The 144,179-nt window shown below is 33.6% G+C and overlaps 1 long non-coding RNA gene across 2 annotated transcripts; it reads left to right on the top strand.

Moving 5' to 3' along the window:
• Nucleotides 1-80,463: 80,463 nt before the first annotated feature.
• LOC140611669 (uncharacterized) lies at nucleotides 80,464-137,806 on the top strand. Of its 2 annotated transcripts, none has more exons than XR_012012783.1 (4): nucleotides 80,464-80,670; nucleotides 80,955-80,990; nucleotides 82,479-82,523; nucleotides 137,214-137,806. It is a non-coding gene; the product is annotated as an uncharacterized lncRNA (long non-coding RNA). The 2 variants fall into 2 exon arrangements; XR_012012782.1 differs by lacking the exon at nucleotides 137,214-137,806 and adding an exon at nucleotides 91,580-93,135.
• Nucleotides 137,807-144,179: the final 6,373 nt, after the last annotated feature.

Genomic DNA, 144,179 nt, shown 5'->3' with positions numbered 1-144,179 from the left:
TTGGAGTTCATTGATGTTGTAGTATGACTTGGTATCATTCAGCCTAAGTGCAGACTCATGGAAAGAATATATATGATGGTTCAGTGAAAAAGAAAAAGAAAAGAGAATGCTGTATGTAATCCTAGGAAAAATGTAACTATAGGATTAACAAATATGAAAATAGTAAGAGAAATTAAATTTGTCAGGATCCCAGCAAAACCTGGTATTTAAGGGGTATACCAGGAAAGTAAATGCATCTGCAAATGATTTGGAGGAAGGAAAAAAAAATTACTACATAAATGCCTTACTCTCAGGACCCACTTTCTACTTGAAAAAGGAAACCACTTGAGAGAAGAACTATGTTTTCTCTTCCATTCCCACTATTGTATCTGTAGAAAGGTTAGATAAGTAAGTGTATGCACAAAGGAATAGAAGAGATGAAAGAAAGTGCACACTTTTAGATATGTTAATAGAACATTTCAAAGAAATCTGATTTAGAAACCAGAGTCTGATATGGTATATTGATAAATACAAATTTGCAGATTTTAGAAACAAAATGACTCATCATTTCCCACTTCTCTATTTCCAGAAAAATAAGAGACATGTTTCAATTTTTTCTTCATGGTGCTAAAATAAAACCATTTAGGAAAGGAAAATCCATGAAGAAAGAAGTATATGGAGGAAGATGAGACATAATATATTAGTTTATGTTTTAAGGTTTTGAAGTATTTCATTTTGCCCTGTGCCCCTTTTTAATTTAAGATAGATCAATGATAAAAGAAGTGACCCTTTTGTCTGAAGCAGAGATTTCTAACTTCTCAAAGTAAGGCTGAGGAAGCTTTCTCATTTGGTAACAAATACATGCACATTAACTGAAAATAACAGCTTCTACTATAATTATGATATATTTGTATTTAGGTATAACATCAAAAATTTTTGAGATTATTCATCTTTTAGTAACTGAAAGATTGGCTAATTATAATCTCAAAGCTCTTCCAATAGGTAAAAAGTATAAAAATAATTCTTGCTTAGTCTTCATAAATGAAAAATAATAAAATTAAAATATAGTTAAATTATATACCCATATGTTTCACTGCTTCTAATATTTTAATAATCTACTTGTTAAAGAATATTTGAACAAATATTTGAATATTAAAAATTTAGTAATTATATGCATTTATTTATAGTTTTAAATAAATCTACATCTTTTCATCCCCACTGTTACTTACCTGGTCCAGGCCATCATCATCTCTGTCCTGGAATATTGGATTGGTTTCTAATAATGAACACTTTTGATCTACTTACCATACCACAAAGAATACACTTTCTAAAATTGAGGAGCAGTCACTTTAGTCTTTTTGCTCCTTGCTTAAAAACATTTACTGGCTTCCTATTAACTCATGGATTAAGTGTATAAACTCTTGTTAGCATGGACTGCAAGGTTTTGTTCTTCATTATCCAATATCTGGTTGCTGCCCAGGGTTCTCTTTACTCTTCCCACTGGGCAGTCCAGTTTCATCAGCACACCTGCTATTGTTAGTATGTTCAATATGCCAGTAATACCTGCTACTTTGGAGTGTTTATTCTGAGCTAAATTCTCCTCTTCCTTGAAACTTTAATTTAGATGTCATTTTTCTGTGAAGCTTCTGTGAGCTGTCTCATCTATTCTGAATTGGGATCCTTCCTCTGGGCCCCGATGGCACTTTAGTTGCTTATATTTTTCATGGAATTGTCCCACTAGGAAGATTGGGATTGTGTCTGTCATGTACCCTATATGCATATCAGATGACTAGCATAACATAATGAAACTACATCTCATGCTGTAGATGTTTAGTGAATATTTATGAGACTAGAGACAGTTACTGAAATCGTATATACTAAAATACAAACTTCAGTTTTTTTCAACTTAACAAGATTAAATTCTAGAATGCTTAATTTATCTTCATCTTAAAATGACCCTTTTTTTCTTAAAAATTTAGATCTTAAGTTTCTTTCACACAAAAGTCATTTAAAAAGTTCTCTGGTGCTCTAAGTAATACCCAGTACAATCTTGAAAAGGAATAGGTACCCAGCTTTTGACTATATGAAATATATATATATTTAGCATTTAATATTTATTTGTATCAGTCAATTATATCTTTCCTCACCCACTGAAAGTACTTCATTCTATTTTACATGGTTTTTACTACCAACTTCACATCTTTATCTTTTTTTAGGATACTTCTTTTTTTATATACCAAAGTACTTTGAATTGTTTTGCTATTTTTTAAAATGATTTTACATAGGAGAAAAATGGTTCCTCATTTATTGTCATCTTAATTAACTTCTTCACATGAATTTATTCTTAGGCATATTGGATTAATGATGATACAGAAATGGCTTTAAATGTTTTATGAAGTATATAGATTTTTCATAATGATAACTGAGAATTAACAACAAAATTAACTCCAAACAATTCTATAGCAATAAATATGGGAGATGCTTATAAAATACATCATACTGAAATCATAAATGGCATAAACTTTACTTTTAGTGTAGTGAGGTCCATGTTTTTGAATAATGTGGTGAGATGAAGAGCATGAAGTTTAAGGACAATTTAATACATTATTAGGAACTTGCCTATGGAACTTCTTATCCTTTTTGATTATAAATATCAACTCAAATAATGTTATTTTGCCATAATATTCCTGCAAGTTTACCAAAGTAATGTTATTTTGCTATAATATTCCTAAAAATTCACCATGTGTTTTCATCAAATAATTTCTGATCTAAACATTTGTATCAATTACGATAAAAGGGAATAAATTGTATTTTCAAGATTATTAAAATGAAACATTATTTTGCCTGCATAACTCAAAACATACAAAATAACTACGGTCATTTTGCAGTGATTCCTGACTTTAAACTTAAACAGAATGAATTATAGAGCATTTTCTTTGGAGGCTTCAAAGGAGCTCAAATTGATACCTGGAGCATCTAGATAATTACTTATATTCCCTGTTTAATTGTTCCTGGAAGAGGCATCCTTGCAAAGTTTAAGGTCTAGATATTAGCATGTCTTGGTATACTAAGGAATATTAAAACATATTCTGAGTTTTGCACACAATCTTAATTGAAACTTACCCAATGAAAAATAAGTGTAAATAGATAGTAAATATTTCTAATATGTATTTAATACCTAATGTGTATTTCTGTGATGTCAGATAGTAAAGCTAAGTTTCCAGAAGTAAACAAACCAAAAGTAACAGGTAGGTAGAAATATAAGTATAAAAATGAAGAGTGGAGGATCACCCGGGTGCCTCAGTTGGCTAAGCATCTGCCTTCAGCTCAGGTCATGACCCTAGAATCCTGGGATTGAGCACCACATTGGGATCCCTGCTCAGCGGGGAGTCTAACCCACCCTCTCCCTCTTCCCCTCCACCCACTTGTGCATGCTCACTCTCTCTCAAATAAATAAATAAAATCTTAAAAAATGAAGATTGGAAGTATATGGCTCTTAGAGTGGTATACCAACATAGCCCAATACATAAGAATTTTAATTAAAACTAAATTATGCTCTTTTATTTCTCAATTGTGTATCCTATTGATATTTATTGTTGCTGGTAAATCTTTGCTTGGGTGTTGCAAATGTGAAAACGGACGTTTGTGAGTAGCCCTGTGTGTAAATCAAAACTTCTTCCTGTATCTGTGTGGTCTAATTTAGGAGTCATTTAGAGATGTCTTTTAAATGAATTTTCAGTTGTCTGATGAATGTGATATATATACATATTTATGACTGTAAAACTTAAAAGATTCTTTATCACACATCATATATTGATAATTGAATTCTTAGTATTACATATTTGAAAGCTCTTATTAATATAATTCCTATTAAGAATAGATTCTTTTTTTCCCCCCATATTGGGCTCCCTGAATGTAAGAATAGATTCTTATCTGTACGGGTGAATTATTTGCATGAGTGGTATCTGTAGTGAAAACTCTTTTCCATGCATGTATATATGTGTATTTATATATACGTGTGTGGCTATATATATTCATATATATATATATGAATTCCAGTATGTCAAGGGTAAAAACAAAATTAAAGTAAATTTTAGTATTTTTCTTGCAAAAAAATGAACTGTTGCTATTGTTTGTAGTTTTGGAAGCAGCATGTTGGAGGTTATGGAATGATGTTTGCATATTTGTAGATATGAAATTTTAAAAAATGGAATTGTAATTTTTGCTTTTATAAAGGGATTGTATATATCAATTCATTTGTTGGAGGAGGCTTACCTCTTTTTACACAGAGTAGTTTATTGTAAGCAGTAGTAATGGTACATATAATGATCAATTATATTTCATTATCCCTCTTTGTTTATATTCTCATGAAAATTGAAATATGCAATAGTGAGAATTATGTATGTATGGCATATGGTATTCAATAAAGAGAGAACAAATACCTTTTTAAATTACTCACCCATGACTTTTGCAGCTCTGCTTTATGAATACATTTATAAATCAATGGTTCTATTTCTTAAGATGATGAATAGCAAATGTTTACTTAAACCCTGGGCTATTTACCAACACATACATCAAAAGTTCGGCATTAAACAATTATAGAAGATGACTTGCATAACTGCTCAAACCAGAGACCATTTCTTTACTGCAGATATGCAAATTGCAAGGAAAATCATAAAAATATGAATTTCAAAAATAGTAATTACCTTTATTTTGAATCTTTGAAAACATGTTTTTAAAACTCTTATAAATTTATATGATTAAATTAACCAGTGTTCCTCATCTTGTTTAGTCAGTTAACTTGCTTTACATGCCTATTTTAATTGATAATGCAAAGATAAAACTTCAATTTAGTTCCCAGCCGTTTGAAATATCTTAAACTCTGCATATGTGGATTTTATTGTATAGATATCACATTATGTAAATTGTAAGATTTTGTGGCACTTCAGTGTGAGACTGAACCATCATAACTCTAAAAATTAAACAATAATTTCAATGCCAATGTATTAGATTTGTTTTATACATTAAAAAAATCAACAAATATCCATTAAGTATCTTTTAGATAATGATGCTTTTCTAGGACAAACACGAATAAAAGTTGTTTTGCTCCAGAGTTGTTGGAGCTCATATTCTAGTAAAATTGAAAAATGAGATATAAATATAGTGGATTAAATTTTCTTGCAAATTCTCTGTCACTCCTCTTGTAGAGAAATGAAGACTATTTCTTGTTCTTGAATCTGGATAGGCCCTGTGACTTATTTTGCTCAAGAGAATGCAGGGGAAATGTCATTTTGTAACTTTTATTACTGGACCATAACATATCCGTAGTTTCCATCTTTGCTGTTAGGTGTTAATCTTCTGATAACCCAGTGGCATTGCTGGGAGAAAGACTTGTCCAAGAGGAGAGGTGGAGGTTTTAAGACAAGAGAGGCACTCCAGTGGAAAGACCCAGTTGAGCTCCTTACTGACAGTCAATACCAATAGCCAGTTTTGTAGGGGTCGTCTTAAATGTTCCAGCTAGTTGAGTCTCCAGATGATTGCAATTCCAGTCAGTATCTCATAGAACAGAACAACCTCTTGTCAACATCTAGAAACATAATAAATAATGAGCAGTTATTGCTGTGTTAGACCACACATTTTGGGTCACAAAGGAAAATTAAAACAGAAGGCATGTTTAAAGATTTAAATTATATTTGTTAGAAGATGAAAAGTAAGTGCTAATTGTAAAAAAAAAATAATAGTATCTTTTTATCTCAATGAAGTCTGAAAAGTAGTTAAAATAAATTATACTCAGAGCTTCATGTTTTACACAAGAAAACCAAAAATAAATGCTCAGGATAATTTTGCACTGGTAACACATTCATTTGGATTATTGTTAACTTGATAAATGGAAATATCAGAGAATTGACACTTACCTGAGTTTGGGACAAGCAAACAGGTGACAAATGTGCTAGTGAGAGAAGAATTAGGTGACTAGCTATGATGCTCATTAAAAGTAAAGCCTGTCTGGGGTGCCTGGGTAGCTCAGTTGGTTAAGTGTCTGACTCCTGATTTTGGCTCAGGTCATGGCTCAGGGTCATGAGATCCACTTCCCATGTTAGGCTTCCTGCTCAATGAGGAGTCAGCTTGAGAATCTCTCCCTCTGCCCCTCCTTCCAGCTCATGTGCTCTCTCTCTCTCTCTTTCTCTCTCTCTCAAATAAGCAAATCTTTAAAAGAAAGAGTAAGGCCTATAAAATTGACATAGGAATTTTTAGATTGAAATCTAGCAAACTGATATCTTGGTCCATATATACATTTCTTGTGAGTTTAATTGATAAAAATCACTTCCAATAAATTCAGAATATTTTCATAAAAATGAACCTATATTCCTGTAGATCTCAGCTAGCCATAGGTCAGAAATTCCCAATCCTGCTTGCCTAATAAAGACAATTGGGGAATGGTCAACAACAATTCTGCCTAAACCTCACTCAGACCAATCAGTTCAGAATTTCCCAGATTTTAAGCATAGCTTTCTTTTCTTTTCTTTTTTTTTTAAAGCACTTTAGTTAATTTTACTATGTAGTCATAGTTGTGAACCACTGCCCTAGTTAACTCTGATTCTGCTAAAACAGTTTTGCCCAGTGAATCCTATTAAAGGACCTGGCCAGACTCTACACATCATCTCTCTTATTATATTCTCAAATAATAAAATAATTCTTGTATAAAAAAAAGATTTTGGGATGCCCGGGTGGCTCAGCGGTGGAACGTCTGCCTTTGGCTCAGGGCGTGATCCCACGGTCCTGGGATCTAGTCCCACGTCAGGCTCCCTGCATGGAGCCTGCTTCTCCCTCTGCTTGTGTCTCTGCCTGCCTCTCTCTCTCTGTGTCTCTCATGAATGAATAAATAAAACCTTACAAAGAAAAGATTTTGACGTGATAAGTCTGAATAATTAACAAACCCCAAATGTGTAGCTTTTAGCGCATAGCTTTTGTGCTTTCTTGCTCACTAGTCTGTGTATCATCTGTGGCTTTAGGGTGCCTTTTGGGGTCAGCTTGGATTTTCTCCAGACTGCAGACCACAGGTTGTGCCTGGGACTTCTCCACATCTCTTATTCTGTGACCCATGCTGCAGGGTCAATGGTTCTTTATGGCATAGGTTTCTTATGATAAATGGTAGAAGAGAAAAAGAGCTTGTAGAACTTGCCATGTGTTTTAAGACTTATGCTCAGAAATGCTGCTCTGTCACTTCTGTCTGTATTCTACTGGACAAATAAGTCCCATGAACAAACCCAATGGTCTGTGAGGCAAGGGCATATACTCCATCTGTAGGGAAGACACAGCAAGGGCAGGGAGTAGAGGAGGGGTTTGGAATAATATTACTACTTACCACAGTGCTCATATATATACTAATAACACAATGTACTTACAGTGTCTAGAAAAAGCAATGCAGAAATAATTTTATTTGCAGGTAGCTGTCTACATGTCTGTCAAGGCTACTGATGGCTTCTTTGTATTTTATTCAGATTTGGCTAAAATTAACTTACTATTTCATATTCACTTAATGCAAGAATATTTTGATTCATTTTCTTAATTGAATATGTGATCTTGAATAGCTTTTATTTTTCATGATTTATGTTGGCACTTAAATTGCAATGTAAAAATATGTGCTTTATTCTTTTTGGTATGGTATTGAAGATTTTGAGAATGCAAATATCCCTGAGACATACATGCAGTAATAATTCATAGAATATGTATTTATAAGCATCTATTTTATAGTTGCTATAAGAAAGGTGATTTTTTAAAAGGATTTAATTTATTTATTCATGAGAGATACACACAGAGAGAGAGAGAGAGAGAGGCAGAGACACAGGCAGAGGGAGAAGCAGGTTCCATGCAAGGAGTCTGATGTGGGACTGGATCCTGGGACTCCAGGATCATGCCCTGAGCTGAAGGTAGACCCTTAACTGCTGAGCCACACAGGCGTCCCAGGAAAGCTGATTATATTTTAGTTTTCTATATATTATTGTTCTACATAATTGTCAAAATATTGAAAAATCCCAGGATATCCTGATATAGAAAAGTGTATAATAAAAAATATTGCTGCCATATTTTTACTAGAGTGAGAAATGGCAGGCATATTTCTGTATTAAATATTGAAAACAGGGAAATTATAATTAAAGTCTTTGGGAACAGATTTTTTTAAATTATATTTCAGAACTTAATCAGCTTATTTATTTAACTGCCTAGGTGTATCCATTCCCTCTTTCAGTGTGCTGTGAAGTCACTGTGCCAAATCTTCTACTGATATTATTTTAAAGGATCACCACAATAGCAAATTATAACACCAATCTTGTAGAAAAGACAGAGTCTAAGAGCTTAACTATGAAATAAAGTATAAAATTCTAAGAAGATCATTCAATAGGATGATCTCTTTGAATTTAAAAAGCATATCACTCAAAGAGCTCCATCAATTTCAACTAGATTCAGTTTTATCTATTTAGACCTACTGAAGAAAACATGAAAATAATTGTATTCTAATTCCCAAATCACCTGAGATATTTATAATTCAGATATCAACAAAAGTTAAAATAATTTGAAGTGGCCAGCAAAGCACTTGTTACCAATAATTACTAATGATCTAGAACTAACTTTCAAGAAATCACATCATATAAATGAACAAAAAGGACTAGCTTAAATGAACCAATTACCAGAGCACTGAAGGAAACTAAAGTTTTATGTTGTGTTTCAGTGGCCAAACTTTCCAATCTTGATACTGATTAAACAATTAATACTAAATTTAAATAGGAATGAATTAAGTAAACATTTATTCAATAAAGAATGTTAGCAGATACAAGTTCATTTCTATAAAATTACAGATTTAGAATAACCCCAAATCCATGACTAAACTCTGAGTTAAAACTTATGTTGAAAAGTAAAGTAGACTCATAGCCAAAAAAGGTAACAGGACATAATAAGTTCATGTACATAGGTGAAATGATGGCTTTATTATAATTATGCTTTGGAATTAGATAGAACATTGCCATGAACAAAGTATATTCATATGCATTATTTTGAGGGTCATTTGCCTCAAAATATCAAGGTGACATAGATTTGGTAGGGTTATTCACATCTGATAAATCACCCACCTGGGTTAAGACAGTTAAATAAATTATCCAAATTAGACTATAATTAAGTGTGAGAGACATGAATCTAAGCCAGGGTAGGTCCGTTTTTTTGTTTTGTTTTGTTTCTGTTTTGTTTTTTTGTTTTTTGTTTTTGTTTTTGTTTTTTTAATTTAAAAAATGCTAGACATTTACCACATATCTATAGTACACTGATCTTGGTTCACTTTATTTATTTATTTATTTAATCAATAGCAATTCTATGGGGAATCTATCTTTAACAAATCAGAAAATGGAATTTCAGAACTTAAAAAACTTGTCAATATTTAGTGAAAGCCATTTTAATTTGAAGACATTTTGCTCTTTTCGCTGCAACTTTCTTTTTGCCTAAGAAGATCCAGAGTTTAAAAATTATGATAGGAACATAAGATATGGAATTAGCAAGGCAAGGTATAAAATAAAATAGTCAGACACTATAGTCGACAAACCTTCCTTTTCTCCGTGAAGCAATCTCTGAGGTTTTCTTGTAAACCACTGAAAATAAAAATGATATAAATGTCTGACAAAGAGACTATTATAATTGTTCCTCTGTATAGCATAGCTAAGAAATACAGAAAAGAAACAAAGGTCACAGAAAGTAATTTGGCCATGTGCAGTAGATTTAGGGGCAAAGTGGGAACAAATTATTAAGTAAATAACATCAAAACATTATTTCTAATAATTTCTAAATAGATGTTAACATTGAGTGGTCTAATTACAACAAATTCAGAACAGAACAAATGATCAGAGAAGGTACTTGCTTTGGCTACAATTATATATTAGAAGGGTTCACAATAACCACCTTGGCTTCAAGCAGAAATTTTGGAAATATGTTATTTTTAGAAAGCTTCCTATGGCAAAAGTATTGTATATCGATGCCACTGCAAAATTAAATATCTATATTTAGATATTTTATTATATTGATACTAAATGGCTATACAATTTCTAGGATCTATTCTTAAAATTTTATTTATTTATCCATAAGAGACACAGAGAGAGAGAGAGAGAGAGAGAGAGAGAATGGCAGAGACACCGGCAGAGGGAGAAGCAGGTTCCATGCAAGGAGTCTGATGTGGGACTCCAGGATCATGCCCTGAGCCAAAGGCAGACGCTCAACTACTGAGCCACTCAAGTGTCCCCCATTTCTAGGATCTTGAAGCCATCTGCAAGATCCTTTTTTCCAACCATCCAACAATCTCAGAGAGACTATGTAAGAAATAATATTTTAAGAACATTTTAAGAACTGGCCCAAAAGTTTCACCTATTACTTTTATCCATGTTTCATGTGTTAGAACAAGTCACTTGGATCTGGTTGAAGGTGACTGGGGAGTTTATGGCTTGATTAGGCACTCAACAAATAACTTTTGAATAGATAAACAGATTAAAAATATTGGGATGAAAAAAAATATGTACCATGCAAACACTAATGAAACAAAGCTGAAATAGCTATGTTAATTTAAGACAAGGCACATTTCAGAACAATGGAGATTATCAGGGATATAAAAGAGCAAAACCTAATGATAAAGTGGTTAGTTTTCTAAGAATATATGATAATCATAAATAAGTATACATCTAACAACACAGCACCAAAATTCATAAAGAAAAAAAACTGATAAGTCTCATGGGAAAAATAGATAAAGCCACTTTATAGTTGAAGACTTCAAAATGGTTATGTCAGTAGTATATATATCAAGTAAGTAGACAATTAGTAAGGCTATTGATGCCCTGAAGAGCACTATCAATCAATTTGTTTTAATTGACATTTTAAAAATACTCCTGGAAAAAAAATATAGAGAGAAATGCACATTTTTCTCAGGGTCACATGGAACATACACCAAGGTATATCACCATTCAGAAGATGAAACATACACACTAAAATTTTTAAAGTAATAGAAATTATACAAAGCCTTTTCTCAGACTATACTAGAATTAAACTAATAGTAAAGAGAAAAAAATATCAAATACTTGGAATTTAAACTTCAGATGTTTAACACATGAACCAAAGATGTTTCAAGATATATTAAAAAAATAAATTTGAACCAAATAAAAGTGAAAATTAAACTTATCCAAATTTTTAATGTACTTAAAGCAATGTAAAAAAAACTTATTTCATTAAATGCATATATTATAAATGGAGAAAGATCTAAAATCAATAGCATAAGCTACTTTAGGAAACTAGAAAAATTACAAATTAAACTTGAAGCAAACATGAGAAAAATTAAACGAAGCAAACATAAGAAAAATAAGATGAAGTAAGCAGAAGAAAATAAAGTAAAATTAGAGCAGAAATCAACACAGTTGAAAAGAGGAAAGGAGAAAAATAAGAAGAAATCAATGAAACCAAAAATTGGTTCATAGAAAGAAATGGATATTGATAAACCTCCAAATAGGCTAATCAAAAGAAAAAGGGAAAGGAGACAAAAATTACCAATTTTAGAAATGAAGCAAGGTTTATCACTACTGACACCATGACTGTTGAAAGAGTAATAAAGGAATACTATGAACAGTTCCTACAAACTTCATAACTTAGATGGAATGTACCAATTCCTTGAAAGAGACAAACTACCAAAAATAACTCAAAAGAGAAATAGATAACCTGACCAACTTTATATCTACTAAAATAATGGGATCAATTATTTCAAAATTACTAAAAAGCAAATATAGTGAGGTTTCAGGATTCAAGGTCCTTTATAAAATTTAAGTGCATTCCTATATAAGATATTTTGAATTTGAAATTAAAATTGCAAAAAAAATATGGCAGCACCAAATTTTTTAAAAATGCATATAAATCTAACAAAATATGTCATATCTGTTCATGGAAAGCAAGAAAACATTGATGAAAGATGCCAAAAATGTTTGGAATAAGTGGATAGATATATTCTGTGCTCATGGATTGAACCAGATATTGTTAAGATTTCAGTTCTTCCCAAATAGATCCATAGATCAGCACAATTTCAAATTTTCTTAAAGCTCTTTTATAGGTATCATCAAACTATTTTAAAATTTATATGAAAGGCAAAGTACCTGGAACACTCAACAAATATTTGAGAAGCAGCAGCAAGTGAGAGGATTTAGTCCTGATTTCAGGAGTTACTATAAAGCCACAAAAGACAGTGTGCTTTTAGAGAAAGAATCATCATATAGATCATTTAGTATAGAAAAGAACCCAGATAATAGACCCACACAAATATAGTCAAATGATTTTTGACAAAGCCGCAAAGGTTATTCAATGGAGAAAGGATGGTCATTTCAATAAATGGTGCTGAAGTAATTGGATATACATATTTAAAAAAAATGAACCCAGGCAGTATACCTTACACAAAATCTAAATCAAACTACATAGACCTAAATGTAAAATGCAAAATTGTAACATTTCTAGAAGAAAATATAGGAGAAATCTATGAGACTTTTGGTAATGAGTTTTTAATCGTCAATACCAAAAGAATATTCCATGAATAAAAATGCGTTGGATTTTATTAAAATTATTTTATTAAATTATTTAAATTTATTAAAATTTAAAACTTTTGCTCTGCAAAAGATACTCTTAAGAGAATGAAAAGGCAAGTCTTTCCCTGGAAGTATTTGTAAATCACAACGTTTATCCAAATATATAAGGGACTTTTTAAATCCAAAAATAAAATGAAAAAATAATAAATAAAATGAAAACTTTGACAAACCTCTCACAAATGTATACAATAACTCACTGAAGGTGTGGGAGAAAAGAAAACTGTAAGACTAAGGGCAAAAAATCTGTACATAAGCACTTTTAAGTCAGTGGATGCAAGATGGTGGGGCCTATGTTTCCCTTGGAGTGGGAAGTTACAGAAAAGCATGGAAGATTAGAATGATTTATGTGTTACTGGAATAGAGTTGGTGACAATAGGAACTCATAAAATGCTTAATGAAATTACAGATTTATAGAGAAATATTTATAGATATGTGTTTATACATAAGTTATTAATATCAAGCTCTTATTTCCTTGTTCAGATAGCTGAGAAGCCTGAAATAGACACTCCAGTAGCAGTCCTCAATTATCATTTCTAATACCATTCTTCAATAAACACTCTAGATCTCCATGAAGAAATGATTGTTTTCTGGTCAGAGAAGGGGATATACCAGATGAATCTGTGGAATTTTGAAGTGTTATAAAGTATGGAAGTCATTCTCTCTCTCTCTCTCTCTCTCTCTCTCTCTGTCACACACGCACACACACACACACACACACACAGTGAGCTAAAAGACACAGCGGCCAACTGAAAGAGCTTCTGAAGACCAAAACTAGAACAATTTGAACCATAAGATAATAACAAAATAGTTAAAAATAAATAGTAAAGTAATAGTAAATGATAACTCAATGTATAAATAAATACCCACGAGCCCATATACAAAGAAATGATTGAATATGTAAATGAATGGGGGAAAATAAACAAATCTCACCTACAAAAAAATTCCAAATAGTCTATAAAAATGCTGCTCCTCAAGAAGGTGGCACACAACACCCTGTTCTTTAATGCAGACTTCATATAGTTGCTTCTTTAAAAGAGTACAAATTCAAAAGAATAAGTGAACAGTGAAAAAGCCCTGACAAGCGTTACCTTTGCCAAGTGATCATGGTTAACATTGGCATTGATAATATCAACAGTTGATTGTGCTGATATGATACAAATGTCATTTCATTTGTGTAGTTTTCCTCCTGAAAACATCTAACTTCCATCTAATCATGAGACAAAAAGCATCAGACAAATCCAAATTGAGAAAAAGTCAGCAAAGTATCTGACATGTTCCTCAAGATTGTCAAGGCATCAAAAGTAACAAATGTTTGAGAAACTGTCCCAGTCTAAAAGTCTACAATTCTAACAGCTTAGTATTTTAGGAGTCTCAAACATTTTGACAAAATACAAAAAGTGCGTTAAATAATGAATTCACATGGAGTGCCTGTTCTTCTTACCTAAATGTGAAATTACATTTTGATTTTCTGTTAATATTGTAGCCATTCTAAGAATTGCAACCTGTGCTTAGTCAGCTGCTGTCTTTCCAAGGAACTGTTCAATGTCCTTGGCACAAAGCACTGGCTGTGTTCTTATTTGGTACCAACAGACTACTCTGGAATTGTGATTTTACCTGTTAGATTACTAACTTATTGTTATTTGTCCCTGAGGGGTTCTACTGTCCTTTTTGCTGTTCTTGTTTAAGATTTATTTATTTATTCATGAAAGAGAGAGAGAGAGCAAGAGAGAGGCAGAGACACAGGCAGAGGGAGAAGAAGGCTCCTTGCAGGGAGCCCAACATGGGACTAGATCCCCGGACCTGGTATCATACCCTGAACCAAAGGCAGACGCTCAGCCACTGAGGCACCCAGGTGTCCCGGTTCTACTATCCTTGACTATGACATTGAACCTTTTGTTTAATGTCATTGATATGAATGGAATCTAAAGTCATTACATTCCCTTGTATATAATGGCCATTATTTCTGGCCATCCCAGCCTGGTGAATTTCTGGGGAACTCTATTCTTATACTCAGCCTTCTCTTACTACTGTTCTTCAGTAAAATCACCCAGATTATACCTCTATCTCTATACATATGCATATATGTCTGTGTGTGTGTGTGTATATATATATATATATATTTATATATATAAATTTTATATATAAATTATGTATATATAATTTATTTCTTTAATTTCAAAGATATTTTTGAGATTCTACTTCATGTACTGTATTAGAATTATTAATGTAGTGTTACTTCAGTATTTTCTACATTGTATTCATTGAGGGGTATTCTTTGAGTTAATTTTTTGTTTTTATTAACTTGCCCAAATCGTCTATATTTCTTTACTTACACAGCCTATAAAAGTTTGACAGGTAAAATTTATCTTTATTGGCTGCCAACTGTCTCTCTATACTGTCACTCAACAGATTTTTAAATCTAAAGATACAAAAAACAAACTTATGATTGTCATGAAACTCTGCCAAAGAGAACTTTGTTAAATAAAAGAAAAAATGATGCTGGAATGTCATTCTCATGCTGAAGACTGTCTTTTTCTTGCAGTTTTTGAGAATAGTTCTACAGTTGAAACAAAGTATCTGTCACTTTTCCAGGATAAGAATAAAGCAGGGAAGAGTAAAATAGGTTGTATAACCATCACTTCTGCTATACAATAGATAGAAAACCTAGACAGTTTTCTTAGTCCTCTAGTTAAGAAACAATTGGTAATCTTATATATAGTATCTTGACTAGAATAATAAATGTACGTGAATTAAATTCTAAGGTAGTTCTTTCGGAGACCTATGTTTAGCTATTTACTAACAATAGCATAAAAGACATATTTTTTTTTCTAAGAAGATGACAACAGTCTGTTACCTGATGAGCTGAAAGAATGATATATGCAAACTGTTCTATAAAAGTCAATATATCTCTTATACCATCAGAATTTAACGAATGAGGATATGGTCTGTGTAATTATTTTGGATGTATTTGGATTTGAACAAGTATTTGTTGTGTGAATTTGAATGCTCATTAGAGATACTGTTTTTAATTTGCATCCAAACCTGTTTATATGTCAGTTATTACCTTTAAGATTGCTTCATAATCCTGTATGTATGTATATATGTGTATGTGTGTGCACGTGCTCTTGAATTTGGTATAAAAAGTAGATACTACTGCTTACAACAGTTAATGTACATATGAAGTCATTGCAGACTCACAGTCAGGAAGATAATATAATTAAAGAAGGAATTTGAAAAAAAAGTAGTGTTGAGAAGAAATTAAACCATTTCTAATGTATTATGGATATACATTTTACAAAAAAATAATAATCAATGCTAACATATAGAAATTGAACAATGCTTTATTATATGTGCTTTTCTTAACAAAGAAAATTAACATGAGAAATAAAGTCAGGCAGAGAAAGAAAGAAAAGAAAATGTGTGGTGTGTGTGATGAAGCTGTTATACATGAAATAGACTCATATGTAATTAAAATGGAGCTAAAGAAAATAATCTTGAACAGTAAATTTGAATAGATAGTAGAATGAGCTGCTTTTTGTAACAAATAATGGAAGCATAAATTTCTTTACTCAAATTCTTTCAGGATTTTCTCTCTCACATGGAGTAGAGAAAGAGGGAAGCACAGAAAAAATATACTAACTGGGTCTTCATAGTACTCTTCAAATAAATTGCAAATAGTACAGAGAACTAAAAGATGAAGCATATTTAATTATTAGAGTTAAAGGAAAGGATTAATCGTTACAGAGAAAGGGAAATTAAATTATGGTATAAGAAAGATGCTGGGAGAGAAGGGGAATTTATGTACAAAATAAGATGTCATATGGGAAATGAATTTTAGGGGAAAATGATTAGTGACTCATGTGTAATACATTTTGGATTACTAAAAATGCATAGTGGTAACTAGTGACTTTGGTAATTATTTGGAAACAGAAGTCCTTTCAACTGATTTAAGTATTTTCTACTGACTATATTTACAGTGCTAAAAGTTTTTCTTCACATTTGTTTCACTGTGCTCACATAGCTCATCTTTATTATACTCATCCATTCTTTCATCACATATTATTGATTGCTTATTATGTGTCTGAGACTTTATTAGGCTTTATGGACTGCTGTGAACAAGACAGATATGGCCTCTGCTCTCAAGTATACCATATCATATGCATTTATATGCAGTAAATATAAGAAAGGATACAAAATCTATAAATGAGATAGAATGCTGAGATAGAGAAAAATCAAGATGGATGGGCTTTTCTAATTGAGGAGATTAGAGAAAGCCCATGCTATATGAGGAATATTAAAGATGAAAGTAAGGTAACCATGAACAACAACAATAATAACAGAGCATTATAGATTTACTAGCATGACTGAAAGTCCCCAAGACTTGTTTGTTCATCCCTACTAGGATGACCAAGCTTGAAGAAGTATCGTTCTTGAAATTCTGATTGCTCTGGGCATAGATTAATTCGATTGCCTGCAGTATATTGGTTAAAATTATGGCAGACTTTGAAATTGTCATGAAAATATTATTTCTATTAAAATATTCTGCAGTTTATTTGTCCTGTCAGAAGCATACAGTAGAAGGGATTATTTTATAACAAGTCTTCAAATACTAGGACACTTTTCACAGGTATCTGAATTTACACTTGTAATTTTGCTGCCATTGCTCATAGGAAAATGCCTTGGTTAAAATAACCTATCATCAGACATCAACTAAAGTTTGGTTGCCAGATTGTTGTATTTTAGTTTTACTTAGTTATTAGCTTTACAACCATTTTCTTTTTGATGGGATAAGTTTAATTCTTTGAATTAAAAAAAAAAAAAAAAGAGCCACAGTGCCAATTAGAGAAACATCTGGTTTTCCTGTATTTTGACGGTTGCCTGCTAATTCCACAGATAATCTAGAGCTGTATAAAATCTGATTCCCAATAAGAATAATTAGGATACTTGTCTCTGAAGAAAAAAAAATAACAATGATTGCCTGTGCTGTGTAGTGTTTCTTTTCTGATGATGATTAAAGTATAGGAAAGGAGGTTTCAGTGTCTGTCAGTAGAATCACAATTAACTAAGGAACACATAAAAAATTTTATCAGAAAAAAATTACAGGAAGCTGTAACAGTCCAACTTGGTGTGGATAGTCAATGGTGACAATGTAATAACTGAGTAGTGGTCTCCTAGGTCACATCATACATGGCCCATATATTATTTTAATATTCTTCTCTAGTATCAAATTCCTTTTCACTTGTTTGAAATGGAAAAATGTAAAGTTTTGAAGAATGTTAGAGTTAGTCATTTTTATTTTTTTATATTTAATTTTAAGAGAATTTATAAGAATTGTTTAACCCATTATATACCTATAGCTGTTTCTTAGCTTTAAAGCTGTCTTGTTTTCTGTATAATTCTCCATCTGAATCTTGACTCTAAACTTTAAAGCAAACAATTTATTGAGATATGACAAAGATGCAGTTTGAGACATCATTAATATCATATGCACTGAATTCTGACATTTCTACTGAATCTTACTAATTTTCGGGAGTCTGGACTATTACTACCTTGTTTCACATGATAGAAAGCAACTCCATTCAAATATTAATTTTCTTTACAAAGCACATTTTTTTATGGTTAAAGGCTGCTATCAGTATAAAATTTAACAGCTTAAGGAACTCTGTTCCAAAGTGTAGTTTCTTGTATATTTTATGAATAACGAAATTTTCCAAATGAGCGTGTGTATGTGTGTCTTAGGGAGGGAGGATGAGAGGAAAAGAGAGAGAGAGAGAGAGAGAGAGAGAGAATGAGAGAATGGCAGAGAGATTAAGAGAGAACCCTGCTCACATTCTTTTCCTGGTTTATAAAATTCTCTGTAGTGGGTTAAAGTTTTGTAAGTTTTTCGTCTAATGAACCTACTGGATTTGGGGATTAATTGGACAGTAGAATTATTCTAAATGCTCTAGAGAGATAGGGCTTACAGATACCACATTATTTAAGCCAGACTACAATATTTTCCCATCTAGGTCCTCTGAAGAGGCTATAGTTCTAGTTGAAAATGTTTTGGGGGGACTCCTGGGTGCCTCAGTGGCTGAGCATCTCCCTTTGGATCAGGTCGTAATCCCAAGGTTCTGAGATTGAGTTCCGCATCGGGCTCCCCACAAGGAACCTGCTTCTCCCTCTGCCTATGTCTCTGCCTCTCTCTGTGTCTCTCATAAATAAATAAATAAAATCTTAAAAAAAAAAAAAAAGAAAATGTTTTGGGAAGTTGCTAGTTACGATTTCCTGTAGTTGACAATTAGAGACTTCAAAAACTTCAACTAAGTGCTTCCTCCTGGACTGTTCATCATTAGAAATGCCACTGCTTTGATTGGCAAACCGCCATTATTTGAAGATTAGATTATCCAAAGTCCTCCACAATTACCTCATTACTAGTTTAATGCTGGTTAGTAGAAGATGCTCTGTTCAAAAGAAATCGTTTAGGGAACCCATGCTTCTTTCATTATGAGCTCTGCCAACTTCTATGACATCATCCTCTCCTACATTTAACCTAAAATGGTGGAAAATACTCTGAGTCTCTGGTAGGTTTCTGTTAGCTAAGACTGGAAATGGTATAGATCATTCTGCTGACATTTCATTTGCAGTGTGGTCATATGATATCACCAAACTGCCAAAATGATTGGGAAATGCACTTTAGCTTTGTGCCCAAATACAGAAGGAAATGGAGTAAGGTAAATATATAATAATCTTTTGTTCAGAGTTGACTCAGAACCTCATCAACTTTACCATCTCTGAGTAACTTTAAGCCCTAACAAATTCTGCATATAATTAGATTCAGTCACAGAAAGATTGATTAATAGGAGCCTACATCTCCCACATGCTGTATGTAGAAGAGATTAATTGTAACTGCCTTTAAAAAACAATCACACTGAAAAATAATAACCCGTATTTGTATTAAATATCATTTTTGGCATTTTCTAGCATTTTCATCTTCCATCAACATTTGTCATATAAAGTTCATGGTATTCATTTGTTTCTTCCACTTTCTGTAAAGCTTTCTCTTTTAGTTTTCACTCATCTCTGTTCTGTGTATCATAGTCTAGTATTTTCTTAGTGCTTCACTTATGCTCAGGTGCCTCTTTTTAGCAGGAAATGGGAAAACGTTTGCATTTTTCTACTTACATTAACATCTGATGCACAGTAATTTTTGTCTAAGAGCAGTTTCTGTCTCTTACATTTTCTTTTATTTCCCCTGCCAGTAATTAATTCTTTACATTTGAGTATCCATTTAATTCATTGGTTTTGAAGTTATAAGTTTTGTTGTTAAATAAACTAACTGCCCTCATATCATCATGAAGAGTGCACACACACCTACACACACATATGTAATTAATACATATATGCACAATTGAATGAAGAAAACATTCTGGGGTCCCATATTAGACATATTATCTCTGAAGTTGTTGTAATACTTTCAAAACACTAACTCAACATTTAGATTTTTCTCAGCCTTGAAACTTTTGTTACATTTTGCTTTATTTTGACCATATTTTGGCATATAAAGCTTCAGTGAAAGCATTCTTGAAAACATATTAGTAAAAAAAATATTAGTTATTTCCTTAGGAAAAAGATATACTGAGGCTCTATCTTTCTTATGGGCTATAAACCTAATAACTTTTAAGAAATATTTCCAAATGACTATCTTTTCTAAGATACATGTGGAATCACTGCCAAATATTTCATGAAGACATTTGGGTCAATGTTGCCAAATATATCTATCTATAGTTATTTCAAAGAAAGAAATGGCTTCTCCCAAAAGAAAGAAATGACTTCTCTCAAAACAAACAAACAAACAAACAAACAAACAAAACCTTTGATGTCCACAGCATTCACTCTCACAGTAATTAATACTGGAGGAGTGAAAAAGTCGACTGATATTTAGGCATCACAGGCTTTAAAACACATCAGGTTCCCCCTAGGTATATATGAACCACTATATATGAACCACATCATTTAGTCTCCAGCTTTAGAAAGTAACCATCCTTTCAGAAAAAGCAAACACAGGAGGTATGAACCTCCTGACATCACCCATCAATTGCTTGAGGTGTTCTAACAAATTATGTGATGGTTGTTCCACTTAGCATATGAAATTGTTACTGTTCAAATCATGGCTCTTGGAAATGGTGGCCTGCTTCAGTGTCCAAAAGTTAAAACTTTGAAGAAAAAGACTTGTTCGTTTCTCTTCCTGAAAAATAGTTCCAGCTGATATAGTACCTAGAAATTCCTTGTAGTTGGTAGTCTATACCATGTTCCACTTAATGGTCAACTGATAATAGGATATTGAAATTACATGGGCATGCACTCAGGTATGCATAATACACATAACTCTCTATTTTGAATCTGAAATATATCTTTACAAAATGGGACATTGGAAAGATCTCAGTAACAAATAACTCTTAGAACTCCAAAAAGCCCTTTCGAGGAGAGTTCAAGATGTATTCATAGCTGGGGACCCTTTGTGGGAAAAAGGAAAAGGAAATAGGGTAGTGGAGGGAAGACAAACTACTCTCAAGCTAGGCCCCTGACTATTTCAGCAGTGTCTCACTGACTTGTATGAATATAGAGAAATCATGCATATGAAGTTTACTGATACTGAGACCTGGAAAACTAGATAGCACTACTAATAAATAAGGTTATTGACATTCAGAGAATTTAACTCATAATCAGTTGTAGAGAAGAAATTAGAATTCAGGTCTCCTTGGGTGTCTAGTCTAGGTGGCTCAGTCAGTTAAACACACAACTTTTGGTTTTGGCTCAAGTCATGATCTCAGGGTCATGAGATCGAACCCCATGTAAGGCTCTGCACTGAGTGCGGAGTCTGCTTAAGATTCTCTCTCCTTTTCCCTCTGCTCCTCCCCCTTCTTGTGTACTCTCTCAAATAAATAAATAAAATATTAAATAAAAAAGAATTCTGGTCTCCTTATGTATACTTCACTACCCTTTCCAGGATATCATATTATGGATACAATGAAGTAAAATTGTGTATGGGATAACATATTTCAATAAATAATACTTAAAATCCATTTCAACTCTAAGACTTTTTTTTTACTCTAAGACTTTTATAATAGTGTTTGACATAATTATAACAATACTGTCCTTGACAAATGATTGCATATGGTACAAAATGTAGAATAAAGCTAAATGAATTTCATTTTTATAATTATACATGGGCCATATAGTATGATTATTATACTAATCGAGTATCTAATAAAATGACACATTTTTCCATCAAAAAATCACATCAGGAAAATATTCATAAGCCCAGCTTCCAGAAGTCCTGTATATATTATCTTGAATGATAAGCATCATACTGTAAACAGAAGAGTGTTATAGGAGATAGACAGTGTGCCATCCTGTAAACAACTCCTGTCATACAACTCTGTTTGAATTTTGAAACACTTTAACTGATGATATTTATTCACCATGATGGGTTATTATCAGCATGAAATCTGGCACCATTATTAGCAGAAGATAATCCAGGAATCAACATTTTAGCATTTAACTTAAAATACGGTGTTATGGATTGTATTGATTATTTTAATCCATGTCACACTAGAAATATTGTTAAAGCTCTATAATACCTTTTTGATTGCCATTTGCCTTACAGTAGCAGAAAACTGCAGCTGATCTATTAATAACTAAATAGACTTAAAAATACATTGTACTATCAAATTTAATAAATGGAGTAATGATTTAAAAAATATTGATGATCATATTTCATATCATTTCCATAGCAATGATTTAGTTACATGCCAAGTTGGATTGTGTTATATTTTCACAGTGAAAGTTTTACTAGTCATGAGATCAGCAGAGCATTAACTCACATTTTGTATTTTGGAGAAAAAAAACTTAAAACTTAAAAATTGCTCAAGATGCACTATTAAAAGATACATTATCCATAGTACATAATACTACACTATACTTAGTAGTGACTGCACTTAGGTGGCTGAAGCTTATATACTTGAATGGTAACAACACAACAAACAAGACCACAGTAATAAAACCTACAGTTGAAATTCTTACAGAGTACCTGTTGGGAAGATAAAGGGACCTCCATATTGTTTTGGATGCTATTGTGTTCCCCCTAAATTCATAGATTGCAGCACTAACCTCCAATGTGATTGTATTTGATAATGGGTGCTTTGTGAAGGTAATAATTTCGGTTAAATGAAGTGGTAAGATTGAGGTCCTAATCCTATATGACTGATATCCTTATAGAATACCACAGCTCACTGGCTGTCTATGAATGCACCGAGGAAATATTATGTGAGGACATAGCAGGAGAGAGCCATTTGCAAGCCAGGAAGAGAGCTCTTACCAGAAACTTTCCAACATCTTAATAATGAACTTCTAGCTTCCAGGAATGTGAACAAATAAAATTTCCATTGTTTTAACCAGTCTGTGGTAATTTATTATGGTTGCCAAAGCAGGCTAATACGTATATGTATGACAAAAACTATGTTTTCAATGCTTATGTTACTTACGTAACAAAAATTCATTAAATAAGAATTAGACAAAAGCTTTGGTGTACTGCATAATATCATGTTGCATCACTCAACTATACCATATGGACATATTGTAATCTCATATAAAATATTAAAAAAACATTGTAGAAATTGATGAAGAAATTACTATACATTGGGACACCTGGGTGGCTCAGCAGTTGAGCAACTAACTGCCTTTGGCTCGGGGCGTGATCTCTGGATCCCTGAGATCAAGTCCCACATCAAGCTTCCTGCATGGAGCCTCTTCTTCCTCTGCCTATGTCTCTGCCTCTCTCTGTGACTCTCATGAATAAATAAATAAAATCTTAAAAAAATTACCATACATGTAGGTAGAAAGTAGAAAATTTGTGTTTGTTATCTCTATAACTTAGGTCAAAATGAACTCATAAAAAATATGGCTATGCAAATTATATCCATATAGGTTCCAAAAACACATTTATAATTTACATAAATATGTAGATGTTGGATCCTATGTGAAAACAAAGCAACTTTTTGATTACTGAAGAACAGTTTTGGTTCAAAGCCATCCATGATGAATATGATTGTAGGGCGATTTTATTAATTTTTTTGTTTTCATGGCCATCTAGATTGTAAATCTTGCCAAATACCATGTTTTAAGCTTTATCAAATATGTGGAAAAATAAAAGACTTGCCATAAAATTATTTTTCTTGCTCTTTGTTATCAGTGTACTTTGTAGTTTCATAAGAGATAGCAATTGTAAAACAAAAAATCTCACTGAAGTAAAAAAAAATAGTGTCATAGATTATGATTAGTTAATATTACAGAAAAGATCATAAATCCAGAAAATTATTATTTCAAATCATATTTGAAATTAGAAAAATTAGAATAGAATTTGGAAATTAAAATGGAGTTGGGGAACTTAGGGCCAGAAGTGTCCAGATCAATTGATCTGTCATCTGTCCCTGTCTTCCTGTCTCTCTCATCTTTCTATTATTTATGTATTTCTTTAAATTGCATACCTTCAGAATACCCTTAAGCATAATACTGAGCATAACATTATGCATATTTTTTATTAAACTCATGTGGTCACTACATATGTTTTTTATTTGTTTCTCTTGGTCCAGTTTCTGGTCACCTACAAACCATTTAATGAGAGTCAGTGTTTCAGGTAATATTATCCATATATTTTTAATTTATTCTGGAAATATACTAATCTAACTCCACATACCAGACAAAGTGTAATTTTGGAGATGGAAAACAAAACAGACATGCTTTCATCTCTCATGTAGCTTTCTCTCTAATGAGACAGACTGATATTAATCAAGTGATCACACAGGTAAATATATCTAAAATTGAAATAAAGTTAGGAAGGAAAATTATGACTACTGAAATCTAGCCATACAAAGTGAAATATATAGCCAATTTATTTTTCTGAAAATTTATGTTTTCTTTTGATTTATTTCAAGTGCAATTTGTCTTGATGATTAATAGAATTTTACTCTTTACTAACTTTACTATTCAAAACAACACTTAAGGATTTTTTCTTTTTAGTAAAAAAACTCCTGAGGAATATTATCATCCTGAAATTGTTTCCATATTTTCCACTTATTTCTAAGTTACCATTAAGTTGATTTACCTTAGTAAATTAGTACCACTGAGTGGTTTGTAATAAATATCTTAATTTAATTGCAAGCATATATATGAAGCCAAACAATATTGCTCTCTGATATTAATATGAAAATACATCTAAACTCTACTGAGAACTTTTTATTCCATTTTTATTTCTTTCAAATTTTCATGCGCCTTTATTTTTTGTGTGTCAAGAAAGAAAAATATTTAAGATTAATGCACCAGAAAATATGACTTGCGGTTGACACAAGTTACTGATAAACCAATTACACAATAAAGAAAGCATAAATTGTACTACCTAATCATTTTATAAACAGAAATTGAAGGTATTGGTTTTAAAAACTCACATTTAACCTCAACTATATATAACTATATATAACTATTTTCTAGATAAGTTAATCTAAAATTTTTGTTGATTAATCAATGTAGTTTAAGTAAAATGAATTTACTGTTATTCACAGTTTTTAATATTAAGAACAATCTACAGATCTACTTAAAATAGAACAATAATAGCTCTTGCAATCTTAATGGAAATTTCACGTCATTTTCAAAAAGCTTTGATAAATATGCTCAGTATTGGCTAAATTTTTCTGGTTAATAGGAATGCGAGTTAACTATAACTGTTCATTTCAACCCAGATTTCACAGTAGAAATAAAAGAAGACATTTGCCTCCTAGGTACTTACCAATTTTATTAGAAGTGATGGATTTTTTTGTAGTATAGAGATTCTTAGGCGATGAAAAATACTGATTGCTTCTCCTTTCTAATATAGCAATAGTTCATGTCTTGGAACTAGTTCCATTGTCAAAGTGAATAATATTTTAATATGTTTAGGTATGGCCTTATTCTTCCTGAAAGAAAAATGGAATGACTCTTGACATTAAGGGAGTTTGTTATCAGTCACTTGAGTGGTATTGATGCCAAATATTTCCGACAATGCGTTTGAGTTTCACGTAAGATTCTGCAAAAGAAAATTAGAGGCTAAAATGTGTGCACTATATCTTTCTCTTTGGGTGGTTTGCACTATATTCTAGCAAAGCAGGGGAGCTGTTGGAAAATGAGCCTTATCAGAAACTACATTTGAAATTATATTGTTTTTGCAGAGATGCTTTCTAAGCACTTGTGTTGGTGCTCTAGAAATTCTTGTGATGTAATAACCAAGTTCTTGGCTCCTAAGCTTTCACAAACTCTAACCCCAAGGTATCACCAAAATTACAAATAGATTCTTGCCAAATCAAGAACCCAGTCGGAAGTACAGCCGCACCCATTATGAAATTAAAACGCATTGAAATAATCTTTCCACATTTATGGAGTTTATACTATCTCCCTATGCAATCATTTGTTAAAGATGTGAAAAAAAAAAACACTCTATGTCCTATACATTGTTAGATTTGGGGGATTATTGAAATACAAGGTCCTTCTTGTTCATAGATGAGGTAAAAATAAACACCATTTGACATGTAGGTTACATGATCCAATCACATTTCCTGCTCTTGGAAAAATAAACATCAAGGCAAAAACAATAGAAATAAGAGACAAAAGACCATTAAGTTTCATGCATAGTCCGATGAAAGAAGGAAACAAAAGGCTATGGATACTTAGACAACTTTATAGCACCAAATGACTTGTCACTGCCCCATACAAAATACCTCATGTAAAAATAATTAACTCCATGAGAAAAGCATGGTAGTACCATTGGTTCAAATGACAAAAATTATACAACTAGTTAATAAATGTGCTCATATTTTCTTTGTTATTAAGGTAGAGTAAGAAATAAACAGAGAAATAAACACCCTTCAATAATTACATGATAAACAAATGAGATGTGTCGGAGTGTACAGAAAACATTAAAGGAACGTGATACAAAACATTGGAATCAGTAAAATCAGTAGTTTTAAAATATGCAATAGCAAATGAACTGTTCTGGATATTAATAGAATGGAGAATTTCTAACTCGTTCTCACAGCTTACAGTTTTCAAAATATTAAAATATGCACATGGCAACAAAACAAAGCTGAAAAGTACATGTATAAATATTCAAAGTAACAGTGCATTTAGAAATTTCTTATCATTAAAGACTGTTGGGCCAAAGCTGTTGACAAAATAAAATTAAGAAAAATAAAATTTAAAAAAAAAAAAAAAAAAAAGGCAGCCCTGGTGGCGCAGCGGTTTAGCGCCTCCTTACAGCCCAGGGCGTGATCCTGGAGACCCTGGATCGAGTCCCATGTCAGGCTCTCTGCATGGAGCCTGCTTCTCCCTCTGCCTGTGTCTCTGCCTTTCTCTCTCTGTGTAGTCTCTATGAATAAATAAATAAAATCTTTAAAAAAATAAAATTAAGAAAAATATAATCTGATAAATAAAAATTCCATTTGAGTAATTATCTTGACATTCTTAATTAATATGAAACAATGTTCTTACCATTAAGAAAATGAGTCATCCAATCCAGCATTATAGGGCTGGGGTGAAGTTCAACAGTTCCAAAATAGTAGTAATGTATGTGGTCTAAAGAGTGGCTGTATATATAGGATTTCATAAATTGGGATTCCTTTTAACAGACTGACACAAGGAATGTGGATGCAAGAGATTTTCTGGGAAGTGCTCTTCGGAACAACACCTGTAAGAGTGAAGAAAGCAGAATTATGCAGAAAGAGAAGTTTGAGCTATGATGCAGTTGCAGCAGAGGCTTCAGTTGGCTTCTGAGGCTACCACAGCCCTTTAGAATTCTCCCAAAATAAAATAAGAGGGTTTAGGTATATGTAAACTCCCACTGGTTGACCATTAGATGCAGGAAGCAGCTACATTCAGATGAAGGTGTTTTCCAGAGACATTGCTGTGAGCAGTCAGCAGTCAGCATTCCCAGAAGACCTGAAAATGAGTGCCAATGGAAGAGGGGAATCTACATGTTGTGTTATAATATCCACTACTGTCAACCACCTGTGATACTCAGATCCACTGACTTACTAACCTAAGTTCATCCCATGTGAGATGTGCTTCTTCAGGAGCTGTCAAATTTTTAAAGGCAGGAAGGGGGATCCCTGGGACTTTATTCAAGATTACTGCAAGAGACTACCGCGATCATGAGTCAACTCAACTCTACTGAAAGAAAAGAGAAGAGACATTTTAAACATTTTAAACAATTTTAAAGGAAAAATTGCAGAAGGCATTAGGGGAAAGTCAGTCACTGCAATTAGACCAACTGTGTTTGCTAATTGTACCTTATCAAAGTTAGGCCCCTATCCACCCACAGAGGCAGAGAGGCTGGAGCCTTACCTTTTCTTGATGATTATATTTCAAATGGATGCCTCTCAGTTCCTTGAGAAAGATGTTCCTGGGTTATTAAACTGAGGGGGGGGGGGGATGCAGGGAGATTTGCATCTCAAAGGACAGAGAAATAATTTGCAATTTCAGGAATACTCTAAGAAAAAGTAGGTCAGGCGCCTGTAGTTGGAAAGAAGCCCATCTAAAGTTAAATCAAGCTGGTGGGAATGATAAGACTGAAGAGGTCAGAATCTGGTTGTAGTTTGCTGTGGGGAAAACTCCAAATTAATGCCCCAGAACCTCAGCCTTGTTCATAATGGCACTTGCTGGCCACTTAATATCAAGATTGGACAGGAGAGTACAAAAAGCAGACCACCCGAATGCCAAACATTTTCTTATCTCCCCATTTTGTATAACCTCAGCCCTGCCTACTACTGATGATGAATGCCAGTTACCTCTGCCAGGATGGTGAATCTTTTATTTGCTTAGTTGCCTTTTCACAAGAGAAGCTCAAAGTGACTGGCTGGCAGCTGTAGCTTAAAATTGACATTACATCCCCTATTGGAAGAATGTCTTGCCTGAGAACCTGGATCTCTACATACATAGAACCTAAATTTCTTGGGAAAGAAATCATACGTTTCTTAATTTGATTGCTGAAACTAATGGTAGAACAAAGTAATCCTACTTTCAGTGCTTGGTTTCAATTTATGGGGGAAATAGCACCCATCAATGATCGACAGTTCAAAGTATATAGCACATTTTGGGAGATGATACCAGCAAGATGGCACCTGGTTAGGCCTTTGAAAAGGTCCTTCCGTCTACTAGGCTGGTAACCCATGAGCACTAAATGTTAGATCTCAGTGGATCCCATGGCACCACATTGTCACCACCATGTTTGCTTTGCTATAGGGTGAGTACTTAGGATCAAGGCATTTTTTTTTTAGATTTTATTTATTTATTCATGAAAGACAGAGAGAGAGAGAGGCAGAAACATAGGCAGAGGGAGAAGCAGGCTCCTCACAGGGAACCCAATGTGGGACATGATCTTTGGACCTCAGGATCACACCCTGAACCAAAAGCAGATTCTCAACCCAGGCGTCCCTGATCATGACAACATATATGAGATTCCATATTGGTGGATCATACTCTATACATTCCCAGATAGTGATTCTGGATGAGGACCTAAAGATAGTAAAGAAACACTCACTTCAGGAATATATCTAGATATTATACAATATTAATCGTTGTCCTTTCCAGAATGAGAAGGCTTTGATGTAATGTACTCAATTTGTCAGCAAGTTAGCATTTTGTCACTTTGAGGGTTAAATCTGTGCTGCAGTTCAACGCTGGTCTCTGTTGCTGACAGATTGTACTTTCAGCAATAGAAGAAAGCTATATCAGCCTTTGTGAGACACCTGTTGTGCCCATCTCTCACTTTCATCCCTGCTGTCATTACTCTGTTCTTATACCCACTGTGCCAGCAATAGCGTGGCTAACGACAGAATCTGAATGACACTATTTGACTAAGTCTTTCCATCTACTTAGTACTTTTGTGGGCCATCCATAGTAGATGTTCCCCTATGGGCATAATATGTAATACAATGATCATCAGACCTCTGTCCCCCCCCCCCCATAGGTCATACCACATGTCACTATCTCAAATGCTGATCCCTTAATTACTCTTTATTTTCAGCCCCGGATCAAAGAGCCAAATCATTTTTCAATGCCTGAAAGGCTGTCTATATTTTTATCTTGAGTCATTTCCTTTCCAGACAAAGGAGATGGCTAAGTACCCTGCCCAAGGCTCTGCCCATTGCAACAATTTTTCCTTCTTACTATTTTTCAGGCACCTCTGATTGGGGTATATGCTATAGTAGTTGCTATTTTGCTTGCACTAATATACTCTGTCAGTCTACCCATTAGCTGAAATTGACCTTTTTTCTCTGTCAGCTTGTCCCGGGGAAACCCTCTTGTGATCATGGATGTGACCTAAATGCAATGTTGAATGATATGGGGACACTGCTTACCTATCTTTGCAACTTGGTTGTGTCCTATGAACCTGCTCATGCGGAATCCCTAATATGCACATCCATTTTACTATAGAATGATGATGGATCTACTTGACATTGGTTTAGTGGTTCTGAAAGAATTCAACTTATGATGCTCTCAATTCTGGCTATATAATCACTTGATGTTCCATGGTTGTATGTTCAGTTTCCACCGCGCTCAGAGATACCACAGGAGCTAGGGTGCCTGGGTAATTCAGTTGGTTAAGCATCTACCTTTGGCTCAGGTCATGATCTCAGGGTCCTGTGATCTAGCCCCATGCTTCCTGGTCAGTGGGGTATCTGTTTCTCCCTCTCCCACTACCCCTCCCTACCCTGCCCCTACATATGTGTGCTCTCTTTCCCTCTCTCAAATAAATAAATGAAATCTGTAGGAGGAAAAAAAGAAATAACCCAGGAGCTACCTTTTGAATGACTCATTTAATCTCCTGTAGATGTCTTGATCTTGTTTCATAGCCTAGGGATCTATGTTGCTTTTATTTAGGATTGCATCATGATGGTCAATTCTATAGCAATATTCCCAAATATTTGTGTCATGAACTCCCTTTAGAACCTTAAGAAACCTATCAGATGTAGTTTATGTCAGGGAATGAAAACTGCTATATGTAATCATTTAATTCAGCAGAATCTATCTGATTTTTGTAGGGACCAGATGAGTGAAATAAACAGGAATGTGAGAGGACTGCTATTCCTGCACATTTCAAATTTGTAAGGTTAATCATCGTCATTACCCTCAGGTTATGATACTGTTTATGACCAATTAGCTTGCTCAGAGAGTTTGTGCATACTTAGGGGATTTTTAAGGAGATATTTGTGATTGAAACACAGCAATCAAGGTAGGTGCTATAAGAAAAGCTGAGGATAAGTAAGCAGGTGCCTGATAAGTAGCATGCTATGTTTTTATATGTTAAGTTGTAAAATATGTAATTTATTATAAATATTCAAAATTATAGAAAAGATATTAAATTCTTAATGAGGAAAATTTTAAGAACTATGTTAAAACACTTATGTTAAAAATATAAATCTTAACATTTTAGGGCATAGCAATACAATAAAGTCAAAAAAACAAGAAAAATAATTAATTAGAATGGAAAACTTTCTTAAAAAATGCAGCATACCAGTTACTCTATATGGCTTTATTTTTGGTGTCACATCTTTTATCTTTATCTTTTCAACCTTCTTTGCTCTTTGTCTTTGTCCAACCAATTATAAATGGCAAAAGACTTGCTTATTCCTCAAAAGTTCAAGTTATACCTGGTTTATCTTAAATGAAAATGATAGATGATTCTTCAATTCAAGAGGATCTGAAACTCCTTGGCTGTTGAAACCATGATATCTCATACTGAAAACTATTCCATGAATACAAATGAGAAAAAAAAGACACACTTGCGGATTTAATATGAATAAATTTTGGAGATCTAATATAATCTTGAAGATCCAACACAAATTAATTTTGCAGATAGATAATCTTGACTAAATTTGTTGAATTTTGTCTGCTTCCTAGGTTTAGGATTATTTTTTTAGGTTTAATTTTAATATTTTAAATGGATAGCTTAGTAAAATGTGTCTTGCATTAGGGAAGGAAGGCAAATCTATTTTTGAAAATTGTATTTGATAAATTATAATGTCACCCATTCTTTTTCCCCTAGACATTATGACCAAATGTTCTTTCACTACTTAATATTAAACTATTATTTATTGTCATTATCATCACTAATAAGTCATAGAAATGTTTTCCAATGTACAAGGAGGGAGAAGAGATTTTCTCTTTATTAGTAGAACAGTGTCAGTGTATTCGACTGGAGGAAAATGTTTGATCTTCCAAAAGTTGAAGATATATATTTTGGACATAACAGAATGTTTAGTTAGCTGGCTAGATGATATGAGGAAGCCAGAATAATGAGAAAGCTGAATATAGATGTTCAGTTTCTCTACTCTATTTGATTCCTTCCATACAAGATTGAATATCCATCTCCATATTCTAATGTGAAATTATGGTGTTCTTGTAATAGTGTATATATGAATACAGAACTTTCCCCATGTTTTTCATTTGTTTGTTTGCCTGTGTAGCTTTATTCTAAATAATTTTCACTGTTTAAACTACCAAAGAAAATAATACACAATGAAATTAATATAGAAGTCTTTTTTTGTTGTTGTTGTTCCATATTAGTTATTTCCTTATAAAAACATTTTCTTCACCTTTTCTCAGTTCACTGAAATAAGGTGAGGAATTAAATGCACAAGAACAAAATCATTATACCTGATGTAGGGAGAACAATCACAGTAATCACAGTAAAAGTACAAAAGTAAAACACTTGTGATAGCTATTACTCTGAGGTCTCACGTCAAAGTATTTAGACTCCAGTGTTATTTGATTTTCTGTACAAATTCTAAATATTTTGAGTCTTTATAAACTTACTTTGTGGCAGACTAATTTTTTTTCAATGAGTTCCCGTTAGTGAAACTACATGTGATTAAGGTAAAAGGTGTGTGTACTTCAAGTTTAACTTAGAAAACAGTAATGTTTGGCTTGAGAGTTTGTCGCTCTGAGCAAGGAATTTAACTTCTAGGATTTTTCTTAAGGTAATAGAGATCTAAAAAAATATATCAAGTACAAGAATATTAGTTATAAAACTATGTGTAATGGCACATATTGAAAACATTATAAATTCCCAAAATTTGGTTAAATAAGTTATGATAAATTCTATCAATTAAGTCATCAGTATTTAGATGTGTATATTTTCACACAAATATCTACAAAATATTGTTCTGCAAAAAAGTCTTAAATCAAAATGCACGTTATCAAATTTATCAAAAGAAAATACCCTTCGAGTGTGACTTTATTAAATAACATGTATTGCTGTGCTCTAAAATGTTAACACATATTTTTAACATGGTACTTCAAATTTTTCTTGTTAATATTGAATAAAATTGTTTAAAGGTTTTGAATTTTTACAAGAAATTACCATGGCATCCATAATGAGACAAAATGATGGTGCTTCCATTGACATATTATTTATTTTTCTTCTTTAAGACAAATCATATATTTCTCTTATAGAATATGGTATGTTATTTATCACCTTTATCTGAATACTCAAATTTGAGAAAAATTTTGATAGTTCCTACTGCTAAAGAAATGATGTACAATATGTAATACAAATATTTTAATGTGATATACATATTTGAAAACTATATTTTTAAAATCTAAGAGGTAATAAATTCTTGTAGTAGTTTTCTAGTAGTTTTTAGTATTTTGTAGTTTTGTAGTAGTTATAGAAAACTGTAACAAATTACCACAAAGGTAGTGACTTGAAACAAAACAAATCTCTTTTCTTATGTTATATAAAGTCCAACATAGGTATCCCTGAGCTAAAATTAAAAAGTATCAACAGACTCTAATGTATTTTTTTTAAGAGTTAGAACATATGTGTGCAGGCACACATCTGCACAAGCAGGGGAAAAGTCAGAGGGAGAGGGAAAATTTTTAGCTGAGTCTGTACCTGACACCGGGCTCCATCTCACAATGCTGAGATCATGACCTGAGCTGAAATCAAGAGCTGGATGTTAACTTTTAACTGACTGAGCCACCTGGGCACCCCTAGGCTGATGTCTTATTTAATCCATAGAGGATCCATTTCCTTGCTTTTTTTGGTTTTTAGAAGCCTCTCACATTCCTTTACTTATCATTTCCTCTATCCATCTTCAAAGCCAGCGACAATGCATCTCTGACCCTTTTTCTGTAGTCACATTTCCCTCTGACTACAGCAAGGAATTTTTTTTTTTTTTTGCATTTAAGAATTTACTGATTAATTTGGATCGTGTGGATAATCCATGCTAATATCCCCATCTCAAAGTCCTTAACCTCAATCACATCTGCAATATCCCTTTTTTCAATGTAAGATAACCTATCCACGGATTCCAGGATTTAGGGCTTGAAGATCTTTGAGGCTCCTTCTTCTGTATATCGTAATCCTCAGGAAAGAGCTTAAGGTAGTCGCTATTTCAGTTCCTTTTATTTCATAGTGTCAGAGAGATAAATGACAACAAACTGTATTGACAATAAGAACAAATATCTTAGAAGAATATTACATCCAGGATACAAAATATGCTGTCGACAGTGCTATTGAATTATTCTGTAATCTTGTGTACCCATCTTAACTTCTCAACATTTATATTCTCTACTGAGAAAAATGTAGTCAAAGTCCGTTACTGGATTGTATGATTTTTAAAGGACATAAACTTTGATGTTTATTCTAATGTTGAAATATGGTATTAAGACTTATTTTTCACCGTAATTTATCTATGCATCTATGAACATCAGTTTTTAAAAGGTGACAGAAAAAAAAATAAAAGGTGACAGAATTTTACTTTACATTTAGTTATTTTTCAATTTTTGTTTTCTTTTGATAACTGCATATGTAACTTTAGAAACTATGAAGAATTAATCTACACTGTTTTCTCCTAAATTATTTTTAAGGAAAGAGTTATACCCTCAAAAGATCTGAAAGTAGTAAAAAATAAGAGAATGCAATGGTCTGGTCTTTCTAAAATATTAGGCTTATATAATTTAAATAAAAAGAAAAGAAAATGCTTTGATGACAGATGGGTTACAGATGTTACATAATATAGTTCTACTGTCTACAATAGATGGCTGTAGGATGGTTCTTATTAGTGATTAAAATAGTTACAAACATCCAATGTATCAAGGTCATTCTCTACATGCTAATTATTAAATTCAAGGTAAAGAAAATAGTTTTTGAATTCAAGACATTATTAACTGTTGATTTTATAGTCTTTAAGATTTATGACCTTAAAACTGTATTCCATCATTGCCTTACTTATATATATAAAATATTTACTGTCAAGTCTTTATTTCAAATTACCAGGTAAGTGCTCTGCATATGCTATATCAATAACTGAACCTAAGCTAAATAACTGCTGAATTTGATGGGCACATAAAATTAGCATGTCTTATAATGGTACTTGATAATTCCAAGTGCTTTAGAGACCTCTGACTTTCTAGAACATCATATTTAAGAAATACACGAGATGAAGACCAAATAAAACCAATATGATTACTAAAAACAAAAACAAATGTAATTTTTTATTTTAAAGGATGGACAATTATTGATGTAGTTAAAGAAACTTAAGTTTCAACCTATATGGTTGGGAAAGGTCTCAGTATTTATGAGTATTAATTACTATGCTTTTTAAACTTTCTGGATTTAATGACTAAGCGGCACTAATAGTCCCCCTCACCCCTACCCCGCTGCTAACATAGACCTGAGATGTTAGTCATGTTAAACTTTGAACACAGGAATCCTAAAGATGGAAATGACAACTAAAAAGGTATTATAATTTAGTATCAGTGTTTAGATAGAACCAAACAAGTAAAATTGTCAGCTTAGCACCATAAGGAAGAAGAAAAAGATAATTATTTTTCACAGCTAAGTACCTGAGGTGTGTTTGGTATTGATAGATAAAAAATATTTCCATATATTCTTAATTGAAACATTAAATATTTTTATTTCAATTTCTATTTAACATTAACTGTTAGAAATTCAGTATGTATTAGCATTTCCTAGGGATTTTTTGAAATCTATCTAAAATGTTAATAGTACTTTCAAAATCAAGTATCAGCATATTTGTGGAAATGGCTTTATAGCTAATATACTTTGATTTAAATGCTACTGCTTATTAGTCATATGCTATAAGCAAATTATTTTACCTCCTTGAACTTCAGATACTCAATTTAGAAAATTGAAGGTAAAATTTCAAAAGCCAATCACATCTCCAATGTATTGACAATATTGCTGTTTTTATAATTAAAATCTAGCACAGGCTAAATAAAATCATTTCTTAAAATCCAATTGAAAATTCATATATACCAAAGGCAAATATTCAAACCATACTGAATAGTTTAACTTTTTAAAGTTGAAGTATGGTTGACATGCTATATTATGTTAGTTTCAGATGTACAACATGGTGATCATCTCATGTATTCATTCATAAGAGACACAGAGAGAGAGGCAGAGACAAAGGGAGAGGGAGGGGCAGGCTCCCCTTGGGGATCCTGATGAGGAACTCCATTCCAGGACCCCAGGATCATGACCTGAGCCAGGGGCAGATGCTCAACCACCCAGGTGCCCTCCATTACAGATCAAATTTTATATACCTTACAGTGCTCAGCACGTTAAGGGTAGTTACCATCTGTCACCATACAAAGTTAGTATTATTGACTATATTCCCTATGTGGTACTTTTCATCCCCTTATTTATTTTGTAACTAAAAGTTTGTACCTCTTAATTCTTTTACCATTTTTGCCCAGACTTTAACCTCTGGCAAATACCAGTTCTCTGTATTTGAGTCTGTTTCTGTTTTTCGTTTGTTTGACTTATTTAGATTCCACATGAAAGTGAAATCAAATGGTATTTGTCTTTCTGTTTGACTTTTTTCATTCAGCATAATATTCTTTAGGTCCATCTATGTTGTTTCAAATAACAAGATTTCATTCTTTTTTATTGCTGAGTAATATTCCAGTGTGTGTGAGTGTCAGATTCTTTTCTGCTTATCTATTTTTAAGCAGGGAGCCTGGCATAGGGCTCTATCCCAGAACCCTGGGATCATGACCCTAACTGAAGTCAGACACTTAACCAGCTGAGAGACCCAGCACCCTCTATTGAGTGATGGACACTCAGGCTGCTTCCATATCTTTAGTATTGCAAATAATGCTGCAGTAAACAAAGAGCTGCTTATATCTTTTTGAAATAGTGTTTTCATTTTCTTTGAGTAAATACCAAGAAATGGAATTCTTGGATAATAGGATATTTCAACATTAAGTTTTCTGAGGAACCTCTCTACTTTTCTTAGCGGTTGCCCCAATTTGCATTTCCACCAACAATGCACAAGGGTCCACTTTTCTTTACATCCTCACCAATCTTTGTCATTTCTTATCTTTTTGATAATAGCCATTCTGATGGATATAAAGTGGTATATTTACATTCACGTTTCCCTGAATATTAGTGTTCAGTATCTTTACATGTGTCTGTTGGCTAACTGTGTCTCTTTGGAAAAAATGTTCAACTCTTCTCACATTTTTAAGATTTTTTTTTTGTGTGTGTGTTGGGTTGTATGAGATTTTTTAAAAATATATTTTGAATTAGAATAAATTTAATTTTTTTTTAAAGTATCTTCTCCGGGGGACCCTGGGTGGCTCAGTGGTTTAGTGCCCGCCTTTGGCCCAGGGCGTGTTCCTGGAGACCCGGGATCAAGTTCTGCATCAGGCTCCCTGCTTGGAGCCTGCTTCTCCCTCTGCCTGTGTCTCTTTCTCTTTCTATGTCTATCAGGAATAAATAAATAAATAAATAAATAAATAAATAAATAAATAAACAAACTTAAAAAAAAAAGCATCCTCTCCAATAGTCCTGATAAGTCTCTCTAAATAAACCATACCTGAATATAACCAAAAATTATTTGTACATCTTTAATAAAAGTAAATAGGCTTTCAAATTTTCATGAATAGAGTCAATTTATACAATATATTTTGCTTTTTCTCCACTTTTTTCTTTTTTTCTTTTTTTAAAAGACTTTATTTATTTATTCATGAGAGACACAGAGAGAGAGAGAGAGAGAGAGAGAGAGACAGGCAGAGGGAGAAGCAGGCTCCATGTAGAGAGCCTGATATGGGATTTGATCCCGGGTCTCCAGGATCACACCCTGGGCCAAAGACAACGCTAAACTGCTGAGCCACCTGGGCTGCCCGCCCCCCCCCCCACCTTTTTTTTCTTAAGTAATATATCTTGGAGAATATTTCACACAGGATAGACATAAATCTAATATTTCATAACGTGTCTCACTTCAAACTTCTAAGACCTGCTCCACAATTATGATTTTCAAGTGATGACCATGTTTCCTATTTCCCTGATAAAATAGAAGCATTGAAAGGAGACTTTCCACAAAATGTTACCTAGCAACATATGATCAATATTAGTGTCACTGTATTTTGCCATCTATCCAATTACTACTCTTTATTTAATAAATATTTATTGTGCATCTTCTAAGCACTAAGCATCATTCTAGATAAATGAGTTTATACTCAATGAAACAAAACAAAACAAAAATCCTACCTAAATAGAGTTTAATATCAGTTAGAATTTCATTCCCCTTTCTGAGACCAGTTCATTCATGCTTCATGTTACATCACTATTTCCTACTCAATAAGTCTCCCATTTTTTCTCACAAAAATATATTTTAATCAAACTAACCATCCTGTTACATATTCTCCTACATAGTTTTTACTTTCTCTCTTCTAAAAAGGTAGTCTGTATTTACTGTCTTCAATCCTTTCCTTCCATTCTTTTTTTTTATTATTCATTTATGATAGTCACAGATTGAGAGAGAGAGAGAGAGGCAGAGACACAGGCAGAGGGAGAAGCAGGCTCCATGCACCGGGAGCCCGATGTGGGATTCGATCCCAGATCTCCAGCATCGCACCCTGGGCCAAAGGCAGGCGCCAAACCGCTGCCCCACCCAGGGATCCCCTTTCCTTCCATTCTATGTTGATTCCAGTCCTATCAGCATGGATGTACGAGCACAGCTAAGCCCCTCAGATCATTGGAGTCACAGCTTCTAGCCTGTGGAACAGAAAAAATCAGTTTAGTTAAGTCAGTTTACAGAATGTTAAGAGATAATGCAGTGGTCATTGTTTCTGGCCACTGAGTTTTGGTGTGATTTATAATACAGCAACATATGACCAGAATAGAGTATGGCACTTAGAAGTTTTGCTGAAGCAAAAGCGTAATATGTGCTCATTTTGGACTTAGCAGTGAGTAGAATGTGAAAGATACTGGAGAAGACTGTTAAGGAAAGCTTAAATGAGGAAATGGTTACTGAAAGCTAGAAAAACATGCAGCCTGTTTTACATACAAGCAGAAAGTTTGGCAATAATTTCACTGTGAACACATTAAAAAAAAAGAAAATATACCTAACTTTTGAATTTGACTAAAGATTGTTGAACATGCCAACTGGTTTCTTTTAGCCTCATATGATCACACTACAAAGAAAGAGAAGCTAACCAAAAGAAAAATTTGTTCTTAAGAAAATATGGAGAAAATACTTCAGATTCAGAACTTGCTGATGGTCAAAATAATACTATTTCTAAATTCTAGTCTGTATTATCAAAAGAATCTCAAGTAAGAAATGGCCCCAAGATTAAATCCAGAGGACGTTCAGGGATATGTGGTTTCAATATCATAATCATAAAGGTAGGCAGAGATAAGCTGCTATTTATTTATTTATTTATTTATTTATTTATTTATTTATTTTAGCTTCAGGTTTTTATTTAAACTCCAGTTAGTCAACATTCAGTGCAAAATTAATTTTAGCAGTAAAATTTAGTGATTCATCACTTACGTACAACACTCAGTGCTCATCACAAGTTCCCTGTTAATACCCATCATCTATGTAGCCCATCCTCTAGCACACCCCAGTTTATTTGGTGTAGATAAGGTCTGTGTTATGGTTTGCCTCTTTTTTTCCCACCTATGTTCATTTGTTTTGCCTCTTAAATTTCACATATGAGTGAAATCAACTCGCATTTGTTTTCTCTGATTGACATATTTCACTTAGCATAATACTTTCTAGCTCCATCCACATCATTGCAAATGGCAAGATTTCATTCTTTTTGATCGCTTAATAATATTCAGTGTGTGAGTGCATCAAATATGGCATTTGCAAATATCTTCTCCCATACTGAAGGTTGCCTTTTAGTTTTGTTCATTGTTTCCTGCACTTGCAGAAGCTTTTTATCTTAATGAAGTTTCAGTAGTTTATTTTTGCATTTGTTTCCCTTGTCTCTGGAGCCCATATCTAGTAAGAAGTTGCTATGGTTGATGTCAAAGAGTTTGCTGCCTATGTTCTTCTCTAGAATATTGATGATTTTCTATCTCACATGTAGATCTTTCACCTATTTTTAATTTATTTTTGTGTATGGTGCAAGAAAGCATTCTGGTTTCATTATTTTCCATGTTACTCTCTCCAGTTTTCCCAACACCACATGTTGAAGAGACTGTTTTCTATTGGAGATTCTTTCCTGTTTTGTTGAAGCAGGACCGTATCATTGACCATATAGTTAGGGGTTTATTTCTGGGTTTTCTATTCTGTTCCATTGATCTATGTGTCTGTTTTTGTGCCAGTACCACACTGTCTTGATCACTACAACTTTGTAATATAATTCAGAGTCTGACACTGTGATATCTCCAGCTTGCTTTTCTTTTTCAAGATTGCTTTGACTATTGGGGATCTTTTGTGACTCCCTACAAATTTTAGGATTGCTCGTTCTAGCTATGTGAAAAATGCTGGTGGTACTTTAATAGGAATTGCATTAAGTGTATCAGATTGTTTTGGGTATTATAGACATTTTAAACCACTTTTCAAAAGGCGCTTAGAAACTTAAGGAGAAACTTGAATTTCTTAAGGAAACTTTAGACTGTGTCCTGTAGGAGCAAAGATTTTTTACTATCATTAAGTGCATTTTCCCAAGATATTATTTTGCCTACATTGAAGAAGATTATCAGATGAAATATTTGTCTAATAGAGTAGATTATATTGATTCACAGAAAAACAGAAAAAACAAGTTTTTAGAGTAATTATATAGGCTATAATTATAATTACTATAATTATATAGTAATTATATAGGTTCTATAAAGAACGTAGTTCAACAACAAAAAGAAAATCCAAATATGCCTTGTCCCCTCAACGTCATACAGACAAGAAACAGCCTTTAAAAGCTACGTAGCGGGATCCCTGGGTAGCGCAGTGGTTTGGTGCCTGCCTTTGGCCCAGGGCGCGATCCTGGAGATCCGGGATCGAATCCCACGTCAGGCTCCCGGTACATGGAGCCTGCTTCTCCCTCTGCCTGTGTCTCTGCCTCTCTCTGTCTCTCTCTGTGACTATCATAAATAAATAAAAATGTAAAAAAAAATAAAAGCTACGTAGCAGAAAATGAATTTTCTTCTGAAGAAGGAAGGATATATCAGTGAGTAGAGCCATAGCCAAGAAAGTGAGACAAGAATTGAGCACAGTTGGGGGATCCCTGGGTGGCGCAGTGGTTTAGCGCCTGCCTTTGGCCCGGGGCACGATCCTGGAGACCCGGGATCGAATCTCACGTCGGACTCCCGGTGCGTGGAGCCTGCTTCTCCCTCTGCCTGTGTCTCTGCCTCTCTCTCTCTCTCTCTCTGTGACTATCATAAAAAAAAAAAAAAAAAAAAAAACTTAAAAAAAAAGAATTGAGAACAGTTACCATAAGCAGAACAGTTCCTTAATAAAGGAATATTATTGTACTCCAGGTCAAAATAAATGATGAAATATGCTAGTCCTTACAAATTTATACCCTTTTCATTTAGAGGACTTAGTTTCTAAGAGAGGAATACTGTCACCAAGATATTTTTAAAAATGGATGTTTAGTTTGACACCTGGACCCTCTGAGCTTCTCATTTTAATGATTCTATTGTCAAAAATCTGTATTACTATACTGGATCAGAGAATTATCAAGAGGAAATTGGATTACTAGTATACAGTGAGGATGAAGAGAAAGGATGTTTCTATGTGGAGATTCTTTATTATACTTCTTATCACTTCCACATCCTGTGATAAAGATTAGTATAAGCAAGATTGCTAATGGCATGGACTTTTTCATCATGAAAGTGAAACTTAACTAGTAATTAAAGGACCATGGGCACTTGAGTCACTTGCTGAGAGCAAAGATAATATGGAATAGGTAGAGAAAAGAAGGAGGTTATAAGTACCAGCTATGGCAATGTGATTAACAGAAATGAAAATTTTGTAGTGATATTATCCCATTTCAGAATATATACCCTTTTAATCTTCTTTTCCCTTCTCTCTCATTCCCTTATTAACTATTACAAAATGCATGAATACTGGCAATCTAATATCTCTGTATTTAAGTCACAAATAATTGACTTTAGCTCAGCTAATGGAGGAATGAATCTCACTCAATGATAGATTGTGATATATGGGATTTATTGGCTTCTTTGGGCAGAGGGTTAGTATGATTCTTGGCTACAAGAGAAAGTGGCATCATATTAGGTAGGCATGATTTTGATATTCTATTTGGAAATTAAAATTAAAGAAGGTGTGTATTAGCTAAATAGACAAAGAATAGACTGTAAGGGATACATTTTGTAGGGGATAAATATGACAAAACTGGAAGTATGATACCTAGAATCCTACCCTAACTGTGTATCAAGTTAGAAATGGCCAAAAGAGAAATTTGTGTTAGATGGAAAGCAGAAGTGAAGCAGCAGCCATCACTTTCTGAAAGATGTCTGTCTGGTTTAGATGTGACTATTGACATGCAAAAGTGGTGAAAGATTTCCTCTTTCCCTTATTAATCCCCTGGTGAGAGACAGAAACAAAAATGTTGGTAGGAGTCTAAGTTGCTCTTGTTCTTTACACTCTAGGTCCAGGGATTTTTCTTGTCTGCTGATTCTAATGAGCAACCATGACCCTATCCCCACTATGAGACATAGAGTCAATAGCCTTCTATAAACCTCTCCATCACTTCTTTTGTGCAGTTCTGTGTTTGTAATTGGACATGTCTGGCTTGCTATAACATTTTCAAACTATGACTTGTTTACATATTTACAATATTAAGTTACCTAAGAACAAGGCAAATATTTGTTATTCTGAGTTTTCACAATGTTAATTTTTTAAAAATGTATATCCTGAGAAATTATTTTTAAGCTTAAGTTTCAGCATTTTGTCTTGTTTTATAGCTTTTCTAGTGCAAACTGTCTTGTTATATTTTCACTACTTATTTGTATATGAATGTTAAAGGTGTGTATATTAATTTTTAATCAATTTCTTACCTTTTAGTAGATTTTCCTCTGATTTGCTTGTGGTTAATAAGCTAGCATTATTTTAATAAAAACATCTTTTTAAAGAATTTCTGAAATATCCTTTAAAGTATTATTAGATTAATATAAATCATGGACAAATTAGCTAAATTTTATCAATATTACTTACAACTGTATTTAGTATATGGTACCCCATGTGTCCTCAGCTGATGTGACAATAGTAACCTTCTCATACCATTTTTTTAGTGTTAATTTAGTACTTATAAAATGCTTATTAGTGAGCACCTAGATCATGTCTAAGCCACTCAATAGCACTTGATACGTGTTAAAATGATTATTATGCCTTTTATGATCTTTATCAATGTTTTCCATTAATAAATAAGGATATTTTTCATTGTTAGAATTCAGGAAAATTGTTAAAAGTCAACAGAAATTTCTCTTGGCTTCTTTAATAAAGATATCCAAGAAAATGGTCATACTATTTTAATATGTGACATTCACAATATTTCAAAATCTTAGTTCTTACTGATTCTTGCATCTTTTAACTGGCCCCGAGATAAGTGTATCAGAAAACCCCATTACTTAGATCATTCTTTAAAAATCTTCTTGTTGGGATCCCTGGGTGGCGCAGCGGTTTAGCACCTGCCTTTGGCCCAGGGCGCGATCCTGGAGACCCGGGATCGAATCCCACGTCGGGCTCCCGGTTCATGGAGCCTGCTTCTCCCTCTGCCTGTGTCTCTGCCTCTCTCTCTCTCTCTCTCTCTCTCTCTCTCTCTGTGACTATGATAAATAAATAAAAAAATAAAAAAAAATAAAAAAAATAAAAATCTTCCTGTTGTGATGCATGTCTTGACAGTGTCAAGTGAGAAAATTGATAAATTACAATTCTAAGGATTCTATAGGGAAATTCTTTTTTAGTTGGTTAGGCTATAGTCCTTGAACTACAACTTGGATAAATTTTAAAAGAAGACTCAGAAAGTTATAGAGATATTGTAATAAAAGTCAATAATTGAGGTTGCCTGGATGGCACAGTTGGTTAAGCATCTGACTCTTGGTTTCTGCTCAGGTCATGATCTCAGGGTTGTGATACCAAGTCCTATGTTGGGTTCTGCATCAGTGAAGTTTGCTGGAGATTATCTCTCCCTCTTCCTCTACCCACTTCCTCTACCCTCTCTCTCTACTTCTGTTCATGCTCTCTCTCTCCCTAAATATATATAAATAAATATTCAAAAAAATCAATAGTAGTTTTGAGTACGTTTGATAAATATATCCACCATTATTTGTAAGCTATATCTTATAAATATGTATACATGTAAATACACACACACATACATACACACTTTTTTTTTAATATAGAAGATTTTTCCTAGACCTACTTCTTTCAATCCATATTTCAGGGATCAGAAAGACACATCTAATTTTAATACCTAAAAACCTTGTATATCTTCAAGCTCATGAATCAACGTCCTATAATGAAACAACTAAAAGTCCTGGTAAGCTTATGACATCAGTTATTTCCCTTATTTTATTATTAATTTTCTGAATTTGCAGGCTATTTTTAATCTCATTAATTTGTTTTCTACTCTAAATCCCTTTAGTTGTTCCACAGGAAGTATACAATAGTTTTGTGAAATTCATTTCCTGTAGAAATAAACAGAAAATTCTAGGGCCTTAGAACAACATAACAAAATTGATATAGTGAACTTTCAAACCAACAATTTTTAACTCACTATTTATCAGACTAAAAATACCTTAATTTCAGTAAAATTGTTTCATTCATATCAGCACAATGCCCCCCCTCCCTCCCCACACACACAAAACTACACCATTATCCTGCAGAGGCAATGATGTCCTAGCAATTATTTCAATAAGTACACTTGACTGTGATAAATTCTGAGTAAACATGAGTCTGTCTAGGAATTTTATGGATTTTAAGATGCGCTTCAATTGACCAATAATGTTTTTTTTTGTTTGTTTGTTTTTCTCATAAGAATTACGTTTGTAGGATAGTTGCATCTGGCTTAGGTGTAGTATAACACATTATAGAGTATAGGCTTAATACTTTAGAGAAGAAATATCTAATAATCTTTTTTTAAAAGAAACTACATTAATTTTCCAATTTTATAAATTACTAAAACTCTCAGCAATCAAATAGTGATGCTAATATAATATTTATGGATTACTAACTGTGCTAGTGCTTTTTATTTATTATGTAATTTAATATTTATACCTTGATAATATAGGATATTTTTATGATTACTGCCTATTTAATAATTAGAAACTGATAAACAGAGTGGTAAATAATTTTCTCTAGATCATACAATAGCTAAGGAAGGAATTTAATCTGGGTGAGGCTAAATACAAAACCTAGGCCCTTCTTCACAAAATTGTGTCACCTATATTGCCAGATTGCTGTCCTGGACTATTCCAGCCTGAAGTGATCATATTCTTCTAGAAGACTGTAATTCAAATTGCCATATATTTACTACAATTAATACTTACAGTTTTATGTTGGCAGATGCCTTTCATGCATCTCATATGTTGGTTGCAAACCTCTTGAAGTTCTAAATTATTAAAAGAAAAGGTCTGGGGAAATGCTTCCTTTTTCTTTCTTTTCTTTTCTTTCTTTCTTTCTTTCTTTCTTTCTTTCTTTCTTTCTTTCTTTCTTTCTTTCTTTCTTTTTCTTTCTTTCTTTCTTCTTTCCTTTATTTCTTTCTTCTTTTTTTCTTTCTTTCTTTTCCTAAAAGTATTTGTTGATAGCATTTAAGATGCTAATAATAGAACTCTCAAAAATTAAATTACTGTACAAACTACATTTGACATAGACATGATCTTAAGTTGGTTGCCACTGACAACTTGTTGAAAAAGACAACTTAAAAGACCTTCTTAACCCTTGTAGCGCACAGTATTAAGCTATAGCGATGTATCTTAGTGATATCCTGCAATCCATGTATAATTTATATTGGATAGATAAAATTATTTTCAGTGAAATCGCAGCTCAGATTATTATTTGTTAGAGTTATAACATTTTATTTAAAGATTTGTATTTATTTTAGAGAGAGAGACAAAGAGAGAGAGCACAAACAGGGAGATGCATAGGGAGAGGGAGAGTCAGACTCTGCTGACTAGGGAGCCGGATGCTGTGCTAGATCCCAGGACTCCAGGATCATAACCTGAGCTGAATGCAAATGCTTAATTGACTGAGCCATCCACGCACCTCGAGTTACAACATTCTTAAAGATAAGTTAAATGCATAATGGATCATGATTATGCAGGTACTGAAGACTTTATCAGGTTTCAAGATTTACTGAAGTGATAGATCTGTAACTAGATGTTTTTAACCTTTGCCATATTAGCTGTTGACATAACAGTATTATTGTTATGTTCAGAGTATAATTTTTTTATTGCTGTTTAATTTTCTACCAATGAGAAGTGTCCAGAAATGCTATTTCATAAGGAATTACTCTAAAAAGAGCAGTTACTCTGTTGAGTTAGTCTGTCAAGTCTTAGAGACTCATTAAATGGTGTTTTCTTGGTTACTTTCTATATGCTCAAGAAATTACTACCCATAGTTGAAAATTGGAGGTGTACAAAGAAGAGAGGTAGTGTTTAATTATAAAGACAAGGGGATAAACTTGATGGGGATCCCAGGGTGGCTCAGCGGTTTAGCACCTGCCTTTGGCCCAGGGCATGACCCTGGAGTCCCAGGATCCAGTCCTATATTGGGCTCCCTGTGTGGAGCCGGCTTCTCCCTCTGCCTGTGTCTCTGCCTCTCTCCCTCTCTCATGAATAAATAAATAAAATCTTAAAAAACAAAAAGACAAGGGGATAAAATTGAAAGGAAAAACAATTCCCACCATATCATTGGATTAAAAAAACAAAATGAACTTATGTGTACTTTGCCATTTATTTTATTTCCATGAAAGTTTGAAGAATAAATGTGTATAACATACTTAAAGTTACTGATAAAAATATATAATCCATAAACATAATTTCATTATTGATGTCTAGGAAAATTCTTTCTTTGAATTTTTCTAATGAAGAGATGTTATGATTCTTTTTTTTTAAGATTTTATTTATTTATTCATGAGAGACACAGAGAGAGAGTCAGAGACACAGGCAGAGGGAGAAGCAGGCTCCATGCAGGGAGCCCGACATGGGACTGGATCCCGGGTCTTCAGGATCACACCCCGGGCTGAAGGCAGTGGTAAACCGCTGAGCCACCCGGGCTGCCCATGAGATGTTATGATTCTGACATTCAATTTTGTCTTGGTCTGTTCTGAGGATTTGTTTATTAAGCCTCAGTGAATTTTAGTTATTTTTACTCTCCAAAGAAAGACTACACAGGAAGAGATGGGAGTTATGATCATTTGAGTCCTTTTCCAGAGTACATAGTTCATGACCAAACAAGTGGTTAGGTCAGGTCATGGCAGTAGGCCTTCCTGTCTGCCTCAGGGACACTATAGCTTTTATTTCAGGCAGTTCCTTATTCATTTATTCATTGCTTCATTCAAAATTTATTAGGTGTCTACTAGAGACACTTCAGAATAACATAAAATGCTTATATTTTAAAATTCAGACAAAACACCTAAAAACATGCTTCTGCTGCTCACTAGCTATCTGACTTCATTAAAGCCATAAACACTTTTACCTTAGTTTCTCATTCTGGGAAATAAGAATAATACTACCTAGACCAACTTTATTTGTTTTTCTCTAAGATCAATGAGAAAGTATACACAAATAAAAAAATATTTGGACTGATGCACACCAATGATACGGTCACTTCTAAAATGTTGGGATAGTAGATTTTTGCTTTATGTTTTCTTCCTGCCACCTTTGCTTATTGACTGTATTTATTGACTCTACCATGATTTCCCCTAAGGAATCCTGTCTTCCTCACTCTCAGGCTGTGAACTTCAGGTTAGGTCCTAACTCTAGTGTAAACATATATCCCTAAATCTGGCCAATTAGCACTCCATATTTCCATTGTTGTGGTGTCTCATTTAAGGGTGGACACTTGACCTATTTTTTCTTCTCTAAAATATTTCTCCGAGTTCTCTTGGAGGAATTTTTAGGAATTAACTGCTATCTTCTTGATACATAGGAGGAGCCCTCTGTGTGCAATTGGAGTTGAGGTGGAGTGGAGAGGTTCAGAGAAAGAAAGAAAAAATCAGGTCCTTATTTCATTCTCACCCTTTTATGAAACTGTTTAAGTAAAAGATATATTTTTCTTTAAACATTCCAAATTGAGTTTTCTGATCATTGTGATCAAAGAAGTCTTCACTGATACAACAGTGCATGCAGTTCCAGAATGTTTAGATTTATCCATAATTTTTTAAGACCTTATTTTTTTTAGAATAATTTTAGGCTTATAAAACAGAGGAATATATAGAGATTTCCCAAGTATTTTTTAAACAAGAAAATGTTGCGATTACATATTGTACTTCAAATATATTCATTAGTATTATACTTTAATAAAGAAACATTTTTTATCGTTAGATTTGCTATACTTTACATTCTACATACTAGATCCTATCTATATGATAGAATCAAATACAATTTTCCTATACTTGTAAGCTTATATTCGTATTTTTGCCCATACCATACATACTTATCACAGTATTCTTTTTTTGTTTTTTGTTTTCTCTTTTTTTTTTTTTTTGAGAGACAGAGCACGTGTGAGTGGGGTGAGGGAGGGACAGAGGGAGAGGAAGAGAGAGAATCTTAAGCAGGCTCCATACATGGAATCTACATGGGGCTCCATCTCACCATCCTGAGATCATGACCTGAGCAAAATCAAGAGCCAGATGCTTTATCAGCTGAGCCACACAGATGCCCCATGATATTCTTTTTAGTAATCTTTCAAAAATATTTTTGAAAGTTGATACATTCTCCCATCGACCTATGAAATACCTCTTTCCCATCAATAATTTCCAGTAAATGGAGAATAGTTATTTAGTTATCATTATAGAGTTTTATATTTAGAACTCTAGTTTTAAAAACTATTCTATTCAGTGGAATATATTGTTGATTCTCTGCTCTGGAAAGCAAAGATAACTCTTTGCTCTATTGATAAGGTATCAGTAATCAGGATCAATAATAAATGGGATATTTTATCTCCAGATACCTAATTCACTTAGAAAAAGGAAAAAAGAAGAAAAAAGTCACTTGTGTTTGTCACTATCAAACAATCATATTTCTCTTCTTAATAATATATCTTCTATTATGGCCCTTATTATAGGTGACAGCCTCACAAAGGGGCATTTCTGTAGAAACTCTATCTATACTTCTGAATACTGAAACCAAATTACCTTGCTGTTAGACTTCCGAGCCATAAGCATTTCAGAATATAATGTGTATGCAACAATAACAATTTTTTGCCAGATTTATAGGACATAATTCTTTATAGAGCTATGCCTATAAATGTATAGAGCATACACATTATGCTATGCCTTTTGCTTTTTAAAAGTAATATTATTTTCAAATTATTTGGGTGTTAGTGAATGAGATAGAACTATCCCAGCACTTTCACTGAACTTTTCTCCCAGTACAGATGTTAATATATTTTTGTATTTTATTTCAAAAATTATTTTTTCTATATAAGATTAGAGTTTGAGCAGAATTGTTTCAACTATAAGAATCATATCTTGTTGCAGTTTGTTCTATTTAATAAAAATAGTTCTTATTAGTTATTTAAAACAAATAAAATATTAGTTATTTCCTTGAAATTTCTGTTTATAATTTGTTCAGATTATTCCCAGTTATAAAGTATAAGTATAATATTTTTAAAGGATTTTATAAGTTTTAACTTGCCTCCGTTTGTGAATGTTGTCAGGTTTTTTTCTTCCTGTCCCCAGATCTCGTGGCTGGTCACCACATCTGTCACCATTTACTGATATAAAACAGAATCAAAATAGTTGTGTTACCTGACCAAAGTCATACAATTTGTGTAACCAGAATTATTAATAAGAAATAACTTGGATTCTAATCTTAATGCAACTGCCTACTTTATAGACCATTCTGCCTTTAAAGCTGTTCAGTGGATTAGCCTGCCTTATCATGAAAATTTGGATATTTCTAGTACATTTCCGGTTACTCTTAGTCACTACATCATCAACTTAGTAACTATGAAGCCCAGCCATATGCAATATTCAAAATTTAGAAATTGGTTTAAAATTGAGACTTTATTCCTACCCTGGGCATGAGTCCACTATAAACTGATTTGGCTTTCATTTCCCACTGTGTATTTTAATTTCTCCCCCAGCTTGTAGATTCAGTTCTTACTTTTCAAAGTTGGAGCAAGAAGAGAAAAGAGGAATAATGTGTGGCAATATTCTCTCTTGCCTAGTAATGTTTAGAGATGATATTTCACTATCTGGATTTGGTAGGGGTTTAAGTTTACCACTTCATGAGTTACTCTTGAAGAGTTTTGAGGAGCCTCTTGCTCCTCCTCATTAGCTGGGATTTCCTCATCTGCTGATTTATTGAGGTGGGTATCACAGTATCTTTGGACTATGTCTTGCTCCTCTTGGCTCAGCCCTGAGAAACATGCCTCTCACACATGGCATATACATGACCTATACCCAATCCACCAACAACATTTATGCACTCGTTTTTCCACAGGATTCTGGAAATGTAGCTACATCCCAAATATCAGCCCTCTATTCCTACCCCCTGCTGGTTCCTCCATCTTACCTGCTTCTTACATACCCAGGTATGACCCAGAGCTTGACTTCTTTCACTCCAAATTTCAAGGGACACATTTTAAGCTCTTAGGGTTATTTTCAGATAATCTGTTTGACTTGAAATAAAAATAGTAATCACACCTTTTTCCTTGGGGTAGGTGATGAGATGTATTACAGTCAAGAAGCTCTTTGCTAGAATCATTCTCTAAAATAAGATTCCTCTAACCCCAAATGCTTATTAACTCAATGCACATGAAGTTTTCAAAAATCCCAAAACTGGTTTCACTCATGTCTTTGTTCAAGTCTACTAAGTGGTCTGTATTATAAGCTGGTTTTTTTTTATTTTTATTTATTTATGATAGTCACAGAGAGAGAGAGAGAGGCAGAGACACAGGCAGAGGGAGAAGCAGGCTCCATGCACCGGGAGCCTGATGTGGGATTCGATCCCGGGTCTCCAGGATCGCGCCCTGGGCCAAAGGCAGGCGCCAAACTGCTGCGCCACCCAGGGATCCATGTTTTTTGGTAAACATTATCTAAAGTGTCAAATTTTAATAGCCAGGTACACCTAGCAAGTAAATGGCAAATGACATGTAAACCAATTCTCAGTACTGAACTTTCCCATTACATATTCATAATAGTTATTTAGTTCAAAAATACCATGGATATATCGAAATTATATTAAGGTAATGTTGGAATAAATGTGTTATCTTGTATTCTTTTGGATATGGCTTTCATTCTACTAAATAATCTAAAGGAAGAAAGCATATTCTGGAGATATTTTTTGCCAGCTTTTCCTTAGTTATACATCCTCACACTCAGAAACAAAATGAAGGTCCACAACTCACATTTATAGCAGGTAAATTTTAAGGAACTATAGTTTTGCCATTATTTCAACAGGTATAGAGTGATGACTGTAAACACTGGTGTTGTATTAGGTACTGTTGTGATGAAATTGTTTACTTTTATTTAGATCCTGACCTAGAAGAAGTTACAATTTAGCTGAACACATATCTTTTTTTCTTTTTTTTAGACTATGCACAGAATAAAACAGATTTTGGTATACTATTTGTGAGGATAATGTCAAACAACAAATGATTAACATGCATTAACTCCATCTGACTCTTCTGTTTATAACACCATGATGTTGTGATTTAAAGTCCTTGAACTTTTTGTCTTTTTTTTTTTTTTTAAGACAAGCTAGGTTTTGATGACTTGATAAAACCAACCTCGCTAATACCATATATATCTAACATCTTAACAATTAGAACTGTCACCACCTAATCGGACTCCCTTTTTTTTGGTGCCCGTTTTATAACTATATTTAGTCAGAGGAAGGGGATAAAATACTATGATAAATATGTACTATTAAAGGGATAGACATCACAGGACAGAAAGACGTATGGCGATATGAATGAGGAAGGAGACTGTGACAAAGGAAATAAATGACACATGTAGCTTAGACACCTGAGTAGGGACAGTTTCGATGAAGATGAAAGACAGGAAAATTAAAACTAAGAGAGAAATAATAAAAAAGAAAGAGATTACTGGAAAATGATATAGACCTCCTAGGCATGGTTTGAAAAGCTCACTGAGATAAGAAAAGCCTTTAAAAGGCTAGATCATTAATCACTGGTATTTCAATTAGCTAATATTGACTGGGATGGCAATTATGGCATTGATAAGAAAGGGCTTCTTTTCCTGGAGGTAACACAGGCTGTTTCCTGACATATTCTATGAACAATCCACAAGGAGCCTAGGCTATTATATACTTAGTCCTAATGTGGTTGGGAAATGAGACAAGGATGAAAAATAAGATAGCAGTATAGAGTCATCTAAAGTCTAGTGATCACAATGTCATCAGAATGTCAATGCCCTTGAGGTTATATGTGAAGGTGACAGAACAAAGTACTAGGCTTCAGTAAATAAATATAAGAGGCCATTAGGAAATACAGAATAAACTTTTAAAAATTGATTAAAATAAATTTCAGTGAATTTGTGAAAAAGTAAGTTTGGTATGGCAAATCATAGACAGACTTTCATACTATAGAAAAGGTTGTGTTTGTGTTGTTTTGTTTTGTTTTGTTTTTTACTTTGAAAGAAAATGCAGTAGTTCTATTTTCTAAATATTGTCCTTTGGTATTGGCAGGAATTTAGCAGTCTTAAAACCTCCTCTTAAGGGATCAGTCTACCAGAATAAATCTATTTGCATCTACTGCTGGTGGATACGTGTGCATATCTTTAAAAGTAGTTCTTGGGATCCCTGGGTGGCGCAGCGGTTTGGCGCCTGCCTTTGGCCCAGGGCGCGATCCTGGAGACCTGGGATCGAATCCCACGTCAGGCTCCCGGTGCGTGGAGCCTGCTTCTCCCTCTGCCTATGTCTCTGCCTCTCTCTCTCTCTCTCTGTGTGACTATCATAAATAAATTAAAAAAAAAAAAACTCTTAAAAAAATAAATAAAAGTAGTTCTTTACATATTGCCTAAAAGTAAAAGCACCAAACTGTAATCATAATAACATACATAATTAATACAAATAGGAAAGATATATTGAGAAAAGAGACAAATGATAGCATACTTACACTTTGTAGTTTTCAAAAGCAAAATAGGTTCAAACTTACATTAATTTCAAATGAAACACTTTTTAAATACCAAACTGAAATATAGATGTTCAATTGTGAACAGAAACTTTTCCAACCATATAATCTGAAGAACAAAATGGTGTTTCTTTGAAATGAACAATAGATGATATTATTCTTATAAAATGATGATATTATTTCTCGTCATTTTGGGATGGAAACAGAGGAAATGTAACTGTGGATGACAGAAAAGGTTCTATCTGGTATCTTTATATTTACAGTTAGCATATTTTTATTTTCATGAGTTCAAACTGATTACACGGTTCTCTTTTGGCTGTTTAGTTTTTTTAGGTAGACATTGACTGGATAACTAATGGGGAAACGTGTAAAGTGTTTGCCACACAGAGTCCTTGAACAGAATCTTTTTTATTATTTTATTTAGATAAGTACCAAGGAGGCTTATTTTCATCTTTTTATTTTTTTACATTAACTGACAATCTTGGAATTGACTTGCAGATTTAGAGATATCTGAATGAAGAGAAACAAAATCTTTTTCACTTTTGATCATAAAACATTAACTTGTGGCTTTCTCATTTTCTCAAAGCATTTTACCAAACACTGTATTATTAATCTCAATTATTTTTACTGTAGTTATTAATCAGTTGTTTTTTGAGTAAGCATTTTCTCAAAAAATTCACTCAGTTCTATTTAAGAACTTTAGGAAATTTACTTTGCACATTAAAAATCAAATAAATATCAATATCACTCTGTAATTGCAAGTTCTTAAAGCAAAAATTCTAAAAAACTGAAATATACTATGAAACTGACCAGGAAAAGGAACTAAGGATAATTTAGGGGAAAAAATACTGATACCTTGTGCCTGCTGTAAAAAGTATGGAAAGTAAACAAATCATTAGGTTGCTTTGCTAGAGGAGGGAAATGTAAATCCAGGGAGATAGGATTTTTATCACTATAGAGAGACATTGTTTGGATTTCACCTAGAGTTATTAATGCAGAACTGTCCACCATAGACCAGTAATTACCCTTGAGGGCCTTTGGTGAGAATTGAAATTTCATTCAATAATTCTGACACTGGGCCTGGAGGGTAAGGGAGTCAAGCTGGCTGTTTGCAAATTAAATTATGAGGATAAGATAAAGATGCTGGGCTTGTCACTGTGTCAGTTGAATAGGATATTATTGAAGCATGTGAATAGGTGGTGACAATAATAGCAGTTTAAATCTTCCCCTTTTGACTTGTTGGATTTATTGAATGGACATGAAGATGTAAGAAAAATTTAAATTTGTTTTTAGATTTCTTTTACTAGAAACAAATCAGTATGGGTATATTCAGCAATAGGTATAATCTTCAAAAACAAATATATATATTTTGTGAAAGCAACACTTAATATGTGATCCAAGTAATTCTTGAAAACATGTTTAATCTGCATGTAAGTATTATATATTCTAAGGAGAAAATAGCTGCTTATTTCAATGACCATATTAGTTATGTACAATTTATTTAATAAAATAAGTAAACCCATTTATTTAAGTGGACGTATGTGTGTGTATCATATACATATACATAAATTTTATATACTGTATACATATTCTTGAAAAAAGACATGCAGTTTTTGGGGAGGAACCATTTACTATATCCTTCAAGGTTCTTTTGGCTGGTCTTAAGAACTAAATTGCCATGATACAGCTTAATAGGAGATAATGAAATTTTATTACATACTTAGAAGGGCACCATAAGTGTATGAGGCCTATAGGCAGTCAGGCAATTGAGACTTACATGCTATCCAGAGCTAAGGAGAAGGAGTCTAGGACTTCAGAAGAAAGGAAAACAATTCACAGGAAGATGGAAAAGGGTAGATAGTGAGAAATTGTTTTGGGGCCATATAGAAACAATAGGACATAGAGAGAAATTTTAAGAAACAGACTGTCTATGTCATATGCCTACCTAGTTCATATTATGCTATGGTTCTTATCTATGATGATAGCTTTGTTCCTGGAGCAGGTTCTCTATCTAAATTATTTTAGTCAGTTAGGGGGGAAGTCAAAGTTCTTCTTGAGCCTTTTGTTTCTTAAAAATAATCATCCCAAAATAATCCACATGTCCAAGAGACAAATTTAGGTTGGTAAATTTTGCTCCTATACACACTAGAACTGAAAAATTGGATTTTTCTCTTGCTCTCAATTGACATTAAAGTTGACATCAGTTATTTGTCCAGAGAGTATGTTAGCAAATATAACAACCATTATTTTGGGGAGGAAATTTTTTTCTGTAGATTTCAGGATTCTTCTCACTAGTCTATGAATTTAATTAACATGAGACAGATTAACAGGAGAAAATCAAATGTAAGTTTGTATGTATGAGGAGTCCACATGAACGTGAGAGATTCCAAAGACATGTAAAATTATTATTATACATATATAATTATATATATATATATATACGTATATAATATACACATATATATGTCAACCTAAACTAAGGAGAAGCAGGTTGGGGTCTGGAAGGAAGACAATTTACAGGAAGATGAAAAGAAGTAAATATTTGATGAATATATGTTTACTGAGGGCATACAGAAGCAATGAACACAGAGAGGGATTTTTAACAACCAGAATTCGCTAAATTCCTCCCTATCTTACCACCCATAATTCATGTTATGTTGTAGTTATCTATGGTGATAGTTCACTTTCTGGAGCATGTCCTCCATCCAAATTCTTTTGACATTTAAAGAAAAGATCAAAGGTTCTTCCTGAATCTTTTGAACCTTGATTGTTTACAGCTCAAAATGATCTGCATCCCAAAATGTTGTAACTTGGGTCAACTCATCTGAACATCTACGTTGTATAGGCTGTCATGTAATAAACACAGCAGATGTTCATTGAGATGACCATTTATAGGCTAAGTCAGAAAGATCATTGCTGGTGTTGTTATTTTTGGTGTGAGTTCCATAACTAGAGAACTTTTGAACTATATATACAAGTTGTAGCATATGGCTTTTTCAGTTTCATCATTTTATGAATTGCTTGAAGTGATACAATTTGTAGTCCTATGTAAATATATGAACCTAACAGAGTGTGTTAAGATTTGAATGTGATGTATTTTAATGTGTTGTTCAAGTGGCTAGACTAAACTTTATTTTTTTCTCTCAAGTTCTCATGTGAAAGTATGAAGTCATACAAGTATTTTTTGTTCAAAATTTAATGTCCCTAGAGGAAAAACGTAACTCAACGATCCTCCATCACTATCACCTACCCACCATAACTATTATCTATCCTCCTGTCTGCTGGTATATCCAGATGCTCTGTCCTCTTCCCCTTTATGATTGATAATTCCAGAGCCTCCTATCTGATTCCAGTCCCATTGTTCACACACTAGATCCCATCTCCTTCTTACAGACCCAAGGCGGTAACTCTGATTCTTCCTTTCCTCTTCTATGTCTTCAGGTTGTCTCCACTTGACTGAAGTATTTGATCTGCTTACTTATGGCTTTTACTCCTTCTGTATGATAAACAAAACAAAATTAGCACACCAAACACAACAAAACACATGCCTCTTAACCACCACACTTTTTCCCCCCATCTTCTGCCTGGTATTTCTTTGTTTATTTATTTATTTGTATATGTGTTTATTTATTTTGCTTCTCTATTTTGAGGACATTATTTTTACTTACTGCCTCTTCTTTCAATGTTTGAAATTCACTTCCACCTGATTTTGATTCATTGGTATGCTGGTAAATATTTTTAACAACCAGCTTTTTGGAGAACAAACCATGATTTTAAGGATTTTTTTTCTTTTCTTTTCTTTTTTTTTTTTTTGAAATTCAGAGTATAAATATGTAATCCAACCAAGCTTGATTTCAAATTGTCCAACATGGTGTTTATTTTCAGTTGGCTTCCTCACATTTGTTTTTTTTTTTTTTTGTTGTTGTTTATTTTTTTGTTTTATTTTTTTCTTTTTAAAAGCCAGCTCTGGCATATCAATGTTTATACTTGAAACAGCTCTATTAAATCTACTCCAGTGGGACTTTAGCCTCAAAACAAGCTTGCTAAGTAAGATTACTAATGGTTTCAAGTAGTTAAATCCAGTTTTCATTTCCTGTATCTCATTGTTCTAATGGCAGCATTTAACACAATTTAAAAACCATAATCTTTTAATTACTCTCAATTGACCTCTACCTCCCTTTACTACTTTTTCACTCTCTTCACCTCTTGGGCTGTTCTGTCTTCTTTTCTGGATTCTCTTTTTGGCATTAGAGCCCACTACTAGGATTTGATGTCTTCTCAAGTCTGTTTTGATTCACTCCTTTAGTGATCTTAGCCTATCTCCTGACTTTATATACCATTTACAGAATCCATTATATGTATCTAGCCTGGAACACTTCCCTGACTCCAGACTTTTATATACAGTTGCTTACTGGACAACTATTGGGAAAATATAATTAAAAACAAAATCCTCTTCTTTCCCCACAGAAGGGATTTCTTTCTTTCCATAGAAGAAAAGAAAACAATACTATTATTGAAATCACCAAACTAGATTGAGATGCACATCAGAGGCAGTCCACTAAAAGATTCCAAGAACAGAAAGAAATCTTACTCTTTTAACATAACCAAGCCAAGACACAACCCATTATACACATGCCCTTAAGATAAATAATAATTAGTCCTCAAGTAAAAGGTCTTTATGGCACCATTTGTCACACTCAGTTCATCCTAAATTGGGGTAACCATCTGTGTTAGCTAATTCGTTTTAACCACAGGAAAAAGAAACCTATTATATCTTTATGAGAAGAAGTTTTGTAACTTGGAGGAGCAGCCCTCTGAGGCTAAGCTTCTACCCTTTCACAGAAACTGATGCTATCTTCCTGGATATTACATTTCAAAGGGACAGTTCTCAGGTCTTTGGGAAAGACAAATCTTGGCTTCTGAAGCTGATTTAGCTTTTAAAAAGGTTTGTATACATTCCAAAGGGAAAAAAGGCACTATATATATATATATGTAAATGTTCTAAGAAAAAGAAGGAGAGGTCTCTTATTTTCAACAGGGAGAATTAGTCTCTTATTTTTAATTTGTTATTTACCCAGAATCTCCTCCCTGTGTTTTAAAATAGTAACATTTTAATATTTCCAGTTATTTATTTTTTTAAATTAAAGATTATTTATTTATTTATTCATGAGAGATAGAGGCAGAGGGAGAAGCAGGCTCCATGCAGGTAGCCTGAAGTGGGACTCGATCCCAGGATCCCGGGTCTCCAGGACCAACGCCCTGGGCCGGAGGCAGGTGCTTGACACTGAGCCACCCAATGATCCCCTTCAGTTATTTCTATTTCTGTTTCTGCTTTTCTCTGGTCAAGTTGTAGCCCAGATAAATATCCAACAAGTCCAAATTAAATTACAAAGCAAAACAATTACCCAAATTAAGATAGAATAAGAAAATCACTAAATTTTTTAAAAAGTAAATATTAACACATCCAAAAATTCTCTTGCTTGTGTCCATTGTTTTTGTTTTTTGTAGAAGGAAAATTTAACGTAAACTATTTCCTCATAACAGGTCTTGAAGTACAGGATACTATATTGTTAACAATGTTGTATAGCAGAGCTCTAGAGTCTTGATGGTCGTGATAGTATGGGTGTTTGTATATATCCAAACTCATCAATTTCTACACATTAATTATAAAAACATTTTTTTTATCTTCCCAAATAATTGTTCCCATATATGAAACACAAGATACTATGGGGATCATCCAGTATCAAAGTATCATGGGGTACCTATTGAAAGGTACACATGGATGTTTAGTGTTTAATGTGTGTGGTTCAAATTACTTTCAGTCTTGAGGACAAACCCATTTTATGGTCTTTTTCTTTCATTTGCATTGGGTCTATACTATTATAACATTCAACTAAATATCCATGAATAAAAAATAAAATCTATACTGGAATGAAGAGAACTTGTATCTCTTGGGGAGGAAAAATAAATTTCCACCTACCTTTCAGGTTCTTGGTTGTGACACCCCCTATAATAAAAGAGAGATCAAAAGGAGAAAAACTAATGAACAATTGAAGCTTATATGGTATCCTGAGCTAAGGAGGAGGCAGTAGAGCTCTAAAACTTCAAAAGGGAAGAAGACAATTTACAGGATGATTGGAAAAGCAAATGTTCGATAAATAAACGTTTGCCATGCCATTCAGACAAGTCTGATGTAAAAAGTTATCTCTGCTAATACAGGCTCCCTATCTAGTTCTTTTTAGGAAGTTAAAGGAACTGTTAAAAAAAACAATTCTTACTGGATCTTTTAAGCCTTGATTGCTTTCAACCCAAAATAATCCACGGGCCAGAAGTCTTGTATTCTGCTTCCTATCAGTATCAAATTAGATGTTTGTTTCTAGTAAATGTGATTCTTCATGCAATTAAAATGACCCACTGGGATACTTATTAGGTACAGTCCCCCAGAAAGGGAAGATTCCACATGTGGGCATACTTCCTCCTCTTCCCCCCTTCAGAAACAGTCCCCACCCACTGTCTAATTGCTGTCAGCCTCTCCTCTACTGTCCAGCCTCCTGACTGCCTCTCCCTTGGATATTCAATAAACTATCTCCTTTGCTGGTCCTTAGGTGAATTCTTTCACTTCCCCCCATCGGATCAAGAGACACCCCACTGAGGCGTCACAGGGGTGATTATCAGCACTTGAAAGGGTCTCTCCAATTATGGTAAAAACCCATCTAATCTTTCTTGCAGAACACTTTCACCCTTCAGGTAGTCAAATCTCCTGGTCAGTAGGAACAAGAGAATTATTTCCAAGAGTCCTTCTAGGTTGTTATTACTTTATGTCTCAGGGTTTCTAAGGAAAAACGCATCTGAAAGTACCGAGCATGATTATGAAAGGTTTCAGTTAAATTAGATGTGGTCTCAGACCCTAATTCATAGTCTGCCACATGAAAATTTAAATTCTGTGTTTGCTGACAGGTATCACTTTAGTTTTTAACAAGAATATTGGGGAAATTCTAGGGCATTTTAATATAGTGGGTTAAGAACAGTAGTTTACATAGTAAGTAGTTTAGATTAACATCATAGATTAGCCAATGAAGTTTTCTTGTTGCTATTGGTTTTACTATATTTTAATTTTTAGAGTACTTTAGGTTCACAGCAAAATTAATTGGAAAGTACAGGGTTTTTCCATACACTCTCTGCCCCTACATATCCACAACCTCCCCTACTGTCAACATCTCACAGCAGAATGGTCATTTCTTATAATCAATGAACCTCTACTGACATATTGTAATCATCCAAAATCCATAGTTCAGTCCTTAGGGTTCACCCTTGGTGTTGTACAATCTGTGGGTTTGAGCAAATGCATAATGACACATAGCCAGCATTAGAGTATCACATGCTATGGTCTTTTTATTGTCTTCACTGTTTTGCCTTTTCTACAATGTTCCATTCTATAGATGGAATCATAGAATATGTAGCCTTTTCAGATAGACTTCTTTCACTTAGTTATATGTATTTAACTTTCTTCCATATATTTTTATGGCTTGATAGCTTATTTCCTTTGGGTGACAACTAATATCCCATTGTCTGAATATATCGAAGTTTGTTTATCCATTCAACTATTTAAGTACATCTTAGTTGCTTCCAAGTTTTGGCAACTATAGCTAACCTGAACGTAGCCAACCTAACCCTCCATGTGCAGGTTTTTGTGTGGACATTAGTTTTCAACTCCTTTAGGCAAATGCCAAGGAGTGTTGTGATTGCTGGGTCATATGGCAAGAGTATATTTAGTTTTGTAAAAAAAAAAAAACAAACAAAAACTGTCTTCTGAGGTTTCCTCTGCCCTTTAAGATTCTTTTAGCTGCCCTGATAATCAAATTGACATGAGACAGATTAACAGGGAAAAACAAAATTTAATTATATATATAATTATATTTATACATATATAAAGAAATATATATATATATAGATAGATAGATATATATGATATATTTCTGATATACATGAAGAGACCCAGAAAAACTGAGTTAACTTTGAAATGACTGAAGTCATAACCTTAAATACCATCTTAAGCTGAAGACAAAAGATGTTGGGAATGAGGAGTCAGTTATAAGAAGTTACCAGGAAAAGCACAGTAAGCAAGGATAAGGTTGTTATGTTGATTTAAGTCCAGGCCTTCTCCACTGACAGTAGTTTCTAGAGTTTTGGAGTCATCCTCCTCTCAGGGTACTGTGGGAGGCATTCTTACATATGGAGATTTCCCTCATACATGTAAATGGCTCTTATAGAAGCATAACTTCTACTTGATTTTCAGAGTTTCTTTTGTGTTTGTTGTTTTTTAGAATAATCATATGCCAAAGAGGCATATTTTGGGATGGCACAATTTGCTCCCCTACACAGAGTTAGGAACTATAGTAATTAATGACTAAGGTTTTGTACAAATCTATTAGTGGGCAATCATTTTTATCTAATTTGTCTTCCTTTTTATTGGAAGTATGGGAATACTGCAAGATGAGTCCTCCTTTTCTAAATGTTTTAAAATTTTATTTCTGTTTGTCTACTTCTTTTTAGCCAAGTTTATTTCTTTTAATTGAACAGGATACCAGGAGGTCAGCAAAGGTAGAGTCAGGGTCCATTGTGGGGGAAAGTTAGAGACTTGTCCTGGCAGCACTCCCCACCCCCACATCCCCCCAAAAAAGCCATGAGAAACCATATCAAGCCAGACAGGGTAAGACAAAGAAGGCCTGAGACCCTGGCCAAGTAAAGGAGAAAGGGGAAAAAAGATGCTAAACTCTGCTCCCAAAGAACTCCTCTCCCTAAATAGTAAATATTCCACCTCCTAGTTAATAACTGCCAATAAAAGATAGAGGCCCAAATCCTGGCTCAGCTCACCTTAAACTTGGCTGCTCTCATATCTTGAGAGTGTACTCTCCCCTTAATAAACTTTCCCATTTGCACCCCTCAACCACCATGTCTGATCCATCATTGAATTCTTTCTTGTGATAAAACTAAGAGCCTTCAGTGAGATTCCAGAAATGGGCTGTGAGGAGGCCTCAGGGCCTCAGGGGTCTCCCCCAGTCCACCTAACAACAATAAGAAGAGTGGATATTTTGGTAATTAGATGTTTGCCCTGCCATACAGGTGGATCACTCAGCTACAATTTATCTCTGCTAATCACTTTTATTCTGAAAAAGAACCCCCGATTTTGATTCTTCTATGTAGTTAAGAGAAGGTCAAAAGTTTCTCTTGAGCCCTTTGGGTCTCAACTGCCTTCAGCTTAGAATAATATTTTTTATTATTTTTAATAGCAGGATAAGTTTATTACACTGGCTTATTGCATAGTATTGATTGTATTAGATCTTATACAAAGGCATGAAATTCTTTATTTTTTTATTTAAATTCAAATTAATTAACATAGCGTGTATTATTAGTTTCAAAGGTACAATTTTGTGGTTTATCAGTTGCATACAACACCCAGTGCTTATTACTTCAAGTACCCTCTTAATGCCCATCACCCAATTATGCCATCCTCCCACCCATATCCCCTCTAGCAACCCTCAGTTTGTTTCCTGTAGGTAAGAGTATGATTTGCCTCCCTTTCTGTTTTTGTCTTATTTTATTTTACCTTCCCTTCACCTATGTCCATCTGTTTTGTTTTTTATATTCCACATATGAGTGAAATCATATGGTATTTGTCTTTCTCTGACTGATTTTACTTAGCATAATATACTCTAGTTCCATCCACATCATTGCAAATGGCAAGATTTCATTCTTTTTGATGGTTGAGTTATACTCCATTGCATGGAAAAATATATACATTGGTAGTTTTCCTTTCATGGGGTCTTAGTCTGGTTTTGTGGATTGATTTGTGGATGTTGAAACTCTTGCAGCCCAGGAATAAACCACACTTGGTCATGGTGAATAATCCTTTTAATGTAATCTTACTAGTATCTTTTTTTTTTTTTAAGACTTTATTTATTTATTTATGAGAGACACAGAGATAAGAAGAGACATAGGCAGAGAGAGAAGCAGGCTCCCTGTGGGGAGCCCAATGCAGGACTCGATCCTAGGACCCAGGGATTACGACCTGAGCCAAAGGCAGATTCTCAACCCCTGAGTCACCCAGGCACCCCTCTTAACTAGTATTTTGGTGAGAATTCTTGCATCCATGTTCATCAGGGATACCAGTCTATAATTTTAATTTTTGAAAGGATCTTAGTCTGGTTTTAGAATCAAGGGAATTCTAACTTCATAGAAAGAGTTTAGAAGTTTTCCTTCCATTTCTATTTTTTAAAACCATTTCAGAAGAATAGATACTAGTTCTTTAACTGTTTGGTAGCATTCCCTTGGGAAGACATCCCTGGACCTTTGTTAGGAGATTTTTTTTTTTTAAGATTTTATTTATTTACTCATGAGACACACAGAGACAGAGAGGCAGAGACACAGGCAGAGGGAGAAGCAGGCTGCATGCAGGGAGCCTGACGTGGGACTCTATCCTGGGTCTCCAGGATCATGCCCTGGGTGGAAGGCAGACGCTAAACCACTGAGCCACCCGGGCTGCCCTGTTGGAAGATTTTTTATTACTGTTTCAACTTCCTTGCTAGTTATGGGTATGTTCAGGTTTTCTACTTCCTGTGTCAGTTTTGGTAGTTTATAAGTCCAGGAATGAATCTATTTCTTCCAGACTGCCTAGTATGTTGGCATATATTTGCTCATAATATGTCCTTAAAATTGTATTTCCTTGGTGTTGGTCTTGATCTCTTCTATCATTTGTGATTTTATTGATTTGAGTCCTTTCTCTTTGCTTTTTTGATGTCTGGATAGGAGTTTTGGGTCTTATTAATTCTTTCAAAGAATTGCTCTCTGTTTCATTGATCTGTTCTTCCGGTTTCTATTACATTGAGTTCTGCTCTAATCTTTATTATTTCTCTTCTCCTTGGTTTAGGCTTTGTTGTTCTTTCTCCAACTGCTATAGGTGTAAAGTTAGCTTGTACATTTAAGACTTTTCTAATTTTTTGAGAGTGACATGTATTCCTTCCTAGGACCACTTTTGCTGTATCCCAAAGTTTTTGGAGAGTTGTGTTTTCATTTTCATTTTTTTTCTGCAAATTTTTAAATTCTTCTTTAATTTCCTCGTTGATCTATTCATCATTCTTTAGTAGGACGCTCTTTAACCTCCACATGTTCGAGTTCCTTCGAAATTTCTTGTGATTGAGTCCATGTTTCAAAGCATTGTGGTTTGAAAATATGCAGGAAATAATCCCAATCTTTTGGTATCAGTTGAGACCTGATTTGTGACCCAGTATGTGATCTATTCTGGAGAATGTTCCATGTGCACTCTGGAATAATTTGTATTCTTTTTCTTTAGGATGGAATGTTCTGTATACATTTGTGAAGTCCATCTGGTCCAGTATGTCCTTCAAAACCTTATTTCCTTCTTGATCTTCTGCTTAGATTATCTGTTCATTGCTGTGAGTAGGGTCCTCTACTATTATATTATTAACAATGTGTTTCTTTAATTTGGTTATTAATTGGTTTATATAATTGCCTGCTCCCACATTAGGAGCACAAATATTTATAATTTTTATATCTCCTTGTTGGATAGACACTTTAAGTAGAATATAGTGTCCCTCTTCATCCCTTACTACAGTATTTGGTTTAAAATCTACTGTGTCTTATGTGAGGATGGCTACCCCAGCTTTCTTTTGAGGCCCATTAGCATGATAAATTGTTCTCCATCCCCTTGTTTTCAATCTGGAAGTGTCTTTAGGTCTAAAATGAGTCTCTTGTAGATAGCATGTAGCATATGGACAGGTCTTGCTTTTTTGTCTAATCTGATACCCTGTGTCTTCTGACTGAAGCATTTAGCACATTTATATTCAGATATGATTTTAGTGCCATTGTATTACTTGTAAAGTCCTTGTTTCTGTAGAGCATCTGTTTCTTTCCAGTCTATGTTGCTCTTGGGCTCTCTCTTTGTTTACAGGATCCCCCTTAATATTTTTTTATAGGGCTGGTTTAGTGGTCACAAATTCTTTTAGTTTCTGTTTGTCTTGGAAAGCAAAAAATAAAATTGAATACAGTTAAAGACAGTCAAAAATGATGAACATATCTATAAAATGTAAATGTAAAAAATGAAAGTTTAAGAAGGTTTAAAAACAAAGTCAATAAAATAAGAAACTGGGAATCCTTGGGTGGCTCAGGGGTTTGGCGCCTGCCTTTGGCCCAGGGCGCGATCCTAGAGTCTTGGGATCGAGTCCCACATCGGGCTCCCTGCATGGAGCCTGCTTCTCCCTCTGCCTGTGTCTCTGCCTCTCTCTCTCTCAATCTATGTCTATCATGAATGAATGAATGAATGAATGAATGAATGAATAAATAAATAAATCTTTAAAAAAATAAGAAACTAGTTTGAAAACAAGTAAGAAAAGAAGGAAAATTTTAAATTGAAAGATAAATCACAAGAAAAAATTTTTTTGAATTCTATATATTATTTTCCCCTAGTGCTGAAGTTTTGCAGTCCTATGTGCTCCGTAAACTTGGTGTTCACTTGTTGTTCCAGCTGGTCTTGAGGGGGTGGGGTGGGGGTTGCTGTGCTGATTCTCAGGTGTCTGCCTGGGTGGAGTTCTAACATCCCTTGCCAAAGGGCAGACTCACTGTGAAGTGCTACTGGTGGCTCAATGTGGCTTTTTTTTTTTCCCTGAAGGCTTTCTGTACATCTTCAGAGGATGAAAATAAAAATGACCAAACCCAATTTCCAACCCCAGAGCTGAAAGATAGTGGTTCCCTCTCTTCCATAAACCCTTAGAGATAAGCAATCTTCACCTTTGCGTGTGCCAAACTTTGCAGGTTCCTGTGAATCATGCTAGCACTGATCCTACAGGGGGAAGGTGGAGAGTTGCTGAGTTTCTGTCCTTTGCAGAACCTCCACATAGAGAGTAGTTGGTTACTAGGCAGTTTAATGTTCAATATAAATCCTATGAAAGTGACACAATTGTAGATGATTTTGATTATTTATATCAGGTAAATTCTCATTCTCTAAAAATGATTCCATTGCCTTAAAAAGTACTGAGTTCTCAGGAGATACAAGGAGATGAAGTGGGATACAAGGACTATCAAAGTTTTAGTATGGAACTTTTCAGCCTGTAGGTGAATTAATCCATTTATAAATTGTACATTTTATCAGGAAATATAGTTTTTACAGAGTGTATACATGTAGAAAAAGTTACTTCAAAAAAAAAAAAAAAGAAAAAGTTACTTCAATGGCTCAATGGTGATATCTTTATAAATATTTGATGTCCCTGGATATATTTTATGATAATAATTATAATACTGTAATAATATCAGTAGTAATATTTTCTCATAGTATGTCTTTTAAAAAATATTTTATTTATTTATTCATGAGAAAGAGAGAGAGAGAGAGAGAGAGAGAGAGAGAGAGGCAGAGACACAGGCAGCAGGAGAAGCAGGCCCCATGCAGGGAGCCAGACGTGGGACTCGATCTCAGATCTCCAGGATCACACCCTGGGCTGAAGGTGGCACTAAACCGCTGAGCCACCCAGGCTGCCCAGTATGTCTTGATACTCCTGTTTAAACCTGTATTCTTTATGTCTATTAATGCATATTTTTGTATGCTGGCAGATGACAGATATTTGACCATGCATAAATAATTCTTATGATTAAAATAAAATAATCTTAAATTAGCTGTTTTATTTAGATTAAAACATATATTAATGTTGTATTGACATCATTTACATCGAAAAAGTCCAAATTATTAGAGCAAAGAATTCCATAAAACTTAATATGCTATAAAAATCATCAAACCTAGAACCCAAAAAGCAGAATATGTACACTCTAAGTATATGATGGGAAATAAAATGGAATGAATCATCCCACATAGAATAGCATGTTACACTAAGAACTTGGGCTTTTTAAATATCACTCATTTCATTTTGCAATATGAATACCAGAAAAAACCTAGAGAAAAGCAACTGTGAGGTAGAATCACTAAACTGAACACTGCCTCAGAAAATTAAACTGTCTAGTAGCACAGTAACTTTCTATTCATTTATCATTTCATACTAATTTTACAAATTAACCTGGACTACTACAGAATATGGATTATTTCAATTATAGGAATGTGGTTTCCATTATTATTCCATTATTATTCCATTCTACTTATATTTATGTTAATAAGTCTCAAGAATAGCTTTGACTCATAATTCACTACTAGAAATCTCTCCACCAATAGCCCACTTTATAAGTATGGTTATCCAGGATTCATATTTGTCATTGTATTTAAATATCATTTCAAAGACTAAAATTCTTATTGCCCTTAGATGAGAGGCTAGACATTAAAAAAATAATAAAATGAATAAATATAAGACATGTAGCCATAAGCTTTTAATAGCCCCAAATGCTCTAGGGAGTCACTTGGGAGAAGTATTTTAGTGTGGGGATGTTAGACTCAAAACTCTGCTAATCCTTGCTCTGTCAATTAATAACCATGTGAATTTTCCAATCCTCACTTACCTTTTGTATAGTTTGAAAATAATAGTTAGAATTTACTTTATAGGGCTGTTTTATTATAGTGAACAAATAATAAAATTTATATAAAATACTTAGCTGAGTTCTACTTTCACACTGTATGTTTAACAAAGACTTTGGGGGAAAAATCTAAAACAACAAATTATATACTTCCAGAGTCTGATTATTATTTTTTTTAATTGCAATGCACATTTCACCACTTGACAAAGTGAGAATCACAATCATTTTAATATCTTCCTATAGCCTCAGCCACTAGATAAAATGAATTTTTATTCTTGTATAAATTATTCTTATATAAATTATTCTTATTATCTTATATATCACCTGATAATACGAGTTGTTCAGCGATATCAGGGACCAGTTTCTTAGTCAAGCACTAAAGTCAGCAACCACCTTACATTTAATTTCTTTTGATATTTCTCTAATTTGTATGGTTTGCTATTCAAATTGCAGCATCCCCTTATTGCTAAAATATGTAGAATGCTTGTCCAAATTTCTGCCTATGAACATATTATTTCACTTCTCTGAAATTCATTACCTTCCCTATTTATCAATGTGAATTATTATTCCTCCCTAAAAACTCCTTGCTGATATCCCCAATAACATACACAATCTATTATAATCTGTTAAAAAAAAAAAAAGAGAGAGAGAGAGAGAGAAAAAACAGGCCCCAAATGGAGTACTTGTGCTAAACCCATGTCACCAAACAGACTTAATATTTTACTTAATTACAATTTCAACATCTCACAGGAATGGAATCTTAAACCATGTCAATCTGAAATTACCTGTCAGCACCAGTGAGGTAATCTGCCGAATAGACTCCACCAGTACCCCCAAATAAGGTGACCTTGACACAAACAATCCACTGTTGGGTAGTAACTGCTTCCTCCCATCCCCTTCTGCATATAAAAGTCTTCCACTTTGTATAGCTTCTTTGAACCCTTTCTGTTTGCTAGATGGTATGCTGCCCAACTCATGAGTCATTAAACAAAACCTACATGATTTTTAAAATTTGCTCAGTTGATTTTTTTTAAACAGATTTGGTGACAATGTCAAGAATCAAGGGAAATTTTTGACAGCTTCGTGGAGAAGCAGACATGGTTTCTATGACCCCTTTGAGTTTTGTGGCATTTCCGCCATTTCTGAGGTCATGGGTAAGTTTCTTTCAGTTCTGAGCTCTGCAGTCTGAGTTGAGCTCCTGATAAAACTAACTTTCAAGTCTAGGGCATGGCAGGTCAGATTGAGCTGACACTTTTTCCATCCATAACTCAAGTCTCTAGCCCTTGATTCAGTCTATAATTCCTCTTTTGTTTGGAATGTCCCACCATATTTCACTTTGAGAACTGCTGATGCCTGCTAGCTAAGACTCGGTCCGCTTTAGAATCCCACTGGGTCCATGGTCGGACTGGGTACAACTTAAGCTAGAATCGGTCTGTATGATACCATAGATGGATAAAGATTTGTTTTAAGATTGAATAAGCAGTTTGTCCCAGTCTTTAGCCCCGATTTGTTGTATCTATTAGTTCTGTTCTTTTCCCCAGTCACCAGTTCTATATATTGCGAATTGCTGGTGCTACAGATAAGGCCTTTGATTGGCCAGTCCACAGTAATATCTCTCTGGTTACTGCTGGTGTGGTAATGTGCACATACTTGTCTTATTTCATATAGGTAAAAGCTCTTGCTGATGGGAATTTTGGAAGCCAAATGCTGCAAAATTGGTGGGTTTGGGTCAAGCACTGAAAAGCTTTTACAGCATTTGCCACCTAACTTTTTAAGACTTTTATGTTAGGATAAATTGGTCATGGATTGGTCTAGATTGACACCATATCACCTGCCAGTCTGAAGAAAATGTCTGTGTCATGAGGTGTACTGTAAAACATTATATAACCCCCCCCGCCATCCAGTGGCAGTCTCTCTTAGATATAAATTTGGCTCTGAGAAACCTAAGGCTTAGTTAAAAATAAAATTGGATCTTTAAGTTCCAAAAGGTTGAATATGCCACTTTCCCCTTTCCAGTACACTTACTTATTTTATGTCTGAAAACTATAGTCCTGTAAGGTGTAGATATCTACAAAAATGGCAAGATTTTAGTACATAGAACTTGTTTTGTATCTTGAGAATGTGGCTTGGTAACTCTCAGGTTGGGGGCTCCAAAATATGGCCAGACAGAAATGTGGGTGTATTTCATTTACAGTTAGGTATGACTGGACAGAAATGTACATTGAACTCCATTTGTGGCTAGAGTCCTACCAAACTACTGCTCTCCCTCAGGGGAATTACAACTGCCATTAAGAGCAACATTTTAAGGAAATAAGATGATTTAAGAAATGCACTTGAGGGCAGCCTGGGTGGCTCAGTGGTTTAGTGCCGCCTGCAGCCCAGGGCATGATCCTGGGGACCCAGGATCGAGTCCCACCTCAGGCTCCCTGTGTGGAGCCTGCTTTTCCCTCTGCCTGTGTCTCTGCCTCTCTCTCTCTCTCTCTCTCTCTCTGTCTTTCATGAATGAATAAATAAAATCTTAAAAAAAAAAAAAAGAAATGCACTTGAAAGCAAGGGCTCTCAAATCAAACAAAACAGAATACCTATTTTAATTGATATGCAGATGTCTCCAAAAAGCTTCAAAATTCCAAAGTAGCTTAATTGACAGATTCATTTCAAAAGATTAATGAGATTAAAGATATACTATTATATCTATCTGCTATTATACCTAAAATAGAAGATTATAAGACTGATGTGACTCTTATTGTTCCTTTGTGTTCTCCTCTACCTATATGAATACCTGAGTCAGTACTAGTGCTATTTTCCATTAGATGTAAGTGAGATACAAGTTTTTAGGTGAACTTTTCAGCAATGATTATATTTTTGGATTATCAATTTAAATAATTTCCAAATCTTTCTGGTAACTTAAAACCTCAGGGTTTTGCTAAATTTGATTAAACAATGGAATCCTTGAAATTTGAGGTCTTTTATCCAGATAAATAAAATACTGAAACAGTAGTTACTGAACATAGTTTTATCTACTATTAGCTTCTTATTACTGAGAACCTTAAGATAATTTGTGTCTATTAGCAAAAACGTTTTATGCTACATTAAAAAAAGAATTTACAATTAGGAAGAATATGGTTAGAAATTATGAAATATATGTATAAGCCCGCCAACCCACAGAATGATGGTGTGAGAGATAGTCCACAGTTGTTTACTTTTTACTAGAAATTAAGGTTTTTAAAGGTTAAAAAATTCTAATCTATGTAATTTGAACTATCTGAAATAATAAAAAAATCCATAGACAAAAAGAATAGGATATGTATTTTTATTAAGAGAAAGTATGAGGAATAGAGATATATTTTTTGTTGAGAGTAAAAAAGTTATTTGTTCTAATGTAAGACTGGTTATTCCAGAATGGGAAAAGGGAAAAACATAGGACAAATCTGAAAGAATATCTAAAAAGGTGTAGAATGTTAATGGAAAGTGGATTTGAAAAGGGATTTTAAGTATGGTCAAGCTGGCTAAAGTTGAATGAATTAATTATAAGAGTTTTAAAAATGATAATATCAAAAGTACATGATACTGTCAACTTGAATAGTAAAAATAGCCTAAAGTTAGTTTATCAGTAAAATGAGTTTATTCAGGAATCATAGAGGAATTGCAATCCAGGACATAAAATAGGCAAGTCTGGACAACAAGTTGTGTACCAAAAGAGCAAGTTCCTTTATGGGAGAAAGAAGGAAGTTGGGAAGGGCTCTCATTGAGACCATGAAGTAGTAAACTATATTCCATTTTCATTAATGAAGCAAAAAAGGTTATGTCTAATAATGAAGAAATGTTAGAATGTATCAAACATTTAAAGGTACAAAAAAATGAACCCTATAGCAGTGTATTCCAAAAGTATGTCATATGTGAGTGTTTGAAAACACAGGTTAAAATATTTAGAAAGGTTTCTTGACCAGATTCCTTAGAGATGTAAGGTTAATAATGCATGCTGTGAATTTCCGTAAGAGTATGTAGTTATGTCTGGGATTTAGTTACCTACTTGAAAGCCTGTTACTGTCTCGTGGATGCTTGCCGAAAATGTGCGACCCCTGGGTAGGAGACAAAAGATTGTATTTATTATTTATTGTTGGTTATTACTCATTTATTGTGCCACATAAGCAGCATGAATATAAGATGTGTATTGATCCCCCAAATACCCACATTCCACAGGCATGATGTGGAGAGGCACAGATGGTTACCGCCCATGCAGTGGATTTGCATCACAGATGAGAAGCATTAAGCTTAGGCAATCCACTTTTGTCATAGGAAGCAGGAAGTAAGCCTACTGTTTGTCCCAAAGGATAGTGTTACCTATCCCTCAAGATTGCTGTTTTAAACAAAGCTTTGGAAGTGTCCCAGGTAAAGAGTTACCAGGGCCTGTGTTCTTGATACACCCAGCAAAAGTATGCAGGGATGCTCTGGAACCAGGGCAGGTTTGCCTCTCTCAACAATTCACTCTTGGTTCTACAGTTTCTTGAACGAACTTAATTTTCACATAAATGTGCTACTCTGTTGTCTACTCTGATTAATCTAAATGACAGAGGCTATGATCAAATATGTTCAATTTATTTCATACCATCTTTAATTTTCTCATACTGCCTGTAACTTTCAACAGAGCTCCAAGCAGAATAATGGGATCAAACCATGATAGTGACCTCAACCATGCTCCCCGGGTTGCAGAATAGGCAACTGTGAACATGCCTCAGGGAGAACCAATTGGTCTTACTTCAGACAGACAAGATGTATTTTAAGATTGGTCCATAATCCATTATTACACATACAGGAGAGATAATGTTCATCTACTGATTTTTGGTGTCATTACCTGTTAATCCCAGGGGCCAATAGATCTGCCAAAAACCAATTCCCATCCTCACTGGAGGACATTCTGAGACTCACTTCCCACAAATACAAACATTTAACCTGAAAGTCACAACTCTTACCAGTTAGCAATTTATTGTTAAACTCAACTTGGATCACCATTACATTGTTTAGGGTAGGCAGTGTTATCAAGTATTTACTACCTCAGTCACCATCCATAGCATAACCCAAGGCCACTGGGTATCAGCAAAAGAATACGAAGTTGTAAGAGTCAGAATGAAAAAAATGTTGTACTGGCTTCTGGCCTGTTGGTAAACATACAGCGGTGAAAAGAGAGGTGGACTGCATGTCAGGAGCTGCCACTGATGGTGTTAAGAATATCTATCTTAATAGTCCTGGACCAGCCATGTCCATATAAATTTTTCTTTGTAGCACATAGACAGGAATGACAAACCACATAAAAGTTCAGATTGTCAACTGCAGCTGCTGCTTTACTTAAGAAGACTGTGATTGTTTCTCAAGGCTGTGATGCTAGATCTCAGAGACAAAGATATATAAATGGTACCCCATCCCCAAATTAGCTACTCTAAGGTATTCCCTCCCTGTGTGTCAATGTCATTGCTCTTTCCGAACAAACACAAAGTTAATGTGTACTATTACAATAACTAATTTTTTCAAAGACCCATTATGTGCATCACTTTTGCCCATGAGGGCCACTCTAGGGAGACTCAATGAACAGTATATTCAGCCAAGGTGTCAGTGTCTTCATGATGTAAGTTATGTCAGTCCAACACGATAATCTATGTGGCTGAGCCAGAATTGAGTTTGAATGTCCTATTTCTTCCTTTGACTGGGTTGGTACCTAAAGGGTATACCAACCAGGCTGGCCTGGGGTTTCAGTAAGGAAAAATACAGAATCATTATGCCCAGGAATGGACTAGGTGAAACTATAAATTTCTCATATATATATATATATGTAAATTATTCATATATGTATATATAAATATATATATAGATAGATAGACTTATATACACTTCTTATCCTGATAATTACCCAGGAGGTGGGAAGAGAAAATGAAACCTTTCTGGGGATAACCATATTCACCGCTCAAACTACCTTTCTGAATTATCTGGATCAGAAAAATTGAGGGATGTAGAGTAGACTATTATTTATTTATTTATTTATTTATTTATTTATTTATTTATTTATTATTTTTTAATATCTTATTTATTTATTCATGAGAGCCAGAGAGAGAGAGAGAGAGAGAGAGAAGCAGAGACACAGGCAGAGGGAGAAGCAGGCTCTATGCAGGGAGCCTGACGTGGGACTTGATCCTGGGTTCCCAGGATCTTGCCCTGTGCTGAAGGCGGTGCTAAACCACTGAGCCACCCAGGATGCCCAAGAGTAGACTTTTTAAAGTCCATTCTAGCATTCAATAATGCCAGCATCCTGGATTTGATAAGATGCATAAAATAAACATAAAATGGCATGAATATGCCCCAGTCTAATAAGCAGCTGTGATTTGTTTCTGCAGTTTGCAGCCAAACCAAAATGAGAAGTCTATGATGTTCCTCTTGTTTTTCCAGTGTTGCCACTCATGTTGGATGATGCCTGGTTTCTGATAAACACCATTAGATTTTCACTTGGCCAGACCATGAATGAACCATGCCAGAAATTTAGGGAGGTCTTTGTAAATCAAGGGCTTCATGGAGCAATTGGCTTTGCTTCAAGTGGTGGAGGGGAAAGTGAAGTATCCCTTGCTGGTGCAGCACCACTTTCTCATGCAACAGCAGGCCAGCTACAGTTTCAACATGCACCATTTTCATATGAAGAGTGAGGCCTCTTAGGTCCCTTCCTTGTTAGTCATTGAGTCTTAGTTGAAGATCTCCAAAATGCTGATGTCAAGCTAGAGAATCAAAATCATCATGGGTCAAACATTTGGTCTCCATAAGAACTTAGTAGCTGGGTTAATTTTTGTCTTTGATTTCTAAAGGTTTACTCAGAGGTTACATGAGACAGATGGTGCTACTATACTGGGAAATGGTCCCTCTGAGTACTGTTGACAATCAAATATTTAACTAATAAGGTGATTCCGCCTTCTGAATTTCTAGTTTTGCTTCTGTTAGACCCCATAGCAGGACACAGGAATTATCTCTCTATATGTGGCTGTCCCTGAATTGGTGAATTTCTTCTGATACGGCTGGGCATTCACAGCACATGCACATTAAACATCAGCATTAATTATACATTCAGAAGTGGAAGGCACACAAAAAATATGGTGAATTGGCCCAGAGGGTCTCACGTCTGAGGTCAAGTTAGTTTCCCACCCGTACCAAGAACTCTTCCCAAATCTAATTAGCTGAATTCAGGAGCTTGTTCTCTCTATAGGACCAGGTACACAGATAATTTGGGTCTGTGATGCATGGAGTGCAGGGAGAAGGGGGAAGGCTAGCTGTGGGAATAGGCAGGATCAGTAGGGAGAATTTTTTCTCCGTTATGTTTAGCTCCAAACTCAGGGCACATGGGAGAGTGTCAATTCTTCCTCTGTATACTGACAATATCTGGCAAGCTCCTAGACAAAATGGCCTTATTCTTTCTGCCCTGCACATGCCTCTATGGCTCTGCCTCATTGCTGATTACCCAGCAGTGGAGAACAGCTCCATGTTAGTAAGCAAAAGTTTGATTCATTTTTGCATTTGGCTGTCCACATGTTTGTTGCTCAACCAAACAAATTTCTAATGTTTTTGGCTCACCCCAAGCTCTATATTGAATAAGAAAGCCCTTATTGCTTATGCCCTTGATTTCAACTCTGGGAACTGCACAGTGACAAACAACATTGCCTTCCAGCTATGGCTGTAGGACTTGCTTTTGCATTGTCATCACAGCATTCCTCCCTTCTACTATCCAAAGGAGAATAAGCAAAAACCAAATTATTGTTCATGGGTTTGTTTCAATTTTACCTCTCATTGTTCAGCTTCATTAACACATGGGGTATCAAGAGATCCTTACATTTGTCAGCACATCACTTGGGCAAGAGCATTTACTACCCAGTCCCAGGGAATGTGCCCATATCTCCAAATCCAAATGGTAGGGCCCTTGGTCATCTCCTTGTTTAAAGCCATTTTAAACATCCCATAATCATCATCTTCCCATATTCATAACCCAAATTGTTGGGTCTAAGATTCAATTTTATCCTACTTCCAATCTAGAATGTTAGCTTATTGCTATTTCAGTATTAGGCAGGAGACATGAAACTCCCAGATCAGAGTCAAAGGATAGCACAAGAGATAGCATGACTATCAGCAAGCACATCAATTCCCATTCTCATCAAGTCCCGTGGAAGCAATGTGGAGAATGGGGTGCTAGATGGATATTGCACATACAGTGGGTGTGCATCAAAGCTAAGGAGTATTGACCTAGGAAGTCCACTCTTTCAGAGATAGCAGTAAGGAATTCTCTTCTTAGTCCCAGAGGGTGACATTACCTCATCCCTCAAAGTTGGTCACTGCAAGCACATTCTTTTTTTTTTTTTTTTTTTTCTTTTTTTTTTTTTTTAAGCACATTCTTGATTAATAGCCCAGGCACAAAAATGTTCAAACCTTGCAGTTTTGGCATACGGTTATGCAGGGATGCTCTGGGTTCATGGCAGATTGTCTTTCTTTATTTTTTTTAAAGTTGTTATTTATTTATTCATAAGAGACAGAAAGAGATAGGCAGACATAGGCAGAGGGAGAAGCAGGCTCCCTGTGGGGAGTCTGATGTGGGACTTGATCCCAGGTCCCCAGGATCATGACTTGAGCCAAAAGCAGACGCTCAACCACTGAGCCACTCAGGCATCCCCAGATTCTCTTTTTCATGTAGTGTTCTAACATTTCCCCAAGAATCACAAATCTCAATTTTCATTATTCGGAAGTACAAGCCATGTAAAACAAACAAAAAACCTCTAATTATCAAATTGTACAGATCAAAAATTGGCATTTTTTATATTTGTCAACCTATTATTAAAATAAAGTTTTATATATGTATATATTAAAAAGTACATATATTTACATATACGTAATATTTACATATACATGTTAAATATCTTAAAAATATTAATATATAAGCATAATATATATGTATATATAAATCATAAGCATTTTTATATAGGAAAACATGTCAGAAAATGTTTTGTCAATAAAGCAAAATTATTAAGTTATTTTTAAAATTTTTATAAGAAATGTAAGGATAGACCCACATGGATGCTATAACTTCACTTGAACGAAGAACATAAAGGCAGGTCAAAATACATGGAAAGAAAAATGATCTCATAAATATTTTACTTCTTCTAAACTAAATCTTTTAATTTAATGCAATTTTAATCAAACTCCCAACAGGATTCTCTACTAGAATTTGACCTTTGTATTCTAAGGTTCACTTGGAGTTTTGAATTTTTGAGAATCGACACTCCTGGACCCAGTGGAATGGACCTAGTTACCTGAATACAACCAAGCACATGTAGGGATGTGAATTTCAGAAAATGAAAATAGTTATTTGAAATCCATGCTCCCTAAGAACAGTGACCATTATCTGATTCCAAAGGTAAGAATGGATACTTCAGCAGGCAAATGAGAAACTTCATTCTCAGATTTGATATTACCTTTCAAAGAATCTATTATTTGCACTTCCATAGACAACCCACTTATGTGAGGTTATATCACTTCTTGAAAACAACCCCCTTATTAGGATCTTGGTTGCATGAAAAGCACAGTATATTATAACACGACCCAGTTAATTTATTAGTTCAGCAGGCAACAATGTATTCATCCTGGTACCATTTTATTAATTTCATTTATCCACATTCTTTAGGAACTCGAGCTTCCGAAATGCAAAATCCTGCTTCTCTAGTCACAAAAGAGTTAAAACTAATTCAACTGAAAGTATTAGACTAATAATAAGCCACATGTTGCGGGACAAATAAAGCATGTGTGTTTGTGTGTGTTGTGTGGTCACTTGCTATATGATGTTAATATTAATTATAATGGTAATGATTAGGGAATATCTATAGATTGATAGTTTATAGTACGATAATTGAAGCTTAAACAAGTGTATAATTAAGTGCATGTATGCATTTATATGTAAAATATATCTAAACATAACATGATTTTATTTTGTACACAACTGAATACATGTTTGAAGAAAAATGAAATTATAACCTAATTCAACCACTGGTAAATAGATTCTGTATTTATTAAATGTAAAAACAACTTCTAAAAGTATTGAATGAGAGGCACCTAAGTGGCTCAGTAGGTTAAGCATCTGCCTTCAACTCAGGTCATGATCCTGGGGTCCTGGGATCTAGCCCCACATCAGGCTTCTCCTTCCGCCTCTGCAGCTCCCCTTGCTTGTGCAAGCTCTCTCTGTATATCAAATAAATAAAATATTTTTAAAAAATAGAAGTATGAAATGAAATGTTAGCAAATATTAACATTAAATATTCACATATTCTCTTTAAGCATTATATTCAATTTACAAATTATAGTGTAAATACTAAAAGATCCATCTATGTAACATTAAAAAAAAAACATGTTCCATAAAATACTGCAAATAGAAGAGTCAAATGATTACAAAGGGAAAGGGAAAATAAATGGAATATTTGTGACTTTTGTTATTTTAACAAATAATTAAGAAAACATCTTATACCTCCCAGAACACAGAGAAAGAATAGTGAAAAGTTAACATCTAAGGGAAGATACTTAATTTACAAATCAATGTGAAAATTTTCGAATTTATACAAAATTAAAGCTAAAAATAATAATTGAAATAAAAATGAGAAGCTACTTTTTACTTTTTACCTATCAGATTGCCTTTGTGTGCGGGGGGTGGGGGGAGGAGGAATAATACCAATCAGTGTTGATAAGCATGATACGACAGGATTATGTTTTTATTTATATTATATGCCCTGTTAAAATATATCTGAAAATCAGTGTCAAAATGCACTGACAAAACCCTCAAAATATGTAATAGTACATTTATTTCTATTGTGACTTGTAATCACTTTCTCTTCCTTTTATTTCCCCCACTATGGAAAAAAATATATATATATTTTTTTAAGTTCTTTCCTCTTTTAGATGTCTGTGTTCCTTACCAAATTTTGATCTTTGTTACACGAAAGGGGTATCTTGTTTCTGAAACTTAACATAATGCTTTATCTCTTAACTTGGTTTTAAATTGCATCACATCTTAGATGTCCTTTTTAAATTCATCATTTCTCATTTTATAATTTATAATTAAATTAATCTATTTGTTAATATTTATTATATAGGTGGTAGAACTGTTTCACAATGTAATTGATGGATATAAAAATGCTTAGAACAATGGCTGGTACAGTAAATTATTATGTTAAATAATTTTAGGAGACAAATAAATACATTTGTATGTAAATATAAAGAATGATTAGAAGAGATAAAATGAAAAAAATGTGGAGTTTGATATCTTCACAGATTGTGTCAGAAGCCATATTATTAGAAAGAATCCATTATTATTAATAAGATGTATATATGCTGTGTATATGATGTATCTAAGTATATTGTTCCAATGAAGTGGGTTTACTATGGAACTAATGAAGCTCAAGCTTCCGGGCTCCTAACTTACACAGACTTCTTTCAAGTCCCTATATACTTAAAATTAAAATTTTAATTTTATGTTGTTTCTCTTAAGGATTTCATAGTCCATACTGCAATTAAATTAACTTTAGTCCCTTCAACCCTTCAGTCTCTGCCTCAGAGTATACATGTTCATACCACGCGTGTCAGTTAAAAAAAATAAGAAAGATGGATCCTGCACTACCTACCACATTAAAAAAATGAATGTACTAAAAACAGTAAGTCTGATTACTTGGGGAAATGTGGAATGCCAGATGATGACAATCTTCATTGCTGCTAACAACTAACACAAAGTCCAGGTCAAGCATCAGTTTTTGTTACGAAGATACGAGCAACTTAAGAACAAATCAGCCAGTATTTTTTTAGACTACATTGCATTATCTATTTAATCATAATTTTAACAATATTAATCAAAGTAAGAAAAGAATCCAGCTATACAGCATAGATGAATGCCATAGCATCGGAATGTTACATGCTCAGACTTCAACATATATAGCTCAAAAGATGTGTCATGTTTTATCCCCTTGAATAATAATCAGCTTCACCTGCTAAGGGCTATCTTTTATGAGTCTCACAATTCATCATTTGCTCCCTTGTACGTACCAAACATGTTTTTATCATCATAAATCTGAAGGAACTTAGTCACTCAGTAAATCACTTAAGAGTCAAAAAACTTTCTCATATCTAATTCTGTTGCCACTGCCTTGGCTTAAAATCATATCCCATATGATGTAAATAATACCAGAGACATTTTCTGTTGAATCTAAATTTTTGGAAAGAGAGGCTGACTTAATTAATCGATCATTGTTTTGCTAATTCCAAGGAGTATGTGATCTTTAGGAAGTCATTTAACGTTTTTTTAAGAATATTTCATCAAGGATATAATAATGATACTTTATTGGGTATTTGTGAAGATGAAGCTAGGTAACATTAATTCAGGTAGATCTGCATGTAAACAGTTCACAATGTTGACTATTATTAATGTTATGTTTCTAATAGAAAATATGATTAATGGTGTCTAAAATATTTCAGAAGATACATATGATGGTAAATGGGAGAACATAGATATAATTGAGCAGTGAGTTTCAAATGCAGGTCCTGACTAGGGAGCTATGATAAGCATGGAGCCCAACACGGGGCTCAATATGCCCCAGGATCATGACCTAAGCTGAAATCAAGAGTCACTCACTTAAGGACTGAGCCTCCCAGGCACATACTCCCTCTTAGCTGTTTTCTAATAGATATGCCTGTAAGGTTCCACCAAACACTGTTACATAGTGACATCATCATACTTACTGCAAGAGAAAGTATGAAGTGTATCCTTTAATACTGAAAAATCAGAACTCTCCAGAATTTTTATTACTATTGAAGAGGAAACGGATTGAAGACATAACATGCCAATCTCTACAAAAGTGAGATATAATCTTTCAGCTTTTATTAAATACCTACTGTGTTGTATCCTGTTGCATCCTGTGATCCCTTACCTATGAAGGAAATTCCTAGCTTAATCTGAGACCCATTAACAGATGGTTCAACCTGCAAGAAACTAGATTTATAATGTCTTTAAAGACTAACACAATTAAACAGAAATAGAACATTCTAGAGGATTGCCTACTTAAAGTACAAAATCTTTTTATTTAATTTTGAATGATCAAATTAATAAATATATTGAGAATCTTTGTTTTGTTTTTAATAGCAAGACCTCTTACTAAACACTATGGAAGAATAAAAGGTAAATACCCGGAAATGTCAACATTAACTGCAGTTAATTAAAAAAGATATGTGGGGGGTACCTGGCTGGCTCAGTTGGTGAAGCATGTGACTTATCTCAGGCTTGTGAGTTCAAGCCCCATGCTGGGCATAGAGATTCCTTTAAAAAATTAATAATGGTAACAATTAAAAATGTGGGAAATAATTAATAGGTAAAACATTTAAGTTAGTCAGGGAAGTATAGTCCCATAAATAGATATTCCAATGTCTTTTTTTTATTTTATTGGATTTTTATACTGATTTTAGTAAAATATAGATTTGAATTTTAGCTTTTTAAAAAGCATGTGCTAAAAAAAAATAATAAAAAAAATAAAAAATAAAAAGCATGTGCTAATTGCCTATTAGTCTTTGCCTTGACCTGACTTTAGTCCATTGAAGAGTATAAAGACTAGGGCATCTGGAAACTCACTAGAATCTCAAGTTCTCTGTCTTTTTTTCTTCCTCCTTCCCTCCCTCTCTTCTTTCCTTCCTTCAGTTCTTTCCTTCCCTTTTTCCCTCCTTCTTTCTTTTCTTCTGTCCCCTCTCCTTCTCTCATTCCTCGTATCCTTTCTCTCTCCCATTACATTTATTTCTTCTTATAATTAATTTTAACTATCCATAAAGAGAAACATATTTTTAAAATTTACACACCTTTAAACCTCAATGCCATTTATCTTTGTTAAAGATACTTAATGAGCTAGAATGTTGTTAAAATGTGTGTCAGCTATATGTGATTTATCCATTTTTTTTAACAAATAAATGTGCATTCCTAGTAACTATATCACTTGAGGAATGACTATAACTTTCAGGGATATGACATGAGTGGGTGAAAAACTATTGTGGCTTTGGCCACAGATAATTTACAGTGAGTGTTTGAAGGACTGACTTCCAATGAAATATTCTTTTGTAAAAGAAGCAAGTCTCCACTGCCTTTATAGTAACCAATTAACATATGTGACTCTAGAATCCTCTCAAAGTATATGTGACAAAGCTCTGTAGAATTATGTGGGACATTCTTTCACTTGGAAATGCCATTCACCTTTGATATTCTAGAATTTTTGTTATGTTTGATTAATAGGGTCTTAATCCTCATGAGAATTTGTCAGAAATCTCAAAATACCTTGCCTGTCATAATCCCATATTACTGCTTCATTACGGATAACTGTCTAAATCAGTGGGATAGCTCAACAGAGTCTGGTTTGATGCTCTCTATATAATGAGTTGAACTATTTAAACAAACGTTATAAAGTTTGGCAGTTGGGTCTAAGTGTATTGATTAGCCTTATATTCAGCAGTTCTTGGCATTTTAATACTAAGAGAACAATGTGTTTTTCTTTTTTGAAATGTATATTAACTGATTATTAAAAGAAATCTTTTAGCAAAATTTACCTAAATGCAAAAACTTCAAAATACTTCTCAATACTTTGATGTGACCTCTTCCGTTTTCTCCTTGTGTTTTGATTTGCATTAGGAAAATGTGGTATACATCCTCTCAACAGTGGCCTATGAATGAAAGGTCAGTCTTGTAGTGGAGAGTATGCTTAGACTATGATAAAAGAAACTTTTGGGTTTAGATACAGGCTTTGGTCTTTACTAGTCAAATGATTGGGCACATTTCTTTACCTATACAATGAAAATAATAATAATCTCCACCTGATAATGAATTTTTTATAAAAAATAGCATACTTAAAATTTTCATCATAGTATCGAAAATACAGTGAACACAAGAGATGTTTGCTATTATAGTTGCTATCTTTAATGGACGTAATAATATTAATAGTGGTGGGAGTAGCAGTAATAGTATTAATGTCTATGGTAATAGTAGTAGTAGTAGTAGTAGTATGAAAATTCCTTCACAGAAGCTCATAATTTGGTCAGTTCCTTGCAAAAAGGTATTTTCTACCTAATTCTAGAATTTGAAGTGTTAAAAACTATGTATTTTAAAATTCTCAACTTTTCTCAATTAATGCTAATCTTTGAAATCTGGTAACACATAATATTTTAGATGACACAGAAAGATAACTTGTATGAAATTCAACCATGGCATATACTTCTATTTTTGTGTGTATAAAATATATTAATTCTGCAAAAACATTTATGCTAACTTTTTTGTATCTATAAATGACAAGTTCCTGAGTAAAATTTTATTATATATTTGATGCTCTGTAACGTATCTTTATTCCTAAACCAAGCAATTCTTTTGATAAGCAACCATTGGAGTCGAAAAACGACACTTAATTCTTTTGATGAGCAGCCATTGGAGTTGAAAAATGACACTTAAATTATGTATCAAAGGCTCCAAGCTGTACCTGTCTATCCTCATTTCAATGATGCCTTTCTGTTTTAAAATTCTTCTTTTGGGGGAGTAACTCTCCTCTTTCCCAATTTAGTGTAATATATTAAAATATCAAATATAATTCTATCATTGTTTCATAAGTAAACATCTCTATTACAAATATTCCTTGGTGTTTCACCATATTAGATTATCTGTTGAATCACAAATTATGTTCCAATTTCAAAATATCAATTCTAAGCTTGTTTAATGCTTAACATCTTCCAGCAACTTAAAACAAATTCTATACCCCTAGCGCCTTCTTTTTTGATGAATAGTGGAGCATATTTTCTGCTCTCAACCCCTTAACAGCTGTCTGGTGTTCTTTCCATCTCCACTCTAAGTTAAAACGCAGTTATAAATCCTTTTAATGGGTGTACTGTAGCCTTGATTTTACATTCTAACCAAGATGTTTTATGGCATGTCTGGGAATATACACCTTTCCAAATTCTTTGCCAAATATTAATTAGTAATTTTATAGCAGGGTTTCAAGGACCAAGGGAATACACTTTTAAAAAGAAATATTAAGGGGCCTCTGTCATATTTTGGGTTTTAACTCTACAATGAGTACTAAAACGAACATTCTATTTTCACCCTAAGGAAGTAAGGAGCATGTTGCACTTCTGGCAAAATTGCAGCCGTAGCCTCTCCACTTCCATTCTCTTCCCACATTTACCACATATCCTCTTAATTCTTTCTCTTGTGAATCTACCTTTAAGCATTTTACTACCTAGCTTCAAATCAGAACATTTTAGCAAAACTAAATGCATGCCACTTCAGCACTACATTTTTTGAGTGATAAAATTTTGTTTTGCCCCATGAAATCCTCCCAGAGTCTTTGCCTTCTACTCTTCCCTCCTACATGATGGGGTCACCTCCAAATTATTCTCCTTCCACCATGAGAAGGGGGTGTTCTCATTATTATTCTTTCTTATAAATCCTTGCCTGTTTTTATCAAGGAATATAATAAATTTTTGTTTTTATCGCTAGATTCTGATATCTAAGGGGAAATTCTTGATCAGTGTTGCCTATATTAGAATTACTAAGAGTTAATATAATACATAGGCCATAGTAGCCACATGTATGGAGTGACTGAACAAATTACTCCAGTTGTTATTGCATATCAATTTTTTTTTACTAACATCTTCCTTTCTTTTGTAAGGAAATATTAGCTTTCCTATTTATATCTGAGTTTAGAACTAATTCCTTAAATCCATATTTGTGAAATTTCTTTTAAAAACTATAATGATATTTTCACCTTTATCATATGCTATAAATCTAGTGTTTGATTGACTATGATTCCTAAAGGTATCTTCAACATAATATGTTTAAAACATGCTAAAAATGTTCTCGATTTGAGGTACCTGGGTGGCTCAATCGGTTAAGGGTTAAGTGTCAGCCTTCGGCTCAGGTCGTGATCCCAGGGTCCTGGGATTGAGCCCCTGCTCAGCAGAAAGTCTTCTTCTCCTTCTCCCTCTGTCCCTCCATGCCCCTACTTGTGCACACACACACACACTCTCTCTCTCTCTTTCTCTCAAATTAATAAATAAAATTATATGTAATTGATTCTTTAATCTCCAAAAGCTATTGCTTCCCTAGACTGCCTCATTTAAGTAACTGTCATTTCTTTTCACCCAGTTGTTCATGTGAAAAGCTTTAGAATGATCATGTTGAACTCATGTTTTCACTTTATTTATCCAATCCATCAAAAAATACTGGTGACTTTTCTTAAAATAAAGCCCATGTGTGCTTACATGTTTTTATTTTTGTTTTCCTGTACATCTAATATCTTAGTAAAAGCAAATATGAAATCTCCCATGGAGAGCTGCTTAGCTTCTAACTCATTGTATGCTTCAAACTCTCACACAACTGACTCCTGATAGTTTTCCCACAGCAGCCGGAGTGAATCCTTTAAAACTTATGATTGTGTTAATTTTTCTAATTCTCATCATTCCACACATAGAATATCCTTGCTAACTTATACATTTAGGAATAGTCTTACACATATGGTGAGAAAACAATTATTATTGTTTTGTTACTGTTTTTTAGTTTGCAGAGAATTTACCACGATAAACATACCATGAAAATGGTATGATTCTATACTTGTACAAAAATGACTGCCTCATTCATTATAAGATGTGTAGTTTTACTCTGGACTTGCATTTTTTTTCTCTAATTCAATCTCCTTACCTACTTAAATGTTTTATATGTTTTGAGAAGGAAGTGAATTAGGATGTTACATACATAGTATTAGAAATTTCATGCACTTTATCATTGAGAAAGGTCTTGTCCACTTCAAGCTTTCACTCTCTGGTATTTATTTATGCACCGAATTACCTTGAAATTTTCCCTGTCTTATGGAATAATTTGCTGAAAGGTGTTTTTGCATAAGTTGAAGGTTTTGTGGTCTTGGAAAGGCCTAATTTAATGTAATTCTATTATATTCAGCAGAATGTTCTTCATCCATGTACCATAATGCAGGAAATGGATTTGAGTTGTATACCTATAGTTTCTCAAATATGTTACTCAAAACATGGGTTCTGAAGAATCAGAAATGGTTATATGAGCAAATTATTTTGGCATACATCACATTAAATAAGTTAAGTCATGTGCTCAAGAGTATGATTATATCATGATGTTATTATTTGTTCACATGCTGGTGGAATAGTATTCTTCGAAATACGCTATTTGACTCAAAAGGCAACTGTAGAAATAAAGGTAATGAATGATTAGAAATTTCAGCAAAATTCTGAGGAGGAAAGCAAAACAAAACCAAATCTCTCGAAGAATGATGCATAGGAAATAGGGCTGTGTTTGATGGGTTTGTTCTTGCATTATTATGACCCTTCTTCTAAATCATCTCCTTTCATGTTAAACTTTACATAACTGAATTGAAACTTTTGCTATGGTAGCTGTTAGTGAATATCTAGCCATTGTAGAACATAAAATTGAGTAGCATTAAACACAAAACAAAACAAAAAAACATGGACAGCCCGGGTGGTTCAGTGGTTTAGAGTCACCTTCAGCCCAGGGTGTGATCCTGGAGACTCGGGATCCAGTCCCATGTCAGGCTCCTGTTATGGAGCCTGCTTCTCCCTCTACCTGTGTCACTGCCTCTCTCTTTCTCTGTGTCTCTCATGAATAAATCAATAAAATCTTAAAAAATGAATGAGTAGATATCACAGCTTCCATCTTTGGTGAGGATTTACACACATACACACATGGTATTAATACTACTTAGTATTTAGTAATAGGGGTACTAATCTAGTTAATAGCACCAATGCTAATAATAACAGTATTCTGTGGACATTAATAGTATGCAATATGTTATATGAAGTAGAAGCGTTAACATAATTGGGTGAGCTTATTTGGAGACACCATCACAAAGAAAGTTTAACTTAGGTGAGGAAATAAGAAGCATCTCCATATGAAAATTACAAAATGTACAGTGTCAGTTGATGATATCAAGGAATGTGCATGGTGCAAGAAATAATTTTCAAAAAGTTCTAGAACACATGGGTACAAATGGCATGACCCATCACATAAACGTAGTCATGACAAAATATATTCATCTTTTAACCTATGTTTATTGAGTTTTCAGTATGCATAAAGGTCTATGTTAAGTGCTCTGATGCCTCAATAAACAAAGAGAGCTGTAGGGAAAGAATTTAAACAACTTTTTACACAATTTTTAATATAACTATAATTTAAGGAATTACACAATTTTTCATAGAACTATAATTTGAGGAAAGATGGTTTTGTATAATAAGTTTTCTTTTATATGAATTTTAAAGTATACACTTTTTAGTATAAAATATAGCATGAATGGTAAATATATGGCATTAAGGATGTTGAATGTAGAAGTGAGGTTGTTTGGCTGTGACATGTGTCACCCCATTGATCACCAGGGTTGAATCAGCTGATTGGGCTGGCTAAGTGGGTGTCCCCTTCTTCTCTCACACCTCTGTGTGTGTCTCTCCCAAAGTTTTGCACTGGGTGGAAGAGGAAGATCTTCCCTGATAGAAGAGGACCATTTTTTGGTCAATGGTATACAGTAGCCATGTTTTCATGATAGAACCTCCAAACAAGTTCTAAGGGTCCATTTGTAGGACAAAGTAGGGCAGTCAAGCCTCCAAGACTCCAGACATATCCAAATGAAGTGCTGCATGTGTCAGTCTGCCTTTAAAAAGTATTAAATGCTTTATTGCAGTATTTTATGTCTTCTATCAATATCTGTGATCAAATATTCTAGTATGATATTAAATTAGACAGAATTTTTCACAGGAAGTTTAATCAAGATTTTATTTTTAGTCTTTCAGGCATTAAGATATTTTCCCCACTTAGTAAAACTGTGTCTTTGCTTTGGCAGTTAGTCAGCTCATGATTTATTATATATCTGAACAACATGAAATATAACAATACTGCTTTTATCTTTTACACATTTTTTTTAACTTTTCAAAGCTATATGTGCACTATAGGATGAAGGCAAGAAATATTTCTTTTTTCAATTCCAAAATCAAAGCTAATTCAGTGGGTTTTCCTCTTCCTCTGAGACGAAATAGAAATGTGTTCTGATTGTCATGGGATCCTATAATAATATTTTCTTCACCTAGCTGTGAAAAATTATTTAGCATCGTGTTATCCACTGAATGCTGTTTCTCTCAAATGTCATATTTTATAGCCCTAATCCCCAGGGTAACTATATTTCAGGATGGGCTTTTAAGGAGGTAATTAAGGCCAAATGAGGTCATAGATACTGGTCTGTTTGGACTGGTGTTCTTATAAAAAGAGGAAGAGACACTGACAATCTATCTACACATGTATAAAGAAAAGATCATGTGAAGACATAAAGAGAAGGTGGTTATCTACAATCCAGAAAGAGAGGCCTCATCAGATACCAATCTTGACAGCATCTTGATCTTGGACTTTTACCTTCCAGAACTGTGAGATAATAAATTTATCTTGTTTGAGCCACCTAATTTGAGATATTCTGTTAAGACAACCCTAACCAACAAAAATAGGAAGTCATTTAGTTAATCAGGTACTTTAAATATTTGATTTGAGATGACTATTAAGTTGAGCTACCTTTTGAATGGATAAATATTCAATATACCCTTAGTTTTTGTCAAAATATCCCCAAATTATATATATATATATATATATATATATATATATATATATATATATGAATGTGTTTTCTCCATTGGACATGTAATAGGTTCCTTAAATTATCATATTCTTCTCATAAGTAATGGAAATTAAAGTACTGTGTTTCTTTTTAAATTTTGCTGATCTATAGTCCATAAGAGATGTTAATATATTAAAGAGTTTTTATCATGTAGCACAGTTCAAATACTGTGATTTTAAATACACTTATGCAGGAACAACTAATAACTAATAATTAAAAGAAATCACATGCAACTCTTAAAACAGTTTCTTAATTGCAACTCATTAAACTAAATTGCAGCATATTATCTCTATTATAATATCCAAAATAGAATTTTGTAATGGTCTTTCTGTCATTCTTCCATGCATTTTAATATTAATATATAATATCTGATATTAAAGTAACTTTTATAATCAGGTAGGCTTTATGTTATAAATCATACCATCTAAGTTGTTTTTATATCTCAGAAATTATTGGTAGCATAATAGTTGAATTTTCAGCCAATATTAATAGCTCATTCAAGGTTTTAAGAGCCAAAGGAGATAAATAGTTTTTATCATTTCCATAGGCTCTTTTAAATCAACTTTTATGTGTAATAATTTATGCTACAGTACTTTAATATGCTATATTGCTAAGAAAAGAAATGATTCTACTAAAAAATTACGAAATAAAAATGCCATACTAAAATGCATCCATATCTCCCATTACAAGTGAACTCTCAGGCATTTAAATGGAAATCACAAATATTCTGATATAACTCTATTTTGTGAGTTGTCTAGACTACTCTAAGTCTAGTAAACACATATTGAACTTACTATTTATCCTAAATACCAATAAAATTATGCAATGAATAGGGAAGTTGTAGATGCACATTTACATGTAGAAGCTATTATCTCTTACTGAGTTTATATGTGTTATGACTATGGAAAGCCAGTATTGACTGCTGAGAAAGTAATCAAGCAATGGAAAGAGGAGACTCCATCAAACAAAGAATGCAAATTTTGAATGAGTTTTTAATTGTCTTAGATAATTTAATAAGTGAGCACAGTGGCTCATGCATATAAAGGCAGTCTTTGCCCACACTTTCTATCTCTGCTTACAAGTTTTCTCGGGATAAAGATGATATTTTTTAGTTTGTTGAGGGTTGGATGTTTTATTGCAAATCTTAACATAACTGATATCATCCTTAGTGTTAATGTTTTTGTAAAACTCCAACTGCTCGTTATATCATGATATAATCATTTCATAATGTTTTATGATAACCTTTCAATTTTGTCTTTTACTTCTCCAAGGAAATAGGATTAATTTGATGTGAACTTTTTTCCCTTATAATCCTTCCCAACCCCACATATATCCAATTAATCCCTGATCTTTACCACAAAGATCATATTATGGAGACAAATGTTGTTTTGTCATTAACTTAACCTTCATCAATTCTTTGTATTCTGAGTTTTTGGTGTGTGCGTTTGTGTGTGTGTGTGTGTGCGTGTGTGTGCTAGAAAACCCAGTCAGATATCTATTTTTTAAAAAACAAACACATAAAAGTAAACTAAAAATGCTTTCCTTGCTTTGTCACTTTAATTAAATCTTTTGCTTTCCATTCACCTATAGCTGGTTACTCTCCAGAGAGAGCCAGTGCTCTCTCTTACCTTCCCTTACCATTTTCTTTTCCAACTACTACAGTGTCTTCCATGCCATCACATGTATGAAACTACTATGGGCAAATTTACCAAGTGGAAAATTCTGCCTTTATTTTATATTTATCTTGAGGCATTTGATATAGTTAATCATTTTCTCCTTGTTGAAACACAAAACTTCTAATATTTACATGATGTCTCTCTCTTACCTTCTGCCTCAGTTTACTCACCTTCTGCCAGTCCTTTTATTTTTATATTTTATTGCTTCTTTCTCTGCTGACTAAAGCAATGTTGTTCTCCAGAGTTCTAGCCTTAATTCTCTTGGCTTAACACTTTCTCTGAGAGATTCAATTAGTTCCAGCCCACAGCTTTAGCTTCTAATTATTGCCTGTCTACTCTCGTTACCCTTGACTAAGTCACCATCATCACACACCTGGAGTACTCAAATATTCTACTCCTCACTTGTCTTTCATATTGCACATTAATTCCTTCTCAGATTTCTATACACAATAGCCAGGAACGTTTTTTTAAAACTATAACTCAGATCAGAACAAACACTTGCTTGAAATACTCATGTAGATACTAAACATAGACTCCAGCCACTTCACCATGGTCCTCATCTGCTGTAGTGGATGTTATGGTGCTCTCTATGCCCCTCTTCAGGACTAGGTCCCTATTTTCTCAGCTGCTGTGAACATTGGCTCCTAAGGCCTACAGCTTAGCCTCTTCCAGAAATTGCCTTCATTCAGAGAGAGTCACTTCACTCAAGATTGTGTCCTTTCTGAATGAAACCCAAGTGCAAAGACAGGTGTATACAGACCTGGCTTTTTTGTACAGGCAAGCCATCCTAGCTTCATAGCTCCTCACAGAGCTCTTAACTCTATTGCAGTTCAACTTCTCACTGCACACTTCCTCTTCTTTTACTCCCCAACATGTGCTGTACCTTAGATCAACTCTCCGTGATTTCCTGCATTTCTAATATCTGTTTCATGGGAACCTGAACTAAGGTAACTGTTCCGAGATCACATTTCACACACAATTACATTTGCACTTGCTTCTTTCCAGAAGAACCTTCTATCATGATTTCAGTATCAGTTCCAGTGTAACCTCCAGAGAGATCCTCTTGGAGTAAACTATCCCTTCATTGTTGTTGAGTTGGGTCTTTGCTTTTTTTTTTTTTTTTTTTTCATATTGTACCACATTGAAAGTTTTCATTTTTTTTCTAAATGTGTATCACACAATCTGAATTTACCTTGTTTATTTATTTGTGTATTATTATTTTTCCTCCCAAATTGAATATAAGCTACTGGAGGGAAGAGAATCCATCTCTTTTGTTCATCACTGAATTTAATATAGGAAAAACATGTATTAGTTTGGGCTTCTATAACAATACAATGGGGTGGGTGGCTTAAATAACAAACATTTATTTCTTACAGTTCTGGAGCCTACACATCCAAGATCAAGGTGCTGACAGATCGGTGTCCTATGAGAGATTCTTTCTGGTTTGCAGATACCCATCTTTATAGTATCCTTGCATGGTGGGAATGGGGGAAAGAAGACTCTTTCCTGTGTCTTCTTATAAAGACACTAACCCTTCAGTAGGACTTCACACTCATTACTTAATTACTTTAGAAATGACCAACCCTCAAATACCATCACACTGAGGATTCGGGTTTCAAAATGTGAATTTTGGAGGGGCATAAACATTTAGTCCATAACAAGGTATATGATAGGTATTCAATAAATATGTATATTGATAGATAGATGATAGATAGATGGATGGATAGATAGATAGATGATAGATAGATAGATAGATAGATAGATAGATAGATAGATAGATGATAGATCTTGAAACCACAAAATCACTCCAAAATACCAGATATACATTTCAAAAAAAAAGTATCCGGAAGCTGTAGTTTAATGTCAAATTCATCATGTAGAAAACTGAACTAATACCAACACTTCCAATGAAAACCTTTAATTTCCTTAGTTACTGGGATTCTCATCTTTAGCTATTTCACAACTTGGTCAACCAAACCAAATTTTGTGTTATTGTTTCATATCCATTACTCAGTTTTGGTACTCTTTTTTTCTCTTCATCTCATTCTTACAAATTGGTGACTAAATGCTATAAAATCTGGCATCTCAATATCATTTGATTCATATCTATTGACCGAGTGTTAACTCTGACCTCATCTTCTCTCATCTGGACTATTAGAATAGCTATATAATAATTTTTACTCCTCGTATATATTTTCCCAAGTTATATGCTAATTATTTTTCCTAACTTGAATGATTTTACTATTAATAATAAAATATCTATACAAATAGGTTAAGTCTGATATATAGTGTTTAACATTTAGACCTCTATAGATTTTATCTGTCATCTCCTGCCTCTTTTATAGTTAGCAGGACTAATTCCCTGCATATGCACCTATTGTTCACTTTGCTTGGAATGCATTTCCTCCTGGAACATCTTAAGATCACATTAAAATATTGTTACTTTGGGAGACACTTCCTGATTTTTCCAGATTTAAAACTTTTTTCTCTGTGATTTAATAAGAATTTGATTAAATCCCTCAAGTTATTTTTTTGCAAGTCTGTATCTCTTTCAGAGACTTGTAGATAATTAAGGTAAAGGTTTTGTCTTATTCATCTTTGTTTTGCTAGTGCCAAGTACTGCGCTTGGCACTTCTATTACATTCATAAAACATTGAGAGAATGAATGAATGTTTGATAAATTAATGTTGATGAATGTGTCAGTGTCAGAGAGAAGAATGTGAGAGAAGAACTTGATAAGATGCATTTTATTATCAAGAGGTTGTAAAAATAATCTTGGGCAATACAGAAAATAATTTATGATCAAATAAAAATACTGTAGTTATTTGGGTTATAGGAAGAGTGAAAAGATTAGTAGTGCTTGATTTAAACTTCAACAGGTATTTACCAATATACGAATGGTATTTAGAGCTTTATTTATAAAGGTCATTAAAGTCAGCATTTCCAGAAAACTAACAATGAAAAAGAAACTAGATATCCCAAATAAACAAAAATAAAAAAGTATATAATATATGTACTAGGACTATACATTATGATATTAAATGTCATACGTTTTTATATGGTTTTTCATTTCAGGAAAGCCAGATATTTTCTTTTTTTTCTTTTTTTCTTTTTTAAGATATTTTCTTTATGATCTTTGTTTCAAATAATGTCAGAATGGGTCATAATTAATTAACGTCTCAAAAGCTATTTTCCATATAAATACTAGATTGTTCCCAATTTTTTGCCTTCTGTTTAAGTGAGAAGGAACCGTTATCCTGATACTTCTCCCATGCTTTAATATCTCTATATTACTATATGTCATTTCATGTTTAATGTGATAAAAACACATTTAAAGTAGATTAAACAGTTGAGAAAACATATGGAAAATAATATTGTTGAATATTTACGTAGTTTATTGGTAGAAAAGAACATTACAGGCACAATGAATAAAACATAAGGAAAGATTAATTAATTTACTCTTTAAAAGTTTTCATAAAAACACACATAAAATTAAAATGATATGTATGTATATATTTTTAAAAAGTGAATTAGTGCATAAACAACTTTCAAATCATAAAATAATAATCTTAGTGTTAAGTGGAAGGTATCAAAACCAAAATCTTAGAATCAGGTATTAATGGCTTCAAATATATTGGTTCACTACCTATTTAACTGTATAACCTTAACATTGCATCACTTCTCTTAGGTTCAGTTTTATCTTTGGTCAATGGGGGACAGTAATAGCATGTAATGTAAAAATAAAAGATATTAATACAGTATGATGCTTAACATGATGCCTACTTCAAGATTAGAATATTTATTAAAATTATTATTATTCCTGGACAATATATAGGAGAAATCCACCTTTAAGAACACAGCTCTGCTGGATTGCATTTTGGCAATTTGTACTAAGTAGTAAGAAGTGAATACTTTGTCCAAGCAATTCTATCTGAAGTAATTATTTAAATTATGGTCACTATAAATAAATAAATACAATTCGTGAACTTCCCAGTTTATACATAAATCCTATACTTTGACCTTATTCATGGCTAAAGCAAATAGTATTTGTGTATGAACAGCTTAGATGTTATGGAATTTTATTTTTTCACAACCACACTAAATAATGATGCCTTAACATATGTTAACTATGTTTTTAGGCCAGGAATTCATGATTCAGAACTATCTGATGTCAACCAAAAAAATAGTTGATGAATGAAAGAATATAATTTCTCTGAAAATTCAGTGGCACCACCTCTGAAAGAAAATGATTTACTGTTTGTCATTTTTAAGGTATAATGATACAGTTTACCCCTCTTTACCATGTCTCAAAGGAATTGTCACAAACATAGTATTGCAGGTGATACAGAATCATTTATATCTTTTGAAATATAACTGCTCTGAAGATCCAAATTGCAATAAGGACAACATAATAGAGAGCAACAGGTTTGGAAATAGAAATAGAGAGAAAGCGAAGTATAGTATGGCTGTATAAATGGACTGGAAAGTTCAAGAAATTGGAACAATTAAAAAAAAGAAAGGGGATCCCTGGGTTACTCAGCGGTTCGGTACCTGCCTTCAGCCCAGGGTGCGATCCTGGAGTCCCAGGATTGAGTACCACATCAGGCTACCTGCATGGGGCCTGCTTCTCCCTCTGCCTGTGTCTCTGCCTCTCTCTCTCTCTCTCTCTGTGTGTCTCTCATGAATAAATAAATAAAATCTTAAAAAAAAATAAGCAACGCAGAAACAGGTGAATAAACATATGTCAAAGTTGCACATTATTAAATGATATTTCTTAAATCTAAACATGAATGAAGACATCCAGGTTATTTATATCTTCTTTACTGCATATAAATCTGATTTCATTCTTTTAAAGTCATAGCCATACAAATAGCATTTGTTTCCACCTTCTAACTTGCAGAGACTTAGACTTACTTTGTAGACCCCTTGAGGAAAGAGAAGATGACCTAAAGGGGTGTAGGTATGATGCAATATTCTGGTATTTATAACCAGAGTTCAATATCATGCTTCAAAATTGAAGATCTGTTCAACCAGATCTGGTAATGTTGACCTCTCTGCCCATGCACACTCCCTATTTAAGTAAGAGAATTGAAAAAAAAAAAAAAAAAAAAGGCAATCCAACTACAAAAAGCAATTTAAGACATCAGTTTCTAGCTTTCACCTAATGATTGAGAAGTTTGGGTTCATAAGACTTTCTTTACTGTGTGTGAGTGTGTGTGTGTGTCTATGTGTAGGTATGAAATGGTTTTAATTTTAACCTGAAGGATATTTTGTAAATCTCAAACTTAGAAGGATATTTTGTAAATCTCATGGAATTCAATGAAATATAATAGGTTATAAATTCTCATATACACATACATTTTATATGAAGAAGTTATTTTTTAATTATCAATTATTTAATCTCATTTATATGTAATTATTATTTTAGGCCAGATTTTAAAATCCTAAGAGTTCCTTGTTGCAAAGTATCTTGATTGTTGCTATTGATTCAGATCATCCAGAGAGAGTCTACTTATTTTAGTCAATATTCCATCCATTATTGTCTCTTCAAGTTTTTTTTTTAATTTCTCATCAATAGATAGCAGGATCTTGTTGAATAGAAAATAGCTAAAGTAGAACAAAGCATGCATTTTCTGGTATAAATACAGTAAAATAATGTACATGTAAAGCATCTCTCTCGTCATCATCATCAAAGTTAGGTTTGTCTTACAAAATATATCAATTACCAGATGGAAAGCCCTTTTAAAAGAGGTGTATTATTATTATATAACAGGTATTATTTTCAGATTCATTTAGCATATAATGGATAAAGTAGAATAGTTAACCTACCTTAAATTTTATAGTTTGGATTTCAAATTTTTACTCTACCTACCATATATATTACTTGAGGGTGTGTACTGGACTAGAACTCATATCTTTTGATGCCTAGTTCAAGGATCTTAAGCAAACACTGTTTTCTACATTTTAAAATTTTTCCTTTTCTTCAAATTTTGATGGTTATGATGATGGATGGTGATTTAAAATGACAAAGGGTTAAGATATTGGCAAAAATGGTAATATACTGTACAAGAATAAAGATAATGAGCATAATAGATGACTAAACTAAATTGAAAACACAGATGGAAATTAACAAAGCACAAATAAGTTAGGCTAGGAGAAGCATGAATAATATATCTTTAGATGTATTAGAATAGTTTTCCTGTCCTAGTAATTGAAAAGTGCACAAAAAGAAGAGTTTTAAATTTAAAAAAAAAAATTGTCACTATATCACATGTGCAGTTAATTTCTAGTTTTTATTCAGGTAAATGAGGGATTAATAGTTAGCTACAATTAGAAAATAATATTGATTACATGTTTAGTGATTAGTATGTAGTTGAAATATGAACATTCAATTATTTTGTTTAGAGAGTCCCAACATCACATTTCCCTTTTTTATAGATTTGTTTAAATTTTCTAATTATTATCTTCATCTATATAGAGATCAAAGTCAGTGGGAGGGGGACTTTGTACAATATAATTTCAAGTATAAAAGGAAGGGATACCTTTTAAAATCACTTCAACAGAAGTAATTTGTATCCTCAGGTCTGGACTGTGGCAGTATTGCTCATGCTAGATTGAATAACTTGCCTTTCACTTTTTATCTGTGTCTATAATTTGATTATCATTAAATGAACCAGAAAATAAATTTGCTTCAACAATGAAAACCCACAGGCTATATATCAGTCTTTTAACAAGATTTATTTTTTAATAGATAGAAATACAGTAAGAAAAAAGTACCCAATAAAAGACAAAATAAAAATTCTTATTACATAGCTTAAAGCCACAGACTGAAAATTGGAGAAAAAATACATTAAGGACTAGTGCCTAAAATATATGAAAAGTTTTATAACAATGTATTAGTATACACCTGGCCAAACCTGGAAAAGACTTTGGAAAAAAATTTGGAATCTTCATAGTGCAGCAAAATCAGTGGACTCAGCTCCACCACTCTCTATGTTCAATGTCTTTAGAGGGACATGAGGGAAGGAATCCTTTTTCTGGCAATAAGCAGCACAACTGCCTTAACTGTCACTTGGGTCCTCCTGTAATTCAAGTATTGGCAGATTCTGCTTTTTTTTAGACACAGTGTTTTGTTTCCAAGTCACACTTGCTTTTATCTTATGCTACTTTTGCCTGTTCTCTTTGCTCATTTCTATAGCATTTTGTCTTCCCCTTTTGCAGTCATTGTTCCTAACATAACCACATTATGCACTTGCAGCATATACTGGGACTTTGTGGGGAATTGAGAAAAAAAAAAGTTTCTCCTCTGTTGTGATCACTGTACAGAAAGAGAATGGACCCATACTTAAAATTCGGTTTAAATGTTCAGACTGATGACACACATATGCACCAAGAAAGAATGAGTATACTTATTATAATCCATATAACTGTAAATATGGTAGTGTCCAAACAAGACTGAAAATGTGTTGAGAAAGTCAGAGAATGAGGCTGACTTGGGAGTTTTACAATGATTAGGATATGGGACCGAATGAGGGTTGCCTGTGGACACAAGGTCATGTTGTGTGACCTCCTCACCGAAGGAGAAGCACCCAGGATTTCTTATCAGTTTCCTACATGTGGGATGGGAGGGAAAAGGAGATGGATGTGGTTGAAAGTTGTCACCATTACAGCATCAAAAAATTGACACCCTTTACTACATCCTGTGAAGGAATACATTTAAAAACAATGTCCCTTCTAGGAAAGCTTATTATAGAAAAGCATGCCTTCCTCCAGAACAGTGTGGCTTCATAGGATGCACAACTTGGGTAGTAGTGCTAGTTGGATTTTCAACACTAATTCCCACCACCTTTGTCAATGACTTTGGATAGGTTATGACCTGAATGCCCATTCATAGAATGCATGGAAGGAATGTTGACAGAGCATGGAATTTTTCTTTTTTTAAGATTATTTATTATTTATTCATGAGAGACACAGAATGAAAGAGAGACAGAGACAGAGAGAGAGAGACAGAGACAGGCAGAGGGAGAAACAGGCTCCATGCAGGGAGCCCAACATGGGACTCTATCCTGAGTCTCTAGGATCAGGCCCTGGACTGAAGGCAGTGCTAAATCCCGGCTGCCCCAGAGCATGGCTTTTAAGGAGAGGAAGGATGAGGGCCCCATGGGATGATTAATAAGATTAGAGACAATTCCATAAAATTGGTAGTAATATATTAGAACACACAGTATGGTCAATGAACAGTAAATGGTTCTTTATTTTGCTGCATATTAATAAGAGAACATTCAGGAGATGCTTTCAGGGAGAGTTCTGGGATTCAGATTCAAAGACATCTGTGCAAAATATCCTTGGGAAGCAAGAAGATGGTGGCAGACTAGGAGAACTCTAGACTCACCTCATCCCACAAACACAGCTCGATAATGATCAAATCATACTAAATAGCCCAGAAAATGACCAGAAGACTGAGAGAACAAATTCCACATGTAAAGGAGAGAAGAAGCCATATCAAAGAAGGTAGTAAGTACAGAGACGTTGTTTAGACAATAAACAGATCACAGCTGCTGCAGAAGGGAGAGAGGAATGAGAAAGATGGGAGAGAGGAGCACACGGGAATGCACAAAGATAATATTTCCCCAAAGCCAATGGCTTGAAAAACAAGGAGGGGGGGGTGAGTTTTGTGAGTTCTTGGAACTGCTGGGGTTTAGTGTCTGGAGTATTAGATGTCAGCACACTTGGCTGGGATAGAGCTTAGAGGGACTGAACTGCTCCTGGAGAGAAGACAGGCAAGTAACACATGGGCAGACAGCAACAGCATGGAAACAGCAGTTTTGAAGAGTGTCTGGGAAATGCAGTGAAGAGATTATTTTCTCTTCTTGGGGGCACATCTCTGAAAGGCAGCATCGAAGGAGAAACAAAGAAGCTGGGAACAAAGAAGCTGGTCAGTGCCATTTCCCTCCCCCACCTCTCAACATAAGTACAGAGCCACCTGTGGGAAACAGCTCAGTGCCAACACTGGCTGACTAACTTGTGTACACTAAACTCCACCCCTCTATGCTCTGGTGGAACTGCCCTTCTCAGTTAACCCAGCCTCTAACCTGGAACAATGGGCCTCTCCCTGAGAAGATGAGTACAAACCCCTGCTCGCATCATGTCTCTTGACTACAGAGTTTTGCAGTGCCTCTGTTCTGGTGGAGGTGGTGACAGATCTCATTTCACAAGCAGATGAGACCACACCTAGTTAAAACTCATCACATTCAGGCCAGAGACCAAACACTGCCTGAGCCTATAAGGAGAACCTCTGCAGACGACTAACCTAAAGGATAGAGCAACCAAAGCACAATACAGAGCATATGCAGCATACACTGGAGACACTACCTGAAAGCACCAGGCCCTAGGCACAATATGACCTCTGCTTTATAAGGCCATTACTTTCAGGTGGACACGGAGACATACTGGCTTTTCAAACACAGAGAAGAAGGCAGAGACTTAGAAAAAAAGGCACAAAAATTTATCCCAAATGAAAGACCAAAGTAAAGCCACAGCCAGAGATCTAACTGAAACAGATATAAGTAACATGCTTAGTGGATAATTTAAAGCAATGTTCATAAAGATACTCACTGGACTTGAGAAAAGAATGGAAAGAATCAGTGAACTTTACCACAGAGATAAAAGAGTTAAAAAAAATCAGAAATGAAAAATACAATAACTAAGATTCAAAATAGACTGGATGCAATCAATACAAGACTGGAAGAAGCAGAGGAATGAATAAGTGATATAGATGATAAAATGGAAAATAATGAAGCTGAACAAAAGAGAGAAAGAATTGTGAGTCTTGAGAATGGACTTAGGGAGCTCAGTGACTCCATCAAATGTAATAGCATTCATATCACAGGAGTCCCAGAAGAAGAGGAGAAAGAAAATGAGGCAGAAAATATATTTGTGGAAATAATAGCTGAAAACTGCTTTAATCTGAGAAAGGAAATAGACATCCAAATTTAAGAGGCATAGAAAACCCCCATCAAAATCAACAAAAGTAGGCCAACACCAAGACATATTGTAATTAAATTTGAAAAATATAGTGTAAAGAAAACATCCTAAAAGGAGCAAGACAAAAGAAGTCCCTAACTCACAAGGGAAGACGTGTAAGGCTAGCTGGAGATCTCTCAACAGAAATTTAGCAAGCTAGAAGAAAGTGGCATAATATATTCAACATGCTGAATGTGAAAAGTTAGTCTATCCAAGAAGTATTCTAGCCAAGAATACTCTATCCAGCAGGGCTATCCTTCAGAATAGGAGAGATAAAGCGTTTCCTAGGCAAACACTAAAGGAGTTCATTACCACTAAACAACCTCAAAAAAAAAAAAAAAAATACTCTTTTAAAGAGGACTCTGAGTGCAAAGGAGAAACCAAAGGTTATAGTTAAAGGCAGGAACACGAAAGTAGTAAAATTGAATATTTCTGTAAAAATCAGTCAAGGAAATCACACATATAAAAGGTATGAAATATGATAACATATACCTAAAATGTGGGGAGGAAAGAAGAAAAGAATGGGCTCAACCTTGAATGTCCATCAACTTAATATAGACTGCTATTTGCATGATTACCATGTATTAAAAACCACTAATAAATATGCGAAGAATAAAAAGCAACAAATTTAAATACATCACTAAAAAATCAGCAAATCATGAAAGATAAGAAAGGATTAGAAAAAAACCTCCAGAAACAACCACAAAATAAGTAATAAAATAGCAATAATTATCTATCAATAGTTACTTTGAATTTACATTCAAATGGACTAAGTGCTCCAATCAAAAGACATAGGGTATCATGCGGCACTTGGGTGGCTCAGTCAGTTAAGCATCTGACTCTTGGTTTCAGATTGGGTATGATCTCAGGGTGGTGATATTAAGCCCCAAGTCAGGTTCTGCACTCATGAAATTCTGCTTGAAATTCTCTCTATCCCTCCATCTCTTCTCTCCCCCATCAAAATAAATAAATAATATCTTTTAAAAAAGACATAGGGTGTCAGAATGAATAAAAAACCAGGCCCATCTATATGCTCTATAAGAGACACAATTTATTTCTTTTTCTTTATTTAAATTCAATTAATTAACATATGGAGTATTATTAGTTTCAGAGGTAGAGTTCAGTGATTCTTCAGTCTCATGTAATTCCCAGTGCTCATTACATCATGTGCCCCCAACCCCATCCCTCCAGCAACCCTCAGTTTGTTTCCTATGATTAAGAGTCTCTTATTGTTTGTCCCTCTATACAACTTCGTATTTTTATTTTTTCTTCCTTTCCCTATGCTCCTCTGTTTTGTTTCTTAACTTCCACATATGAGGTGAAATCATATGATAATTGTCTTTCACAGAGACTAATTTTAGACCTAAAATCACCTGTAAATTGAAAATGAGGGGTTGGAGAAACATTTGTCATGCAAATGGATGTTTCAAAGAAAGACAAAATAGCAATACATATATCTGACAAACTACTTTAAAACATAATCTATAACAAGAGACAAAGAAGGGCTCTATGTAATGAAAAAGGGGAGAATCCAACAAGAAAATATAACAATTGTAAATATATATACACTCGACATGGGGGCACCCACATATATAAAACAATAACAAACACAAAGGAACTCATTGATAACAATACAGAAAATCACCAAGGAAACAATGGCTTTGAATGACACACTAGACCAGATGGACTTAACAAATATGTTCAGAACATTCCATCCTAAAGCAGCAGAATGCACATTCTTTTCAAATGCACATGGAACATTTTCCAGATTAGATCACATATTAGGTCACAAAACAGCCTTCAACAAATACACAAAAATTGAATTCATACCATGAACCTTTTTGACCACAACACTATGAAACTAATCAGTCACAAGAAAAAATAAAAACCACAAGTACATGGAGGTTAAACATGTTACTAAAAAAAAATTAAAAAAATAAAATACATGAAAAGAAATGAAAATGAAAACATGAAAGTCCAGAATGTTTGGGATGCAGCAAAAGTGGTCATAAGAGAGAAGTATATAGCAATACAAGCCTACTTCAAGATACAAGAAAAATCTCAAATAAGCAACCTAACTTTACACCTAAAGGAGCTAGAGAGAGAACAACAAATTAAGCTTAAAGCCAGCAGAAAGAAGAAAATAATAAAGATTTGAGCAGAAATAAATAATACAGAAAATAAAATTTAAAGAAACAGTAATAGAAGAGCTCAATGAAACCAGGAGGTAGGTCTTTGAAAAAAAATAATGAAATTGATAATCTCCTAGCCAGACTGATGAAAAAAAATAGAAAGGACAAAAAAAGTTATAAATGAGAGAGAAGAAATAATAACCAATGCCACAAAAATACAATTTTAGGAGAATATTATGAAAAATTATATGGCAACAAATTGGACAACTAGTATAAATTCCTAGAAACATATAATTTACCCAACTGAATTAGGAAGAAATATAAAAGTTGAACAGATTAATATCCAGCAAAGAAATTAAATTCATGATCAAAATCAAAAACAAAAATACCCCCAATGCTCCCTCCAAAAGTCCAGGATCAGATGGCTTCCCAGGAAAATTCTACCAAACATTTAAAGAAGAGTTAATATCTATTCAGAATATTCCAAAAAATAGAAAAGGAAGGAAAACTTCCAAACTCATTCTATGAGGCTAACATCACCCTGATATCAAAACCAGATAAAGACACTACTAAGAAAGAGAACTACAGCCCTGGTTAACATGGATGCAAAAATTCTTGACAGAATATTAGGGAAGCAAAGTCCAATCATATATTAAAAAAAAAGAAATCATTTGACATGATTATCTGGGATTTATACTTGGGCTGCAACAGTTATTAAATATTTACAATATAATCAATGTACATATGATAAGTAAGATAAAAGTAAGATAAATAAGAACCATATGATCCTTTAAATAGATGCAGGAAAAAAAAGACATTTGACAAAGTACAACATCCATTCATGGTAAAAACCATCGATGAAGTAGATTTATAGGGAACTTCTCTCAACACAAGGCAGTATCTGTAAAACTCACAGCTAATATCATCCTTAATAGGGAAAGAACAAGAGCTTTTCCTTTACATTTAGGAACAAGATAGGGATATTGACTTTTACCACTTTTTATTCAACGTGGTACTAGAAGTCTTAGCCTTAGCAATCAGACAACAACAAAAAGAAATAGAAGACATCCAAATTAGCAAGGAAGAAGTCAAACTTTCATTGTTTGCAGATGACATGATACTGTATATAGAAAACCCAGAAGACTCCACCAAAAAAAATAAAAAATAAATAAATAAATAAATAAATAAATAAATAAATAAATAAATAAAACTGCTAGTGGTGATAAATGAATTCAGTAACATTACAGGATACAAAATCAAGGTACAGAAATGTATTGCATTTCTATATTCCAATAACAAAGCAGCAGAAACGGAAATCAAGGAATCAATCACATTTACTGTTACACCAAAAACAATAAGATACCTAGGTATAAACCCAACCAAAGAGGTGAAAAACTTGTACTCTGAAAACACTGATGAAAGAAATTGAAGATGACACAAAGAAATGGAAAAACATTCCATGTCAATGGATTGAAAGAACAAATATTGTCAAAATGCGTATATTACCCAGAGCAATCTACACATTTAATGCAATCCATATCAAAGTACCATTAGCATTCTTCACAGAGCCAGAACAAATAATTCTGAAATTTGTACTGAACCACAAAAGACCCCGAAGAACGAAACAGCCTCAAAAAAAGAAGAACAAAGCTGGAGACATCACAATTCTGGACTTCAAGTTATATTACAAGGCTTTAGTGATGAAAAGAGTATAATACTGGCACAAAAATAGACACAAAGATCAATAGAACCAAAAAGTAAACACAGAAATGAAGCCACAATTATATGGTCAATGACTCTTCAACAAAGCAGGAAAGAATATATCCAATGGAGAAAAGACAAGTCCCTTCTAAAAATGGTGCTGGGAAAACTAGACAGCAACCTACAAAAGAATGAAACTGGACCACTTTATTACACTGTACACCAAAATAAATTCAAAATGGATGAAAGACCGAAATGTGAGACAAGAAACCTTCAAAATCCTAGAGGAGAACACAGACAGTAACCTCTTTGACATTGATCATAGCAACTTTTTTCCTGAGGCAAGGGAAAGAAAAGCAAAACTAAACTATTAGAACTACATCAAAAGAAAAAGCTTTTGCATGGTCAAGGAAACATCAACAAAACTAAAGACAGCCTATGGAATGGGAGAAGATATTTGCAGATGACATGTCTAATAAAGGATTAGTGTCCAAAATATATGAAGAACTTTAAAACTCAACATCCAAAAAACCCACAAATAATCCAATTAAGAATGAGCAGAAGACACGAAGAGATATTTCTCCAAAGAAGATATCCAGATGGCCAATAGACTCATGAAAAGATGCTCATCTATGCTGATCATCAGGGAAATGTAAATCAAAACTACAATGAGATACCACCTCACACCTAGCTGAAATCAACAACACAAGAAACAAAGATGGTGTCAGGGATGTGGAGAAAAAGGAACCCTCATGCACTTTCAATGGGAATGCAAAATAGTGTAGTCACTGTAGAGGTTCCTCAAAAATTTTAAAATAGAATTACTTTATGATCTAGCAATCAAACTACTGGATATTTACCCAAAGAATACAAAAACACTAGTTCAAGGGGATACATACACTTCTCTGTTTATAGCAACATTCTTTACAATAGCCAAGATATGGAAGCAGCTCAAGTGTCCATTGAGAAAAGAATGGATACACAGGAGATAGTAGATATAGACAATGGAATGTTATTCAGCCACAAAAAGAATGAAATCTTTCTAACAGCAATGACATGGATGTACCTAGAGAGTATAATGCTAAGCAAAATAAGTCAGAGAAAGACAAATACCATATTGATGTGGAATTTAAGAAACAAACAAAAAAGGGAAGAAATAAGAGAAAGACAAATCAAGAAACAGTTTCCTAAGTATAGAGAACAAACTGATGGTTACCAGAGGGACGGGGGATATGGGAATGAGTGAAGTAGGTGAAGAGGATTAAGGAGTATACTTGTCATGATGAGCACGGGGTATTGTATGGTAGTGTTGATTGGCTATATTGTACACTTTTAACTAATATGACATTTTATGTTAAGTAATTGATATTAAAATAAGCACTTAAAATATAAAAAAATAAGATAACAAAAAATCCCATAAAACAAAACAAAACAAAACAAAACAAAACAAAACAAAAACAAGAAATAGGGCTATCTATCTTCACAGCAGGTATGCTTTTTAATTTTACCTGAGTCACTTGTGAATATATATATCAGCTCAGAGGTTCATTATTAGAGTAAGCATTTAAAAAAATATTTGGCATCTCTGTATCATCTGAAAAGCTTAAATACATAAATGCGTGTGAACATGTATAAATATATATGTATATATATATATTTGATTACATAAACTTTAAATAAAAAATAGAGGAAAGTTCATTTATAGCTCCGTTCCCAACTTTTTTTTCAATTTCATACTTTACTAGATTCCATATAGCCCTACATCTTTGTAATATAAGAGTAGTTTGTATTTGGAAACACGTTGAAACTTTCGATACTTGACTTTTAAGTAAAAAAACAGAAGTAGTTTTCTTCATTGTGCCATAAACTTGGCGTTTTCAAACTATACACATAAAAGTATTTCCATAATCATCATATAAACAACTTTAGATCTGTGTTCTGAAACAACATATCTTTGGTTAATTTCTATAATATGCACTTTCATGCATTTTTTCTTTTACTAAAAATAAAGAGTGGCTTGAAAATATTTAGTGATGATAGAATAAAATTATCCAGTTATATAACAAGTTATTGAAATATTTTTCTATTGGTCATTTCTTTTCTTCAGTGCTATTTTTTAGTACTTTTGATTTCTTTGTTTATTTGCAGAATTAAAAAAATGTTTAAAGCCCTAGAAAATATGTAAAGCATTGAAAGTCACCATAATATAATTTTCCTGTACTCTAGGCCAAGCCCCTGACAAAAAACATTTTACATATTTTTTGGTAAGAATGTGCAGGTCTAGGCAATCACAGAGAAATGGGGAAAACAGGAATCTTGGAGGCATACTAACACAGATATAGAACCCAGGAGTGAAGCTTGGAGGCCAGACTTCCTATACAACCTCTACTACTTACTACACATGGAAATTTGGAAGAATCGGTTAAATTTTATGTTGTGCTTTCCTTATCTGTTAAATGGCATAATAATAAATGTGACTTGCCTAGCAAAGGGAATCATTATGAGAATAAAACTGTATGTTTATATGTCCTAGTTATGTTCCAGTGTTTGGTTAATTAGGAATAATGTAAGCATTGTATTATACATTTATTGCTAATTTTAGATAAAATGAAACTATCTTTATGAACTTCTCTTTCACTATTTATATAGTCAATCTCCATGTTACTCCAATTCAATGTAGACAGTGATCATACTCAACCCAATGTAAATACGGAACATACTTAACCAAAATTTATTTTTTTTTATTTTATTATTTTTTTTTAATTTTTATTTATTTATGATAGTCACACAGAGAGAGAGAGAGGCAGAGACACAGGCAGAGGGAGAAGCAGGCTCCATGCACCGGGAGCCCGATGTGGGATTCGATCCCGGGTCTCCAGGATCGCGCCCTGGGCCAAAGGCAGGCGCCAAACCGCTGCGCCACCCAGGGATCCCTTAACCAAAATTTAAACTGTAAAGTGTACACTATTCAGACAAGTTGATGAAATTCATATGTGGGAGCATACAAACAGTTCTATTTTGCTCTTTGGTGGTATGGTAAACATTTTTAGGAAGAATTTTCTCTTTCTGGCTTTTTATGTATGCATCTTAAATATTTGGAACAAACTATTTATGCTCTAAAAACAAGATGTTTTAGCTCTTAGATTTGGCCTGTATTCTGCACTCTATGCTTAACTATCCCTGCAACTCTACCAATTGATTACAGCAGTATTCCAAACTTCACAAAATAAAGAATTTAGACTAGAAGACTGGCTGTGTAATGCACTTCAATTATATTCTCTCTCAATGACTTCAACTCTCTTTCCATTATTTAATTAAATCCTATGCTGCAGTGCTATTACAGAAGAAGAGACCTTACTAGAGTATGTGAATTCTTCTTCATTTCCTACCTTTTGGGACACATTATTCATCTCAAGATTTCAATAAAATAAGAACCTCAATGTAGTATGACAAGGAATGAAGCTGCTCAGGTAAAGCAAAGTCAGCAGTCAGCATCTGTTGTGCTAAACTGCCAGAACTGTTATCCTGCCTAGAAGGTATTACAATCATAAAACAAAATAATTTATTTTCAATTCTTACATTAAGGACAGAGAAAAATAGCTAACATTTCCATATAAAGGGTGGAGATGATCTGATCCAACTCTAAGAATATACATTTTTCTATCTTTCTGAAATATTTCCGTACCCTAGAATCTTTTTCCTTCTTTGTGCCTCCTTTTCTATACAAAAAAAATTCATATTTACATGCAGGATTACTGTATGACCTTCCCTATGAAATCATATTTTTTTGGCTAAGCCTGATAATAATATCCACATTTTTAAGATCATATCTCTGTAGATATGAATTCAATGTCATAAATATATTTAATCCTTAATTATTCTTCATGAGAGAGATTCACTAATTTAGTCTTTCCAATTTCTTAGGCATTATTTACGAAGTCTCTCTCATTTCTCTACTCTTAGCTCTGGTGGTAGTTAACTCAGTAACACTATGGAATCATCAAACAAACAACAAACATAATTTCTTATGTGTATGTGGAAACAATGAAGATATAGGTAAATGATGAGCTCTCTTCCCCTTTTATTGTATGTTAAGATTTTATTAAAATATACTTAAAATAAAAGAAAACAAAATGAAAAACATGAGTACAACTTGGGAATAATGTTACCCAATAGATGGCACTACACTCTTTGCAATACAGTATTCCATATGATCAAGATAATTTGATTTGAAAAACTCTTACAATTTCAAATGACAGATTAAAAAGATAAGCACTTTAGTTTTTTTGAAACCAAAAGGTGTTCTTAGGGGAAACACAAAATAATGAGCTATTTCTTTTAAAGCAATTGAATTTATAGAATTGAAATTAATATAATTAATCAGCCTTACTATACGTAATTTAATAAAAAGGAATGTAGATTCTTATATTGAAGAAAGTATCTATATTTCCAAGAGGCAGAATGGGAAATCTAAATGTTAGTAAATTAAACAGTAACATTAAAAGCATTATGTCTATGTACATACTGAACATAACCAAAGAAAATGTGTAAATAGAATATCTGAAAAACTACAGAATAATTTTGGTTTTCATTTTATTTGTTATTTTGAAACTAGAGTCTAATGGTTTAATGTTTTGCAAAGGACATATGTAGCATTTGAATTATATTTTAGCCTTATGACATATATGTGTGTTGAATCTGGCCCAGATAGGGGTATTAATTGAGGTTATAATGTATATTCACATAAAATACATAAGTGAATAAAAAACCTCATACCTTATACTTATTTATTTTAATATGTAAGTGTGAATTGAAATGTCTGTATCATGTTTAGAGATCTAGAAATTAAAATCTAGACTAGTGGTAGAGAATATGAAGATTGAATTTACATTCAATGTTTTTCAAAGTATTATTGAATGATGGTTATATACTGTTTGGAGTTAGAGATTTTATTCAACATATTAAAACAAACCAAAGAAAGAACAATTATTATAATTCCAGCAGATTTTATTTTCCCCTCCTTACTCCAGCCCTTTGCGTTCAGACGTTTTTATAATCTGTGAATTTTTGCCACTTCTCATTATTTTCCAGATAAGCAACGGAGTGAAATCAGTTTGTCTTCTACTCTCATTAGTAAAGTTCTTCTTCTTCTTTTTTTTTTTAGTAAAGTTCTATAATAGTTATTCAAAGTTAAATTAACAATACAGTATGATTTATTTTTTCAGAATTGGATATCTGTAGCGTATGAAAAAGTTCAGGGTATTCTTAGAGCAGGATGATCTTATGTGCTTCTGTTTATAATTATATAACCAATCATAGTATTATTCAGCCTTCAGAAAGCAGAGAAACAGAAGTATTTGGAGTTATTAGCCCTTGAATAACTCAACTGAGAACTATGAGAGGCTATTTTAACAAAGCAAAAGATGAATCTGAATGAAGACCACAAAATACTGAAAGATAAAGAACGTAGTACGTAATGAAGGTCATTAATCCTTGTAATATAAATATAGTTAAAGGTAAAAAGAAATTTTTCCTTGGAAAATGTAATATAAGTGCTAAATAAGGACTTCATAAAAGCAATAAAAATTCAAAGGTAAATGTGTTAATGATCTAAAAAGTAAAAAACAAACAAACAAAAAACAAAAACAAAAAAAAACCTCTCATAAACTCATACCAGTGGACAGGAATTAAGAAGGACCCAAAGACCTTTTATTCTTTTATTTGGGGAATTGTGAGGAGAATAGAGAAGACAAAGTCAGCACAGTCAGGGTATCAATTTATTGGAGAGCAAGATGCCAGGAGAAAGGGGTTATCATGGTGGCAGAAATAAGTGAGAACTTCTTTGGAATAAGGAACTATGCTCTATTTATGGATGTATCAGTTGAAGATAAGCATTAATTGAATAGACAATATGCAAAATTGCTTTTAAGTAAACAAATTGACAACTTGGAATAATTAGCAAGATGATCTAACAGAAAATGAGAGATTAAAGTGTGGATAATAGAAACACAAATTAAGATGAGAAGAATATAGTCGAATACATCAAGTATTACACTAAATATGTTTTCAGGATGATTTGAAAGTTATCTAGGTAAGTTGTTGGGGACAGGTGACTTGGGGATCCTACTCTTCTGCCATCTTGCTCCACCTCCTACACTAAATATGAATAGGCTGGATTTCTCAGTGATAGTATAAAAGTAGTAATAATTTTCTTACAGAAAGAACACTTAAAGAAATGCAGTTTGAAAACATAGAGAAAATAATATTATGCAAATTAAAATAGCAAGCAGAAGCCAGGCTTAGAAATATTGAAAGGGTTTTTCAGGTAAAAAGGGCTACCTCTAATAAGTGGGCACACACACACACAATGCACAATTAATGAAGGCCTAGCATCAGAGATAAAATAGGTAATACCACTCATTAAAAGAAATCCATGTTGTTTATACATAAAGACTTTCTTTTAAAAAATATAATTCTCACTTTCTTAAAGAAAATCTCAGCAACAGGCAAACATGAACAACCTGAATAAAAGTGGTTACATTGTAGATCATATACTTAGGACATAATCCAATATAATTTGAAATAAAAGCAAAAAGTTGGCCAAAGACGTCTTAATTGCATAGACGTTAAGAATAGTTGAAAATCATAGTATGAAATTATATTTCTACAAATGAAGATATTATAAGAGCAACTGTAAACTACCTAGTGAGTAATATAAAATAAAATGCTTTATACCAAAAGCTTTGTTTAAAAAAAAAAGGGAAAACATTGGTATAACTTTAAAAGTCTCAATAATTTAAATAAAAACATACAGAAACAGAAAAAAAATTCAGGATTTTTTAAGAAATAAGGGAATAAACAACCTATAAATTAAATTAAAATGAAAAAACTAATAAAATAAAAGCTTAAGTGAACGATGTAAAGTGATTAAAAATAATTTTAAAAATATAAGAAAGTAAATAAATACAGCGGATGATTCCTTTAAAAGGTCATGTGATGTTTAATTCCAGACTCAAAAGTCACTGTGGTCTATATTCATCATACAAGTTTACGGAGGTCAGGTGATTAGTGAACTTTTAGTTCATGTCTCTCTTACAAAGGGTGCTATCATATTTTTCAAGTTCCAAAACACATAATTGGAACTGACATACTCAGCAGCTTTTGGAATCCCACATTGCCTCCCTCCCTGTGGCATGAGGGCTAATGTAGTGAGAAGGGCCAAATGGAAACCACTAGAACTGCTTCTAGCCAGGAAAATGGTAAAACAAAAACAGTATGACATTTCTGGAGGAATTGCAGTGATTATTGCCACCATTAAGGCCTCCAGAAATACAATAGTAGTGATTTCCCACACATCCTCAACAACTTTCCTATTTGTCTTCCGCAGAATATAGATCAATCATTCCACAGTGGATTATTTTTTTTTAAAGATGTATTTATTTATTTTTAGAGAGAGAGAGTGAGAGAATGTGCAAGCATCGGGGAGGTGCAGAGGGAGAGAATCTCAAACAGATTCCCCACTGAGCTCAAAGCCCTATGCCTCTGATCTCAGAGTCCTGAGATTAGAGATCAGGACCTGAGCTAAACCAAGAGTTAGACACTTAAATGCCTGAGCCACCCAGGCATTCTGTCAGTGGATTATTTTAAGCTTAACTGATGATGAATCCACTTGCACCTGTTCTTCCAGATGTGGTTTCATTTCTTGAGCAAATTAACAAATCTTCTGGTACCTGATAGGCAGCTCATGATTTGGCAAATGTTTTTTCCTTCTTTTTTTGTTAGTGAAAACTACTAGACAAATTTTTTTTTTTGAACTGGCAAGACCAGCAGTATACCTTCACTGTTTATCCCAGGGGTATATCAACTCTTCAACTGTATATTGTAATTTAGTTCACATTGATCTGGATCTCCTTTCCCTTTTACAGGATATTACTCAGGTCCACTACATTGATGACATTAAACTAATTGGACCTAGTGAGCAAGAAGTACAACTATTCTAGAATTATTGCTTAGATATTTGCATGTCAGAGGGTAAGAAATACATCCAAAAAAAAGTTCAGGGGCCTTCCATCTCAGTGAAATTTCTAGAGGTCCAGGTATGGGGAATGACCAGATAAGACTTCTAAGGTGAAAGATAAGTTTTTGCATCTGACTTTTCCTATAATCAATAGGGGTGTAAAGCCCAGTGGACCACTTTAGATTTCAGAGGTAATATATTGCTCAGTTGGGTATATCACTCCAGGCTATTTACCAAGTGACCCAAAAAGCTACTAGTTTTAAGTGTAACACAGAATGAGAGGAAGCTCTGCAATAAGTCCAGGCTATTGTGTAAACAACTCTAACCACTTGGATAATATGATTCAGTAGTTCTAATGGTGTTTGGACTTGCAGTGGTATATAAGGATGCTGCGGGCATCTTGGCAGATCCCTACAGTTGAATCACAACACAGGCCTTCAAATTTTGAAGCAAAGCTCTGCCATCCTCTAAAAGTAATTAATCTCATTTTAGAAACATCTTTTGGCCTGCTACTGGGCCTTAGTAGAAACTAGATGCTAACCATGACTCAGCAAGTTATCATGGGACCTAAGCTGCCCTTTATGAACTGGGTATTACTTGACTCACCAGTCATAAATTTGAGTGTGCACAGTAGGACTACAGGATTAAATGGAATATATATATATATATATATATATATATATATATATATATATATGATTAGGCTTGATCAGGATATGAAGACACAAGTAAGTTACACAAAGTAATGTCCCAAATGCCCATGGTCCCCTTTTCCTTCTACTGCCTTCTCTCCCACAGCCTGCATCTATGGCATCGTAGGGAGTTCCTTATGATAATTTGACAAAAGAAGGGAAGATTCTGGCCTGTTTTCCAGATGGTTCAGCAAGATATATAGGTACCACTGAAAGGTGGACAGCTGTAGTACTACAGCCCAATTCTGGGACATCCATGGGCAATGGTGAAGGGGGGGGGATACCTGGGTGGCTCAGTCGTTTAGCACCTGCCTTCAGCCCAGGGAATGATCCTGGAGTCCCTGGATTGAGTCCTGCATCAAGCTTCCTGCATGGAGCCTGCTTCTCCCTCTGCCTGTGTCTCTGCCTCTCTCTTTCTGTGTCTCTCATGAATAAATTAAAAAAAATATTAAAAAACAAAACAAAACAATGGTGAAGAGAAATTCTCCTAGTGGGAGGAACTCCAAGCAGTGCATCTGACTGATGGCTGTTCACTTTTTGTTTATATGTGTTTATATACACACACATGTATATATGTATATGTACATATGTATACTTACACACACACACTTATGAGGCATCACCAGCAGTCCCATAAAGAGATGAGACTTGAATAGTTAGTCAATCTGCCAGGAGTGGAAGGAAGTAATTCCCAATTGCAATTTGGTCTCACCATCATGAGACAAACAGGTCGGTTTTTGGCAGTGGTCATAAATATAACATATAGATGTAACCTCTGCCACAGAAACAGAGTCATTTCTAGGTTGTAGTCAGTTTCTTCAGAGAACTAATCTTTACCATGAGTATCTGAATGCTCCAGACAATTCCTTCAGCAGCTATGATTTGTTCAGTTTTAATCTTCAGAGAAGGTATATTTTAATCTATTTAACCACACAGTTAAATAAGTTTTTTTCCAGTAATAGCCCCCAAAAAGGGAGACTTTTTGAAACAGTCCCAGAGTCAGAGAGACATTCACTGAGCCAAATAACCCACACCCCCAGATGAAACAAAACCAGTGGACTTGGATTTCAGCTCAAAAAAAAAAAAAAAAAATCATCAAGCAGCAAGCCACTGGGTATTTAGGAAAACCTTAGGGAACTGGGGATCCAATTGACCGAGTAGCTTTTTTTCAGGCAATGCAGTAGATAGAACATAAATTCTCCCTAGTGAACTAATAGATACCCTTTTATCATGTAAAGCCATGATGCTATTTGGGCCAAACAGGCTATATTTTTTAAGTGTATCATTCACCTTTCAAGCAAAGATATTTGGTTCCTTCCTAGCTTGTTAGTTATAGAGTTGAGTTGACCCACTACAAAGGAGAATTTCAGGCCAGAGAGTAAAAAGGACTCTGGGGGTCAGGTATCAATAAAAGCTCAGTTATAAGTAATAGCTACTTTTTAAAACAGACACATAGATCAATGGAACAGAATAGAGAACCCAGAAGTGGACCCACAACTTTATGGTCAACTAATATTTGACAAAGGAGGAAAGACTATCCACTGGAAAAAAGACAGTCTCTTCAATAAATGGTGCTGGGAAAATTGGACATCCACATGCAGAAGAATGAAACTAGACGACTTTCTTTCACCATACACAAAGATAAACTCAATATGGATGAAAGATCTTAATGTGAGACAAGATTCCACCAAAATCCTAGAGGAGAAAACAGGCAACACCCTTTTTGAACTCGGCCACAGTAACTTCTTGCAAGATACATCCATGAAGGCAAGAGAAACAAAAGCAAAAATGAACTATTGGGACTTCATCAAGATAAGAAGCTTTTGCACAGCAAAGGATACAGTCAACAAAACTAAAAGACAACCTACAGAATGGGAGAAGATATTGGCAAATGACATATCAGATAAAGGGCTAGTTTCCAAGATCTATAAAGAACTTTTTTTTTTTAAATTTTTTATTTATTTATGATAGTCACAGAGAGAGAGAGAGAGAGAGAGAGAGAGAGAGGCAGAGACACAGGCAGAAGGAGAAGCAGGCTCCATGCACCGGGAGCCCGATGTGGGATTCGATCCCAGGTCTCCAGGATCGCGCCCTTGGGCCAAAGGCAGGCGCCAAACCGCTGCGCCACCCAGGGATCCCTATAAAGAACTTCTTAAACTCAACACCAAAGAAACAAACAATCCAATCACGAAACGGGCAAAAGACAGAACAGAAATATCACAGAGGAAGACATAGACATGGCCAACAAGCAGATGAGGAAATGCTCCGCATCACTTGCCATCAGGGAAATACAAATCAAAACCACAATGAGATCCCACCTCACACCAGTGAGAATGGGGCAAATTAACAAGGCAGGAAACCACAAATGTTGGAAAGGATGTGGAGAAAGGGGAACCCTCCTGCACTGTTGGTGGGAATGTGAACTGGCGCAGCCACTCTGGAAAACTGTGTGGAGGTTCCTCAAAGAGTTAAAAATAGAGCTGCCCTACGACCCAGCAATTGCACTGCTGGGGATTTACCCCAAAGATACAGATGCAGTGAAACACCGGGACACCTGCACCTCGATGTTTCTAACAGCAATGTCCATAATAGCCACACTGTGGAAGGAGCCTCGGTGTCCAACGAAAGATGAATGGATAAAGATGATGTGGTCTATGTATACAATGGAATATTCCTCAGCCATCAGAAACGACAAATACCCACCATTTGCTTCGACGTGGATGGAACTGGAGGGTATTATGCTGAGTGAAATAAGTCAATCGGAGAAGGACAAACATTATATGGTCTCATTCATTTGGGGAATATAAAAAATAGTGAAAGGGAATAAAGGGGAAAGGAGAAAAAAATGTGTGGGAAATCTCAGAAAGGGAGACAGAACATGAAAGACTCCTAACTCTGGGAAACGAACAAGGGGTGTTGGAAGGGGAGGTGGGCGGGAGGTGGGGGTGACTGGGTGATGGGCACTGAGGTGGGCACTTGATGGGATGAGCACTGGGTGTTACTCTATATGTTGGCAAATTGAACACCAATAGAAAATAAATTTATAAATAAAAATAAATCGTTTAAAAAAATAAAAGTAGTGCATCTATTAGCCACATTAGGGACGCCTTAAGTCCAAAATTCCAAGGGGAATCTTAGAGTGGAAATGGCAAAATCATCAGTTGTAGAGCTATACTATCTCCAATACCCAGGGTATCCAATAAGGTGCTCAGCGGTACAAAAAGACAAAACATTTCCCTTGAATATCAGAGAGATTCAGCATTGTGAATCTACCACATAGTCCCAATTTCATTGGAAAGGAGGAATCTGAATTTTAATGAGATTTTTAAGAAGCTCTGTTGGAGAAATATAATTACATCACAGATCTTCTGACACTGCGACTTCAGACTTGACCACCAGTAGCACATCAACCATATACTAAAAATTTTGAACATCAGAGAGTAGAGGTGCTCATGCTACATCTTGATCTACCAACTAGTGGCTAATGGGAGTGGAGTTTGTTCAATAGCAGCTATCTGTAGCTCTTTCGCTGTTAAGATAATTGTCTCTGGCTAATCCCCACATGGCCTGGTGAAGTACAAGCATATAATATATCACTTACTGGTTTACATTCAAATGTAGAAGCAAGGAAAACAATATCTTGAACTGGCTCAAAGAGCTCCACTTTCTGGCATTAGGATAAAGGATGATCAAATGACTAACAGTACTTGGAAGTTAAAGACAGAGTATTTTGGTAAGATTTAGTGACATCTTCTCTGGAGATATTTACTTACATTACAAAGGGTAATACAAACATCTTCTCACAGGAGTTAGAGGCTCCTGTAAAGCTCGGAGCTTCCTGATTTTATGGTTCTCCCTGTGTGGTGTAAACTACTGTACTCACAGGCACATCTAGTTTTCATTGCTTGGTTCTTGTAGAATTGGGTCATAGAGAATAGGAATAAGATCTCTGTGAGAAAAAGATTTGTTACCCAATCCAGAATTTTGGGTCTCCACATATTTTCCTATACTTTAATAGTATATACTATAATATTTACATTTTATATATGTACATATCGTATAAAGCATATATCAAACATATATTTTTCTCAGTCCTGATTCTATTAATAAACATTCAGGTGTCTTAATTTAGGTTGTTTTTTTTTTTTAATTTGAGCAATAATGCAATAAAAATGCCTATATTGTCAATATTTCTGATTTTATTTATAGTGCATAGATCCCCAATAGTTAAATTTCTAGTTTTAATTATTTATTTATTTAATTTTTTTTTATTTTAACAGCTATTACTGCATGCTCTCAGTGTTGATATAGCAATTGTAATAGCTGACATTTCCACCAGCCATGTATGAGATTTCTTCAGTTCATCTCTAATAGATATTTTGTTATTAGTATTTTTATTATTACCACTTTCACTCTGATTTATAAGATGTGGTTTTATTTTGTAATGTTGCTTTTATTAAAACAGTGAATAAAATTGTTAAAAATATCATTTTACTAGCAATTATTTACTTATCTAAATTATTTCATGTGAATTTTGAGAATATATTTACTTAATCAAATTGACAATTTTCAGAATTTTTGAAGTGATTAAAATACATTCTTCTGTAGAAGAAATGCTAGTAAAATATCAAATAGATTAAGACAAGATTATAGATAGAAACCAACTCTACTATGATCAAGAAAGACAATGAGAGGAAATAAAAAAATAAAAAATCAAGTAAAAATGTTGGATGAATGTAATTTATTGAATAATAACAGGTTATAATAACTGGACATAATGTTAGATAGTACTATGAGTGTGTGCCTTTCAATGAAATACTACATATATATATATATATATATATATATATATAGATTATATAGACATAGATACAGATATATAGCATCTTATTTGGTCAAATATTTCCCAGAATCCATTTAGAAATGGAGAATAAGGAACTGGCTGGAGTTTAGGTAAAAAATTGGAGTCTATTACATCATATTTACTATTTATAATTAAATTAATAGGTAAATGCCTAAAATATTTAGCTATACACCCAACTACCATATTGTTCATTGCAAATTGATTCAGAAGGGGATTTGTGACATATTTCTGGTCAATGATATATAAAAGTATGTTTACTCAAGCACCATTTACTTCTAGACTATAAACACATAGAGTGTTTTCTTTTTGTTTGAACAATTTTCCATTGGTACTGGAACATCAACAATTACCTAAGGATAAGCTAAAACCAAAGATAACATTGAAAAGAAAATAAAAAGATGACATTGAGAAGATAAGAAAGACTCTGTGTCCAAACTGACACACAAGAGTTATTGAATCATTCAGTTCTAGAGCTGACTGTATTCCATTTGCCATTTTTGAAATAATGTAGTTTTGTATTATTGGAGCTATTTTGAAATGGTATTTCTGTAATCTGTCACCAAAATCATACTAAATGAAACACATCATTGGAGTTCAGGAATGAAGCTTGTATTGCTGTTTAAAAAAGAACATCAGGGGCAGCCCAGGTGGCTCAGCGGTTTAGCGCCACCCTCAGCCCAGGGCCTGATCCTGGAGACCTGGAATCCAGTCCCGTGTCAGGCTCCCTGCATGGAGCCTGCTTCTCCCTCTGCCTGTGCACTGCCTCTCTCTTTGTGTGTCTCTCCTGAATAAATAAATAAAAAATCTTAAAAAAAAAGTGACTAAAAAAATAATAAAAATAGAAAATAGAAAAGAACATCAGTATTTTATTTCTAACTGGTAATATCTCCTTGAATGTTTTACTTTACATGGATATAAATAATTATAATGACTGGACTTTTAAAACTTAATTAAAATAAGCATTTTTCTTAAAATGATAAGATATAAAATGTTATTCAATATTATATTTAGGGCACTGAGTATGAAAGCTAATAATTATGTAAAGTATAGTCAGAGGAAAGAGAAATATGTACAGTATTCAGAGAAAAAAACAAGTGTGGAGATTTATCAATTTCATTGATAACAGAAACACAATAGAATTACTTTCAAATTGGAAAATTCAGTACAGTTAAATATAGTTATTTTTATTAAAAGACTAAAAAAATTGTCACAATATGATTGGCAAATTTCTCTTGAACAGGACAAAGAAAGCAGTAAGTGTAAAGGAGAAAAAAAAGATTGTCAACTTGTACTTAATGAAATTTAAAATGTATTTTCATCAAAAGATAGCATTTATAATGACTGGGAGAAGAGAGTTACTATATATATATGTAGCATATATATAAGGCTATATATATACATACATATATATATATATAAAGAGATAATATTGATAATATATAAGTAGCTCTGGGAAATAGATAAGAAAAACAATACAAATAATCAAGATACTTGAACAGATATAATTTCAAAAAGTTTCCATTAAGCATATGAAAAGTTCTCAAAGTAATTTCTCTCAAGTTAGTTGTAAATTAAAATAAATAAAATACCATTACAAACCCAGAATAGTTAAAATTAAAAATATTAGAAGTATTAAGTATTGTTAAAGATGTAAAGCAACTGGGAATCCCATAAATCACATGTAAATTAATGTAAATCAGCAAAACCACTTGGGTAACTGGAAGTATTTATCAAGCCTAAAGCATATGTTTACCCTATGATCTGTAAAATCTGCTTTCCCATTTATATCTGTGGTAGGGAGAATAATGACCTCCTCTAAAAAAAAAAAAAAAAAAAGATCCATAAATATGCTTACTTTACATGGCAAAACAGATTTGGCAAATATGATTAAGGTAAAGATCTTGAAGTGGATTACCTGGGAGTGCCCAATGTAATCAAGAGTCCTTATAAAGTTGGGAGAGTCAGGAATATCAATGTAAGGGTATCACGATATGAAAAACATGTTATTCATTGTTTACTTTTGAATGGAAGGATGATGAAATGTAGAAGCTGAAAAAGGCAAGAAAATAAATTATTCCTTGCAGCTTGCAGAAAAACATGTAGTGTAACCAATATGTTTATTTTAGCCCAATGAGACCCATTTTGGCCCTCTGACTTCTATCGCTTAAAAGTAGAATGTTGTCAGTCCTCCAACTTAAATTCCTTGATCTCTGTCCTCTTGTTGTAACCACCATTCCTGTAGTTTCATCCATATGCTTGCTGTGCGTTGGTCAATGATCACTCTTCCCAAGCTTAGCTGTGTAGTTCTCTTTTAAAATAATTTAATTAAGTAAGCCTAGTTGGTACAACCAGATTCTTACGGCCTTGGATTAATCCCAGAGAAAACTGTTGTTCACAAACTAAGACATAAACAGATTCTTTATATCATACCACATCAAGTTTCGTTAATTAATATGATGATTTTCTTTAAAACAGTGTTCATTTTTCATAGGTTTCAGAGTTTAAATGGCATTTTCTTACAGGAAAAAAGGTCTAAGTATTAGTAGCTAAATCACTGTAATTCACTTCATTTAGATTTGCCTATAAACTTCATGGCTTCTATAAAAATAAAGTTTTAAAGGACAACTCTCTGCCATCTTTCTATTGCACCAACATGTTAAGATGATGGTAAAGTTATGACTGTTTTCCAATGAATGCCTTGTGTCCTACTGCATAATATTTTATAATTCATCCCAGATTGTTATAATGAAAGTTTATTTTCATAAAAAAAATATGATGGCAAGGTTTAGATTCTATGTCTCCTAACTCTGTCAATTGAATGCTGCCTTAATTGCTGATGCTTTTTATAATATGCAAAATTCCTCCCCAACATTGATAATGAACTCATTTTATGTTCTCAAATTTTATCCTATTTTACTCATTAGGCTGATAGCCTTTCTTATATTGAATATATTAAAGCTCCTATTTTATCTACTTTGATGATGTTAAATAAATTTTGTAATGTAAGCTAGTAATTAGAAATAAATTCCACCAAGAATAAGAACTAAAATTGAACATTTGCCATTATCATTATAGTAAGCTCTTTTCCCCTGCATATTCACTGTAAAAGAAACATTTCAATGAGTGATGTATTGTTCTTAATCTATGGACACAAAGCAGATTTTTTATATCAAAGGAAAAAAGTAGAGATACTAGAAAATATCCGTGTCTAAATTTGGAAAAATGAATCATAGAATTATTCAAACACTGACATATATCATATAGGTTAACTTATTTATGCATTTTTTCACAAAAGCAAATAAACATTCACCTCATTCACTGTGGCATTAAATGCTGAAATTCATCTGTGTTAACAATTAGAGATATTGACAAGAATACGATTTGGTGATTTGTGTTTAAAAAAACCTATAACTTTGAAATCATTTTACTATAAGCATCAGATTCAAGAAGAGGAGAAAGCTTCAAAAAGTATTTTTTATTATAACAAATCATTATAAATTTATTAACCCTTTAAATCAGTTACATGTCAAAAATTAGATTTGGTGATTTTCAAAAGAACATCAGAATATTTCTCTTAGAAGTCTTATATGTAAAATTAACTATTCTTTCTACTTGACTGTAAATCAGCATTTAACTTCTACGTGACCATAGATAAGGAATTTTAATTACCTATTGCTATGTTAAATTATCTATGATTTAGATTTCTGTGTATTCTCCATAATAAAACGTTTTAACATTTTAATGCTTCTGAAATAGAACACAAATACAGCATCTACATTTTAAAATTATTGGCATTTTAGACACTCAGTGCATGCTAATATCTGTTCACCCTAACAAACTTAAATGGTAGTGTCAAGCCTTGGTATAAATGAAAAATGCCATTATCTATACCAGTATTTTTTTTTGTGTATATATATATATATATATGTGTGTGTGTGTGTGTGTATGTGTGTATATACATGTATATAATAATGTATGTATAATGTATTTATAAAGTATACATATATTAGTGCATATATTAATACACTATTATTCTCTGTCTTGCTATCTATAAGTCTTTCTATCTACCTATCATCTATCTCATCTTTCTCTCTCTCCATCTATATACATCTAATGAAAAGGCCTTATATTGAAAAATATTGAAAAATTCATTTTTTGTTGAATATCATCTATTGTTAGTACTGGTTATAATAGAATGTGTATAGGAAATTGGAGCAATCTATAATTCCAATATTTCTATGTTGGTTGCAGCAGTCAACTGATAAATAGGATGGAAAATGTGTATTCTCTTTAATCAGGTGTGAATTATAAAAAAAACAAAAGTCCTACACTCTAAAAAATCAATCAATTATTTAATTAACTAATAAACAATTAACTAATAGTCCTAAGACAGCATACTGGAATTATATTGAAATTGAAAAACTTCTTTTTTGTTTTAAGTTTTTACTTAAATTTCAGTTAGTTAACATATAGTGTGATATTACTTGTTTCAGGAGTAGAATTTAGTGATTGAGTCATATAACACCCATCACCCATCTAACCAATCCCCCCACTTACCTCCCCTCCAGCAATATATATAGACATCCCACCTCTTCTTTATCTATTCATCAGTTGATGAACATTTAGGCTCCTTCCATAATTTGGCTATTGTTGATAATGTTGGTATAAACACTGGGGTGTATGTATCCCATCATATCCGTATTTTTGTATCTTAGGGTAAATACCTCCTAATGCAGTGGCTAAGTCATAGGGTAGTCCTATTTTTGACTTTTTGAGAAATCTCCATACTGTTTTCCAGAATGGCTGTACCGGTTTGCATTCCCACCAAAAGTGTAAAAAGTGTCCTCTTTCTCCACATCCTCATCACCATCTATTGTTTCCTATTGTTCATTTTGGTTATCTTGATGAGTGTGATGTGATATCTCATTATAGTTTTTAAGTTGTATTTCCCTGATGATGAGTGATGTTGAACATCCTTTCATGTATCTGTTAGCCATTTGTATGTCTTCTTTGGAAAAATGTCTATTCCTGTCTTCTGCCCATTTTTAAATTAGATTATTTGGGTTTTGAGTGTTGAGTTTGGTAAGTTCTTTATAACTTTTTGGATATTAACCCTTTATCAGATATGTCATTTGCTAATATCTTCTCCCATTTCTTAAGTTGCCTTTTAGTTTTGCTGATTGTTTCCTTTGCTGTGCAGAAACTTTTTATCTTGATGAAGTCCAGATAGTTCATTTTTGCTTTTGTTTCCCTTGCCTCAGGAAATATATCAAGTAAGAAGTTGCTATGGCTGATGTAAAAGAGGTTACTGTCTATGTACTTCTCTAGGATTTTGATGGTTTCCCATCTTACATTTAGGTCTTTCATCCATTTTGACTTTATTTTTGTGTATGTGTATTTTTATTTTCCAGCGTAAGAAAGTGGTCCAGTTTCATTCTTTTGCATGTTGCTCTCCAGTGAAAACTTCCTTGCTTTCTTAATGAGCCTCTGAAGTTTACTTTTTGGCTAAGTTTTCTTATGGATAAAACACCATAGGATATTATAATATTTTTCCACGTCATATTTGAATAAAGATCACTAAACTAAATCTTATCAAAGTTGGATTCATTATTTTTGCTGTGATGTAGAAGAATTACTACCATGACATTGCCTGAGTAATGTCTCAAAGGAGAAATCTGGTAAAAGATTTGTAGAGTTTGGGGTTCCAGGGCAGATGCATAAACTGATTAGGACTGGGAAAATTCCTGACAGAGTATGTAGGATCAGTGAACTCAGTAGGGTGAAAATCTTGAAGAGGATTGTGGTCACCAAATTTTCGCCCTGTAAAGTGAACAGTTTGTCCAGCTGAGGAAACTGCTGTCAAGAAGAGAAAACCACTTGGCCAAGTGAATGCATTATTTGCCTACAAATTTGGTTTAGCAGAATCTTCTAAAGCAAACAGTGAAGTTATTTACTAGTTTAAAATCTGATCATCCTGCTGAAGAATTCTGAGTGCAAACTATTAAGTGATGTCAACATAGGTCACCAGAGTTCTTACTTCCATCAGTTGCTTTTAAGTAGATTATCTCAGTTTTCTGTCACACATTCTTTCTTTCTCCTAAATTGAAATTTCAGGCATTATTATCTAGGTATACGCTTGATCCAGATCTGTGCTGTTGTTTGAAGCAGCAGACTGGATATCAAGTTCCCCATGATGGTTGTTGAACATTTATGAACAACAAATATTCCAGTTCTGTTTGTAGGATTATCATTTTTGGGAGTGGGGTATCTTTTATTATTGTTATTTTTTGGTCTGTGTCTATGCAATAATACTTAAGACTTAATGACTGAAGTGTATATTTAAGCTAACTACCCTACTTTGTAAATATCACACCATTTGGAGAGAAGTTTCTTGATTTGATACTAGTCTGTATAAAAAAATACCCACTTTTCTAATTTCACATTTTTATTTAAAAATTTTAGTAACGTGAAGATTGAAAAGTGATTCCTTGGAAAATAATGTACCATGTTCTTGACAAATGACTAAAATATGTTTTACTTTGGGAAACTTAAAGAATATCAAAGTATTTATATATTTACAGGAACTTGTACAATTCTAGTGGTCTTAGAAGTAATGTCCTTATTATAAATGTCTTGTTTATACCATGCAATGGCAAAATGACACTATTCTGTCTTTTTGAGCCTTCCTTTACTGATTACATCATACTTTTTAAATTTCTTCCTTTCTTGTATAGGTTTTATAAAATCTTCAACAATGACTCTTTGCTCAGGCTGAAACTAGACTTGAAATCATAAATGTCTTGCCCTGCTTTTAAGCAAGTTTAACTTTAAGAGGAGATTGGATTTGGGATGTTTCTGATTGACCCAGGAGAAAATGAGAAAGTGTAAAAGGGAAGCTGTAAATTGAGGATAATGGAAGATCACAGACTTGGAGGAGGAATGGTGGGATGAAAACCAGGTTCAAGTTGTATTTTGAAGATATCGTAAAGAAAGATATTTTAAAAATGGTATGATATGAGTTTGCTTTGGAAGATCCCTCATAATGAAAATACAGATCATTCTATGTTAGGTTGTTGATCCCTTTTTTTCTATCTCATAAACAATTTTGTTCATATCAAAAGTTCTCCAATGTAACCACTGTAATTCCAGATTATGTTTAGTAATATCATGCCACTTAGAAAAAGTAAGCACATGATCTAAGCTTATAGAAGCAGGAGTCTAGAGCAGAGGTAGCAAGGACTTGGCATAAAATGAATCAGGTACTGGTTGGTCATATATGTTGCTTGCTTTCTTGGTGTCTTGGCCCTAAACTAATGATTTGTTGTCTATAATTTCAATCCGCCCTCCAATTTTAAATCCCAGTAGATAGGATACATAGGGAGGAGATCTCTTCTGGAATCAAGTTCTTACAAACAACAACAACAAAAATGTACATTTTCAAAAGTTTAAGTTTACCCCAATATAGAATTTTCCTTATAAAACTACCAGTCTGAAATAACTTTCTGAAATTACTGTCATCAGGGCCAGACTAAAAGATGTTTGTATCAGACCCTTACCTGTACTCTGTCCTTATAGGCTCAAAGTACAAAGAGATTAAGGAAGACGGAGAGATCAATATTAATAGATAATTCATAATATGGCAAATTTTCACTCAGAATAAGACTTTTCAAGTGTTACTGAATAACCAATCTTCTCACAAAAGAGAGTTCTTCATTTCTTTCAGACAAAATAAATTCAATGTTCTGCAGTTCGGTGAAAAGGAATTAGAGCTTAGATGAAACAGGGGACCTACTGAACCATCATTATCAGAGAGACCTGCCACGTAATATGGAGGCAGTGATGAAGTGATGTATCCACAGCCCATAGAACACCAGTGATTGATGACAATTACCAGAAGTTAGGAAGAGCAAGGAAGGATCTTCCCTGAGACCTTAGGGAGACCTGGCCCTACCGCACCTTCACTTCAGAATTCTAGCCTCTAGAACCATGATAGACTAATAGAAAAAATGTATATACATATACAAGAAATTATAAAATGAGGTCCAGCATGAAAAATGTATCATTTAAAGTTTTTCTGAAGCAACTAAAATATTTTTAGAGTATGTTTTCAAATTCTGATTTTATAGAAAATGTGTTAAATAATTGATTTGACTCATACTCTTTAGACTTTAAGCTATTGGATTCAAAGGAAGCTCTTAAGTCAATAATTCCACCACCATTTTCCTATACTATTTTCATACATTATATTTTGCACATACCACACAGTTTTTACAGTGGTAAGCATGCTTTTGTGAGGGCCATCTCCTTAGGCCTATCTTCTAAGTAGTTTCTTTTTAACCAATAATTTTATGCTGATGGTAATAGAGCTCTATATTTGGGGCATCTCATTATAACTAAACTGCTTATGATTCTCTAGGTGGGATCTATATCTCTTTGCTTCTCTGTGCCACCAGTGAAACTCCTGTATCCTCAAGTCTAATGGATGTTACAGTTAATAGATAGAAGTACTGATCTTAAGTTCTAGCCCTATCTAAAAAAAGTTTCCAGGCCTCCCCTCCTTTTTATTTTTCTTCTTCTATGTTCATGTTTTCTTTCTTAAATTTCACATATGCATGAAGTCATATGACATTTTTCTTTGTCTCACTGACTTACTTAGCCTAGCATAATATACTCTAACACTATGCACATCATTGCAAATGGCAAGATTCCATTCTTTTTGATGGCTGAGTAATATTCCATTACATGTATGTATGTGGGTGTGTGTGGAGATATATATATATATATATATATATATATATAAAATTTATCTATTATTAACTATAGAGAGCAAACTGAGGGTTACTGGAGGGAAGTCAGGTTGGGGGATGGGGTTACTGGGAGATGGGCATTAAGGAGGGCACTTGTGATGACACTGGTTGTTATATGTAAGTGATCAATCATTAAACTCTACTCCTGAAATTAATACTACATTATTTGTTAACAAACTAGAACTTAAATAAAATTTTGAAACAACAAGAATAAAAATAAAAATATCTAAGCTGATATTAAAAATATCTCAGCTGAAACTGAGAGGTAATTTTCCCTAAAAATATGGACTGTGTGGACGCCTGGGTGACTCAGTGGTTGAGCATCTGCCTTTGGCTCAGGGTGTGATCATGGGGTCTGGGATCCAGTCCCACATTGGTCTCTTTGCAGGGAGCCCGCTTCTCCCTCTGATCCTCTCTCTGCTCATGTACTCTGTCTCTCTCTCTCTCTCAAATAAATAACTTTTTTTTTTAAAATATGGCCTATGTGTTAATTTAATGAGGAAAGTTGGTTTACATGATTGTGGGAGACATAATAATAAAGAACATAATTTTCTATATAATGAAATTTCTCCATGTCTTAACTAGTAACAAGGATACTATTTGTTGAATTTACTACCCTGCTTCCTAATGCAGAAGGCTAAATTCCTCTGAATTCAGCTCCCATTACCATCAAGAGAGGCCCTGGTTAATTAATGAAAAGAAATATGAGTTTGTCTTCCTTATATCAAAGTTCCCATTCTTTCTAATCTCTCCCTACAGATAATCTAGTTTGATTTATTTTTTTTTTCCATTTCATACAGTTTATACCACTTCATTTAGCTACCTACAGCTTTATCTTTTTAAACCTCCTAAATTTTGTGATGAATGTGTTTGATATCTAATAAATTACTGTACTTCACAGTTAGTGATAATTTTTAAGGATAATTAGGCTTAACATTTGACACAAAAGTCATTCCTCCTCACTTTCCCAGTAATCTAGTGGGGGTTGTTTTAAGTTTGTTTGTTTTGTTTTGTTTTGTATTTTTTATTTTAAGATGGGTCAAAAAAGAATGTGAGAAGCATTCCTATCCCTTGCTTCATGGTTACTCCTATTTAATCCTTTTAGGCTGTCTTTAAGACTGAGAATTCCAAAAAAAAATAAAAAAAAAAAAAAAAAAAAAAAAAGACTGAGAATTCCACATTGCCTTTCTAACACTTAATTCTCAGTTATCTCTCCTATAAAATACATTTTCAACACTTCCTAGTGGGAAAACAGTCTACCTCTTTGAGATCTGGGATTTTATATTCATATGTTTTTGAAACTGAAGACCAGAGACAGTAAACAGAGGAACACAGTAACAGATGTTCAGTTATTGGGGCAGTGGAAGGATGGCAGAAGGATATTTGGGTTGGAGCAGGCTGGCAGAGAGAAACAAACCTGGAAAATGTAAATCTTGCCTGACATTCGAGTGTCCCCTTCTACCATAAACAAAGTGTTCTAGGAGTTAACATCTCTGCCTCCTGACACTGTGCTTTCTGACGGAGAATTAGAGAGGGTGTTATATTTAAAATAGTGATGGCTAAGGACGATTGGAAGAAGAAGAGAACTTGTATTTGTAAAAGTTTGATGGCTTTATATTATGTTACAGGATGTATTTAGAAGGGATGGGATAGAAAGCCCTGCTGGACAGGATAAGAAACCAGGTCCTAAAGCACTCAATTGTGTGCTTCTCTTCATCTAAACTGCTTAACTGGCATCAGTATTAGAGAACCTTACACATATTCTTTACCTGAACTTGTAGCTGATACTGGACAAACATTCGCCTGGGCAATCCTAGTCTAAATCAGACTACTTCTGTGGGAACAAATTGCCAAGGACTAATATTTTAATTGAGAGTATTTTTTAAACAATGATTTTGCTGAGAACAGTGTGAGAAGAAAACCCTGTAGACTTCATATTTTTATAAAAAGATTTTCCATTATGCCTGCAGTCCACTTATTATGTATGTCATAATTCACAGAATTTCCAAGTTATGTAAATTTTATTGAATATGTTAGATTAATTTAGTGGAGTGTTTAATTAAAAATTTCCAGTTATGCATGCCAAAATTATAGTCAATAAGAAAAACCAATATTTACATTTTATCTTACAATTACTAATGTATATTTTCACAAACATAACTCTTAAGGTCTAACCCTGTTAATTGCATATGAAAATTAGTTTCTGTATTTTAGTCCTTTTTTACATTACATAATATATTGGGGGAAAATGGCTTTAACATTGTTTTAGCTCAAATCATAAAAGAAAAAAAGAGAAAAAGTATTGTTATTCTCCTCGAAGTTAATGATTGAGAACTTTTTAAAGGACTTTAATTTGTGAAGGGAGAAGCACAATATTCAAGCTGTTATTTTAAAGATAATATCTAAAATGTTAACTGTCACCAAGCTAATTTTTGGTTTTCCAGAGCAGTTTTAAAGTAGTGAACGTTTTAATTCTAATATTCAGTGCATATTTTTTAGAAGGGATGATAGGTGTAAGTATTTCACTTAGAACCAAATAGAACATTATTTTTAGCTTTCTGAAATGCTGCTTGTCCCTATTCACAAAGCAACCCATATAATCAACTTCAGAACTTAATAATATTGCTTGAGTGAATAGGAATATAGGAAACAAGACTAAAGAAAGCCAAATGAATGTAATATTGCACTTTACTTTTGCAATTGGACAGGTAATTATCATTTCTCAAGATGCCATAGTCCACCAATTAAAAATTTTTAAATTAATTTTAGAAATCTAAATTAAAACAAATTAGTGGTTTTATTATAAAGAATTGCCAAAAAGACTTTTGTAAAATGATAGTAGCATATTATCTTGGGTTTTACATTAAAAGTTAGGGTATCTTTCTCTATAATTTAGCTGAATTTCTGATCGTTTAATAAAAAAGTATTAATGTATAATTTGAAAACATTTTGAAAATATTCTATATGGTTAGTGTAGTATTTGCCATTTTAAACATCCACAATATCTATTTTTGAAACATGCATGAAAATAGCACATGTAAACCAATATATATTGCTCAGATACTAATATAGTATATATAAGGAATCAGTCTGTCATACTGTTATTATTATTAACTGGTACATCTAAGCAGTATAGAGATTTTTATTGCTAAAAAATCTTAGCGGTTTAGCACTGCCTTCGGCCCAGTGTGATCCTGGAGCCCCGGGATCTAGTCCCACAACCGCCTCCCTGCATGGAGTCTGCTTCTCCCTCTGCCTGTGTCTCTGCCTCTCTCTCTGTGTGTCTCTCATGAATAAATAAATAAAATCTTTAAAAAAAATAAAAACAATCTCATATGCCTTAAAATTTTACATACACACAAAAACATTTTAATTGAGGTTTCATATAACATACAGTGAAATGAACAAATCTTAATGGTTTTTAAAAAATGCATAGACTTCGTGAAACATAGAAACCTATCAAGAAATAACACTTCTGTCAGCCTAGAAGCTACCCTGTGGCCCTCCCAGTCAAAATTCCACTCAGAAAACACTCATATCCCCAATTATTTCAACATTAGCTAGTTTTATTTTTTTCTATAAATTCCAATAAATGAAATATTACAGTTTTTAAAGTTAACTTCTTTTCAACGTGTTTTCCCTATTTATTCATGTTGTTGTGTAAATCTATATTTTATTCCCACATATACTGAGTAACATTCTTCCATATGAATTTGCCACATTTTTATTATTGGTTCACCATTTGATGGGCATTCCAGCTGTTTTAGTTTGTCTATTAAAAATAAACCTACTCTGTATATACATGTGGATTTCTTTTTTTAGAAAGTAAACACATTTAATTATATTGATCAAGCTGATGTTTCATGCACATTTGATTATAATGGTAAATGTTGCATGTGCAATTGAGAATAAGGTACATTCTACAGTTATTGTTTTTAATGTTCTTTGTCAAAGGGTCAAGTTAGTTGGTAATTGTTCAGATGTTTTATATCTGTTCTATATTTTTTTCTTTCAGAGTCCTATCAAGTATAGAGATAAGGATATTGAAATATTCAACTATAATGGTATAAATTTGTTCTCTCTTTAATTCCCTCAGATTTTGTTTTAGATATTTAGATCTCTGTATTAGGGGGAATTAACTTGATTGGCAGATCCTCATAAATAATCAACTATTTTATCATTACACAATAGCCCTTGATACCCATTCCTGGGAGTCCTTGTTTTGATGTCTACTTTCCTACACTATTATAGTCATTCAGATTTTGCCAGGATTAATATTTCCACTCTTCTACTGTTAATCTACTGTTTAAATGTTTATACATCCCTTATGATTAACATACTTACTCTTCCTTTTTAAATGTAGTTGCACAAGTTTTTCCTTTTAATTGTGATATGGTTCCATTTACATTTAATGTAACTTTATATGATTTGGATTAGATATACTGTCTTACTCTTTTATTTTTATTATTTTGTTTTGTTTGACCCCTCTGATTTTCAGCTCCTTTTTTCCTTTTATTTATTACACATTTTGGATTAATTCATTATTTCTTAGTATTATATTTTATCTCTTTTATTGTTTTTACAGCCAAAAGTGTGTGTCTGTGTTAACATGTATTTATTCTAGGGCTTAAGTATGTGTTTAACCTAACACCATCTTTTATGAAAGAATTTTATACTATCTCAAGTAAAAAGTAAGATCACTTTAGCAAAATATTTTCACTTAAAAAAAATATATTTTCACTTACTGCTGTTTAGTCTTCGTAATTCCATCTGGTATTGTGAACTTTCTCCTGCAACAGTTTGAGAAGCATTAATGTTAATTCTTTTGTTTGGTAGGATTCATTGGTGAAGCCATCTGATCATGGACTTTTCTTTTTTGAGAAATTTTTGATTACTGACTCCATTGTCTTACTCATTATTGACCTATTAAGATTTTCTAATTATTCATGATTTATTCTTGGTAGGTTGTATATTTCTACAAGTGTATCTCTTCTAGGTTATCTAGTTTGTTGGCACATGATTGCTCATACTGGTTTCAGGATCCTTTGTATTTCTGTGTTTCCAGTTGTAATATCTTTCTTTCATTTCTATTTTTATTCTTTTGATCATCTTTTTTTTTCTTAGTCTAACTAAAGGTTTGTCCATTTAGTTGATCTTAAAAAAAAAAAAAACCTTTTGGTTTTGTGAATCTATTCTTTTTCTAGTCTCTGTTTCACTCATTTCTGCTCTGTTATTTCCTCTTGTTATTTCATGCTTTCTTTGACTATGTTTGGGCTTAGTAAGTTGTTTTAGTTTTAGTTTTTTTTTTTTTTGTACTGGTTACTTGAGGTGTAAAATTAGGTTGTTTATTAAGATCTTTCTTTTGTCTTAAGTTAGGTATTTATTACTCTTAACTTCCCTCTTGCAAGATCTTTTTGCAGCATCCCATAAATTTTGATATATAATGTTTCCATTTACATTTGTCTCAAGATACTTTTGATTTTCCTCTTGATTTTTTCTTTGATCTATTGGTTGTTCAGGAATATATTGTTTAATTTCCATATATTTGTGGATTTTCTATTTTTTTGTCATTAATTTCTAGCTTCATATTATTGTGGGTGCAAAAGATACTTCATATAATTTCATTCTTCTTAAGTTTGCTAAGATTTGTTTAGTGACCTACCAAATCATCTATCCTAGATAATGTTCATGAGTGCTTAAAAAAAATGTGTATTCTGCTGCTGTTAGATGGGCTGTTTTGTATGTCTGTTAGGTCTATTTGATTTAAAGTATAGGTCATGTCCAGTATTTCCTTGTTGATTATTTTTAATTTTTTGCTTAAATTAAATTTAGTTATAATATAGTGTATTATTTGTTTTAGGGATAGAATTTATTGATTCATCAATTCCATATAACACCCAGTGCTCATTACATCAAGTGTCATCCTATATAACCATCACCCAATTACCCCATCTCCCCACCCATCTCCATTCCAGCAACCCTGTTTGTTTTCTTTTTCTTTTTTTTTTATGTTTTTTTATTTATTTATGATAGTCACACAGAGAGAGAGAGAGAGGCAGAGACACAGGCAGAGGGAGAAGCAGGCTCCATGCACTGGGAGCCTGATGTGGGATTCAATCCCGGGTCTTCAGGATCGTGCCCTGGGCCAAAGGCAGGTGCTAAACCGCTGCGCCACCCAAGGATCCCCCCGCCCCGTTTGTTTTCTATAGTTAAGAGTCTCTTATGATTTGCCTCTTTTTCTGTTTTTATCTTATTTTATTTTTTCTTCCCTTCCCCTATGTTCATCTGTTTTGTTTCTTAAATTCCACATATAAGTGAAATGATATATTTGTCTTTCCCTTACTGACTTATTTTGCATAGCATAATACCATGTAGTTCCGTCCCCATTGTTGCAAGTGATAGGATTTCATTCTTTTAAATGACTGATTAATATTCCGATATTATATATCAAATCTTCTAAATTCACTCACCTGTCAATGGACATCTGGGCTCCTTTCATACTTTGGCTATTGAGGATATTGCTGCTATAAACATTGGGGTGTACATTTCCCTTTAAATCAATATGTTTGTATCCTTTGGATAAATACCTACTAGGGCAATTGCTGGGTCATAGGGTAGCCCTATTTTCAACTCTTTGAGGAGCCTCCGTACTGTTTTCCAGAGTGGCTGCACCAGTTTATATTCCCACCAGCAATGCAAGAAGGTTGTCCTTTCTCTGCATCCTCACTGACATCTGTTGCTTCCTGACTTCTTAATCTTAGCCATTCTGACTGGTGTGAGGTGGTATCTCATCGTGGTTTTTATTTGTATTTCCCTGATGCCAAGTGATGTGGAACATTTTTTCATGTATCTGTTAGGCATTTGTATATTTTATTTCAAAAAAATTCTGTTCATGCTTTCTGCTCATTTCTTGACTGTATTTTTTGTTTTTTGAGTGTTGAGTTTGTTAAGTACTTTATAGGTTCTGGATACTAGCTCTTGATCAGATATATCATTGTGGATATCTTCTCCCATTCCTCAGGCTGCCTTTTAGGTTTGTTGATTGTTTGCTTTGCTGTGTAAAAGCTTTTTATCCTGATGAAGTACCAATAGTTCATTTTCACTTTTGCTTCCCTTGCTTCTAGAGTCATGCCTAGAAAAAAAGTTGCTATGGCCAATGTCAAAGAGGTCACTGCCTGTGTTCCCCTCCATGATTTTGATGGTTTCTTGTCTCACATGTAGGTCTTGGATCATTTTGAATTTCTTTTTGTGTATAATGGTAGTAAGTCATCCAGTTTTCTTCTTTTGCAGCATATAGTTGCTTTTTTTTTTTTTAAATTATTCAGCCACTTTGTGTCTTTTGATTGCAGAATTCATTTCATTTATATTTAGAGTAATTATTGATAGGTCAGAATTTATGAATAGAACCCCTTTTTTTCTGGATTTGTTACATTCTTTTGTTCTTTTCTTCCTCTCTTGCTGCCTTCTTTTATGAATTGATGATTTTCCTCAGTGGTATGCTTTGATTCCCTTCTCCTTATCTTATGTGAATTTACTGTACATTTTTGTTTGTGCTTACCACGAAGCTTACATAAAACCTGTTACATATATAATGGTCTGCTTTATACTAATAATAATTTCAAAGATATATGAAAGGTTTGTTTTTTTTAACTCCTCCTTTTTGCATTTTTTAAAAAGATTTTATTTATTTATTCATGACAGTCACACACAGAGAGAAGAGGCAGAAATACAGGCAGAGGGAGAAGCAGGCTTCCATGCAGGCAGCCTGAGGTGGGACTCCATCCCGGGTCTCCAGGATCATGCCCTGGGCTGAAGACGGCGCTAAACCACTGGGCCACTGGGGCTGCCCCTCTTTTTGCATTTTTGATGTCATTAGTTACATATCTTTATTTTTGTACCTCATAACAAATTGTTGTACCTGTAGCTATTTTTAATCCTTTTGTCTTTTAACCTTTATACCAGAGTTAGGTTGTTAATACATCACCAAATTACAGCATTACTGGATTCTGAATTTGACCATATGCTTATCTTTAACACTTTGTATGATATTTTCATGTTTTCATGGTATTGGTGTCCTTTCATTTCAGCTTGAAGAACTACTTTCAGTATATTTTATAAGGCAAGTAGAGTGGTGAACATGTCAGGTTTTGTTTAGTAGGGAAAATATGTTGCCTTCATGTCTGAAGGACAGTTTTGCTGAGTAAAGAGGTCTTGGTTGGCATTTTCTTTCTTTCAGCATTTTGAAAATACTCTCCCACTGTCTACTGGACAGCAAGGTTACTGTTGAAAAATCCACTGATAGCCTTATTGGTGGTGGTGGTGAGGGGTATTTTCTTATATGAGAGAGTTAAAATTCTCTCTTTGTGTTTGTTTTCAGAGAGCTTTATTATCATGTGTCTTGAAGACTATTCTGGACTGAAATTTTGAGGTGACCCATTAGCTTCATAAAACTGGATGTTCAGATTTCTTTCCATGTTTGGTATATTTCAGACATTATTTATTTAAATAAGCTCTCTACTCCTTTCTCCTATGCTTTTCTTTGGGAGACTCCAGTGATGCTTACATTGTCTTGATGGTATACCATAAGTCTTTCAATGGGATACTTGTGAAAAGAATTCCGGTGAAGTTTTCAGGGGTTCTGTGGTAGCTATGGCAATTCTTCTTCGATGGCAAAATCTAATGAATTAATTAGCAGAACAGGTCTCTGTGAACCACAATTGCTTCCCCTGCATGGCTGCTATTAATAGCCCCTGCTTTTATTTCTGATCCTAGCCATCCTATACATCGTAGCTTCACCAATATGGGAGGAGTGAAACTGAAGTAGAACCTTTTTCAGTGTCCTGAAATGCTAAAAAGCTGGTTGCTCATCCTGCTTTTCCATTACTGGAGATGTATACTCTTTCTAGCTGGAAAGTTTCCTGTTGGCATTGAGTACTGCCAGTTTGAGGGATAGGATGTTGCAGGCAAAATGAAGCTGTCTTCCTTCTCTTCTTGTGCAGTTATTCTCACTTTTTTGTACCATTGTGTTGCTAAAATTTCTTAAGTAGATTTAAAGTTCTCCTAGAGATGTTTTTGATTCTGGATAGCTATCTAATTGTTTATCTTTGTTGGGAGTCAGAAAAGTTAGGGTCTCCTATGTCACCATATTGGTAGTTGGCCCTGATTTTTTTTTCCTATTTCTTTATGGCACTTACCACTTTCCATTGGCTGTCATTTCCCCTGAAATGGTGACCACTGGAATGGTGACCAAAAAGAAGCAGGTCATCCTGCTTATTATAGTATTAGCTGTGCTCAGAAGATTCCTAATATGTAGTAAGCACCAGATAAATATTTGCTGAATAAATTAGAAATTAGAATGTTAAGCAAGATTATCTTCAGCACTGATGCAGAACTATAATATTCTCTGAATCAGATTAGAAATATTTAGGAAAATATTAACTAAGAAACAGAAGATCAGAGATGACAATCAATTCTCTAAATAGAATTATTTGCAATTCCTTGGCAAATCTAACTTGATGAATAACAAATTAAAAATACCACTTGATACGACATGTTCACATTGTATGTTTTTATTTATTTTTTACACATTAAGTTTTTTTTTTTTACCTATAGATGTTTTATGGGTAGAATGATTCATTTACAAAATAAAACAGTATTCTCTTAAACACACAATGAAAGAATAGTTCCCCAAGAAAGATGAAAATGTGAGCATGTTTCTAAATTTGTTTCTAATGTGATATTGTCAGCACGAGGGAATTTTTTTTTCTGCATACTGCTAAAAGTCTCAGAAATGGAAAAGGATCACCACACAATACATATACTGATCCATTTTTGTTAATCTTAGAAACTCATCAACTTTTGACTACTTAAGTACAGGCAAGACTTTTTAATTGCCTACATAATTAAGGAAAGTGGAAGACTCTTTTCCTCAGTATTAAAGTTACTTTTAATTTAGATTGGTTCACTGCGATGTTTAAACCAACAATAACTTTTATACTGTCTTTTGTTTTTTAAAATGTTTGTTTTGTGAGTATTATCACATTTAATATGTGATGATATTGATTTCATACTATTATTATTTTTAGAATGAAATTTAGACTTCTATCATGTTTACAATATGATTTCTATTTTAAAAACACGAGAAAAGAAACCTGTTTTCTTTTTTAAATATATGCTTGAAAAAAAAAAAAAAAAACAAAAAAAAAAAATAAATAAATATATGCTTGGAATTATTACTATAATTAGTATAATATAATTTAGTAGTTGTTTAATGAATGCTTGCTCATATTTTAACCTATGTGAGATAGCCTTGAAGCATGTATTTTGAATCTCTAAAATTAATATCTATATAGTTTTATCACCAGTGGTAATTTATCTTGTTATAATTAGCCATTAATTTAACATTCCTGTGATTTCAGAAAAACAAAAAGGAAGCTCAGAATCAATTTTTCACAAGTAAACATAAAAGGGATTTTTGAAATAAGAATGAGTTTATTAGAAGTTATCCAGTTGTGAAAGATGAATCATACAATAGTGATCAGCAAAAACTCCTTGAAAGGGTTGGAATGGTAACACAGTAAAGAAGGGGTACTCTTTGGTGGCTAGCATTAATTTATTTTAACTTTAAATTGTTTACATTATACAAGCAAGCTCGAAAGATTTTAATATTATTAACGTCACATGTAGCTAGTATATATTATTATAAAATTAGATGTTTTATGATATACCCTTGTAGTGGACATACATATGTTTTGGTTTGTTTGTTTTTAAATAGGCTCCATGCCCAGTGTGGAGGCTGATGTGAGGCTTGAACTCAAGAACCTGAGATAAAGACCTGAACTGAGATCAAGAGTTGGACAGTTAACTGACTGAGCCACCCAGGCCTACCTACATATGTTTTCAATTGATAAAAATAGCTTTGAAAAACAGGAACTATTATGACAGATTTTTATTATTCTTGTAATGATTTGTACTATGTGCTAGACATATTTTTTCTCTAAACTTCTGTCCTTCACATATCCTCTTATAAGTATTACTAAAGCAAACTTACAGTGGCCTGCTAGATCATCTGATTATGCTGTCATCACTTTTACTTCAGATTCACACATTTCTTTCTTCACCCTGCTTACATTTCATAAAATTCCTTTGAGTTCCAAATAGCCTGTAATCCTGCAGTGTGATTGTCACAGTGTGTTGGAGCACAATAAGATTCTCTAAGGAAAAAAAAATCTATATTGTATATTAATTATAAAGATGTTTAAAATATTGGTTTTCTTGTATAATTTTACTATCGTTTTCTTTTTTTCATAGAAATCTTAAAAGTGAAAAAGATTAATTCTATATAATATATACAATGAGGAAATTAAAACAGACAATACAAAAAATGATTTCTTAAGGTGGCTCAGTTTATGTGTTCCCTGCTCTTTATTTTTCATATGTGATTCCTAAGGATTCTTGAGTCAGATACTTTCATTAGACTCCACCACACTCCTGAGGCAAGCCACCAGGAGGACTGACCATGTCTATTTTTGCATAAAAACTGAAGTATACTTCTAGCCCAGGCTGAGGACTTATTCCTGTTCTTGACTCTTGTCTAGCTTATCCGAAGGTAAATTCCTTCCTGTCTCCAAGAAATATTTCTATTTTCACCTCCATGTGTTTTTATAGATAAAATGCTGTTTCCAAGATGTCCAAGGTTTGGTTGCCAGATCAAGTGTGGATCATATCTGAATAACAGTCAGAGATAGAAGCAGAGAGAAACAGAATAAAGAAGCTAAGAACTAGAGAGGAAATGGAGAGTCCACTTTGGGAGGGGGAAGGAGGAGCTACAGAGCTTAAAGAACAAAAGAAGCAGATTCATTTTTCATCAGAATATTTGAAGGCTCAATTCACATATTACTTTTCTTCTCTTTTTTTCCAGGCATAATTAATGCTTCCTTCCTTCATGTTTCCTATAGCAATTTCTTTATATCTTTTCTGTAGCATTTACAACAATCTTGAGTTTCTTATTTTTTGTGTATATATGTTATCTCCACCACTCAGTTATGACTGCTGGATAGTATGGATATGTTGCTATATTGTGCAGCCCTCATTAATCTAGAACACTCTTTGTACATTGATTCGAATTGATGTCTTCTAAGGGAGGACACATGCATGTGTTTGATAGATCTTCCTCCCACCATGGTATCATTAAGAAGGAAAGTTAAGGAAAATAGTTTGTAATCAGGGATAAATAAAATAAAACGCAATGCATGGAAGAAAAATAAAATATGAGCTAGGAAGAAAAAATAAGTTGGTAAGGAATTATTGCAGTTAGGGGAAGATATTTTCATGACAAGTGGATGGGATTGTATCTCCCACTTCTCTGTTCCTATTTTGAAACCCTAACCCCATCGTGATGGTATTTGGAGATGGAGCCTTTGTGAGATAATTAGGTTTAGATGAAATCATGGAGGTGGAGTCCTCATTAAAGGACTAGTGCTCTTATTATGAGAAACACCAGAGATATTGTCTTCTCCCAATTTCTCTGTATTGTGAGAACATAGTGAGAAGGTAGCCTCTGCCAGCCAGGAAAAGAGATTTCATCAGGACCCAACCATGCTGGCACCCTGGTCTCTAAAACTGAGAAATAAATTTCTGTATTTAAGCACTCAGCCTATGGTATTTGTTACATCAACCTAAGCTGACTAAGATTCAGTTATTGAAGGTAGAATGCTGCCATAATGAATACGTAAACGTGTGGAAGTGGCTTTGAAATTGGGTGATGGGTAGAGGGTGGGAGAGTTTTGAGGTGCATGCTAGAAATATGTATGTTAAGGATGATTCTGATGAAGTCTTGGACAGAAAAGAAAAATGTGTTGTTGGAAAATGAAGGGTAGATAATCCTTGTTATAAGTGGCAAAGAATTCAAACTTTTTTTTAGTGTTTTGTGAAAGAACAAATTTGTGAGTGATAAAATTGGATGTTTAAGTGATGAGATTTTTAAGCAAATTGTTGAAGTAGCAGCTTGCCCCACCTGACTGATAATAGTTCTGTATTTGGCATTTTATTATTTTTAATTGATGAATTAAAATATATCACTACATTAGGAAACTAAAACAAGGTACATTTATTATTTCACAGGTCTGTAGATTGGAAATCTGGACAGGATTTGCTGAGTTCTCTGCTAAAAATCTCCTGAGAGGAAAATCAGTGTGTCAGTCATTCAGGAATGTTATCTGGAGGTTTGGGAATCAATATTTTTTTAAACTCACTTAGTTCCTTGTGGCTGTAGGACTGAAGTACCTCTTTCCTTGCAATCTGTCATATGGGAGTTATACTCAGCTTCTAGAGGGTGACCACATTCCTTTTTAATGGGATCCCCAGTCTTCAAACCATCAACTTTTTGTTAAACTGTGACCAGCTGTAGAAAACATTGACTTTTAAAGGGCTGATATGATCAGATTAGGACTTCCTAGATAATTTATCTTCTACTAACTCTGACTTCAGTGACTAATTGCCTTAATTACATCTACAATATCCCTAGTTAGTGTGTTTCTTATGTATCTCTATATTCACCTTTCCAGGGAATAAGCAAGAAACCTGAGGTGGGTCATTTTAGGATTCTGACCCCTCCTCCCTAACACCTTGTCACTCAGATATTTTGTGAATACTTTTCTTAATGTTGTTTCTTTTTTTTTTTTTACAACTACTTAATTGCTTTGTTTTATGTTTATACAATAAAATCATCCTTTGAATACATGGATACTATACATGGAACTCTAGTCCATCAAATTTGTTATTAAGCCATCTTTTTTTTACACAGGGGATTCACTTTGGTTATAGTATAAGATACAGATACTATATTTTCTTCCAAATGATGATGATTAACTATTTGAACAATAACAGTATCTATAAACATTACTCTATTCATTGCATATTTAAGATGCACTTTGTTCCAAAATGTTAGAAACCTCTTGATCAAATTTGGCACTTTGGGGGAAAGTTTCTTCTCATTTTGGAGCATGATTCTGGCTCAATTTATTTAAGTGTAATTATGTTGTTCCATGAACTATTATTATTATCTTATAGGTTAATATATTTATTTTATTCTTTCTTTTGTCTTTTAAAGATTATTTATTATTAGAGAGGAAAAAAGGGGTAGAGGAAGAGAGAGAGTCTTATATATATATATATATATATATATATATATATATATATGATTTTATTTATTTATTCATAGAGACACAGAGAGAGAGAGAGGCAGAGACACAGGAAGAGGGAGAAGCGGGCTCCATGCAGGGAGCCTGATGTGGGACTCGATCATGGGTCTCCAGGATCACACCCCGGGCTGCAGACGGCACTAAACCGCTGCACCACTGGGGCTACCCAAGAGAGAGAGAGAATCTTTTTTTTTTTAATTTTAAAGATTTTCATTTATTTTTGAGAGACACACAGAGAGACACAGGCAGAGGGAGAAGCAGGCTCCATGCAGGGAGACTTGATCCCAGGACCCCAGGATCATGCCCTGAGCCCAAGGCAGATGCTTTAACTGCTGAGCCACTCAGGCATCCTATGTAGAGAGAGTCTTAAGCAGGCTCACACCAACCACAGAGACTGGCCTGGGTCTCCATTCCATATCTCTGAGATAACGACCTAAACTGAAACTGAGAGTTGGATGCTTAACTGACTGTGTCATCCAGGCCCACCTGTTTTATTATTTCCAAAAAAGCCATAGGCAGGTCACAGAATTTAGCTTAGGTTGATAGTGTCATAGGAAGAAAAGCTTAGATGGAATGCAAGTTTTCCTTCTTTAGGGTCTATTCTCAAACCAGTAAATAGCAAATGGGTGTGTCAATACTATACCTTTATTTTATATAAAATATTCTAAGAAATTCACTATTAAATATCATAAAATTAGTAATCTTAAAGAATACAAAATAATGCACAAAAAGCAATTGTAGTTCTATACAATGAACAATTTGAAAATGACATTAGGAAAACAATTCCATCAATAGCTTTAAAATAATGAAGAATTAATGAAAACAGTTAACAAACTAAATGTAAGACCTGTACCTGAAAAATTTTAAAAATATGTTGAAAGAAACAAAAAAAAATGATCTAAGTACTACAAATATTTCCAAATAGGATCATAAAACTTAATATTTTTAAAATAGCTATAATCTCCAAATTGATCTATGACTATGGATCCGGCACAATTCCTTTAAAAGCCTTGGCTTTTTTTGTTCATTTGTTTTTGTTTTAGTTTGCTTAAATTAACAAGCTGACACTAAAATTCATGTGGAAAATCAAGTAATAGGCAAAATATTTCTGAAAAATAAAAATAAAGTTAAGAATAAAGTAATATGGTGAAAAATAAAAGTTGAAAATAAAAATATAATAAAAGTTGAATAATAAAGAATGAAGTTCATGTCCTAATACCTAAACTTAACTATCTAGCTGCAGTATGACACTGGCACAAGGATAGACACAGATCAATGGAATAGATTTGGAAGTGCAGAAATAAACCCTAACCTTTATGGTCAATTTTATTACTTATTTATTTATGAAAGAGTTTGTGTATTCATTTATTTGACAGATTGAGAGACTGAGAGAAAGTACAAGCAGGGGCAGCTGAGAAAGAGAGAGGAAGAAACAAGAGCCTAGAGGCTGGATCCCAGGACCTTAGGAAAAAGACCTGAGCTGAAAACAGATGCATACCTAACTGGGCCACCCAAACACCTCTTTATGGTTAATTTTTAACTAAGGGCAAAGAAAATTCCATGGATAAAGAAAAAAACCTTTGCTATAAATTATGCTGGGACAACTGGATATCCACGTAGTAAAGAATGAATGTACATAGCTACTTTACATATACAAAAAATAACTCAAACTGGATTGTAGAATGTAAAAGTTAAAAGTATAAAACACTTATTTAAAAAACATAAGACTCTTAAAAAGGGGTATGTCTTTGAGAACTTAGGTTAGGCTATGATTTCTTAGATATAATGCCCAAAGTGCAGGTAATAAAATAGGAGATTATTAAATCAGATTTAATCAATATTAAGATAAATAACTTTTGTGCTCCATAGAACATCAAAAGAAGACATTACAAAGGCTAGGAGAGAAAAAAAAAAAAAAACTGAAAATCACATATCAAATACAGGGCTTACATCCAGAATGTATAAAGAACCCCTAAAACTCAGTAGTAAGACAATTCAATTTGGAAAATGAGCAAAGAATCCAACATATATTTGTCAAAAATGGATATACAATTAGTCAAAAGCATATAAAAAGAAGTTCAATATCATTAGTCATTAGGGAAGTGAATATCAAAATCAGGACATTCCAATCTATGGAATCCCACCAGATCTAATGAAGATCCCACGAAAATCATTGTAATAAAAAAAAAAACTGACAATAACAAGTATTGTCAAACATATGGAGAAATTGATACCCCTTTGCATTACTGATGGAGATATAAAATTTTGGAACCACATTGGAAAACAGATTGGAAGTTCCTCAAAATGTTCAACATAGTGATACTGTATTACCCAGGAATTGTACGCCTAAGTATCTACCCAAAGGAAATGAAAACATGCCCATAAGAAACTTTTACGTGAATATTAATAGTAACATTATACATAATAGCCAAAAAGTGGGGAAAACCAATGCCTATCAACAAATTAATGGGGGATGCCTGGGTGGCTCAGTGGTTGAGTGCCTGCCTTTGGCCCAGGGCTGATCCTGGAGACCTAGGATGGAGTCCCACATCGGGCTCCCTGCATGGACCCTGCTTCTCTCTCTGCCTATGTCTCTGCCTCTCTCTCTCTGTGTCTCTCATGAATAAATAAATAATCTTTAAAAAAAGGCAAATTAATGGATAAGCAGTATGTGGTATATCCATACAATAGAATATTATTTGACAACAGAAAGGAATGTGGTACTGATACATGCTACAACACAGATAATTCCAAAATTATTATGCTAATTGCAGGAGGATAGTCATGTATTTTATGATTCCTAGTGGTAGGAAAACAAGAATGGGGAGTATCTGCAAGGGTACAAGATTTGTTTTAGGCATGATGAAATGTGATAAAATTAGGTTATGATGAAAGGTATGTAACTGTAAATACTTTATACATTAATGAATCATGATCTTTACAGGCTGAATTTTATGAGATGTAATTTATATCTCAATAAGTTCTTACAAATGGGAGGTAAATTCTCATCCTCCTGCTCCCATTCTCTCTCATGACGTTATGCCACCATTCTGGTGGTCCATTCAACTCACATTAGAGAGGCATGGAATCAATGTCATTAATACAAGGAAGCTGGGAAGGAATCGGGTCACCTCTTAAGCTCTTAGTACCAATACAGCTATCTCTCTGTATTTTATTTCTAACCACGTCATTGCATCAACAGCACCATTATATTTTTTTAACTTTTTGGTAAAGGCATATTTTCTTCATCATATTTTCTCCCTGCTTTTAAATATAACATGAAAATACCAGTTCTTAATTATTTATTCTATATCAGCACTAATAGAAGTTTTCATATTTTAATAGTTGATCAGGTTTTCTCCACATAGAACACTAATAATCAGCGAAGAATTTTTTGTCCTTCTTGTAAACCCCAACTCTTATTTTTACTTAATACTACCTGAGTGATAATTTACAGTGACATATTTATACCTGGGGAAGCTTGGCAATGCTGGGAAACTTTTGGTTATCACAACCAGAAGATGCTACTGTTATCTACT

The sequence above is a fragment of the Canis lupus genome, chromosome 20 (genome assembly GCF_048164855.1).
Source record: "Canis lupus baileyi chromosome 20, mCanLup2.hap1, whole genome shotgun sequence".
Lineage (NCBI taxonomy): Eukaryota > Metazoa > Chordata > Mammalia > Carnivora > Canidae > Canis > Canis lupus.
Note: the sequence above shows the minus strand (reverse complement) of the source record. Positions and strands in the feature narration are given on the sequence as shown.